Genomic DNA, 144,179 nt, shown 5'->3' on the forward strand with positions numbered 1-144,179 from the left:
ATTCACGTTATAGCGCATCAATGCACACACGGCGGTAGGCTATAAGCGCGAATGTTCCATTAGCGGAAAAAACACAATTGTTATATTGTTTCTTGCCTTATGCTGGGCATCATTCACAAGTGACAGGCTAATATTGTCACCCATCAGATTATTCTTTATTTTTTTGTATTCGTTGTAGATATATATACAGTGCCTTGCGAAAGTATTCGGCCCCCTTGAACTTTGCGACCTTTTGTCACATTTCAGGCTTCAAACATAAAGATATAAAACTATTTTTTTGTGAAGAATCAACAACAAGTGGGACACAATCATGAAGTGGAACGACATTTATTGGATATTTCAAACGAGCTGTGTCGTTCCACTTCCTGATTGTGTCCCACTTGTTGTTGATTCTTCACAAAAAAAACAGTTTTTTATCTTTATGTTTGAAGCCTGAAATGTGGCAAAAGGTCAAAGTTCAAGGGGGCCGAATACTTTCGCAAGGCACTGTATACATTTTGTTATGGGGTGGATCAGCTTTAATATTGTGGGTAGATTGTTGCTATTCTTGACTTAACCTTGTCTTTACATATACTAAATAATATAGGTGTGAAATTTTTATTTTATTTAGAATGGACCATTATCATGCACTTGTTTCGAATCAGGGGCAGCAGGGCACTTAAATAGCGAATGGAGGACGCTTTTATCCTGTGGTTCATTTTCATGCCAGCCAAGTAGGCTATACTCCTGTTGTAAAGATAAGCAACGTGCTTAATAGTGGAAAAGTTGAGAAATAAATGTATTAGGCCTAGCCTATAGAAAGCTGATGGGAGAAGCCCAATTACCGTGACTCACCCGTCACATGGAATTTGGCTGACTTCAGGTGCGGCGTAACAAAGTCGCCACGACAGGCCAAGGCACAGCACACAATGGCTAATACAGCACACTGTTTTACAGGGCTACTGTGGCAAGTATTGTAAAGCAGTTCAGTAAAAAAAAGTATTGTATTGAAGTGTAAGTTCCCCCCCCCCCTCCTTTTGTCTCTGTTCCTCAGACTTGGACTTCTCACCCTTCATATACAAAAGCAATGAGTTTGACAAAATTGCACGTGACTTTGTCGAGAAGTGAGGAAACAAGTTAGTTGATACCATACAAGCCTGGTAGGTGTTTCATTTGAGCCAGCCCAAAAACCGTCCTGTTTCTCTAAACACAAATACTTCACTGAGGACCAGAACAGAGAACACAGACACATTAAAACATAGGTATATTTAATTTCAACTGTATAATGCATACATATGATTAATTATTTAAACTAATCTGAATACAATCAATGGTGCTGAACTCCCATGGAATCATTTACATACACATTGTTTTTGTTTTTTTGATTTCAGTGACCAATGACTGTTGAAAGACAAAAAAACAAAATCACCAGACAATTCCCAATGTCTTTATTTCTGTGAGAGTGATTGATGATTCCGTCCCTTCCAGCTATTTGCCATTAAATAATATATTTTAAAAAACAAAACAATAAATACAGCTGGACATAAAATAAGATGTGTACATAGACGAGCACTGATATCACTAGTCTTCATTCTTATAGTTTGACAACCTCACACACACACACACACACACTGAGGACATATGGACGTTTCAAAGACAGACCCGTGTTGCTGTAGGTTCGGGCATGTACAGTGGCAAGAAAAAAGTATGTATGTATGTATATACCCTTTGGAATTACCTGGACTTCTGCATGAATTGGGTCATAAAATATTATCTGATCTTCATCCAAGTCACAATAGACACAGAGTGGGTAAACTAATAACACACAAATTATTGTATTTTTCTTGTCTATATTGAATATGTCATTTAAACATTCACAGTGTAGGTTTGGAAAAAGTATGTGAACCCCTAGGCTAATGACACCAATTAGCTTTTGGAGAAGTCAGGAGTCAGCAAACCTGGAGTATAATCAATGAGACAAGATTGGAGATGGTTTGAGCTGCCCTGCCCTATAAGAAACACTCACAAAATTTGAGTTTGCTATGTGAACCATGCCTCGATCAAAAGAGATCTCAGAAGACCTAAGATTAAGAATTGGTGACTTGCATAAAGCTGGAAAGGGTTACAAAAGTATCTCTAAAAGCCTTGATGTTCATCAGTCCACAGTAAGACACATTGTCTATAAATTGAGAAAGTTCAGCACTGTTGCTACTCTCCCTAGGAGTGGCCGTCCTGCAAAGATGACTGCAAGAGCACAGCACAGAATGCTCAATGAGGTTAAGAAGAATCCTAGAGTGTCAGCTAAAGACTTAAAGAAATCTCTGGAACATGCTAACAGCTCTGTTGACGAGTCTATAACATGTAAAACATTAAACAAGAATGGTGTTCATGGGAAGACACTGCTGTCCAAAAAAAACATTGCTGCACGTCTGAAGTTCGCAAAAGAGCCCCTGGATGTTCCACAGCAAAATATTCTGTGGACAGATTAAAGTAGAGTTGTTTGGAAGGAACACACAACACTGTGTGGAGATTTTTTTTGTTTTTAAAGACAGCACCCCAACATCAAAACCTCATCCCAACTGTAAAGTATGGTGGATGGAGCATCATGGTTTGGGCTGCTTTGCTGCCTCAGGGCCTGGACAGCTTGTTATCGTCAACGGAAAAATAAATTCACAAGTTCATCAAGACATTTTGCAGGAGAATGTAAGGCTATCTGTCCGATTGAAGCTCAACAGAAGTTGGGTGATGCAACAGGACAATGACCCATAACACAGAAGTAAATCAACAACAGAATGGCTTCAACAGAAGAAAATACACCTTCTGGAGTGGCCCAGTCAGAGTCCTGACCTCTGCCTGATTGAGATTCTGTGGCATGACCTCAAGAGAGCGATTCACACCAGACATCCCAAGAATATTGCTGAACTGAAACAGTATTGTAAAGAGGAATGGGGCAAAATTGCTCCTGACCGTTGTGCAGGTCTGTTCCGCAACTACAGAAAACGTTTGGTTGAGGTTATTGCTGCCAAAGGAGGGTCAACCAGTTATTAAAGTCAAGGGTTCACATACCTTTTCCACCCTGCACTGAGAATGTTCACACTGTGTTCAATAAAGACATGAAAACGTATAATTGTGTGTGTGCGTTATTAGTTTAAGCAGACTGGGTTTGTCTATTTTCCTGACTAAGATGAAGATCAGATCAAATTTGATGACTAATTTAAGCAGAAATCCAGGTAATTCCAAAGGGTTCACATACTTTTTTTTTTTGCCACTAAGTTTTGTAGGTGGAGTCTGAGTGGGCGAGGTTCTCTTTCATCAAGATGGCCAGATAGAGGGAACAAGTCTTCTGCCTTTCGTCCTGGCGGTGAGCACTACTTTGTTTGTGGGATTATGCTAGATACAAGCCCAGAAGTGGAGGAATACAGGACAGTAATAGCTGAAGAGGTGTGCTACAGGGTGTGCTTAGGCCTCAGGCCCAAAGCCACCATAGGCCTCCCCTCCAGTAGATACCAACCAACCAAAACATATCCGGCGACACAGTACAAAAATAGAGGTCAATAAAATGAATGAACATCGCATTTACACAAGCGAATTTCCCCTCCTAAATTGTTTTTGTGAAAGAATTGTGCTACGATACGAAAGTGCTCTACCTGACAGTTACCGTAGCAACAGCGAATAGCTGAGAGAAGAGAAAAAAAAAGAACAATTGTCAGACACCACATTTACTAAACATAGGAATTTACCTCCTCAGCATTCAAGTAAACCACAAAGTCAAAACACATGATGGTAACACTTCAAACAGACGGGTCACTTTCAGCCAAAAAGAAGTCACTGAAAACAACCAAGTGCTATTTCATCCCATTGTTCTCAGATTCCACCGATACGTGAATAAGTGAACCCTAAAACCTGAACAAAGCCAAAAGCAAGTGTTCATTAGTACGTCTCACATCTGCACAAAAACAAAACTTATATTTTTCTCCAACATATTCCTTCGAGACAATGTGTTTTTGGTGCAGCCTTTGCACAGTCAGTACAGTGATTCCTCTGGAAGAATGTGTACTTATTGAACAGTTTGTACTGTGGCCAGAGGGTGGCGCTATGACTACAGCAAAGGAAAGAGGATTCAGCGGGGTTTGGGAGCAAGGGGCTGGAAAGTGAGTGAAGAGGAAAAGTGGAGTAGATATTGCACGCACACACACACACACACACACACACACACACACACACACACACACACACACACACACGATTAACCGGCCCCGCTCTTTCCCTTCATCCATCACAACTTGCCATGTCATGCATAGACAGACACACACCAACCAATACAAACCACAAAACGAAGCACCCCTGTCCAAACGCCCATTAGTGTGTCCATGTGTGCCTCATACAGAAGGTTGCGTTGACGATCAGTGGAACCAGCAAGCCGATCACAGATGTGTGTGTGTGTGTGTGTGTGTGTGTGTGTGGGGGGGGGGTGTCTACGCAGAACAGTTAAGCGATTTACTGTCTCCACGGAGCAAGAATCAATGAGAGAGATAGTTTTACAGTATGAAAAAGATTGACCAGATAAAAATACAGCAGATGGAACTCAGGCCAGAACAGGAGCAGGGCCAGTGGCCGGGCAGCAATGAGTCCTGAGAGGAGAGCAAGTGTCAGTTCCCTGCCGCCAGGCCCTCTCCCGGTTCCAGAACCACAGCCAGGAACCAAACCACAGAGGTCCAGACGTGGTGGGGGCATGGGGGGGTACGGCAGCGGCCCACAGGGGTCATGTGACGTTAACCTCCATCACGTGGTCATCAGTAACGGGCAGCACCAGCACCTGCCGCCCCTGGCTCCAATAGAACACCTGTCCCGGACTGAAGGGCTCCAGGCGGGGCATGGGCAGACCCCTCTGCTGCTCCCCGCTGCCCACCGAGTGGACGCTGCCCCGGCTGCGGATGCTGGCCGTGTCGCCCTGGTCGTCCAGCAGGGATATGGTGTCGTTCTCTAAGCAGCTGTCTGAGTGGCCAGAGAGAGAGAGAGAGAGGAGTGTGACTGAGTGTGTGTGAGCGAGTATAACACGCGCTGTAATAATGCCTACAAGCAAATTATCTAAACAGCATGTAAGAGGTCGACAAAGATGGCACAAAATATAGACGACCATTTTGTCAAGTAATGGGAGACATGCCTACGGACTGAGCTTAAGGACCGTTCTGCAGCTGTGGGTTACATACCTGTGTCGGGCTGAATGGCTGGGACGGCATTGTGGGGCAGGTACTTGAACACTTTGATGTTGGGGAAGGGCAGGTGACCGGCGAACAGGGGCATGACCTCCATCTGAACCCTGTGTGTGGCGCTGGCAGCCACGGGCATGGACACCACCCCCGAGCTCTTGCCACACACCGCCCAGTTACTGCTGTTGTCCACCACTGCAGACAACACACCAGGGTAGACAGGTAAGTATCGGACATGGACACACACACACACACACCTTCCCGTGTCCTACCTTCATACATGAGCTTGGTGGTCCTCAGGCCCTCTATTTCCGTAGACTCCTCCTCCTCCCCTTCAGTCTCGCTGGGCTCCGCCTGCCGTGTGATGGACACCTCGAGGCCACAGAGGGCGCCGGTGCGACAGTGCTGGTCGCCGGACGGCGGCAAGATCTCGGCCTTCAAGCTGTAAAGGGTCTGGGGAGGAGGGTTAGCAACATCGAGCGATGTTCAAGCCCAGAACTATGTTTGTTTGCGACGAGAACAGGGTTGTGTTCATTTGTTTTTTTTGCAACGGAAAACAAAAAAATGTGTTTTCCCCCCATGTGGTGTCTTATGACGCGACCCAGAGCTGGGTCTTGTGTATACTCACAGAGACCCGGTCCAGCTGGAACTCGTAGCGGTAGGGCTTGAAGGCTGTGTGTGTGTCCGAGGCGGAGACGGGCGCGAAGCTGGCGGAGAATGCACACTGCAGGCACAGCGGGAGGGGTTTGGCCCAACGCATCTCCCACAGGCAGAACACTGACTGCTGACTGCACACCGGCTGAGGCAAAGAGGATCAGAACAGATGTGTGTGTGTGTGTGTGTGTGTGTGTAGAGAGAGAGAGCGAGATGAAGTGTGTGTGTGTACGGTCAGTTACTAACCTGTTGTGTTTTAACATTGAGTGAGAGCAGCTCCATCGAGACTGTGGGCTGGCGCTCTGTGAGGACCGGGTCCGCCAGGTGGAAGTTTGTGTCGGACACGTTCTGGAGACACACCTGTATGTACTTCCTGTGTGACCAGTCAGGAGTCAGATCAACATTTAGACTCTCAACGTCACCATAGATTCCTTACTGAATGAGCAGACATGTCATTGAATAGACACTATTTTTTGCATTTAAAATCCTGTAGACGAGAAGGTACATTACCCAATGCGGGTTCCAAATATTGGGCGCGTCACTCAGTAAATAAATAAAAATGGTTCAAATTACATCAGGACGTATTTTTTTGCACACATCTGTGACTGTGCGTGACAAAAATGTCCCCCGTACAGGAAAAGCAGATGGGAGTGTGTGTGTGACCTACCTTTTCCCAGCAGAGAGTATTGAGTGCTTGGCTTTGAAAGGGACATAGAAGGTTAGGGCTATGAGAGTGGAGTAGATGGACCAAGGACAGTCGATGGAGACCTATGGAGACAGAAAGAGAACACACAGGGCTGTAAACATAGGATAGGCATGGTCATGTTCATTAGGCCACAGTGTAACAAAACCCTTTTAAACATTGAGGCGGAATACTCATTGGACAAATCCAGGTAGTCCCTCCGTTTCAGTCTGTTGTCTTCCGTTGGGTGCCTAATGAACAGGACCCTAGTAAATGATATAAAGGTGGTCCTGGGGTTAACTATAGGCTAGGAGGACAAACGGTCTTGCAAACCTTTTGGTCGATGTTGATCATGCCGCTGTCTGCGTGGCTGTGGCTTTTGGGCCGGTGGCGGACCTCGCCGTTGGTGAGGCGCTCAATGTCGGGCTTGAAGGGCGTGGGGGGGATGTGGCACAGCACCTCCAGCTGGAACGCCAGGGTGTGGTAGGGAGGGGTGGGGGGCAGGGAGATGCTGGTCACCTTCTCCGATGACTGGATGGAAAGAGCACTCTCCCCCATGCGCTCTGCAAAGAGATGGGCGCGAGAGAGAGAGAGAACAGAGAGAACAGAAAAGAGTTAGCAACAGCAGAAGCAGGGAAAGGCAGTCAGCATGGAACGCCAAAGGTGTCTCCCCCTATGGACCGAGGGTCATTGATCTCCATGGTAACCCCCAGACCAGCCTGGGCTAATATTAGTGATTGGAGGCAGCGGCTGGGCTGCACTCTCTCCTCGTCTATAGACTACTTGCAATGCAAAGATTTGGATGAACTATCCCTTTAACCTCTCTGACCCTTGACCTCTGACCCAGAGTGGATGGATGGAAGGCTGACCTCCTGTGCTGGACAGGACGGTAGCAGAGCAGCAGCTAGAGTGGAGGATGGGCATGGAGTCTGTATTGCTAAGCTGCAACGCGTCACCCTTCTTCACACTGTAGTGGCCTGTTGCTATGGTGAACGTCACCTTCTGGGGAATGCCTGCCAACAGGTTGTCTGGAGGGAAAACACAGATACATACTGTTACCCACACGTAAAAATACAAGGATGACCCGGTCCAACCACATATCAACCGGCAGCGATTAGGATTCACTGTTTGTGGCTAAAGAAGGGGACAGAGGGCCAGACAGACCTGAGAGGGGCTCGATGGTGAGCTGAGGCTCCTGGGAGTAGACCTCGTACTGCACCACAGGGTAGATGTGAGACTGGACAAACTGGACTCTCCCCACGCTCCCGCACAGCTGACGTAACGTGTACGAGCCCGGCTCTCCAGTCTAGAGAGAAAAGAGCGAGAGTGGAGGAAGAGAAAAAGAGACCGACAAGGTGTGATAAAGTGACATTTGACCTCTAATCGACAGCGTTCCCCATTCTGTTTTAATGGAAAGGAGGCAAGGAGAGAACAGATTTCTTTAGACAAATTGAAAATGAGACATGACTGTCGATGACGTTACAGGAGGCTGAAAGAAAACGTACCGGGGCCGTGAACAAGATGCTGTTGTCGCCGGGCTGCAGCGTTATGTCGCGTGCCCTCAACATCTGGGCCCCGTCGTCCACGGCGACCGCTGCCGGAAGGGCCCCGGCGGTGGGCGTGTCTAGGGAGGCGGAGCTGTCGTGGCGCCGCAGCAGCAGGTGCATGTTCTTACACACCACCCCCGTGGAGTTGAGCGAGCTGTCCGACGGGCTGCGGTCCTGCATTTCGTAAAGCTCCAGGGCGGGGGGTAGCGAAGCCCCCATCCCGGCCCCAGCTAGGGGGCTTCCCTGGGGGAACAGGACCACACCGTCCCCCTGGCCTTGTGGTCCATGGCCCGCCCTCCTCTGGGCGCTGCCCGCACGGCCCCTTGCCCCGCCCTGCTCCAGGCTGAAGTGGAGAGTGGCAGCCAGCTGCTCCACCTGCATGGCCACAGGCATCAGGCAGCGCACGCGCAGCTCCAGCTGCAGGGCGGCACCCACGTGCACCACGGCGCCAGGCGGGCTGAACTGCATCTGGCGCAGCTGGGCGAACGCCGCCATGCTCAGAGCCACAGTCTGGTCTGAAGAGACGAGAGGAGGAAGAGGGGGATGAAAGAGGGAGGTGACAGAGGCAACATTGTGACATCAGAGTTGTGTTGGTCTAGCCTGGGTGCCAGTCTTTCTGCTCTCTTGCCAACTCCTTATGAAATTGTCAGGCTTGACAATGACAATGGAGCAGACAAAAGCACAAACAGATCTGGGGACCAGGCGAAAGTTTATCAGTCTTGGGACAAAAAAATAGCCACTATTTACATGTTTGACCAGTTTAGTTGGCAAGTCTCTCAGAAGTTAAGACAACCAGACAAGGATCCTTGGATTTGACTGTTCCTGCCATGTCTCGAGTGTACGCAGTGTGTGTGTGCTCACCTGAGGGTGCCGGGGGCTGGCTGGCGAAGGTAAGGATCTCCTGGCAGAAGTGCTTCCTCTCCTCCTCTGTCAGGTTGGCGTCGCCCGCCAGCAAGGCACTGGTCTGCAGGTAGCTGGCACAGTGAGTCAAGGAAACCTGAACTAGAAGATTGTATCTTGACTGACACCTGGCTATTTCAATGCAATGGGAGAGTGAAAGAAGAGAGGCTACAGAAAGGATTCCCTACCTAGCATGCGGATTGGATGGGGGTGAAATAGTAGCCAACCTTCCTTTGAGGTCATTATTCACCTAGCTACCCATGATGGAAATCTTTAGTCCACCCACTCATATAATGCTTCGAAACGGTATGAACCAGGGAGGTACTATCTGTCCAATAGGAGTCCCATGTTTTCATTTTCCATTGAAAAACAATTGTTACGGTTGGCCCTATTGAACATGACCCTGGCTCATATAGAATGTACAGTCGTGGCCAAAAGTTGAGAGAATGACACAAATATTAATTTTCAAAGTCTGCTGCCTCAGTTTGTATGACGGTAATTTGCATATACTCCAGAATGTTACGAAGAGTGATCAGATAAATTGCAATTAATTGTAAAGTCCCTCTTTGCCATGCAAATGAACTGACTCCCCAAAACACATTTCCACTGCATTTTAGCCCAGCCACAAAGGGACCAGCTGACATGTCAGTGATTCTCTCGTTAACACAGGTGTGAGTGTTGATGAGGACAAGGCTGGAGATCACTCTGTCATGCTGATTGAGTTTGAATAACAGACTGGAAGCTTCAAAAGGAGGTGCTTGAAATCATTGTTCTTCCTCTGTCAACCATGGTTACCTGCAAGGAAACACGTGCCGTCATCATTGCTTTTGCACACTTATCGGATCATCAAGAACTTCAAGGATAGCGGTTCAATTGTTGTGAAGAAGGCTTCAAGGCACCCAAGAAAGTCCAGCAAGCGCTAAAGTTGATTCAGCTGCGGGATCGGGGCACCACCAGTACAGAGCTTGCTCAGGAATGGCAGCAGGCAGGTGTGAGTGCATCTGCACACACTGTGAGGGGAAGACTTTTGGAGGATGGTCTGGTGTCAAGAAAGGCAGCAAAGAAGCCACTTATCGCCAGGAAAAACATCAGGTACAGACTGATATTATGCAAAGGGTAGTGCGATTGGACTGCTGAGGAATGGGGTAAAGTCATTTTCTCTGATGAATCCCCTTTCCGATTGTTTGGGGCATCCGGAAAAAAGCTTGTCCGGAGAAGACAAGGTGAGCGCTACCATCAGTCCTGTGTCATGCCAACAATAAAGCATCCTGAGACCATTCATGTGTGGGTTTGCTTCTCAGCCAAGGGAGTGGGCTCACTCACAATTATGCCTAAGAACACAGCCATGAATAAAGAATGGTACCAACATATACTCCGAGAGCAACTTCTCCCAACCATCCAGGAACAGTTTGGTGACAAACAATGCCTTTTCCAGCATGATGGAGCACCTTGCCATAAGGCAAAAGTGATAACTAAGTGGCTCGGGGAACAAAACATTGATATTTTGGGTCCATGGCCAGGAAACTCCCCAGACCTTAATCCCATTGAGAACTTGTGGTCAATCCTCAAGAGGCGGGTAGACAAGCAAAAACCCACAAATTCTAACAAACTCAAAGCTTTGATTATGCAAGAATGGGCTGCCATCAGTCAGGATGTGGCCCAGAAGTTAATTGACAGCATGCCAGGGCGGATTGCAGAGGTCTTGAAAAAGAAGGGTCAACACTGAAAATATTGACTCTTTGCATCAACTTCATGTAATTGTCAATAAAAGACTTTGACACTTATGAAATGCTTGTAATTATACGTCAGTAATCCATAGTAACATCTGACAAAAATATCTAAAGACACTGAAGCAGCAAACTTTGTGGAAATTAATATTTGTGTCACTCAACTTTTGGCCACGACTGTACACCAATGAAGACATTGTCCGTGTCAAGAGCATCTAAACCGTGATGTCAAATCATGAGGTCAGTGATCATCAAGTCAGAGCTCTAGAAAGAGGCTCGAGTTCCCGAGTTGGTTGACCATTCAAAATAATTTTTCCCCAGTCGGAGCTTGCCCCCCCCCCCAGTTCCCAGTTGTCTTGAACGCATTTGAGTTCCCAGTTGTTTTGAACGCTGCATTTTGAGAGGATACTCTTCAGTCTGCTGCAGGAGCTTCTGACACTCGGCCATCTGCTTCCTGGTATGAGTCACCTGCAGGCTCCACCCCTCTGCCACGTATGACCTCAGAGAGTCATCAAGGAAGCCCTCTGCTCTCTCCGGGTCACCTTTCTTCCTACGCACACAGTTAGCACCGTTTTTATTCAATTAGAGAAACCCTACACCCTTTCATTCATTAGCACGTTTAGCTGACTGGGGCTAATAATTTTTCCTGCAACCATTCAGAGATGGAGAGTGAGAGTCAGAGGGAACACAAAAAGGACAGGAGAAAGAAAGGCTTACATGTAAAACTCAGCTAGACTCTTCCCAATGAGCCGGGCTGAGCGCATCCTGCCTATGGCTCTGTACATCTCCATAGCAGCATGAGACAGCTCCTAAAAATTGTTTAAAAAAAAAAATAGTAATAAAAAAAATGTAAAAAAGAGAGAGAGAGAGAGAGATCAGAGGACAAAGGCAGCATTCACGAAATAAGAATGTTTAGCTCTGTGATGGCTTTCTGCCCCAGTGCCTAAAGAGAGTGGGCCTGGAGGGCAATGGGGCCCAATGAACTAGATACCAAGATTATAAACAGAGGCACTCTGTCTAGGAAGTGTCCCCCGCACGAACACACACACAACATTATGAAGCAGAATCAAGGCTCTTATCAAGGACTACTGCTACTGGCTACACCATTATCCATCTAATCAACATGGCACTTACCAGATAGTGTTTTTCAAATGCCTCCACAGACGATAAGGCCTCATTGAGTTTTTTGTAAGGGCTCTGCAGGCTGTTAACTGTAAGAGAGAACACAGGAGACACACTTAAGACTTTCTCTAAAGACCATTTCAGCTTTTTCCTTCACACAATGAACTTCCATGACCTCACAATGATGTGTTTGGGTTGACGGTAAAAGTACCCCACTTCAACCTCAAACAGAGAGTCATCTGCACGACAGAGGGCGAAGCGATTTTGACACGGCATACAACACAACACAGCCTTTATCAAATAACAGCAACATTATTCATTCTAATGCAATGCTCAGGTCTTACTACTTTATAACCAAGGGCCTATTGTGAGCGAACTGGGTCAGCTAGAGCTAAAAGCCTAGGGCATTAGTGTGTGTGTGTAATACCCGTCTCTGGTCTCTCTTCCCCCAGGCCAGCCAAAAGGTCCACGGTGCGGTTTAGGTCCTCGGAGGTGGGGACCTTCTCGGCCACGAGGCCACACAGGTAGCCCAGAGACTTTAGCTGGGAACAACAACAACAACACACGCATCACATCATACATAGGGCCACAGTGACAAGCTGGAAATGGAGTCTTATGACGATCACCAGAAAGTGTGTCAGAGTTTCTTGACCCGGTAAAACTCCTTGGTTTCACAGACACAGATTAGGCCTAGTCTTGGACTAAGATGCACTTAACAATGATTCTCCATCGAGCATACTTTTGGAAAGCAGGCCCCTTGTGACTTCAGAATGATGTAGGCCCCCAGGGCAAGGGCTAACACAGTGTACCAGCAGTGATGTGTGTTAGGGTCAGAGGTGCCGTAGGTACAGTGCATTCAGAAAGTATTCAGACCATTTGACTCTTTACACATTGTTACGTTACAGCTTTACTTTAAAAATGTATTTATTTTTCCCATCAGTCTACACACAATATACCCGATAATGAAAAACAGGTTTCTAGAATTTGCAAAAAAACAGAAATACCTAAGTATTCAGACCCTTTGCTATGAGACTCGAAATGTATTTATTGATATTTAACTAGGCAAGTCAGTTAAGAACATTTCTTATTTACAATGACGGCTTACCCTGGAAAACCCGGACGACGCTTGGCCAATTGTGCGCCGCCCTATCACGGCTGGTTGTGATACAGCCTGGAATCGAAAAAGGGTCTGTAGTGACGCCTCTAGCACTGAGATGCAGTGCTTAAACCGCAGCGCCACTCGGGAACCCAGGTACATTCACTTTCCATTGCTCATCCCTGGAGATGTTTCTACAACTTGGAGTCCATCTATGGCAAATTTAATTGACTGGACATAAGTTGGAAAGGCACACACCTGTCTATATAAGGTCCCACAGTTGACAGTGCATGTCAGAGCAAAAACCAAGCCATGAGGACGAAGGAATTGTCCGTAGAGCTCCGAGACAGAATTGTGTCAAGGCACATATCTGGGGAAGGGTACCAAAACATTTCTGCAGCATTGAAGGTCCCCAAGCACACAGTGGCCTCCATCATTCTTAAATGGAGGAAGTTTGGAACCACCAAAACTCTTCCTAGAGCTGGCCGCCTGGCCAAACTGAGCAAACAGGGGAGGTGGTCAGGGAGTTGACCAAGAACCCAATGGTCACTCTGACAGAGCTCCAGAGTTCCTCTCTGGAGATGGGAGAACCTTTCAGAAGGACAACAATTTCTGCAGCACTCCACCAAATCAGGCCTTTATGGTAGAATGGCCGATGTTTTTCAGCAGCAGGCTGGGAGACTAGTCAGGATCAAAGGAAAGCTGAACGGAGCAAAGTACAGCGAGATCATTGATGAAAACCTGCTCCAGAGCGCTCAGGAACTCAGACTTGGGCAAAGGTTCACATTCCAAAAGGACAAAGCACACAGCCAAGACAACGCATGAGTGGCTTCGGGACAAGTCTCTGAATGTCCTTGAGTGGCCCAGTAAACGAAAGAAAGAATTAAACAAATTTAAAACATTTTATATTTGAGATTCTTCAAAGCAGCCAACCTTTTCCGTGATGACAGCTTTGCACTCTTGGCATTCTCTCAATCGGCAGGGTAGCCTAGTGGTTAGAGCGTTGGACTAGTAACCGGAAGGTTGCGAGTTCAAACCCCTGAGCTGACAAGGTACAAATCTGTCGTTCTGCCCCTGAACAGGCAGTTAACCCATTGTTCCCAGGCCGTCATTGAAAATAAGAATGTGTTGCCTGGTTAAATAAAGGTAAAAAAAAAAAAAAAAATCAGCTTCATGAGGCAGCAGGTAGCCTCGTGATTAGAGGGCTGGGCCAGTAACCGAAAGGTTGCTGGATAGAATCCCCAAGCTGACAAGGTAAAAATCTATCGTTCTGCTCAAATAAGCAAAGAGAAAGATATGAAAACTTGCTTGGGCCAAGAAACACGTGCAATGGACCTTAGACTGGTGGAAATCCATCCTTTGGTCTGATCCAAATCCAAATTTGAGATTTTTGGTTGTAATCGCAGTGTCTTTGTGAGATGTAGAGTAGGTGAACTGATGATCTCCAAATGTGTTGTTCCCACCGTGAAGCATGGAGGAGGTGTGATGGTGTTGTGGTGCTTTGCTGGTGACACTGTGATTTATTTAGAATTCAAGGCACACTTAACCAGCATGGCTACCACAGCATTATGCAGCTATATGCCATCCCATTTGGTTTGCACTTAGGACTCTTGTTTGTTTTTCAACAGAACAATGACTCATAACACACCTCCAGGCTGTGTAAGTGCTATTTGACCAAGGAGAGTGATGGAGTGCTGCATCAGATGACCTGGCCTCCACAATAACCCAACCTCAACCCAATTGAGATGGTTTTGAATGAGTTGGACCACAGAGTGAAGGAAAAGCAGTCAACAAGTGCTCAGCATATGTGGGAACTCCTTCAAGACTGTTGGAAAAGCATTCCAGGTGAAGCTGGTTGAGAGAATGCCAAGAGTGTGCAAAGTTGTCATCAAGTTAAAGGGTGGCTGCTTTGAAGAATCTCAAATATATTTTGATTTATTTAACACTTTTGGTTACGACATGATTCTGTGTGTGTTATTTCAGAGTTGACGTCTTCACTAACATTCTACAATATAGAAAAGTAAAAATAAAGAAACTCTTGAATGAGTAGATGTGTCCAAACTTTTGACTAGTAGTGTATGTAAATATGATATTTACATTAATATTTTTTTATATACATTTCCAAAAATTTCTAAAAACCTTTTTTTGATTTGTCATTACAGGGTATTGTGTAGAATGATGAAAAAAACTATTTAATACATTTTTGAATAAGGCTGTACTGTAACAAAATGTGGAACAAGTCAAAGGGTCTGAATACTTTCCAAATGCACTGTATATGCAGGTAGGTAGGTAGGCTACCTTCTCTGTGGCGTAGGTCCACAAGCCGACAGTGTGGGAGCAGTTGGCCTCGAGCTGGGCGCGGTCGCAGCAGCCCTCGATCCTGTGGAGCACTTCCAGACAGCTGAGGAACACCCAGCAGTCCAACGCCCCCTGGACCACATACACCTACACACACAAAATGAGGATCTCTAGATTTACATTTTATATACTTTTTTTATTATCCACAAATCAACATTTTTAAATTTCTTCAAAACATTCAAAAATGTCACACCATGGACACCAGAAGCACCTTCTCCACCCGTTCCCCACACACACAGCTCATGAAAAAAACCAAAGCCAATATGTCACACCAATAGAGGAAACCAAACTATTTTTGGCAGGAGGCAACAGAGAGTTATACAATGTTAGGGGAAACACAGGAGAGTCCGTGGACAGAATCAGAGTGTTTGAGGGGATCAGTTTGAGCAAGACGAGGTGCACTGCAGAATAGTTCATCTTCATCACATAACGAGTAGTAATTTGCGATCGAAGGTTATTTGTATGTTAGAAGTTCAGGCCCAGTCTGACTTCAATACAGTACTCAAAAACACACTGTACCTCGAGCAGGCGCAGCTCCTGGACGCAATTGTGCAGCAGCTCCAGGGCTCGTTGGGTGACCTCCCAGGGCCTCTGGAGGAAGATGAGCAGGGTACACTGGCGGGAGAACAAGTAGCTGCGCAGGTCCAGCAGGCTGGCTTCGCCGCGCTGGATCAGCTCGCGCTTCTCCATGTCGATGGGCCGCCGCAGGAGCAGCCCGCTCCAGCGCTTCACCGGGGCACAGAACGAGCCCAGCCAGTTGGCCCCGTCTGAAAGGCGTAGACACAACAGACAGGCGTAGACACAACAGACAGGCGTAGACACAACAGACAGGCGTAGACACAACAGACAGGCGTAGACACAACAGACAGGCGTAGACACAACAGACAGGCGTAGACACAACATAGAAAAAGACAGCAGACATGGACACAAGAATACGATTTTAGCCTGAGTAGTACAGTAAACAAACACAAATAGACCTATAGTAAAAGGTAGGCAGGGCTCTACGCTGACCTTTTTTACAAGGAGCACGTGTGCACCTAAGTTGAAAAATGTAGGCGTACACAAATGCATTTCGAAGCGCAATGAAACATTTGTAGGGTAATAAAAGGTGGAATCCTTCATTTTTCTAAGCACACTGGTGCTGCTAAATAAAAATTCCAGGTCACACAGCTAAATATTTAGGCGCATATGCAATTAAAATGGTCGCACTGTAGAGCCACTGTAGGGGGAGTAAACAATGCCACTGTACCTCCAGCCCCAAAGTTGAGGACATACTGAGTGAAGAGAGCGTCCAGCTCGTCGTACTGGACCAGGGCATCCTCAAACTGCTGCAGCATCTCAAACACAAAGGCCAACTCCTCCTGCACAACACACACACACCCAACCGTTGGTTAAATAGGTTACAACTGCTTCCCCTGTAGTAGAGCATGGATGATTGACAGGTGGTGGGAGTGACCCACCTGCACCATGAAGTAGTCGCAGAAGCTCCAGCCGGGCTCAGTGCGTTTCTCGCGGAGAGTGCGCATGTCATCCTCGAAACGGCCCAGGTTCTTGGTGAAGGACATGAGTAGCAAGGTGCGCAGCTTGGTCAGGAAGGCGCTCCACGAATCCTGGGACCGAGACGACTCCTTCAGAGGGTCCGACAGAACCACACACCTGAACCACGGGGAGAGAGAGAGAGAGAGAGAGAGTGTGTGGGGGTGTTAGAGGGAAAAGTCCCCAACTCTCCTCCTGGAGAGCCACACACCTGCAGGCTTTTGGGCCATCCCTTAACTAGCAAATCTGATTCTACTAAATGAGTTGCTCAGGTCCTTGTTAAGATGAATCTGGTGTGTTACACAACAGGATTGGATCAAAAGACTGGTAGGCAAAAGAAGCTCAGATTCTGTTATAACAAGAGATGAGAGTGGTGATGTTGCCGACCTGTCGCTCTGCTTGTTGCAGAAGTCGTTGCGGATCTTGTCCACGATGGAGGTGCGCGGCAGGATGTTGGTCTTGTTCTTCTTCTTGGCTTCGCTCTCCACCACCACGATGAGCCAGTCCACCGAGCCGTGCAGCCGCAGGGTGCTCTGCCACCGCAGCATGTCATCCTTCACCGACGCCTTGTACATCTCAGTGTCCTGACACACACACAGTATACAAAACATTAAGAACACCTGCTCCTTCCATGACAGACTGACCAGGTGAAAGCTATGATCCCTTATTGGATGTCACTTGTTAAATCCACTTCAAATCAGTGTAGTTGAAGGGGAGGAGACAGGTTGAAGAAGGATTTTTAAGCTTCGAGACAACAGACATGGATTGTGTGCCATTCAGAAGGTGAATGGGTAAGACAAAAGATTTAAGTTCTTTTGAACGGGGTATGGTAGTAGGTGCCAGGTGCACCGGTTCGTGTCAAGAACTGCAACACTGCTGGGTTTTTCACGCTCAACAATATCCTGTGTGTATCAAGAATGGTCCATCACCCAAAGGATATCCAGCCAACTTAAATGTGGGAAGCATTAGAGTCAACATGGGCCAGCATCCCTGTGGAACGCTTTCGACACCTTATAGATTCCATGCTAGGGATGCAAACCTCATTAACCGGTCAACAAATGGTAAAACATTTTCCAAACAGTAAAATGATGTGTCCAACAGAAAATACTATCAGAGACCTATATATAATGACAAGATCCTTATGTTTCCTCCCTAACAATGGGAGTCATCCCAAAGCGGCAAGGCAGGCGACAAACTTAGGCCCACAATAAGCCCATAGAAACAAATTGGACAGATTTTTGGATAGAGTGAAACCTCTCGCTATGCCTCTTCCTCTCTGATACGATGCATGCATACAAGGACTGGCCATTTTTCATTAAGAGCTTAATGGAAACGTGCAGCAATAGCAAGCCCTTCATCTTACACTCAAAAGGCTGTAGCCTGTTATTGAACTCTAATAAAACGTCATTTTCAAACATTTTCCAAAATGCAATTAGAGGAAAACACAGTTCAAAACAGCGCACCCAATTTTCCATATGTGAGAGGAAACTTAGAAAGAGGGGGAATCTAATAGCAACTACTATGATGGCTTGCTAACACGACTAAGGATTGTGCCTTTGGCTTATGGACAACGAAAGAAAGTTGATATGAAAACCAATAGCACGGGAGAGAAATGCAGGTTAAGGGCACGAGGAAAGCTATATAAAATAATTGCCTCCACGTTTCTATGGAAGGATGATCGCAACGCTACTTCGAAGCAAGGTAAGACATTCCTCATTATTTGAAGTAAAGTAAAACGTTCAGGTTTAAAACAATTACACTGCCTGAAGCTCCCATTGCATAGTGATATAGCCTATAGCCTTGCATAGTGATATAGCCTATAGCCTATGCAGCAGAATGGGGAATAAGAGGCGTGCTTTACATGTTGAGATGTAGGAATAAAAACAGTATTAACACACCCATATGAGACAAACACACACACGGCCATTGGAGTTGTTCGTGGGAATCATAATACAGTGTTGAATGTTATGATACCAACAACAATGCCGGTCTGTCCAATATGGTCCTACTACATCAAATAACGACTACTCACACAACAGTCTGTCCAGTATATGTGCAGGAAGGGAAAGGTGAGCAGGGCTCTGTTTCCATCCTTAGGAAGTAGCTCCTCTTTGAACTGAACAAAGTTGGCCTCGAGGTGAATCATCTTTGGTGCGCGTCCGTAGGACCTTCAGACGAGGAGACATTGAAAACAAAGGAACTTAAAACACAGTCGGGCACACACGCTCAAACACGTACACATCCACAACGTTGCACAAACCACACAGTTGCGCAAGCGTGCACACACACACACATCTGATAGCGAAGTGCAAACATCCCAATAGCTCACCTCCTCCACTCCATGGACTCCCTGGGTAACTGCTGTGCCAGAGAGGTGTAGAGAGAAGTGAACAGGCTCTGGTCGCCAGCACCTGTGTGTCGGGGTTGAGACAGCGTAGTGAAGAAGAGAGAAAGGGAGAGAGAGCAGACAGGCAAAATAGTTCAACCACTGTGCTTCCAACCAGCATCTTATTCCAATTTTTAGGGCTCAATGAGATCAGTGACTCATTTGTTTCGTTCCATTTTATTAGCTAGCCATCTAGCTATGTCTCACTGCACACTTTAGGCAACGTAACAGCACTATGTGTGTTTTGAGATGATAGCGAACTACACTAGCTAGCTAGAGAACATGTTCTTGAAATAACGCCCTGTCAGTCTTGTCTAGCTCTTGTCGTTGATACATTGACAGTCCTCAAACTTGAACAGTCTGCGCAGTGTACTACTTGTAGGTATTCTCATCCAGACCTCGTTTGATTAGTAGCTTGTTAACTAGCTAGCTAAAACAGCCCGAGTCGACTATGTAATAGAATGGATTGCATGAGGAATATACTATTTTGTTAGCTACTAACTAGCCTAGAAAGCGATGTCCTTTTAAAAATGGCCAATGTAGGGACTTCTGAAACCATCTTTAAAAACGATATACAGTAGCTGGCTAGCACGCCGGTTAGACAAAATAGATTATCTGCAGCGGCCACTGCATTGGTTGAGGTGTCAATCAGATTCACACAGCACAGCAGCCACTGAGGAAAACTGTAGCTAGCTAGCCAAGCAAGCTAACATTGCTAACGTTAACGAGACAACTCAAAGGTTCACTAACATGTCACAATCGGCTTGTTTTCCATAGTGTAGATTATTGGCTTTTCTTCATGGGCCTCCATGGATTCCGAGAGTCAACATTAGTCCTCCATTTGAAAGTGAACAATATCACTAGTGTTGTTATCAGAGCTGTACATTTCTGCTTGTATCGAATTGGGGCCTTTTTCATTTCCTGTATGTCCCTTAGAAGATGACGACATCCGGCACAATGTCAACGAGAGTTATGCAGCGTTCATGATTTGACCTCGTTTTTTTCCCCTGAGTTCCCAGCTGTCTTAAAAGCACCATAACTATTATGTGTGTGCACGTGTGTGTGTGTGGCAAATGGTGTGCATGTGTTATGTTTGCCTGTGTGTGTTTCTAAGATTTTACTGAGTTACAGTTCATATAAGGAAATCTGTCAATTGAAACAAATGCATTAGACCTTAATCTATGGATTTCACATGACTGGGAATACAGATAAGCATCTGTTGGTCACAAATACCTATAAAAAAAATGTATGTGTGTTGGAGTGTCAATGTAAGTATTTGTGAGTATGTGAGTCCAGTATGTATGCATAGCCAGAACGAGTTAGCGCAGAAGGGGTCAATGCAGATATTCCGGGTAGCTATTGGTTAACTATACTGAACAAAAAATATAAACGCAACATGCAACAATTTCTAAGATTTTACTGAGTAACAGTTCATATAAGGAAATCCGTCAATTGAAACAAATTCATTAGGCCTTCATCTATAGATTTCACATGACTGTGTGTGTGTGTGTGTGTGTGTGTGTGTGTGTGTGTGTGTGTGTGTGTGTGTGTGTGTGTGTGTGTGTGTGTGTGTGTGTGTGTGTGTGTGTGTGTGTGTGTGTGTGTGTGTGTGTGTGTGTGTGTGTGTGTGTGTGTGTTAAGCAGTTTGATGGCTTGAAGATAGAAATGGTCTCTAAGCCTTTTGGCATCAGACTTTATGTTCCGGTACGTCTTCCCGATGTTAAGGGAGTAAACACCCCTATTTTGTGATTCTTTTGGCGTTTATCTTTACCTTTTTTGCACTAAATGTATCTGCTATAATTTTTTATGATTGACAAGAACTTTTCAGATTGGCAGTTACTAACCTCAATTCCGGCTTCAACTTCGACTTTGACTCAATCTGCTCTGGCCTCTTTGTGTAATTCCGACATAATTTTCGGGCTATCCCAGAGTAAACGCCAGCGAAAGGGGGAAGCTGTCAACGGGACTCTCGTAACTGCAATATTCTCTACTTTTCTGAAACATGGCTTTCGGACAAGATACCCCCTATGGCTATCCAACTCAATGGATTCTCCATTCACCGAGGAGACAGGATATTGGATTTAGGGAAATCGAGAGTAGGATGGATATGCCTCTTCATCAACAGCAAATGGTGTGCTGACTCTAGCGCAGTGGTTGGCTCAACCCATTGTTCACCCATCGTGGAATACCTGATTCCTTCTAACTCACGAGAGAGCTTATCTGTTATTGTGACTGCTGCATATATTCAGCCTTGGGACAATAAAAACAACTATCTGCCACTTAATGAACTGTACAAGACTATAAACAAGCAGGAAACCATGCAAATGATAAATGAACAGACACCGCATCGTTGTTGGTGATCAGGCCTACCACTGGTGTGTCGTCAGCAAACTTAATGACGGTGTCGGAGTTGTGTTTGGCCACGCAGTCGTAGGCGAACAGGGAGTACAGGAGGGTACTAAGTACACACCCCTGAAGGGCCCCAGTGTTGAGGATCAGTGTGGCAGACTACCCTTACTACCCTTGTTGCCTACCCTTACCACCTGAGGGCGGCCCTTCAGGAAGTCCAGGATCCAGTTGCAGAAGGAGGTATTTAGTCCCATGGTCCTTAGCTTAGTGATGAGCTTCGTGGGCACTATGGTGTTGAACACTGAGCTGTAGTCAATGAACAGCATTCTCACATAGGTGTTCCTTTTGTCCAGGTGGGAAAGGGCCATGTGGAGTGCGATTGAGATTGCGTCATCTGTGGATCTGTTGGGACGGTATGCGAATTGGGTCTAGTGGGTCTAGGGTATCCGGGAGGATGCTGTTGATGTTAGCCATGATCAGCCTTTCAACACTTCCTGGCTACCGACGTGAGTGCTACGGGGCGGTAATAATTTAGGCAGGTTACCTTCGCTTCCTTGGGAACAGGGACTTTAGTGGTCTGCTTGAAACATGTAGGTATTACAGAGTCGGTCAGGGAGAGGTTGAAAATGTCAGTGAAGACACTTGCCAGTTGGTCCCCACATGCTTTCAGTACACGTCCTGGCAATCCGTCTGGCCCCGCTGCTTTGTGAATGTTGACCTGTTTTAAGGTCTTGCTCACATCGGCTACCGAGAGCGTTATCACACAGTCATCCAGAACAGCTGTTGCTCTTGTGCATGCTTCAGTGTTGCTTACCTCGAAGCGAGCATAAAAGGCATTTAGCTCATCTGGTAGGCTTGTGTCACTGGGCAGCTCGCGTCTGGGTTTCTCTTTGTAGTCTGTAATAGTTTTCAAGCCTGCCACATCCGACAAGCATCAGAGCAGGTGTAGTAGTATTCAATCTTAATCCTGTATTGACGCTTTGCCTGTTTGATGATTCATCTGAGGGCATAGCGGGATTTCTTATAAACGTCCGGATTACTGTCCCGCTCCTTGAAAGCAGTAGCTCTTGCCTTTAGCTCGATGTGGATGTTGCCTGTAATCCATGGCTTCTGGTTGGGATATGTATGTACGGTCACTGTGGGGACGACATCGTGCACTTATTGATGAAGCCGATGACTGAGATGGTATACTCCTCAATGCCATTGGATGAATCCCAGGAAAATATTCCAGTCTGTGCTAGCAAAACAGTCCTGTAGCGTAGCATTTGCGTCATCTGACCACTTCCGTATTGAGCGAGTCACTGGTGCTTCCTGCTTAAGTTTTTGCTTGTAAGCAAGAATCAGGAGGATATAATTATGGTCAGATTTGCCAAATGGAGGGCGGGGGAGAGCTTTGTATGCATCTATGTGTGTTTAGTAAAAGGTGGTCTCGAGTTTTTTCTCCTCTGGTTGCACATACAAATTTGGTAAAACTGATTTAAATTTGCCTTCATTAAAGTCCCCGGCCACTGGGAGATCCGCTTCTGGGTGAGCATTTTCTTGTTTGTTTATGGCCTTATTGTTGGTTGAGTGCGGTCTTAGTGCCAGCATTGGTCTGTGGTGGTAAATAGACGACTTTGAATAATCTCTTGGTAGATAGTGTGGTCTACAGCTTATCATAAGGTACTCAGCCTCAGGCGAGCAATACCTTGAAACTTATTTAATATTAGACATCGTACACCAGCTGTTATTGACAAATAGACACACACCCCCACACCTTGTCCTACCAGACGTAGCTTCTCTGTTCTGCCGGTACATGGAAAATCACGCCAGCTCTATATTATCCATGTCATCGTTCAGCCACAACTCGGTGAAACATAAGATATTACAGGTTTTAATGGCCCTGAATAATCTTTATCGTAGGTCATCAATTTTATTTTCCAGTGATTGCACGTTAGCCAATAGAACGGATGGAAGTGGGAGTTTACTTGCTCACCTATGCATTGTCATAAGACATCCCAATTTGGGCCTGTTCTCAGGAAAGCAGTATATCCTTCTCGTCAGACTCGTTAAAGGAAAAAGATTCTTTCAGTTTGAGGTGAGTAATCGTTGTTCTGATGTCCAGAAGTTACTTTCGGTCATAAGAGATGGTAGCAGCAACATTATGTGCAAAATAACTTTAAAAAATAAAAAAAACATGTAACAATTTTTTTTTTTAAATAGTACAGTTGGTTTGGAGCATGTAAAACATCAGCCATCCTCTTCGGCGCCATCTTATCATAATATACTATATACAGTTAAAGTCGGAGGTTAACATACACTTACATACACTGGAGTTATTAAAACTCGTTTTTCAACCACTCCACAAATTTCTTGTTAACAAACTATAGTTTTAGCAAGTCGGTTAGGACATCTACTTTGTGCATGACACAAGTAATTTTTCCAACAATCGTTTACAGACAGATTATTTCACTTATTACTCACTGTATAACAGTTCCAGTGGGTCAGGAGTTTACATACACTAAGATGACTGTGCCTTTATTAAACAGCTTGGAAAATTCCAGAAAATGATATCATGGCTTTAGAAGCTTCTGATAAGCTAATTGAAATAATTTGAGTCAATTGGAGGTGTATCTGTGGATGTATTTCAAGGCCGAGGCAGAACTGAAAAAGCTTGTGTGAGCAAGGAGGCCTACAAACCTGACTCAGTTACACCAGCTCTGTCAGGAGGAATGGGCCAAAATTCACCCAACTTATTGTGGGAAGCTTGTGGAAGGCTACCCGAAACGTTTGACCCAAGTTAAACAATTTAAAGGCAATGCTACCAAATACGAATTGAGTGTGTGTAAACTTCTGACCCACCGGGAATGAGATGAAAGAAATAAAAGCTGAAATAAATCATTCTCTCTACTATTATTCTGACATTTCACATTCTTAAAATAAAGTGGTGATCCTAACTGACCTAAGGCAGTGATTTTTTTTTACTAGGATTAAATGTCAGGAATTGTGAAATGTTTTAGGCTATTTTTGGATAATAAGGAGCATCAGGTACTCCTGGCATGTCCATCATTTGGTGAGAAATTACACTGGTCACTCAAATCATTAGTAAAAAAAGTATTGATAAAATAAAGTATAAAGGCCACACAAAAATACATAACTAATGATTTAGTAAATGGTTTATAAGGACCTATGTTAAACATCTTATGAATGGAGTAATGACTAATACATTAACAATAAACGTTTTACTAATCCATTCGAATTGCTTTAATGTGTGGAGCTGTTATAAAGTGCTACCCTTGTATATTTAGTTTTTTTTTGTTTTTGTTAAATTATAAACCAGTTGTACTTGCATTTCAGCTTGTTGCTACAACTCTTGTACAATGTTTTGGCGAAGAACAGTAAAACCCATTCTCTCTAAAGTGTCTGTGGAGAAGCATCTCTCTCCTTTTAAGGAAACGTTTGTCTCAGCAGCTGTCAGCTCTTCTTGATCCTCACTTCAAGGCCTTCTGGTGCCCAGAGCAGGTAGGTGCCCAGAGCAGGTAGGTGCCCAGAGCAGGTAGGTGCCCAGAGCTTGTGCCATTGCACAAGAACCACCTGCAAAGGTAAGCAAGTTTTTTTTGCCTTGTTCTTACCCCTCAACTCCTAACCTGATGTTGTCGCCACAGAGGTATCAAACTTACCTCTCTTCTCCTTGCCTGATGGAAATGTCAGACCCCCTTGTGTTCTGGGAGGACAACGCCCCCCGTTACCCAAACCTATCAAAGTTGACTGCAATGTACCTCCATGTCCCTGCATCCTCAGACCCTGTGGAACAGGTCTTCAGCATCGCTAGTAGAACATTCAGGCCTGACCGTTGCTCAATGAGTGACAAAACATTTGCGATGGATGTTTATCAAACGCAAATCACCACCTTAAATGATTAACCACCATCTAAAATGACCGTTAAATAACCATAGGATATGACCATGATGTAAAAGAAATTCTGAAAAAATTGTTCAACAATAAAATTTGTTTGGTTTACATTTGTTTAACTTTCCATTATTTCAATTGAGAAATGTTTGTTTAACATGTAAATGTTTTTCTTCTTCAATTTTCCTTTAAATATTTAAATATTTAATTTTAGCCTATATATTAAGATTCAATTCAGAAAGCCCTCCAAACCATGTGCTAATGATCATATATATTTTTGAAATAACTTGCATATATTCAAACACCTTCAAATATGACTGATCTTTCTGAGAGGTATTCAAAAAATAATTTCAAACATTATTTGTTTTTCTGAGACCCGTATTCAAATAAAGGAAATTGTTGCCCCTCAGTTGATTCTCTAAGTTGGCATTTGTAAAAAAAAAAAAAAAAAACTTAAAAAAACACAAAGTTCAATTATTTTCTGCCCAGGTCTGCTGTGTATGATGGATTACAAAGCAATCATACTCCATGGTAGTTTAAAGCCTGCTACTAATACAACTATACTTTTTCCATCACTGCTTACTGGTGCTGTAGTTATGAGACAGTGAGCAAGACTGTGTTGAGCTCAAAACTTCAGAGTTATCATAGTGAATGAGTAAACATTTGTTTGTTTTTTTGGGTGGGGGGGGGGTGAGATTTATTTGAAAGATTGTGAGGCAGGGTTACTATCTTATTACACATCAATGACTTGGCCTGATTTCTCCCTCAGGACTGTCCTTTCATGAACTTTGCCTGATAACTGCGATAAAACACTTGACTGACATCTACGACGAATGAGATCCACAAAGGGTTCACAAAATGGTAAGGATGTATGAACAGAAGGCGACGCAAAAGCGGGCCACATTTTACGCCACATTTTCTTTATTTTTTTAAATTTTTTTAGTTGCTCCAGTGGAAATCCCATTCCATACATCATTTTGACAAGCAAGTTGTCATCGAGGTGGGTCCGCATGACATCATCATCATCATCATCTCAGTAGAAGACCATTTTTCCTGCACACTCTCCATCATACGTTTCTAGAATGTTTATATAGATCACCCTTGAGGTATCTGCGTCAACAAGGAAGAAAGGTCTTCTTTCAGTTTGAAGAGAGTCGATATGCTTGTCAAAGGCAATATTCTTTAATATTGGGTCCAGTTTGAGGGTTGGTTTTGGACAGCCACTGAAAGACATGGGACCCCGAACTATCCCCTCACAGACTGAAAATGAATGACCTGATCAAAATGTTTCTGGCATGTGTATATTCCCTGTGTGCAAATAAAATAAAACCTAAGACCCATTCAATGCTAAACGCTGCCATCTAGTGGTCTGTTTTCAGAAAAACAACATGATTAGATAAAAACAATTCATAGATTTCAGATAGACAACATCAGTAATGAGCAGTCACTATACTTTATTTTAGGGACAATAGCATACAATTTCTCTGTACAATATTTAACATCCACTTCCAACCAGGCATCTGAAAAGGTTTGTTAAATAACTTCAAAGCATAAAAATGATTGGCAAGTCCACTTGCCAATAGAACAGTCATTTGTGCCAAGTCACACTGTTCGACTATCAGCAAATACAGAACCGAAGCGAACCTAGGTTTAGCTTTAGGGTTGTTTTGAGAGGAAGTCTGTTACAGAAAACACTGTCTGCTGGTCACATACAAGGAATAACATTCTTGCAACACTGCTGGAACATTGTAGCAATGGTATCTCAATGTTGTAGTGTAACATAAGGGTCTGAGCTAGGATGTCTGAGGTAAAACAATGACTATTTTCACACTACTGAGCCAACCCGAACCATACTTTGCTGGCTCTGATATTTTCCGATCACATTGTAATTTTCAGCTTTCTTCCAGCAACTATGGTGGATGCTTAACCAGGCCATCTCTATCCAACTCGGTTCGGCTCAGCTCAGTAGTGTGAAAATGGTATATAACTGTTGATTCAGGGTTCCATTTGAGGGGATTTTTATCAGATCACCTTAGAAAGAAGTTAGTCTCATCTGGGGAAGGAAGAGGGACCGTTTTGGGCCATTTGGGTCATAAATTGATACAATTTAAAAACATAGATATACAAAATAAACAGGTAAAATCTTATTATGTAATAATTCATTTATCTGGGATTTTTTTCCCGTCTTTGTGATATATTCTAATAACAATAGAAACAACCTCATGCTATATCCATCATCTACGATCTAAAAATGACATATATATTTACACAATGTGGATTTCAATATTCCAGTCAATCTGAAGTCAAATGTTACTTGGGCTTTCTGAAGTTTATCTGAAAGAAAGTCAACTCTCACAAGAAGGCCAAGGTCTGATCAACTAAGAAGATTGTAGTGTGGCTTGGGGTTTAAAACGCCTGTACAGTGAAATCAGCTTTGTAGAAATAGTTGTGGTTTAAAAATAATAATCATGTACACAAAATGATATCCTCAAAATACCAGAAATCATCAGAGGGCCACAACATGGCTACATATGTATTTGTTTCTCAGAAGCGCATACGACAACCAAAATAATGCAGAAGTATTGTAGTGATTGTATATCAGACTGTGATTGTATATCACCACTAACTGCTTACAAACTGGTGCCCCTTCCACTCTTCCTCCAATGCCCTTTGCTTGCTAGTTGCTATTGCTGAGCGCTACAGGCTTCCAGTGTGTAGCGTGGGGGGGGGGGGGGGATTCACAGTAACGGCCACCATTCTCAATTAAAATGTCCTTGAGTCTTCGCATCCCCCCTCCTCCTCCTCAACCATATTAGGCAAGGAGATCGGATGTGAGGAATCAAGGAAAGACTAATTGCGATAGAGCCTACATCCGCTGCGAGATCACTGGCCAACTGCAGCCTTTACCCCCAAGAGTACAGCCACAATCTAGTAATACAGTTGGGCTTTCCCTAAGTCCGTTCCAGTCTTTCAGATAGAGGTAAAGTAATAACTGTTTGAGTTGGCACCTGCCCACCTGCTCTCTGTCTAATACCCAAAAGCTTAGCTCAGCAAATCATTAAAACATCAATAGACAAGATTAAAAATGTGTTTTTTTAAACGCTACAGTGGTGTGAAAGTCGCTCCTGCAGCAATACAAGTACGTACGCACTTGCACCATTCTGCACGGGTTGCATATACTGTAGTAATTACTGAAAAGCATAGTATTGAATCCCTGAACATTGTTGAAGATGTTGTAATTCCGGTTTAAACACTGACTCGGTGTGAAGAGAGAGAATGCAACGATGAAGGCATCATCATCCGTGTCAATGTCACCCAGAAGACAAATCTGAGCTCATACAACCACCTAGAAATGGAATATAGAACACATTCACAAATCAAATTCCGGAAGGACGACGAGAGTCATCCTTGTTTTGCCCAGGGTGGGTCTACAGTAGTAACGTTGTCACACTGATTAAAAGGCTCAACCGAGTTTAGATGATAGAGAGGCGAGAAGTAGAGATGTTTTAACACTACGGTTAAGATGGCATCAGGAAGAGAAAGAGTCAGTGTGAAAGGTCACCCTCGTCTCAAAGCAGAAGGGTAGTAGCTAGAGAGAGAGAGAGAGAGAGAGAGAGAGAGAGAGAGAGAGAGAGAGAGAGAGAGAGAGAGGGGGTAGTAGCTATGGACTGGAGAGAGAGAGAGAAGGGTAGTAGCTATGGACTGGAGAGAGAGAGAGAAGGCTAGTAGCTATGGACTGGAGAGAGGGAGAGAGAGAAGGGTAGTAGCTATGGACTGGAGAGAGGGAGAGAGAGAAGGGTAGTAGATAGGGACTGGAGAGAGAGAGAGAAGGTAGTAGCTAGGGACTGGAGAGAGAGAGAGAGAGAAGGGTAGTAGCTATGGACTGGAGAGAGAGAGAGAGAGAGAGAAGGGTAGTAGCTATGGACTGGAGAGAGGGAGAGAGAGAAGGGTAGTAGCTAGGGACTGGAGAGAGAGAGAAGATAGTAGCTAGGGACTGGAGAGAGAGAGAAGGGTAGTAGCTAGGGACTGGAGAGAGAAAGGGTTGTAGCTAGGGACTGGAGAGAGAGAGAGAAGGGTTGTAGCTAGGGACTGGAGAGAGAGAGAGAGAGAAGGGTTGTAGCTAGGGACTGGAGAGAGAGAGAGAAGGGTAGTAGCTAGGGACTGGAGAGAGAGAGAGAAGGGTAGTAGCTAGAGACTGGAGAGAGAGAGTAAAGGGTAGTAGCTAGGGACTGGAGAGAGAGAGAGAGAAGGGTAGTAGCTAGGGAATGGAGAGACAGAAGGGTAGTAGCTAGGGAATGGAGAGACAGAAGGGTAGTAGCTAGGGAATGGAGAGACAGAAGGGTAGTAGCTAGGGACTGGAGAGACAAAAGGGTAGTAGCTAGGGACTGGAGACAGAAGGGTAGTAGCTAGGGACTGGAGACAGAAGGGTAGTAGCTAGGGACTCAGGAGAGACAGAAGGGTAGTAGCTAGGGACTCAGGAGAGACAGAAGGGTAGTAGCTAGGGACTCAGAAGAGACAGAAGGGTAGTAGCTAGGGACTCAGGAGAGACAGAAGGGTAGTAGCTAGGGACTCAGGAGAGACAGAAGGGTAGTAGCTAGGGACTCAGGAGAGACAGAAGGGTAGTAGCTAGGGACTCAGGAGAGACAGAAGGGTAGTAGCAAGGGACTCGAGAAGTAGTTCGGGACTGGGAGATACAGATGGATAATAACTAGGGAGTCAAGAGAGACAGAAGAGTAGCTTCCTGAGCTTGTTTAAAAAGAAGACCAAAGGATAACCAAAAGGCATGCTCACATCATTAAATACTCGATTGACACAGCAAGCCAAAATAAGGAAGAAGTGCTTTTTTAAAATCATTTTCAATGAGTTAGGGGGTTATTGAAATACTCTTAAAATGTAGGAGTAACATGTTTTCTATAAAAAACTAATTAAAACCGCAAGGAAGGACAAAATAAGGAAAAATAATAAATAAAAAAACAAGAAGAAAAACAAGAAGGCAGATACACGTGTGTAAATGTATGGTCATACAACTCTTGGCGGGATAGTTAAAAAAAAAAAGTGGTGATAATGGTTCTATTTTCACCTGCCACAGCTGTACAGTATACAGTTCGATAATACCAGAGTAATGATGTCATCTGAACGGTTTCCAGAGAGATCGTTGTTGTCACAGAAATATACTTAATAGAACTAGAAACAACAGTAGTTCTGTCTCTAGAGTTGCAGTGTTGTAATGAAGATGGAACTGAGGTATACCTTGTTGATTTGAGGGAGGTCTATGGTTTTGCTTTCAAAGTAGTAACGCTTGGAAATGGATCCCCCCCCCCCCCTAAAATAAACCTTGACTGCCATTGATATGATGTACAGCAGCAGTACACGTGACATTCAGAAGCTGTTTCTTATTGGCATTACAAGTTGTCATTATCATTTAAAAACACAGAAAGAAAACCGCAAAGGAATTTTAAAACACGTTCCCCTTTTTCCTTCACTGAGTCGTAGCAGTTCCTCTTGGAGAGTCCATCCTCTCCCTCCTCCTTTTCTTAGAAAATACAACAGAAGTCTGTTCGGCGGTCCTAGTGTTTTCTTCATATATAAAATATCCCTTTTTGCCCAGCTCACAGCGCTTTTGTTACGACCTAGTGTTGCTCTTTTGAAGGAGTCTGTTGTACAGTTTGAGGCTCGCTATGGGAGTCCACCTGAATCCAACACATCGTGATACTATGAAGTGGGTAGAAACCAAACCAGTGTTGGTGGGCACAGACAGGTATTTCCTGAATGACAGTAGTGTAGCGCCCAGCACTAAAACACAACCACGCCATGCCAGCACGCCCAGCTGAGGGGGTCAAGGGTCAGAGATGAACCCGGGATCACCCAGAGTACATGATCCTGAACGGGCCACTCTGGTCGATCAATGTGTACCTGAAAACATCCAGTCAAAATAGCTCCATGTCCACCACCTGACACGCCCAGTCAATGTCCGTCCATTCATAGGCTGGACTCTTTGGGAGGGAAGTCCACGTTGGTCACCATGGTGACGACGGTGACAATCTCCTCGGGGGTGACTATGTTGGTCTGGCGTCGCATCTGGATGATGCGTTCCTCCACGCAGCCCGCCGAGAGCCGCGCCTCGGCCTCGTGGTCCCAGCACTCCTCGATGGTCTCGCACAGCATCACCAGGCCCTGGGACAAGCATAAAAGAGCATATACATGGTCATTTAAGCCAAAGTTCTTATCCCAAGCATCTCACAAAAGCGCCAACATTGACACACGCAGGACTTGAACCCATAACCCTGATGTTGCTCTATGGTTCGAACCCATTGGTTTACAACCTTTTTCGGTTACTGTCTCACCAACTGAATTTTGCTCTGCCCGGAGTACTACTGAAATATCCCCTCATGTGCATTTTACCAGTAAACATATGGTCTCATGAGTCCTAATACCCTTGTTTGGGAACTGCTCTAACCTACAGAGTAATTGGAACCACATGCTAATAAACAATGAATGATGTATTTGTTTGAAACGTCATCCTATCCAGTAACACCACCAGGAAACCCACTATACTCCTAGTGTGTACTTACTTCACTATACACTTTTCATGTGACAGTGTGTCCTCACCAGTGGTGTAAAGTACTTCAGTAAAAATACTTGAAAGTACTATTTAGGGAGTTTTTTGTGGTATCTGTACTTTACTATTTATATTTTTGCCAACTTTTACTTCACTACCTTCTTAAAGAAAATAATGTACTTTATACTCCATACATTTTCCCTGACACCCAAAAGTACTCGTTACATTTTGACAGGAAAATGATTTGCTTAAAAAGTGAAACGATTTTTACTCTTAATATTCTTAATACTTAAGTATATTTTAGCAATTAAATTTACATTTAGAACCAAATACTTTTAGACCTTTACTCAGTTTTTACTGGGTGACTTTCACTTTTACTTGAGTCATTTTCTATTATGGTATCTTCACTTTAACTCAAGTATGACAGTTGAGTACTTTTTCCCCCAACACTGGTCTTCACTCACTGTGTGTTTCTGCCAGCACTCTCGGAGGCAGGGCCGTAGCTTCTTGTGGACCACCACCTCCTGCATGTCCTCTAGAGACGGGTGCTGGCCGACCTCCTCCTCGAAGGGCAGTGTGTACTCATCCACAGGACCTGCAACAAAACACACACACACACACACACACAGCGTGAGAATACAGAGAAACCACACACACACACACACACACACACACACATCAGCAGAGAAGCCACACACACACAGTGACTCCTTTGGGATCACATTCGGCACTGTAAGTATTCTGGTCACTTCCGTCAGCTCCACATGGAGTCAGCAGTCGGCCGTGTCCCCGAGTCACTGATCCTCACTGAGACGCACAAGGTCAACATACCCGTTTCAAACACATGAGGACACACACACACACACGTTTTTCTCTCACCGTCTGCAGCGGTGCAGCGAACGGCCAGCTCCCACAGCACCAGCCCCATGGCGTACATGTCTATCCTCAGGAAGGAGTCTCTCTGGAAGTTGATGGCCCCCTCCAGCACCTCAGGGGCCATGTAGCGCCTCGTGCCCACCTGGAGAAGCACAACACAAGGATACAAGGTAACACTCTGTCTCATGTCAACAACACACTGCCCTTAGGTCATAGCTCACTCCGAAAATCAACGGTTGTCCGATATTTACACACCTCTTACGGACCTCAATGTGGGATATTCCGCCGCCTTTGAAGTCTGAACATGTATTTGATGCTGGAGTGAAATACAGCATCACTACATTTGCGGATAATGCATTCACGGATTCTGCTCTCTTCTGCAGGTTAATAGAGCATCAGAATAACCAGCGTCATTATTTTACCTGTCCGTGGGTGTCTCCTGCTGACTTCCCAGCTTCAAACTTCAGGGCCAGGCCGAAGTCCGCTATGCAGGCTGTCAGGTTGTTCTTCAGAAGCACGTTCTTGCTCTTCATGTCCCTGTCGGAGCCAGAAAGAGGGCGATAGAGGGATAAGTAAACCGCAGACAGAGGAACAAGGGGAGTCGGCCTCAATATTATCGATGTGATGGAATGTATTCATTCTACCGGCCGTAACATATACGTGTGTTTTTGTCCCTGTGCCCCCCCCCCCCAGAAACAATAATGTTTTTTGGGGGGGTAATTATTTATTTTTATTTCAACTTTATTTAACCAGGTAGGCCAGTGTGCAAAAGAGCAGAAAAAAACTAATATGGGGATGAAGTAGGTAGTTGGTTGAATGGGCTATTTACAGCTGGGCTGTGTACAGCTGCAGTGATCGGTAAGCTGCTCTGACAGCCGATGCTTGAAGTTAGTGAGGGGAGATATACGTCTCCAACTTCAGCGATCTTTGCAATTCGTTCCGTTTTTTGATTCAAGGTAGGGCCCGGGCCGAGTCGATACCGCCCCCCACCCACCTGTGTGCGACGGCGGGCTTGTGTCCGTCCTTCAGCCCAGGGATGTCCTCGTGGAGATAGGCCAGGCCACGGGCCAAGGTCTGGGAGATGTGGCACAGCTCGTTCCACGACACCACGTTGGCCTTCAGGTAATCAGTCAGAGAGCCCTGTGGGGGAAACACAATTAGTGTTTGTCTTTTTTCTATTCACCCTGCAGGATTGTACGCAGGGAAAATGAGGACATCTCTGATTCTGCTCCAGCTGTGACATGGGGGCGGTAAAGGAGTTGTAGTAACACTGTCCAACCACTGGAGGGCAGACAACCTGTAGTTGCCAGTCATTGGAAACCTGCTTCAGGGGCTGACCCTGTGCTGCTTCCAGCCTCTTGGTATATGTGTGGCAGAGGAGGCTGATGGGAAGAGCTATAGGGGGATGGGCTTATTGTAATGGCTGGAATGGAATTAATGGAACGGAGTCAAACAAGCGGCACCCATATGTTTGATGTGGAACCATTTATTCCATCCCAGTTGTTACAATAGTCTGTCCCCCTATAGCTCCCCCCCACCAGCCTCCAGTGGTGTGTGGTGTCTGGTCGGTTGGGGTTTTAAGAACAAATAGACCAGGGTTCCCCAACCGGCGACCCGCAGGCCAATTTGATTTGAGACAATGTTTTGAGTGGTCTTTTCAGCTCCAAGTGATTTTAATTTTGGAAAGTATTCCCACGCATAATAGAGAGACATATGAGATTGTATACAAATGTAAGCAAGGTTCAAAAATATGTATTTTTTTTGTCAAATATATCTGTTTGGGCTTTTTGTAGGCAATTTACAAATTTGGGCTTTTTGTAGTCTACAAATTACTTGTAATTACGTTCCGGCCCACTGATCATCCTGTCAAGAAATAATCGTCCCACAGCTGAATCTAGTTCATGATCCCTGAAATAGACAAATGTAAGTTTCAACGGACAATCAAGTTTACGTATTCGTACGTTGTCGTGATAGGCTGTGATGAGCCAGAGGTCTATGTTCATGTTGTTGCCTCTCTTCTCCACACCGATAAAGTGGAGCAGGTTCTCGTGTTTCATCCCACTCAGGCTGTAGATCTCATACTCGTTCTGCCATGAAAGCTTGTCCTGCAGGCAACACCCCAACACACAACATTAGGTTCTCTGTAGCTCAGTTGGTAGAGGATGGCGCTTACTACGCAGGATTGTGGGTTTGATTCCCGGGACCACCCATACGTAAAATGCTTGCACACATGACTAAGTCGCTTTGGATAAAAGCGCCTGTTAAATGGCTTATATTAGCTATTTCACCTTGTGTGATGTAGAAATATGACATAAATTGAACACAATAACTAATAGAGCTTAACCTCAAATCAATCAATTATTTGTATAAAGTCACTTTTTATCTCAACGGTGTACCTCAACTTCCAACTCATACCTGAATGGGGAAGACCTTAACAGCCACGTAGTCGTCGAGGAGCTGAGCCTTCCACACACAGCCGAAGCGCCCCCTGGCTTTGACCTCGATCAACTGCAATGGCTTCTGCCCCATGATGGGCGAAGGAGGGGTGTGTGGCCCCAGTGGGTCCTGTAGCAGAGGGCAGACAGGGAGATAGACAGCAGGTTTGGTACTGGGATCAATGAAAACACTCATACGCTGTGTACTACCACTGAGCCATAGAGGCTACATACTTGGTGTCGGGCTCAATTCCATTTCAATTCAGTCAATTGATTCAGGAGGTACATTGAAATGCCAATTCCAATTTCCATCATTGCTTCTCAGTTGAGAAGAGCGGAGAGAGAGAGAGAGAGAACAGGTGCACGCCCTCACAGTGTTCGGTCCCCACATGACGCCGATACGCCGGATACAATTCTATTGCATCTAATCAGTTCCCGTCATTGCGCTAACAGAAACAGTCTTTTTAAGCTCTAAAAGCTGTGTATTTGCTGGGCACATACTTGGGAAGACAGATCATTATATAAAATAAAATTTAAAAAAGAGTCCAGTCTAGACAAGACGTCAACGAATCTCATCAGGTTATCATCGGAAAGATTTCTAGCGTGGAAAACTGTATTCGTTAGTCCAGACACAGAGTGGAGTGAATGTTTTTTTTTTTTTAAACACTGTCTGCAGGGATCATTCCAGGACAAGGAGAGGGCATTCTACTTCAGTTATGTGGTCCCGTGTGGCCCAGTTGGTAGAGCAGGGCACTCGCAACGCCAATGTTGTGAATTCAATTCACACAGGGGACCAGTATGAAAAAAAATGAAATGCACTCGCTACTTAGTGTAAGTCGCTCGGGATAAGACAGCCTGATAAACGACTAAAACGCTATAAGTGGAATGCAACGGTGATAGAGGACGCCTCCCTACGCGGCGCACTACTTTTGACAAGGGCCCGTAGGACTCCGGTCAAAAGTAGTGCACTATAGGGAACAGGGCGCCTTTTGTGGCCGCACCCAGAGCCTTCCCAAAAATACCTCGAGGCCTTCACAGGGCATTAGCTCGGTCAGTCCTACCGCCTCTTCAAAGACATGGACCAACATCCGCTTTCAATTCGATCCTTCCATGTTATTACAGGTCTATTTGAAGACCAAGGGTATCTCACACAAATCCTCCCGCCTAAAATAGAGAGTAAATAAGAGACAGAGGAGAAGAGAGGAGAGGTCTGGGACTCGGATGATGCTAGGTAATAAAGAGAGGAGAGGCCTGGGACTCGGATGATGCTAGGTAATAAAGAGAGAGGAGAGGCCTGGGACTCGGATGATGCTAGGTAATAAAGAGAGGAGAGGTCTGGGACTCGGATGATGCTAGGTAATAAAGAGAGGAGAGGTCTGGGACTCGGATGATGCTAGGTAATAAAGAGAGGAGAGGTCTGGGACTCGGATGATGCTAGGTAATAAAGAGAGAGGAGAGGTCTGGGACTCGGATGATGCTAGGTAATAAAGAGAGGAGAGGCCTGGGACTCGGATGATGCTAGGTAATAAAGAGAGGAGAGGTCTGGGACTCGGATGATGCTAGGTAATAAAGAGAGGAGAGGTCTGGGACTCGGATGATGCTAGGTAATAAAGAGAGGAGAGGCCTGGGACTCGGATGATGCTAGGTAATAAAGAGAGAGGAGAGGCCTGGGACTCGGATGATGCTAGGTAATAAAGAGAGGAGAGGTCTGGGACTCGGATGATGCTAGGTAATAAAGAGAGGAGAGGTCTGGGACTCGGATGATGCTAGGTAATAAAGAGAGGAGAGGTCTGGGACTCGGATGATGCTAGGTAATAAAGAGAGGAGAGGTCTGGGACTCGGAACGACTTGATTAGTGTAGTGTCAACATCGCAGCCACTACCAGCTAGCCTACTCCAGCAGTACTGTTTCATTTCTATCATTTTAGTCAATAAGATTCTTGCTACGTAAGCTTAACTTTCTGAACATTCGAGACGTGTAGTCCACTTGTCATTCCAATCTCCTTTGCATTAGCGTAGCCTCTTCTGTACCCTGTTAACTATGTGTCTATCTATCCCTGTTCTCTCCTCTCTGCACAGACCATACAAACGCTCCACACCGCGTGGCCGCGGCCACCCTAATCTGGTGGTCCCAGCGCGCACGACCCACGTGGAGTTCCTGGTCTCCGGTAGCCTCTGGAACTGCCGATCTGCGGCCAACAAGGCAGAGTTCATCTCAGCCTATGCCTCCCTCCAGTCCTCGACTTCCTGGCACTGACGGAAACATGGATCACCACAGATAACACTGCTACTCCTACTGCTCTCTCTTCGTCCGCCCACGTGTTCTCGCACACCCCGAGAGCTTCTGGTCAGCGGGGTGGTGGCACCGGGATCCTCATCTCTCCCAAGTGGTCATTCTCTCTCTCTCCCCTTACCCATCTATCTATCGCCTCCTTTGAATTCCATGCTGTCACAGTTACCAGCCCTTTCAAGCTTAACATTCTTATCATTTATCGCCCTCCAGGTTCCCTCGGAGAGTTCATCAATGAGCTTGATGCCTTGATAAGCTCCTTTCCTGAGGACGGCTCACCTCTCACAGTCCTGGGCGACTTTAACCTCCCCACGTCTACCTTTGACTCATTCCTCTCTGCCTCCTTCTTTCCACTCCTCTCCTCTTTTGACCTCACCCTCTCACCTTCCCCCCTACTCACAAGGCAGGCAATACGCTCGACCTCATCTTTACTAGATGCTGTTCTTCCACTAACCTCACTGCAACTCCCCTCCAAGTCTCCGACCACTACCTTGTATCCTTTTCCCTCTCGCTCTCATCCAACACTTCCCACACTGCCCCTACTCGGATGGTATCGCGCCGTCCCAACCTTCGCTCTCTCTCCCCCGCTACTCTTTCCTCTTCCATCCTTTCATCTCTTCCCTCTGCTCATACCTTCTCCAACCTTTCTCCTGACTCTGCCTCCTCAACCCTCCTCTCTTCCCTTTCTGCATCCTTTGACTCTCTATGTCCCCTATCCTCCAGGCCGGCTCGGTCCTCCCCTCCCGCTCCGTGGCTCGATGACTCATTGCGAGCTCACAGAACAGAGCTCCGGGCAGCCGAGCGGAAATGGAGGAAAACTCGCCTCCCTGCGGACCTGGCATCCTTTCACTCCCTCCTCTCTACATTTTCCTCCTCTGTCTCTGCTGCTAAAGCCACTTTCTACCACTCTAAATTCCAAGCATCTGCCTCTAACCCTAGGAAGCTCTTTGCCACCTTCTCCTCCCTCCTGAATCCTCCTCCCCCTCCCCCCCTCCTCCCTCTCTGCAGATGACTTCGTCAACCATTTTGAAAAGAAGGTCGACGACATCCGATCCTCGTTTGCTAAGTCAAACGACACCGCTGGTTCTGCTCACACTGCCCTACCCTGTGCTCTGACCTCTTTCTCCCCTCTCTCTCCAGATGAAATCTCGCTTCTTGTGACGGCCGGCCGCCCAACAACCTGCCCGCTCGACCCTATCCCCTCCTCTCTCCTCCAGACCATTTCCGGGGACCTTCTCCCTTACCTCACCTCGCTCATCAACTCATCCCTGACCGCTGGCTACGTCCCTTCCGTCTTCAAGAGAGCGAGAGTTGCACCCCTTCTGAAGAAACCTACACTCGATCCCTCCGATGTCAACAACTACAGACCAGTATCCCTTCTTTCTTTTCTCTCCAAAACTCTTGAACGTGCCGTCCTTGGCCAGCTCTCCCGCTATCTCTCTCAGAATGACCTTCTTGATCCAAATCAGTCAGGTTTCAAGACTAGCCATTCAACTGAGACTGCTCTTCTCTGCATCACGGAGGCGCTCCGCACTGCTAAAGCTAACTCTCTCTCCTCTGCTCTCATCCTTCTAGACCTATCGGCTGCCTTCGATACTGTGAACCATCAGATCCTGCTCTCCACCCTCTCCGAGTTGGGCATCTCCGGCGCGGCCCACGCTTGGATTGCGTCCTACCTGACAGGTCGCTCCTACCAGGTGGCGTGGCGAGAATCTGTCTCCTCGCCACGCGCTCTCACCACTGGTGTCCCCCAGGGCTCTGTTCTAGGCCCTCTCCTATTCTCGCTATACACCAAGTCACTTGGCTCTGTCATAACCTCACATGGTCTCTCCTATCATTGCTATGCAGACGACACACAATTAATCTTCTCCTTTCCCCCTTCTGATGACCAGGTGGCGAATCGCATCTCTGCATGTCTGGCAGACATATCAGTGTGGATGACGGATCACCACCTCAAGCTGAACCTCGGCAAGACGGAGCTGCTCTTCCTCCCGGGGAAGGACTGCCCGTTCCATGATCTCGCCATCACGGTTGACAACTCCATTGTGTCCTCCTCCCAGAGCGCTAAGAACCTTGGCGTGATCCTGGACAACACCCTGTCGTTCTCAACCAACATCATGGCGGTGGCCCGTTCCTGTAGGTTCATGCTCTACAACATCCGCAGAGTACGACCCTGCCTCACACAGGAAGCGGCGCAGGTCCTAATCCAGGCACTTGTCATCTCCCGTCTGGATTACTGCAACTCGCTGCTGGCTGGGCTCCCTGCCTGTGCCATTAAACCCCTACAACTCATCCAGAACGCCGCAGCCCGTCTGGTGTTCAACCTTCCCAAGTTCTCTCACGTCACCCCGCTCCTCCGCTCTCTCCACTGGCTTCCAGTTGAAGCTCGCATCCGCTACAAGACCATGGTGCTTGCCTACGGAGCTGTGAGGGGAACGGCACCGCAGTACCTCCAGGCTCTGATCAGGCCCTACACCCAAGCAAGGGCACTGCGTTCATCCACCTCTGGCCTGCTCGCCTCCCTACCATTGAGGAAGTACAGTTCCCGCTCAGCCCAGTCAAAACTGTTCGCTGCTCTGGCCCCCCAATGGTGGAACAAACTCCCTCACGACGCCAGGACAGCGGAGTCAATCACCACCTTCCGGAGACACCTGAAACCCCACCTCTTCAAGGAATACCTAGGATAGGATAAGTAATCCTTCTCACCACCCCCCCCCCTTAATGATTTAGATGCACTATTGTAAAGTGGCTGTTCCACTGGATGTCAGAAGGTGAATGTAAGTCGCTCTGGATAAGAGCGTCTGCTAAATGACTTAAATGTAATGTAAATGGATGATGCTAGGTAATAAAGAGAGAGGAGAGGTCTGGGACTCGGATGATGCTAGGTAATAAAGAGAGGAGAGGTCTGGGACTCGGATGATGCTAGGTAATAAAGAGAGAGGAGAGGCCTGGGACTCGGATGATGCTAGGTAATAAAGAGAGAGGAGAGGTCTGGGACTCGGATGATGCTAGGTAATAAAGAGAGAGGAGAGGCCTGGGACTCGGATGATGCTAGGTAATAAAGAGAGAGGAGAGGTCTGGGACTCGGATGATGCTAGGTAATAAAGAGAGAGGAGAGGCCTGGGACTCGGATGATGCTAGGTAATAAAGAGAGGAGAGGTCTGGGACTCGGATGATGCTAGGTAATAAAGAGAGGAGAGGCCTGGGACTCGGATGATGCTAGGTAATAAAGAGAGGAGAGGCCTGGGACTCGGATGATGCTAGGTAATAAAGAGAGGAGAGGCCTGGGACTCGGATGATGCTAGGTAATAAAGAGAGGAGAGGTCTGGGACTCGGATGATGCTAGGTAATAAAGAGAGAGGAGAGGTCTGGGACTCGGATGATGCTAGGTAATAAAGAGAGGAGAGGCCTGGGACTCGGATGATGCTAGGTAATAAAGAGAGGAGAGGTCTGGGACTCGGATGATGCTAGGTAATAAAGAGAGGAGAGGTCTGGGACTCGGATGATGCTAGGTAATAAAGAGAGGAGAGGCCTGGGACTCGGATGATGCTAGGTAATAAAGAGAGAGGAGAGGCCTGGGACTCGGATGATGCTAGGTAATAAAGAGAGGAGAGGTCTGGGACTCGGATGATGCTAGGTAATAAAGAGAGGAGAGGTCTGGGACTCGGATGATGCTTGGTAATAAAGAGAGGAGAGGTCTGGGACTCGGATGATGCTAGGTAATAAAGAGAGGAGAGGTCTGGGACTCGGAACGACTTGATTAGTGTAGTGTCAACATCGCAGCCACTACCAGCTAGCCTACTCCAGCAGTACTGTTTCATTTCTATCATTTTAGTCAATAAGATTCTTGCTACGTAAGCTTAACTTTCTGAACATTCGAGACGTGTAGTCCACTTGTCATTCCAATCTCCTTTGCATTAGCGTAGCCTCTTCTGTACCCTGTTAACTATGTGTCTATCTATCCCTGTTCTCTCCTCTCTGCACAGACCATACAAACGCTCCACACCGCGTGGCCGCGGCCACCCTAATCTGGTGGTCCCAGCGCGCACGACCCACGTGGAGTTCCTGGTCTCCGGTAGCCTCTGGAACTGCCGATCTGCGGCCAACAAGGCAGAGTTCATCTCAGCCTATGCCTCCCTCCAGTCCTCGACTTCCTGGCACTGACGGAAACATGGATCACCACAGATAACACTGCTACTCCTACTGCTCTCTCTTCGTCCGCCCACGTGTTCTCGCACACCCCGAGAGCTTCTGGTCAGCGGGGTGGTGGCACCGGGATCCTCATCTCTCCCAAGTGGTCATTCTCTCTCTCTCCCCTTACCCATCTATCTATCGCCTCCTTTGAATTCCATGCTGTCACAGTTACCAGCCCTTTCAAGCTTAACATTCTTATCATTTATCGCCCTCCAGGTTCCCTCGGAGAGTTCATCAATGAGCTTGATGCCTTGATAAGCTCCTTTCCTGAGGACGGCTCACCTCTCACAGTCCTGGGCGACTTTAACCTCCCCACGTCTACCTTTGACTCATTCCTCTCTGCCTCCTTCTTTCCACTCCTCTCCTCTTTTGACCTCACCCTCTCACCTTCCCCCTACTCACAAGGCAGGCAATACGCTCGACCTCATCTTTACTAGATGCTGTTCTTCCACTAACCTCACTGCAACTCCCCTCCAAGTCTCCGACCACTACCTTGTATCCTTTTCCCTCTCGCTCTCATCCAACACTTCCCACACTGCCCCTACTCGGATGGTATCGCGCCGTCCCAACCTTCGCTCTCTCTCCCCCGCTACTCTTTCCTCTTCCATCCTTTCATCTCTTCCCTCTGCTCATACCTTCTCCAACCTTTCTCCTGACTCTGCCTCCTCAACCCTCCTCTCTTCCCTTTCTGCATCCTTTGACTCTCTATGTCCCCTATCCTCCAGGCCGGCTCGGTCCTCCCCTCCCGCTCCGTGGCTCGATGACTCATTGCGAGCTCACAGAACAGAGCTCCGGGCAGCCGAGCGGAAATGGAGGAAAACTCGCCTCCCCTGCGGACCTGGCATCCTTTCACTCCCTCCTCTCTACATTTTCCTCCTCTGTCTCTGCTGCTAAAGCCACTTTCTACCACTCTAAATTCCAAGCATCTGCCTCTAACCCTAGGAAGCTCTTTGCCACCTTCTCCTCCCTCCTGAATCCTCCTCCCCCCCCCCCTCCTCCCTCTCTGCAGATGACTTCGTCAACCATTTTGAAAAGAAGGTCGACGACATCCGATCCTCGTTTGCTAAGTCAAACGACACCGCTGGTTCTGCTCACACTGCCCTACCCTGTGCTCTGACCTCTTTCTCCCCTCTCTCTCCAGATGAAATCTCGCTTCTTGTGACGGCCGGCCGCCCAACAACCTGCCCGCTCGACCCTATCCCCTCCTCTCTCCTCCAGACCATTTCCGGGGACCTTCTCCCTTACCTCACCTCGCTCATCAACTCATCCCTGACCGCTGGCTACGTCCCTTCCATCTTCAAGAGAGCGAGAGTTGCACCCCTTCTGAAGAAACCTACACTCGATCCCTCCGATGTCAACAACTACAGACCAGTATCCCTTCTTTCTTTTCTCTCCAAAACTCTTGAACGTGCCGTCCTTGGCCAGCTCTCCCGCTATCTCTCTCAGAATGACCTTCTTGATCCAAATCAGTCAGGTTTCAAGACTAGCCATTCAACTGAGACTGCTCTTCTCTGCATCACGGAGGCGCTCCGCACTGCTAAAGCTAACTCTCTCTCCTCTGCTCTCATCCTTCTAGACCTATCGGCTGCCTTCGATACTGTGAACCATCAGATCCTGCTCTCCACCCTCTCCGAGTTGGGCATCTCCGGCGCGGCCCACGCTTGGATTGCGTCCTACCTGACAGGTCGCTCCTACCAGGTGGCGTGGCGAGAATCTGTCTCCTCGCCACGCGCTCTCACCACTGGTGTCCCCCAGGGCTCTGTTCTAGGCCCTCTCCTATTCTCGCTATACACCAAGTCACTTGGCTCTGTCATAACCTCACATGGTCTCTCCTATCATTGCTATGCAGACGACACACAATTAATCTTCTCCTTTCCCCCTTCTGATGACCAGGTGGCGAATCGCATCTCTGCATGTCTGGCAGACATATCAGTGTGGATGACGGATCACCACCTCAAGCTGAACCTCGGCAAGACGGAGCTGCTCTTCCTCCCGGGGAAGGACTGCCCGTTCCATGATCTCGCCATCACGGTTGACAACTCCATTGTGTCCTCCTCCCAGAGCGCTAAGAACCTTGGCGTGATCCTGGACAACACCCTGTCGTTCTCAACCAACATCATGGCGGTGGCCCGTTCCTGTAGGTTCATGCTCTACAACATCCGCAGAGTACGACCCTGCCTCACACAGGAAGCGGCGCAGGTCCTAATCCAGGCACTTGTCATCTCCCGTCTGGATTACTGCAACTCGCTGCTGGCTGGGCTCCCTGCCTGTGCCATTAAACCCCTACAACTCATCCAGAACGCCGCAGCCCGTCTGGTGTTCAACCTTCCCAAGTTCTCTCACGTCACCCCGCTCCTCCGCTCTCTCCACTGGCTTCCAGTTGAAGCTCGCATCCGCTACAAGACCATGGTGCTTGCCTACGGAGCTGTGAGGGGAACGGCACCGCAGTACCTCAAGGCTCTGATCAGGCCCTACACCCAAGCAAGGGCACTGCGTTCATCCACCTCTGGCCTGCTCGCCTCCCTACCATTGAGGAAGTACAGTTCCCGCTCAGCCCAGTCAAAACTGTTCGCTGCTCTGGCCCCCAATGGTGGAACAAACTCCCTCACGACGCCAGGACAGCGGAGTCAATCACCACCTTCCGGAGACACCTGAAACCCCACCTCTTCAAGGAATACCTAGGATAGGATAAGTAATCCTTCTCACCACCCCCCCCCCCCTTAATGATTTAGATGCACTATTGTAAAGTGGCTGTTCCACTGGATGTCAGAAGGTGAATGTAAGTCGCTCTGGATAAGAGCGTCTGCTAAATGACTTAAATGTAATGTAAATGGATGATGCTAGGTAATAAAGAGAGAGGAGAGGTCTGGGACTCGGATGATGCTAGGTAATAAAGAGAGGAGAGGTCTGGGACTCGGATGATGCTAGGTAATAAAGAGAGAGAGAGGCCTGGGACTCGGATGATGCTAGGTAATAAAGAGAGAGGAGAGGTCTGGGACTCGGATGATGCTAGGTAATAAAGAGAGAGGAGAGGCCTGGGACTCGGATGATGCTAGGTAATAAAGAGAGAGGAGAGGTCTGGGACTCGGATGATGCTAGGTAATAAAGAGAGAGGAGAGGCCTGGGACTCGGATGATGCTAGGTAATAAAGAGAGGAGAGGTCTGGGACTCGGATGATGCTAGGTAATAAAGAGAGGAGAGGCCTGGGACTCGGATGATGCTAGGTAATAAAGAGAGGAGAGGCCTGGGACTCGGATGATGCTAGGTAATAAAGAGAGGAGAGGCCTGGGACTCGGATGATGCTAGGTAATAAAGAGAGGAGAGGTCTGGGACTCGGATGATGCTAGGTAATAAAGAGAGGAGAGGTCTGGGACTCGGATGATGCTTGGTAATAAAGAGAGGAGAGGTCTGGGACTCGGATGATGCTAGGTAATAAAGAGAGAGGAGAGGCCTGGGACTCGGATGATGCTAGGTAATAAAGAGAGGAGAGGCCTGGGACTCGGATGATGCTAGGTAATAAAGAGAGGAGAGGTCTGGGACTCGGATGATGCTAGGTAATAAAGAGAAGAGAGGCAGCCTCCAGCCTGAGATTACTGTGATGTGTCTCAAATGGCTCCCTATTTTCTGAACTACCTTTGACCAAGGCCAATATGGTTCTGATCAAGGGTGGTGCATTAGATATGCAATAGGGGGCCATTTGGGATGCCGGCGTGAGCTTGGCCGGGGTTGAAAACAAGGAGGGCGTGGCAGTGGCTGCTGTCAGAAGTAATGCCGTGTATATAGCATATTTATATCTGGGTAGTGTATCGCATGAAGAGCAACATGATCACGAGTGGCCTGGATGGGTCAAGCCTCTCCCTCTGGTGATGGCTTAGGGCAGGGTTAGTCTCATATCAACAACGTGGTAGAGGGGGGGCAAGTGTTCCAAATTGTGTGTGTGTGTGTGTTCCAAATATAAAAAATGGGTCAAGTCAGCTGGTCCTCTGGATTAAAACTAATCACTTCCACGTGTGACTTTCGAGAGAGAGAGAGAGAGAGAGAGAGAGAGAGAGAGAGAGAGAGAGAGAGAGAGAGAGAGAGAGAGAGAGAGAGAGAGAGAGAGAGAGAGAGAGAGAGAGAGAGAGAGAGAGAGAGAGAGAGAGAGAGAGAGAGAGAGAGAGAGAGAGAGAGAGAGAGAGAGAGAGAGAGAGAGAGAGAGAGAGAGAGAGAGAGAGAGGGAGAGGGAGAGAGGGAGTAAAATATGCCCCCATCAATGTGGAGCTCCAAAACTGAACAATATGTAGTGGCTGGTTCAATGGCAACCACAGATGGAAAGCGGAACAAGTGAGGGGTGTTTGGGGGGGGGGGGGGGGGGGGGGCATTGTGGCCCTGCAGAGCTGAGGAATGGTGAGAGGGAGGTTGGGGCAGACTCTGACATTAAACACGGTCTCAGTAAACACGCCAGACGCCATCCCGCCCTACACGCTTACGCCTGGATTTTCCCATAGTTTCAATAATTAATCAGACACTTGAATGCTGAGTCGTAAAAGCAGGATTGAAAACCATATTTAGTGTTTAATAGAGAGGCGCCCCTGGGGGGAGGGGCGCCCCTGGACACTAATAAAAGGCCCTCAATGGAATTCCACCCCGTTTATATGGCACGACAACAATCATGCGATACAGTACCCAGATGTGAAGAACAAAACAGCCTGTCCCAGGCTCCGTTCGCCAGGTGGTTAGGCGGCTGAATGGCGTTACACTTTGTCAGCACACCACACTGTGCCTCCCTACCACTGAGGAAGTACAGTTCCCGCTCAGCCCAGTCAAAACTGTTCGCTGCTCTGGCCCCCCAATGGTGGAACAAACTCCCTCACGACGCCAGGACAGCGGAGTCAATCACCACCTTCCGGAGACACCTGAAACCCCACCTCTTCAAGGAATACCTAGGATAGGATAAGTAATCCTTCTCTCTCCCCCCCCCCCCCTTAAATGATTTAGATGCACTATTGTAAAGTGGCTGTTCCACTAGATGTCAGAAGGTGAATTCACCAATTTGTAAGTCGCTCTGGATAAGAGCGTCTGCTAAATGACTTAAATGTAAATGTAAATGTGCCACAGGAAATGTAAAAAACAATATCTGACGTCATCTGCACAAACCCACCCAAACCTGGCGCATGAGGCCTTCATCTCCGTCTACTTCAATTACAGCAATTGACATATGGCATTGAAAGCACCATGTGCTGCTGGGGGTTAAACAGTAGTCCTTTGTTGCGAAACGTTGGCCAAATGTTGACCAGTGTCACATCAAAGGCCATATTTGTATTTAAAATTGGTCCAATGCCTCTTTCATCCATGTACTGGCGCAAGACACGGGCTGCGTCCCAAACGGCACTGTATTCCCGACAGAGTGCACTACTTTTGACCAGAACCCTACGGCCCATGGGCAAAAGTATTGCAGTGTTTAGAGAATAAAGGTTTCACTTCAGAGGCAGCCTTTCTGTATTCAGTGGATTCCCACCCCTCTTTCATGTACATGTCGGCACAAGACATTGCAACAGACAAAAAGTGCAAAATATTATCATCCAAAGTGGACATCCATGCTCATAGAATGCATTTTCGACATTGACCGATTCATGCACTTTGATTGGTCATTGGTTGATTCCATTGTATTTTGCATGACAAAGGATTTTTTTTTAAAACATGACGTCCATGCAAAAATAGAAAAAAAATCCATAAAAGGCAACGATGACTCACATATAGAGGACATTTCAAAATTACATTTAAAAAATAAAAATAAAACATCCCAAAGAAATAAAAAACAAGAATCGGGAAGCAGTCAGAAATTAAATGGGCCCAGTTATCAAGCTTCCTCCCAACCAAAACCCCCTGAAATTGAAAAGTGTTGGAGTTTAATTAAACGTATCTTACCTCTATCATTATATGAAAGGCGTGCTTGTAATAGGATAGAAAAGAGGCAAAAAGAAATGATTGTTTTCAGTGAGGTTGAAATGGGGGTAGATAAAGGAGCATCAGTCGCGTCCACGGCTGATAGATGACTCTCTCTCTCCCGCTCTCCTCTTGGGCCTGTGGTGTGAAAGCTGTGGGCCCCCGCCCTTTTCTTCTCTCTCGCCCCTCTCTCTCCTCCTGGGTCTGGCATGTGAAAGATGTGGCCCTGTGTGTGTAGTCAGCTCCTGAAACAATTCCAGCTTCCCCCTGACCTCTCATGGCTGTATGAAAAATAGAGCCCTGATAACAAATATGTGAACAGTATCGCCTGGCGCCGCAGCATGTGATGACCATGTGTTTGTGCTTGTGTGGGAAAGCGAATATATACGGAGTATACGAAACATCTTTTCCATGACAGAGACTGACCAGTGAGTTCAGGTGAAAGCTATGACCCTATATCGATGTCACCTGTTAAATCCACTTCGAATCAGTGTAGATGAAAGGGGAGGAGACCGGTTAAATCAGGGGACTTTTAAGCATCGAACAGGGCTTGGTGGTAGGTGCCAGGCGCAACACTGCTGGGTCTTTCACGCTCAACAGTTTCCCGTGTGTCTCAAGAACGGTCCACCTCCCAAAGGACCTTCCAGGCAACTTGACACAACTGTGGGAAGCATTGGAGTCAACATGGGCCAGCATCCCTGTGGAACGCTTTCCACAACTTGTAGATTCCATGCCCTTACAAATTGAGGCTGTTCTGAGGGCAAAAGGGAGGAGATGCAACTCAGTATTAGGAAGGTATTCTTAATGTTTTGTACACTCAGTGCAGGCTAGTTTAGAAGTTAAAATAATAAAAATAGAGAAGCCATCTCCTTTTTTCTGCCTGAGCCTTTCTTCTTTATACTCAAACTGTTTTCATACAGACGTAGGATCTTAATTGCATCACCCCGTTGCTGGAGATATTTCCTGCGAGGTTTAAAAGTTTGTCATTTCCACTTTGAAATGTCAAAAACGTGTTTTTCCCCTAACGGGAAATGTATCAACCCCTACAAAAATGTCAATGAATTATAAATCGACATTTCTTGTTGCTGCAGGATTATTTCCCTGCTGTAGCATACTGGCTCAAATTAAGATACCACATCTGGACGCGATCGTGATTGTGGCGTCCCTTGAAAGGTTGCCAATCTCTTCTCGCTCACTCTCACTCTGCAACAAAGCACAGTTAAGTGTCCCCCTTTAAAAAAAGGCTCATTCATAATGCAGAGGCCTCAGTTCACGTTCAATAGAGTAAAAGACAGGTGGTGAGGAGAGTGGCTGCAGTGCCCAAGCAGGACAACCCTAAATGACGTCCCTGTCAGAACTAGCCCTGGGGCCTATTCATGCACAGCACTGATGCTAGACACTTTGGCAACCTCTAGGACATAGGCCAACAGTTTCCTAGCATTTCCTGTATTTCATTGTTGTATTCGTAACACATAGACGGATGCTCTTTAATGCACACTCTCCGGGCTCTCCTCACCTGTGTGTCACGGCTGCTCGTCTGGCTACAGCAACAAAAAAACACGTGTGAGGGCAAATTAAATGGAGGGGGGGGGGCGCTTGTTGTAACCAAATCAGACGTGACACGGTGATTAAGAGCCGAAGTGGGAGAGTTTAGTCCGGGTGTCAAGAGATCAGCTGCTCGCAAGGCACGGCAATCAGCACTTCTGTTCAAAGGAAATGTGTTATGGATTAAACATGGATGCTTTAAGGGCCCGGGGTTAGAGCCAGCCTCCAGGGGAAGGAGGGAGGAAGAGAGGGGAACAGGGGAGAGAGAGAGGGAGTGAGCCTGACTGCATTATTTATTCGTTTGTGCTTTTCCCCCTCACTGTCCCTTTCAGGGCAAAACCGCACACAGGGTGCTTTCTCCTCCATGGCTTCGTGGCCACGTAGTGCTGGGCTAGGGAGGCCAGAATAGTCCCAGCTCACCCCAGAAATAGATGACAAACACAGGGAGCCTGCCTGGCCCTGGGATGGAGGTGGAAGAGTGGGGTCAGGACACACTGTTCTGTATGACGCAGCAATCAAGCACAGTAACCAAACATTTCACGGCATCGCGGGCTCCCTCTCAAACACACTGCACAGGGCAACAGGCGGAGGGAAGGCCGTGGCAGTGTTCTGGTGACATTTATGTTGATTGAATGGCAGCCCACAAAGAGCTGTACAGGAGCAGGCTTGAGAGAGCCACCCTTCTCCGACCTATGACCACAGAGCCCTATCCTCAGTGAGCCTAACCAGGGTGAACAAACGACAGCTTTGTGTTTGTCCATCGTGTGCCTGTGTGTATGGCCACAGTAGTGGCTGGAGCGCTAAGCAGATACACATTTCACAGTATTAGTGGCAGGCGGTGCCCACGTACACTGCAGGGACCGCACGCACACACACACACACAGCCACACGCGGTCTGAGTTGGGGCTAGGCTTCCTGTCACTCTCCAGCTAATCACATTTGTGTTCGCTTCAGATCAGCAAGTTCCAATGTTCTCTTCTGCCATCCGTTGTTTTGCATCCGTTTCTCTTGCCAATGTTTGTGAGTCACTCCTATATCAAGATTAAAATTCCAAGCAGCGAGGGGTACCTCTTGTGTTTTTTCTGTACAGCCGAGACAAGTATGACGAATCATCGGACACACACACACACACACACGCGCACACACACACACACACACACACTTCAGTCTTACCTGTGTTGGCACCAGGACGGGCGGGTATGCCAGCTTGTGATGACGGTACATCCAGAAGGAGAAGAGGACGATGGCGGCGATGCCCATAATGGGCACCAGAGAGTACAGCAGAGTGTTGAACAGCTGAGGCTTCTGGTTAAACGGGTTGGAGGTCGCTGTGGACGGGGAACCGGGGGGGTGGAGAAGGCGGTAATGGGGGAGGAGGGGGGGGGGGAGATGGAGAGAGAATATACCTTTATACAGGAATGCAAACGTGCATAGTTCCCCTCCCCCCTATTGTCATCACACCATACACAATGGTATCAGAAGACTAGTAGTGAAACACTCTAAAAATAGTTCCCAACAAAGCTCAACACATCTGGGTCGCTTCAACAAAATCCTCTAAATAGGGAGATTAACAGTTACATGCAGTTCATGAGAACGTAAGCCAGCAGCCAAAAATAACCCCTGAAACAACCAAGTGACCCAAAAAACAAATAGCTAAGCCTTACTGTGCAGTGCGCCACCTTGTCATATCACAAAGACGTAGTATTTGATGTGATCAGCCACTGCTATGCCATCACAGTTCTCTGCCATCACAGTTCTCTGCCATCACAGTTCTCTGCCATCACAGTTCTCTGCCATCACAGTTCTCTGCCATCACAGACACAGCTGGATTGCTTTATTGCTGCGGTTTCCCTTCCTGTGACACTGAGGTTGTCTGGGGATGGTGGCCCCGATGGACCCCACTAGTTGCAATACTCTGACTGGGCCCAGACAGGTCCCTACTGGCCCCCATAGAGAGGACAGTGGCCAGCCTGGACACAGAGTTTCAAATTAAAGCAGTAGACCTACGGGCCCTGGTAAAGTAGAAGACCTTGTGTCTCTAGTGTTTGTGAGGGAATATGCCTCAGTGCCCTCTTGGGTTATTCTTACTGACTGATCGTCTGTGTTCGGCTGGAAAACTGGCAAGAGGAGGATGCGACATTACATCAGCTTCCTGTGTGTGAACTTACATGACGACTTACTTTGGACAGCCTGCGCGTCGGGGCTGTAGAGGAACTTGTCGTTGCACATGTTGCCTTCGCAGCAGCAAAAGAAGACGTCCGGACTCTCTTTCGTCTCCACACAATCGCTACTGCAGGGGGGGGGGAGAAAGAAAGAAAGAAAGAAAGAAAGAAAGAAAGAAAGAAAGAAAGAAAGAAAGAAAGAAAGAAAGAAAGAAAGAAAGAAAGAAAGAAAGAAAGAAAGAAAAAGAAAGAACAGACAAAGAGAGAGATGAGAGAGAGCCCTCCAGAGAGATCCCCCTCTTTCTCTCTCTGAGAGAGAGAGATCTTTAGAGGAAGAGAGAGAAAGAAAGCCCATTTATGCTTGATCCCGAAAGAAAGAAAGAAAGAAAGAAAGAAAGAAATGAAAGAACAGAAAGGTGCCGCAACATGATTGGTTGAAGAAAAACACAAACTCAAAAACAGCTTTGGGCTGCTCGGGGAAGAGAGAAGTGTGAATGCCCTGAGAGATATCAGAAAGAAAGAAAGAAAGAGTGAAGATGAAAGAAAAAGAAATGAAAGAAAGAAAGAAAGAAAGAGAGAGAGACCAAACCCTTAAACTTAACCACTAGCCCTAAGAGATAAAGAGTTAAAAAAACACTTGTTTTCGTGCTTACATTTTCATATGTCGCAGGTCCCGGGAATCTAACCCACTATCCTGGCATTACAAGCGCCAATACTCTACTAACTGAGCTACAGAGGACCACTAAGCCCTACGTCTACCGTCTTGCCTCAGAATAAGACACGACCTAACCTGTCATAGCAGTTGACATCGTCCAGCCAGCAGCCCTGCTTGACGATCTCGATGGTTCCCGAGGTGTTTTTCCAGGTGGCGAAGCAGTGGAGCCTCTTGTCCTTGTCTCCGTAGCAAGGCTCGATGCCACTGCGGTTGGTTCGCTCCTTCTCCCAGCTAGAGTTGTAGTAAACGCACTCCTGTGTCTCCGAGCGACCCAGGATTGCACCTACGGGACATAGCAAGAGATACACCAGCAGAACAAGTCAATCACAGCCTGTATTCTACATACGTCACAGCCTGTATTCTACATACGTCACAGCCTGTATTCTACATACGTCACAGCCTGTATTCTACATACGTCACAGCCTGTATTCTACATACGTCACAGCCTGTATTCTGCATACGTCACAGCCTGTATTCTGCATACGTCACAGCCTGTATTCTACATACGTCACAGCCTGTATTCTACATACGTCACAGCCTGTATTCTGCATACGTCACAGCCTGTATTCTGCATACGTCACAGCCTGTATTCTACATACGTCACAGCCTGTATTCTACATACGTCACAGCCTGTATTCTACATACGTCACAGCCTGTATTCTACATACGTCACAGCCTGTATTCTACATACGTCACAGCCTGTATTCTGCATACGTCACAGCCTGTATTCTGCATACGTCACAGCCTGTATTCTGCATACGTCACAGCCTGTATTCTGCATACGTCACAGCCTGTATTCTGCATACGTCACAGCCTGTATTCTACATACGTCACAGCCTGTATTCTACATACGTCACAGCCTGTATTCTACATACGTCACAGCCTGTATTCTACATACGTCACAGCCTGTATTCTACATACGTCACAGCCTGTATTCTACATACGTCACAGCCTGTATTCTACATACGTCACAGCCTGTATTCTACATACGTTACAGCCTGTATTCTACATACATTACAGGCTTATTCTAAAATTGATCAAATCAAAAATGTTCATCAATCTACACACAATACACCATAATGACAAAGCAAAAAACAGTTTTTTTAGAATTGTTAGCACTTTATTTTTTATACAAAAATACCTTATTTAAATAGGTATTCAGACATTTTGCTATGAGTCTCGAAATTGAGCTGTAAATTGAGGTGTATCCTGTTTCCATTGACCATCCTTGAGATGTTTCTACAACTTGATTGGAGTCCACCTGTGGTATATTCAATTGATTGGACATGATTTGGAAAGGCACACACTATAAGGTCCCACAGTTGCATAGTCCCACAGTTGACAGAGGAAAAAAAACAAGCCATGAGGTCGAAGGAACTGTCCGTAGAGCTCCAAGAAAGGATTGTGTCGAGACACAGATCTGGGGAAGGGTACCCAAAAAGTTCTGCAGCATTGAAGGTCCCCAAGAACACAGTGTCATCCATCATTCTTAAATGGAAGTTTGGAACCACCAAGACTCTTCCTAGAGCTGGCCGCCCTGCCAAACTGAGCAAGCGGGGGAGAAGAGCCTTGGTCAGGGAGGTGACCAAGAACTCGATGGTCACTCTGACAGAGCTCCAGAGGTCCAGAGCTCCTCTGTGGAGATGGGAGAACCTTCCAGAAGGACAACCATCTCTGCAGCACTCCAAGAATCAGGCCTTTAAGGTAGAGTGGCCAGACCGAAGCCACTCCTCAGTAAAAGGCACATGACAGCCCGTTTGGAGTTTACCAAAGGGTACCTAAAGGACTCTCAGACCATGAGAAACAAGATTCTCTGGACAACGGCTTCAGGACAAGTCTCTGAATGTCCTTGAGTGGCCCATCCAGAGCTCGGACTTGCACCTGATTGAACATCTCTGGCGAGACCTGAATATAGCTGTGCAGCGACGCTCCCCAGCCAACCTGACAGAGAATGGGAGAAACTCCCCAAAATACAGGTGTGCCAAGCTTGTAGGTGTAACAGTATAACTTTAAACCGTCCCCTCGCCCATACCCAGGCTTGAACCAGGGACCCTCTGCACACATCAACAACAGTCACCCACGAAGCATCGCTACCTATCACTCCACAAAAGCCGCATGCCCTTACAGAGCAAGGGGAACTACTACTTCAAGGTCTCAGAGCAAGTGACGTCACCGATTGAAACGCTATTTAGCGCGCACCGCTAACTAAGCTAGCCGTTTCACATCCGTTACATAGGGTCATATCCAAGAAGATTCAAGGCTGTAATCACTGTCAAAAGGTGCTTCAACAAAATACTGAGTATTTCAGGGTTTTTTTTACTCTAAAAAACGGTTTTTGCTTTGTAATTATGGTGTTGTCTGTAGATTGATGAAGGGGGGAAAAACAATTTAATAAAAGTTAGAATAAGGCTGTCATGTAACAAAATGTGGAATAAGACAATGTGTCTGGATACTTAATGAATGCACCGTACAAACATAGGCTAACCGAGCTCATAACAGGGCAGCGATGGCCTCAACGAGTGTTCATTCATGTCATGTGTTCAGTTCACTGGACAGTAGTGTACAGATGTCAAACAGGGCTGCTTTTACTATCTGACTGATTGATTAACTGACGGGAGGCTAAATGTGGCACTCTGGTTATAGCCTGGGTGTCCTTAAAAGACACAGACCGATGCCGTGCGCACACAGGAAAACAACACGTGCATTTTGAAATAGAACAGCTAGGCTATTGATGTGCACAGCAGCTTCCATGTAACTGAGGTAGGGGTCTAACTTTAGCTACGTCATGTATTTTTCAGCAGGGCACTGACTGAATCAGGCAGGCTGAAATAAAACGGGCTACAGAAGTCAAGTGCTTTGGGCCAGAGTCATGCTGCAGTGGTAGGTCGTTTTAAACGCCTACGTAAACAGCATCCAGGCTGAGGGCATGTTCTACCAAAATGGCGGTGGTTAAGGTGAGTTTCCCCCCTGCTATGTAAAAGCGCTTTGGGTACCTCGATTCGTAGGAAGGAGCTATTTAAATCCAATCCTCACCTTTGGTGTGCTTTGCACTTGCCTCACGCAGTTAGAGAACTGCACACACGGGGGGGGGGGGGCAAAGTCCAGCAATAATCATTAAGGAAGGAGCTTTGCCTCTGATGCATGGGGGATTTGTTGATTCGATATATAAGTGGTCAAAAAAAGATGATTCCATACAAACAGACCTCGGTTTCCACCTATTAAACAGGTGAAACAAAATTGTAAGAGAAGGAGTACTGCTCTCAATGCTCTGTCCTACTGCTCTAAGCTACCATTCTTCCAGTGGGAATCCTCTAATTCCCGCCTCACAACCCTGAGAAGACCCATGTTCGGGAACCAGACTCCCGACCCTGGTCCTCCTGCCGCCTCAGCTTGCTCTGGTTGGTTCTCTCACTCAGGAGCTAAGAACAGCTCTGGCAGTGGGCTGTGCCGCTCTGTGCCCAGGCTGTAGGCCACTGTAGGGCCGTTTGTATCCCCTGGCAGCCTGCCTCTCTGGTCTCTCATACCCTGGCTCGGCTTGGCAGACCTGGGCTCAACAACACCACGTCACTGCCTCACTCACAGCCTGCCAGGACTGCTGTGTGTGGGTGGGAGGCCAAACTCTCTCCTCACAGGGATGAAAGGCAATGCTGGGAATCAGGTGCAGGTGGTTCTCTCTTCCTGTATACAAGAATATGCTGTTTTATGGAAGCCTTTGGGAAATTCCATGGTAACAAAATGACACTTTTGACTCAGGAGTTCTCACTTGAAATGTATGCTAAACAAAAAAAAGAGAATTATGGTAGAATCTCCCTCTATTTATGCACGTTTTCCAAAAACTCTTAAAAATCTGCTCCGAATTAAGACTGCAAAATGTCTGCAGACAGAATGTGGTGTCAGCTATGACATGACACCAGTTTATTTTGGTTATTGACCTACGGTAGGTAGTAAGTGGATTTACATCTGGTAACGGAATTACGAGAGAGGCAGAAAGAGAGAGAGGGAGAGTGGGGAGGTTGTCCAGACGGTTTTCACAGTCGTGTTGACCACCAGACAACAGAAGAAGAAAAAAACAGTTATGAGCTGAACATAACAGTATGCCACTAAGGTTCCTCAGTCAAGCAGTGAATATCAAACACAGATTCAACCACAAAGACCAGGGAGGTTTTCCAATGCCTCACAAAGGAGGGCACCAATCGGTAGATGAGTATAAAAGACACTGAATATCCCTTTGATCATGGTGATCAAGTTATTACACTTTGGATGGTGTATCACCCAGTCACTAGAAAAATACAGGCCTCCTTCCTAACGCAGTTGCTGGAGAGGAAGGAAACCGCTCAGGGATTTCAACATCAGGTCAACGTTGACTTTAAAAAAGTTAAAGAGTTTAATGGCTGTAAAGAAAACTGAGGATGGATCCACAACATTATAGTCACTCCACAATACTAACCTAAATGACAGAGTGAAAAGAAGGAAGCCTGTACAGAATGAAAATATTCCAAAACATGCATCGTGTTTTCAATAAGGCACTAAGGTAAAACTGCAAAAAATGTGGCAAAGGAATTAACTTTATGTCCTTAATAGAAATCATTATGTTAGGGGCAAATCCAACACAACACATCACTGAGTACCACTCTTCAAACAGTATTTTCAAGCATGGTGGTAGCTGCATCATGTTATGGGTATGCTTTTCATCGGCAAGGACTAGGGAGTTTGTTTGGGATAAAAATAATAATGGAATAGAGCATTCCAACTGACACTGGGACACAAATTCTAAAACACAAGGGCAAATATACACTGGAGTTGCTTACCAAGAAGACATTGAATGTTCCTGAGTGGCCTAGTTACAGTTTTGACATAAATAGCTTTAAAATCTCTGGCAAGACTTGAAAAAGGCTGTCTAGCAATGACCAACAACCAACTTGACAGACCTTGAAGTTTAAAAATAATAATGTACAAATATATAGTAAAATCTAGGTGTGCAAAGCTCTTAGGGACTTACCCAGAAAGACTTGGCTGTAATCGCTGCCAAAGGTGATCCTAGCATGTATTGACTCAGGGGTGTTAATACGTATGTCAATTATATATTTCTGTATTTAATTTAATAGATTTGCAAACATTTCTTAAAACATGTTTTCCATTTGTCATTATGGGGTATTGTGTGTAGATGGGTGAGAAAAAAATTATATTTCATCCATTTTGAATTCAGAATGTAACAACAAAATGTGGAATAAATCAAAGGGTAAGAATACTTTCTGAAGGCACCTTACTGTGATTGTTTACAAGAAAAATGGTAATTTAAAAAATAGCATCACAGCAAAGAGCAATTTCTCAAGCAAGAATTTTGCTAGGACTGTAGGAGTGGTTTGAGTGGAGAGGGGTGGGGGAATGTGCTGTTCTTGGCAGAGAGGTTTTTTAACTCTTTCTTATTGGCCTAATAAACACATGGTGATGTCACCATGGAAGGCCAAAACTCCATCTCACCAAAACTGGCTGAAATTTTAGCAGTCTTTTTAAACGCTCTTATACTAAAAGGAACTTTTATAAAATGTCATAATATTATTCCAACCTCAGTGTGGAAATATATATAAAACACAAGAAAATCTAATTTCCGACTGCACTGCCTTTAACCTCTACGGGATCGGTGTCTCTAAACAGGGACAGTTGTTTCTAACATGCGCTATTGTGACTAGAATGACGTTGTAAACAACAGCTAACTTTCCAGGACATGGACATGTCTTATATGGGCAGAAATCTTATATTCTTGTTAATCTAACTGCAGTGTCCAATTTACAATAGCTATTACAGGGAAAAAAAATATCATGCTTTTGTTTGAAGAGAATGTACAAAAACAAAACTCATCACGGCAACTGGTTCGATACACACACCTCTGAAGGTAAATAATGTACTTACATTCAGTAATCTTGCTCTGATTTGTCATCCTGAGGGTCCCAGAGATAAAATGTAGCATAGTTTGTTTAAAAAAACACATTTTTATATTCAAATGTAGGAACAAGGTTCTGCAGTTTGAAACCCTGCATCATTTTCTAGAAAAAAAAAATGTATGGATAGCCAGGGTTATAGTCAGACATCAACATAAACAAAGCTTGAGTTTAGTGAGTCCACTAGATCAGAGACAGTAGAGATGACTAGGGGTGTTCTCTTGATAAGTGTGTGAATTAGACCATTTCCCTGTTCTGCTAAGCGTTCAACATGTAACGAGTACTTTTGGGTGTCAGGGAAAATGTATGGAGTAAAAAGTACACCAGTTTCTTCAGGAATGTAGTAAAAGTTGTCAAAAAAATAAGTAAAGTAAAGTACCCCAAAAAACTACTTAAGTAGTACATAAGTATTTTAACTCAAGTACTTTATACCACTTATATCGTCTATGACTCCCATTCCATTTGTTTGACCAGAAATCAAAGCCTTATCTTACTCCTCATTTTTAGGATCGAAAACGCTTGAAAAAGATCAACAAATGCCTCAACTTCTCAAATATAGACTAGCTTTCATTTGACACCCAATTGGACATGCTCTACCGTGCTCATGGGTCCTTTTTTAGATGGAAAATACCCTCTACATAAATTAGCCAATGGAGCTCTACAGCACAAACTAAGCAATATTGCACACAATGTCCATGCATCCCGTAGGCTCAGTTGGAACACTAGACTACTGAACAGAATGGAAGCAAAACACTTCTGACAGAAATGCTCAATCAATCTCCCGACTCGATCGCTAGTTACAGCTCCTTCAGATACCAATCAGGGTGAGTGCATTGCATAGCCCACACAAAGGGGCACATATGCCTTAAGAACACATTCCCTCCCACACAAACAGCACACAGCAGCACTGCGTCCCAAATGGCACCCTATTCCCTACATAGCGTGCTATTTTCGAACCAGGGCCTCTGGTCAAAAGTAGTGCGCTATGTAGGGAATAGGGGGGGCCATTTGTGACACATTTTAAGCTTCACGGTACAGAACAACGCTTTGCTAGAACAACATGAAAAGTGTTGAAAAAGGAGGATTTATGTGTCTGCAGAGAGATAATATATGGGTGGGAGTGAGAAACTTCTCGGAAACATCTCAAAGAATTTCAGAATGACTCAATTAGTCATTTGTTGAAGTGATTTGTGGGATTCAGGTTCAACTCACAAATGATGGGTGGATGTTTATGGCGTCATGCCTGTTCCTTACGAAATACTGCAATGAGGATTTCCGGGCAGGCGTGGGTATGAATAAACATTCAACAGAATAAACAGGCAGCAATAAAACAAACAGCCTGAAAATAAACCAAACAGTTTATAAACCTAATATCCAGAGATTGAAGTTCAGAGGAATAACTCAAGAATGACTGCAGTCCAGGCTCACTGTTTAAAACCAAACCATTCCTAACCACAAGCCTCTGTTAAACAGAACAGATACGTGTGACATGTTTTCAATGAAAGTAGTTCATCCTTCTGTTTAACAAAAGTCATCCGCCGGAATTAATGTCATCCACAAAGCATGTAACAGAATAGTCACAACACTTTGCCAAACTAGCCTGGAGGAACCATATGGTTTCAAGCCTCATCATAATCGGAGCTGTTTTTTTGTGGTTAGCCAAAACAACACTCGAGAGCCAGGCATTCAGACTTAACAAAAACATCCCTCACCACAGGTTTACAATGAGCTAACCCGCAAACCTCTGTCAACTCATGATCCCTTGTTAGAAGGAGCTGTAGTTGAAGTGTTAAGATAACACAATGTCGGAGGAAATGTCAATATACAGAAGTCAATGCGCTACAGAAGACATGGTGGTTCTACTACTGTACCTGGAGAGACCAGCGCTGCTCACAACAATGCTAACTCTGATTTGCCTCCTGCTCAGAGTGTAGCCTAACTATCACTCTGCCCTGAGTGCCCTCCATTTCTAGCTTGGAGAACATCTTTGTCCTCAGATGTACTGAAACATACCCACAGTATAAACATCAACGGAGGTTAAGAGAACATTCATTGGCTACCTTCAGGACAAGCAGATGCAAAGTGAACATTGCCCACCAGACGACCTCTCATTCCCCACTCAACCTAAACGCAATCCAATGGTCGTGGTTTAGATAGACAGGGCCATTGCCTTTTATGTACAGCACACTGACTGACTGGCAGGCTGGTGGACTGCAGTACAGGGAGTGAGTCTGGACTTGGCAGCCTCACCAAAGGCTCCCCGACACCCTGCCTGCCTGACTTGCTGCCTGTCCAGAAGCCAAAAGGCGATGCTGGGACTGAGAAGGTAATCATATGAGCTTGAGGCCCGGAGCATTTCAGAGTTTAAGGGCTCCGCTCAGTCCAGTGGCTCTGGGACGGGTCTGAGAGACAGACAGGCAGCATGGATGGATGGGCGAGAGAGCGATAGTGAGAGGAGAGAGAGAGTGCGTGAGAGAGAGCAGCATCTGAAGATTTGAGGCAATTCTACACATTTTGTAATTTTATAATATCTGAATGAGAATGATTAACAAAATCAATGTGGCCCCCCTAGAGATCATAGCCCCTGGGCAGGTGCCTGGTTGGTATTCGACCATGATTAATACAAGTTTGGATAGCTGGCCAGACTAACTAACTACAGACTCGACATGGCTAATTGAGTGACATAAGAGAAAAACTGCTGATACACCACATTTTGAAATTGCACTTTGTCTATTCTATTATTCTTACTCTCAACAGTAAGTTGAGACCCTTACTGAGATCCTTAACCTCACAGAAATGTCACTTGTGTTTCTTACGTCAGGAACCGGCCCTGCATGGGGGACCTCCTGTACTGCTGCGTGTGTGGTGTGTGTGTGTGTGTGTGTGTGTGTGTGTGTGTGTGTGTGTGTGTGTGTGTGTGTGTGTGTGTAAACCAAACTATTCATTAAACACTTGGCATAGTCATAGCACAGGGTGGAATTGCTCATGTCGTTGACTAAATTAAATAAATCATTTACTAACTGCCTTAAGCAGAGATTAAAATGATTAGCTGGGATGCGTTTTTTCAGAGACCGTAGGTTATGTGTTGGCTGTTGGAATCTTGCAAGAATATTAAAATCGGCACAAAGACACAGAGCAAATATCCTAGCGAATAATGATTATTGATGATTCGCTTGTTGATTTTGTGAGAGATTGGCCTACAGAACACAAATAAACTCCACACCGAATTGCTTCAAGCTGGGTGCATCTTTACCTTTAGAAAAAAAAAAAATCCCTGTTCTCATGATGATGCCCAGCGCTAAGAAGGAGTGAAAGGGAATTCATTTGAGAAATCGCCAGAGTAAGTCACTAATTCAGTCGCTCCCAGAGTACAACATTACACCAGCCTGTACAGTGGACTGTTTCCAGGATAAATTGGAGTGAAGAATGTATGTTTACTCCCTTTTCTCCCCAATTTCATGACAGCCAATTGGTAGTTACAGTCTTGTCCCATTGCTGCAACTCCCGTACGGACTTGGGAGAGGCGAAGGTCCAGAGCCGTGCGTCCCCCCGAAACACAGCCCTGCCAAACCGCACTGCCTCTTGACACACTGCTCGCTTATGCCGGATGCCGGATGCCAGTAGCACCAATGTGTCGGAGGAAACACCGTACAACTGGCGACCAAAGTCAGCGTGCATGCTCCAAACCCTCCCCTAACCCGGGCAACGCAGGGCCCAATTGTGCGCCGCCTCATGGGTCTCCCAGTTGCCGGCTGCGACACAGCCTGGGATCGAACCCGGGTCTGTAGTGACGCCTCAAGCACTAGCGATGCAGTGCCTTAGACTGCTGCGCCACTCGGGAGAACCTGAAGAAGGGTTTTAACAGAGTTTTGGCTGCTGCCTTTACCTTTCCTTTCTGATTTAGAAGTAACTGACTTGAGGAGAAGCCATAACGTAGATGGAACTAAGAGACGAGAGAAGTTAAGAGCTTCAACTCGGGGACTTGGCACTGCCAGTCCCACTCTATGAGGGACTGGCAGGGGTGACTGTCCTTAAAAGACAGGTGTTGAGGTCGGAAATATGGTTCTTTTGAAAAAGAAAAAAAAGTATTCGATTCCACAGATAGGCTCTCAGGCTAGCCAGTTTCTGCAAGCGTCACTAATGTTTCTCAGTAGCTGGAGTGTAGATCAGTCCTGAATTAATTTCATGTTCAGCTTACCAAGCCTTCAGGTAACCGCCCCTCAGGCAATGCTGCCAGTGTACAGGAATGGAAAGAAGTTAAACGGTAATGATTTTACCTCCGAAAGCACTGGAGCTAGCCAAAGGCAAGAGTGCAGAGGTCTCACGACACTTAGCACTGGCTTGGTGGGGAGAGTAATGGGCATGGGTTGAGAAATACTTATTGGACAAGTTCAGGTACTACCTCCCCGTTTCACTCAGTTACTTTGGATCTTGTTCTAGCGTTTTGTTCCTACTGAATTACAACCCAGGTTCTCTGCAGTTGACCAGGAGCAGCGTTTACCACTACAACGTTCTAGCTGGACGAGTGTCTTGTCAAACTGAAAAATTGTGCCAATTACAGCCAGCTGTTTTGTCTGGTTTGGAGTACACAGCAGCTGCCGAGGCTCGTAGCTGACACGCAGAAAGCGTCACAAATTAACACCCTTTCCCCTATATAGTGCCCTACGAGTGACCCTGGCCCCATTAGAGCTGCATGGTTGAAACACTGCTTACTTCTGCAGAGCTGAGATCCTACAGAGTCAGCACTAATTGTACTGACACAGTTTATATATAGCCTGATGTTTCTTTTCCCAGGGCCATCAAGCTTTCACGTGACGTTAGGGAAAACACTTTACGTCAGGCATTCTAGGGTCCAGTTTAGATAAATAAAGCAGTGTCAGGAAGCGGAGTAGCAGACGCCTGAAGAAAAATGTTTTTCCTTTTCTTTCTCTTCACGGCGATGTCGAGAGTACCGGGGCGTCGTATTACAATACCACCAACAACAACGGGCAGGAAAAGGATATGGGGCGTAGAGAGGAGTCCCTTAAACAGCTCTACTGACAACCGGGGAGCTGTTACTACTCAGTTACACTCAGTTGACTCCTTCAACCCAATAACTGTTCGACACAATTACAACCAGCTTGAGTATGTCGATGCGGCGTTATCTGATTAAGAAAAACCCTCAGTAACATCTGTAACGCATAGAACAGAACCCGTCTCTCACCACAGCCGCTGTGGAGGACCCGGAGTCTGGCGATTGAGACTACGGATATACCTACTCTATCCTGGACATTGCACCCACTGAATGACACGTGCCCGTGTTCTGCCATGATCAACGACATAGGAGGAGCTACGGAAAAACACTGGGCCTGGTTTCTCTCTCTGTGATGTGGCTGAGGGACAGGAGTGCCTAGCTACACAGCTGCAACTGCTGCAGTGTAGGGTTGCTGCTGACTATCAGCCAGCTTGCATTATGCAATGACTGGAGAGACAGGAGACTCACTGCAGGCGGAATCGTGTGGTTGTGCACCCTGCTGCAACACACACACACACACACACACACACACACACACACACACACACATACACACACACACACACACACACACACACACACACACACACACACACACACACGGCCCCTATGCGGCTGGTTTCCAGGGATTGGGTTACAGTTACATAATATACAGTAGAAGTGCCACTGTAGCCCATCGGGAGGAATATTGCTCTCCACTCTGCCTGCCTGGTGTAATCACTTTACTGTGACAGGGTGAGGGACGCTGGACCCTTGGAATCAGCCACTTATGGCCCAAATGTTGAGCAGCATCTCTAGTGACTGTTAAGAAGCAACTAAACAATACTTGGAAATGGCTTATGTATCCTTATTGGTTATTCAATATAAATCATTTCTCTATTCATGATAAGTTGATACGGACTTCAAACAAAGCACACTGAACCGGTTAGCCGCTAGCCAGACCCGGTCACAAAGCCCGCAGTCTTTCCATACAGGCCAGTAAAACCAGCAAACTCAGCAACAGCATCCAATCCCCTTAATCCTTGCTGGAATGTCCGACAGCCTATCAGTCTCCACTTCAATTATACTGCTGATGGCCAGTTGCTTTGCTTACGGCCAAGGCTACAGCATTCAGGGCACCCAATGAACTAGTCTACTGTCCAGGCACCAATATTCCAGAGCCCTGCGCCAGCCTAATAGGCTACAGCCAGCTCTGTGCATAGTGTACATTCTCACAGTTTATTCTACAGGAAGGAAATACAATTTTAAACAGCTAATTATCCTCGGCAGTGTTGGGTGTAGGGGCAGGGGGTTGGGGTAAGGGCACTAACCCCAGCTAGCTAAATTGTCTGGAATTATCTTGAGGAAAATTGTGGTAAGAATAATCTATGACCAGAAGGGAAAAGGGTAAAACTCCATGCTTATCTTCAGAGCAATTAAACCACGTAAAAGCAAATGACTGCTCACAACCACCTATAGCTACGACTATTTAGCCGAGAGGACCATTTCGGGCCTACTTGGGGCCTAGTTGATGAAAAGGTCTTCCCCAGCACCTCTATTGTACTCTGTCGCTTCTTTCATCCACAGGGCTCGAAAATACCTCCCTGCACAGTGCTCATGTTCTACAGGAAAGGCCTACATTTTCAAATAGGTATTTAAATAGGCCATGATTATTAGTAATTGGTCCCCCTCTAACCACTTAGTGCGCATTAGCCTACTGGAAGCAAATCAACCCGTCCGTTCAACAAGCAGCAGACACATATAACCCATCTACCTAAAAACAGACTTCCCTTTGTGCTTTGGGGGCTGAGTCAGTGGGAGGGAGAAGAAGAAAAAAATAAACTGATAACAGCGAGGCATGAAAAATCTTAAATCGGGAGCAAAAAAAGAGCAAGGGGAAAGAAAGAGTCTTAAGAGACTTGAAACAAGAACATGATAAATGTAGAACAACCAGTTTTAATCAGCTTGGATCTAAAGCAAGGCCCGTACGCTGAGCAGCCAGTCTGTCTAGACTACTGCAGTCCTGTGAAGCATAAGGCAACATCTGCAGGACACATTAATTACACTTAGGACTAAGCCCTTTTTACTTTAGGCCTCCAGAGTCCTGAGCGCTGAGAAAATTGCAGTGGGCTGAAAGTGAAACGCATGGTTTACTAACAGTAACCTCAGCCCAATTATGCACACGTCTTACCATACACATCATACCTTTGTGTACATTACATACAGTGGCAGGAAAAAGTATGGGAACCCTTTGTAAATATCTGGATTTCTGCATAAATTAGTCATAAAAATGTGATCTGATCTTCATCGAGATCACAAAGAGTCTGCTTAAATTAATAACAAACAACTATACGATTTCATGTCTTTATTGAACACAACAATTATACAATTATATGAACACTTGGATTTAATAACTGGTTGAACCTCCTTTGGCAGCAATAACCTCAAGCAAACGTTTTCTGTAGTTGAGGATCAGATCTGCATAACGGTCAGGAGGAATTTTGGACCATTCCTCTTTACAAAACTGTTTCAGTTGAGCAATATTCTTGGGATGCCTGGTGTGAACTGCTCGAGGCCATGCCACAGCATCTCAATTCAGAAGGTGTATTTTCTTCTGTTGTTGATATACTTCTGTGTTTTGGGTCCTTGTCCGGTTGCATCACCCAACTTCTCTTGAACTTCAATTAGAGGAACAGATCGCCTTACATTCTCCTGCAAAACGTCTTGATAAACTGCAAAATGACAACTCAACTGCAGTTTCATCTGTCCACAGAATATTTTTGCTAGAGGCGCTGTGGAACATCCAGGTGCACTTTCGCAAACTTCCGACATGCAGATTTTTTTGGACAGCAGTGGCTTCTTCCAATGACCACCATTCTTGTTTGGTGTTCTACATATCATCATATGTCAACAGAGATGTTAGCATGTTCCAGAGATTTCTTTAAGTCTTTATCTGAGATTCTTCTTAACCTCATTGAGCATTCTGTGCTGTGCTCTTGTAGTCATCTTTGCAGGACGGCCACTCAAATCAAATCAATTTTTATTTGTCACATACACATGGTTAGCAGATGTTAATGCGAGTGTAGCAAAATGCTTGTGCTTCTAGTTCCGACAATGCAGTAATAACCAACAAGTAATCTAACTAACAATTCCTAAACTACTGTCTTATACACAGTGTAAGGGGATAAAGAATATGTACATAAGGATATATGAATGAGTGATGGTACAGAGCAGCATAGGCAAGATACAGTAGATGGTATCGAGTACAGTATATACATATGAGATGAGTATGTAAACAAAGTGGCATAGTTAAAGTGGCTAGTGACACATGTATTACATAAGGATGCAGTCGATGATATAGAGTACAGTATATACGTATGCATATGAGATGAATAATGTAGGGTAAGTAACATTATATAAGATAGCATTGTTTAAAGTGGCTAGTGATATATTTACATCATTTCCCATCAATTCTCATTATTAAAGTGGCTGGAGTTGAGTCACTGTCAGTGTGTTGGCAGCAGCCACTCAATGTTAGTGGTGGCTGTTTAACAGTCTGATGGCCTTGAGATTGAAAAACAGCTTCTGTCTCTCGGTCTTAGCTTTGATGCACCTGTACTGACCTCGCCTTCTGGATGATAGCGGGGTGAACAGGCAGTGGCTCGGGTGGTTGATGTCCTTGATGATCTTTATGGCCTTCCTGTAACATCGGGTGGTGTAGGTGTCCTGGAGGGCAGGTAGTTTGCCCCCGGTGATGCGTTGTGCAGACCTCACTACCCTCTGGAGAGCCTTACGGTTGAGGGCGGAGCAGTTGCCGTACCAGGCGGTGATAAAGCCCGCCAGGATGCTCTCGATTGTGCATCTGTAGAAGTTTGTGAGTGCTTTTGGTGACAAGCCGAATTTCTTCAGCCTCCTGAGGTTGAAGAGGCGCTGCTGCGCCTTCTTCACGATGCTGTCTGTGTGAGTGGACCAATTCAGTTTGTCTGTGATGTGTATGCCGAGGTACTTAACTTGCTACTCTCTCCACTACTGTTCCATCGATGTGGATAGGGGGGGGGGTGTTCCCTCTGCTGTTTCCTGAAGTCCACAATCATCTCCTTAGTTTTGTTGACGTTGAGTGTGAGGTTATTTTCCTGACACCACACTCCGAGGGCCCTCACCTCCTCCCTGTAGGCCGTCTCGTCTTTGTTGGTAATCAAGCCTACCACTGTTGTGTCGTCCACAAACTTGATGATTGAGTTGGAGGCGTGCGTGGCCACGCAGTCGTGAGTGAACAGGGAGTACAGGAGAGGGCTCAGAACGCACCCTTGTGGGGCCCCAGTGTTGAGGATCAGCGGGGAGGAGATGTTGTTACCTACCCTCACCACCTGGGGGCGGCCCGTCAGGAAGTCCAGTACCCAGTTGCACAGGGCGGGGTCGAGACCCAGGGTCTCGAGCTTGATGACGAGCTTGGAGGGTACTATGGTGTTGAATGCCGAGCTGTAGTCGATGAACAGCATTCTCACATAGGTATTCCTCTTGTCCAGATGGGTTAGGGCAGTGTGCAGTGTGGTTGAGATTGCATCGTCTGTGGACCTATTTGGGCGGTAAGCAAATTGGAGTGGGTCTAGGGTGTCAGGTAGGGTGGAGGTGATATGGTCCTTGACTAGTCTCTCAAAGCACTTCATGATGACGGAAGTGAGTGCTACGGGGCGGTAGTCGTTTAGCTCAGTTACCTTAGCTTTCTTGGGAACAGGAACAATGGTGGCCCTCTTGAAGCATGTGGGAACAGCAGACTGGTATAGGGATTGATTGAATATGTCCGTAAACACACCAGCCAGCTGGTCTGCGCATGCTCTGAGGGCGCGGCTGGGGATGCCGTCTGGGCCTGCAGCGTTGTGAGGGTTAACACGTTTAAATGTTTTACTCACCTCGGCTGCAGTGAAGGAGAGACCGCATGTTTCCGTTGCAGGCCGTGTCGGTGGCACTGTATTGTCCTCAAAGCGGGCAAAAAAGTTATTTAGTCTGCCTGGGAGCAAGACATCCTGGTCCGTGACTGGGCTGGATTTCTTCCTGTAGTCCGTGATTGACTGTAGACCCTGCCACATGCCTCGTGTCTGAGCCGTTGAATTGAGATTCTACTTTGTCTCTGTACTGACGCTTAGCTTGTTTGATAGCCTTACGGAGGGAATAGCTGCACTGTTTGTATTCAGTCATGTTACCAGACACCTTGCCCTGATTGAAAGCAGTGGTTCGTGCTTTCAGTTTCACGCGAATGCTGCCATCAATCCACGGTTTCTGGTTAGGGAATGTTTTAATCGTTGCTATGGGAACGACATCTTCAACGCACGTTCTAATGAACTCGCACACCGAATCAGCGTATTTGTCAATGTTGTTATCTGACGCAATACGAAACATGTCCCAGTCCACGTGATGGAAGCAGTCTTGGAGTGTGGAGTCAGCTTGGTCGGACCAGCGTTGGACAGATCTCAGCGTGGGAGCTTCTTTTTTTAGTTTTTGTCTGTAGGCAGGTATCAGCAAAATGGAGTCGTGGTCAGCTTTTCCAAAAGGGGGGCGGGGCAGGGCCTTATATGCGTTGCGGAAGTTAGAGTAACAGTGATCCAAGGTTTTTCCACAACCTGGTTGCGCAATCGATATGCTGATAAAATTTAGGGAGTCTTGTTTTCAGATTAGCCTTGTTAAAATCCCAAGCAACAATGAATGCAGCCTCCGGATAAATGGTTTCCAGTTTGCAAAGGGTTAAATAAAGTTCGTTCAGAGCCATCGATGTGTCTGCTTGGGGGGGGGGATATATACGGCTGTGATTATTATCGAAGAGAATTCTCTTGGTAGATAATGCGGTCTACATTTGATTGTGAGGAATTCTAAATCAGGTGAACAGAAGGATTTGAGTTCCTGTATGTTCCTTTCATCGCACCATGCCTCGTTAGCCATAAGGCATACACCCCCACCCCACTCCTAGGGAGAGTAGCAACAGTGCTGAACTCTCTCCATGTAGAGACAATTTGTCTTACCGTGGACTGAAGGCTTTTAGAGATACTTTTGTAACCCTTTCCAGCCCTATGCAAGTCAACAGTTCTTAATCTGACGGTCTTCTGAGATCTCTTTTGTTCGAGGCATGGTTCACATCAGGCAATGTTTCTTGTGAATAGCAAGCTCAAATTTTGAGGATTTTTTTTTATAGGACAAGGCAGCTCTAATCAACATCTCCAATCTTGTCTCATTGACTGGACTCCAGGTTTGCTGACTCCAATTTTGGAGAAGTCATTAGCCTAGGGGTTCACATACTTTTTCCAACCTACACTGTGAACGTTTAAATGATGTATTTAATATAGAGAAGGAAATAATTTGTGTGTTATTTGTTTAAGCACACTATATTTGTGACTTAGATGAAGATCAGATCAAATTTGATACCAATTTATGCAGAAATCCAGGTCATTCCAAAGGGTTCACATATTTTTTATTGCCACTAAGTGGGTGTAACTCCACCAATTGACAGAATATGGGAAGTGCATCTTTCCCTTTCAAGACGGTTCTATACTGAACAAAAATATAAACGCAACAAAGTGGTGGTCCCATGTTTCATGAGCTGAAATAAAAGATCCCAGAAATGTTCCATACGTACAAAAAGCTTATTTCTCTCAATTTTTTGGCACAAATTTGTTTACATCCCTGTTAGTGAGCATTTCTCCTTTGCCAAGATAATCCATCCACCTGACAGGTGTGGCATACCAAGAAGCTGATTAAACAGCATGATCATTACACAGGTGCACCTTGTGCTGGGGACAATAAAAGGCCACTCTAAAATGTGCAGTTTTGTTACACAACACAATGCCACAGTTGTCAAGTTGAGGTAGCGTGTAATTGGCATGCTGACTCCAGGAATGTCCACCAGAGCTGTTGATAGGGAATCGAATGTTAATTTCTCTAAGCCGCCTCCAATGTCACTTTAGAAATCTTGGCAGTACGTCCAACCAACCTCACAACCGCAGACCACGTGTAACCACGCCACCCCAGGACCTCCACGTCCGGCTTCTTCACCTGCAGGATCGTCTGAGACCAGCCACCCGGACAGCTGATGAAACTGAGGAGTATTTCTGTCTGTAATTAAGCTGTTTTGTGGGACAAAAACTCATGCTGACTGGCTGGACCTGGCTCCCCAGAGGGTGTGCCTTGCTCCCAAGTGTGTGGATCTATGCCCTCCCAGGCCCACCCATGGCTGCGCCCCTGCCCAGTTGTGAAATCCATAGATTAGGGCCTAATGATCGACTGGTCAATCTCCAAGGCATTCCTAGACAATCACCAGAACATTTTTGTAAAAAAAACACAAATCCTTGTGTTCCTATTTTTTTGTATTAGTCCCGGGCTGTTGGCGGTAGATACGTCTGATTCAGATGCCCTGCGCGCAGGTAGGCAAACTGTTGCCATTTTGAACCACTTCATGTGTCTGAAGGTACAAAAACCCTGCCTTCCCGGCAGGCCCAGAGAGAAAATAATGTGCACTATAGGCCTACCACTGGCCAATCGGATGGCTCAGATGATCGTATCTGCAGTAAGGTAGCAGGCATAAAAAAGGAAGCTACAGCAAAGTTGATATTGTGAGATTTCAAAATGTTTAAAACCATGACTGCAGCGACTGTCAACGAATACAGCAAAGAGATGCTGTTTTTATGAGTTCATGTTTAAGTTGCTACTCACCACTGTCAACACTTTGATTAACACTTTTAAAAGCCATAAAATGCACGTTCTTCCTATTTCCACTCTGTGCTACAACAAGCACTGCAGCAGTAATGAATGAGCATCTATAGGATTGCGTTGTTGTTATTATTAGCGGCTTGGATCTTTGTTAATATCTTGGGATATTTCACTTTCTCTGTTCATAGGCGTAGCAACATTAATTTGTGCATGAGGCAGAAATAATGCGGTGCGACTCCAGTTGCCATCATCTGGAAGACGGTGCCCCTTTTTGGTCAGAGTCAGTGGAGGAAAGGGAGAGAGGAGGGATGTTGAGAGGCGGACACTCAGTCTGCGGCTCTGCTGAGAATGAATGACCATCAGAAGCAGGCACCATCAGCCCAGTAAAATAAAAAAGCAAATTATTTAAAATGTATGCTCACTCAGCTGTGTTTCAAATATAGCCTACCTCAAATATAATTTTCAAAAATGGCCCGAACAACAATGCATTGGCAGGACAGTTCAAGCAAAGCCCATATGCGGTGATAATGTATAGTTTATAGTCTACAGATTACTGCACAAACCTCATTGCTACATTACTGTTTTTAATTTATTAATATTGCATAGGCTTACGTTTCTTAAGTCATGTTAAAAAAAAATTCTAAGCGGTAGATCTCGGCTTGGTGGTTTTCCCATTAAATTCAATACATTTTTGAATATTGTTGAATTCAGTTTTAATGTTTGGATTCTGTGATTCTGTCCGCATCACAGATTTTATAGGGCCCTAATTATTCAGGAAGGACACAAGAAGGAAACTGGAACACAGTGCCAGTCAACTCCAGCAGCTCCTTAAACTGTGAGCGACCAAAATATTGCAGATGAGAAAAAGAGTTTAACCCAAATAACAAATTGTAAAAGTTTGTAACGAGTTCAACATTTTTGGACATGTGAATACTCCCCTTGCTTCTCAAAAACTGAGCGAGCCAAAACTAAGGAGATGTTCTCCAGCTGTGCCATCCATCCATCCATCCTGAAACTAATGGAGCCTGTGAGGGGAAGGGCCTGCTACATCTGTCTGGCTTCATCATTTCTCTAGTCTGGTTTGGGTTGCTGGTAGTTGACAGTGTCAACATGAGCCCTGGAGGGGGTGGGAACATGCTCTTTTTCACTAACTGACACGGTGAGGAATGCCTGGGCTCCACTCTGGGGCCTCCAGGGTTCCCTGGAGACTGGTGACTCAGAGGGACGCTAGCAGATCTGGGTTCAAATAGTATTTGGCCTCTTGAGAATGCTTTGAGTGTTAACTTGAGCCTGCCTGGAGTATATGAAATGGAGTGGCGTTTGCACTTAGGGGACTATTCCATTGGCCCTGATGCACCAGGCAAGCTTAATCAAACACAGATTAGGCTTGAGTGATTTCAAATACTATTTGAACCCAAGTCCAGACTCTAGAGAGCGAGGTAGCAGGTAACCTGAACCGGATCCAAAGCCTGGAAAGGAATGGGCCATGGGCAGGCGAGCGACAGCATTTGAGCGGCTTATTATTCCACACCGAGGACACCAAACCTCAACCACTTCAGTCAGTCAGAGTGGAGTTTGGTTTCAGTTTTAGTAACAAATCTACAGTCCAGCAGAGCATGTCTGTATTACTGTACATGACATGTCAAGATGAGTGCGATTCAATTATAGTGCTGTTGCTTGGCTTTCGTGAAGCCAACATAAGTTATTACACATTTTTGAGCTGAGGGTTTAAGCGGCTCGAGCTACTTTACCCCCAGCATATGGCTGTGTAGCCTAACCTCTTTAGCCTTGTTTTAAAGAGGATCAACCTCTACATGGGCCTTTGTCCCAAATCAGAATCAAAGGACTGTTTGAGGCTACACCGTTTGAATTCTTCATTGAGCGTCACACCGCAGTACTTTCTTCAGGGTCTAGGGTATGCATATCTACTGTCCTCATAATTCCTACTCACGTCAGTATACAGACGCCCACATTCAGAGACAGATATTCAGGTTTAACACAGAACGAAAGATGTAGATGAAACAATGTAAATGTGTAAGTTGGCCAGAATAGTTCATACTTTTACATGTCATCAAACCTTGAAAATATAACCTTGACAGTGTTTTCCCCTAGGATTGTGGTGGCAAAGGTAGCAGGGGTAGCTGTTCGCATAGACTTCCAGTCATTGAGCCAATGACTATCCCTTTAAAAGCGAGTCTCTGCTGCTAAATGAATATAGGGGAAACACTGCTTGACCGACCAACTATAAGGGCAGCAGCAAGCTTTCAAAAGCAGACAGCATACAGGATTATCTAGGCAGCTTGCTCCCCAATGAGGATTCTGCATTTAATTCCATATAGTCTCAAGTCAGCAAGTTGTAGTTTTCAATAAATGAGACAAAGCTGCACGAGGCCCACCACCACCAGACAAAAACATATAGATGCCAATGGAATGAGGACCAACTTAAAATAACTTTACATTAAGATCGGTATGGCACCTTTTCTCATTTATGGATTTATTTTGCATTTCCAGTATAGGCCTTGAGGTTATGTGATGCCACAGTATGACAAAACAGTACAGGTCAGGATGGTATTTCCCCATCTAAGATACCATATATTGACAGTGGGTACTCAACTGGCAAAATGGAGGGTGTTAGGTGACAGGACAAACAACGGGCGCTATGCGTAATCAAATGCACTTTCACTAAATTTGGTCGTTAAAATACATAGAATCATTTGAAAACATGAAAGTGGAAGAAAAAAAAAATCACAATAATATACGTTTTATTTACGCGATGAGCCCAAATGTAAAGTACCTTGCTGAAAACGGTCAAATCTGTGGGACAGCCTTCATGAAACCCCTGTGCTCATATTTGTTCTTTGCCATAGGTATTACTCACTCTTCCAGAGTAAGATTAATGTGACATTGTATTGCGAAAGTATGCGAACGTTCTGAGGGTGTTTTGTGGTCACCAGACGTCCTTGGACGTGAAATATAAGGTTATATGTTGTTGTTTTTTCGCTTCGGTCATTCAGAGGTTTTCAAAAGACACTAAAAAACAGGTTACAAAGTAGAGCTTTGTATCTACATTTTGGCGTACGGGGTGTCAAAGATTCACATGTTGCCACCTGTTCTCATGACAAGATGCTAGCTAGCTAGCTGTATGAGGGAGTATGTTGGCTTGACGCCGTTCGCTTAGGGAACACTCTGTGCAAGAGGCAGCGCTGCTCTGCAGTGGCTGTATCAGGGTTTCGGTTAGGAAAACGTGGCGCCGAACAACGTGACCCGGGGAGATTTAAATTAAGCGGCCATTGGGTGCATAACCCATTTTTTTTTTTTTAAATGTATTTAACCTTTATTTAACTAGGCAAGTCAGTTAATTAGGGCGTCCACCCACGGGGCTCAGAATGACAGAAATCGCATTTAAATTCTGGTTACGCATCTTAACAGAACATGCAACTCATGTAATAAACAGCCAATAAAACATTATTTTGAAACATTTGCCAAAATGCAATTTGCGGGAAAACACCATTCTAAACAGCGCACCTGATGGCGCTTCCATATGTGACAGAGATTAAAATATCTGTTAGAAATTTACAAAAACAGTGAATCTAAAGATGCAATAACTAGGATGGGTTGCTAATATGACTAGGATTGTGCCTTTGGCTTCTGTTTATATGAAATAAATATGCAAAAATAAATATTATTCAAAATACTTTACCAGAAAGCATGACTTAGCCGCAGAGGAATCGAGAAGCATTAGCTCCTTAAAAAACAAAAACGGTGTATTGTCTCAAATCACAAGCTCGTAGGCCTATACTTATTTGGGAAGTCTGCAATTAGCGCAGCGTGCGTGGCAATAGGCCTAGCTGATTGAGTTGCAGCTGTCAGTGACAAGCATCAAAAATGTGTGAAAATGTGTCTTGAGTATAATTTTAAATAGGTGAACTAAGCTGTGAAATGTCTTTTCAATAACCAAAAATATTGTATTTGCAGCTGGTGTACAAAAAAGTAAAAAGATGCAACAAAAATAAACATGAAGCATAGAAATAGTGCACATAGAACATATCTATCGCTTCTAAGACTTGCATTCAATGAGAATGACATATCTATTATATTTACATCGCTATGTGAATTTGGTCAGGTAGCCCAAATAGTTACATATTGCAGCTTTGAAATGTTGCGACAAGAAGAAGAGGAGTGTGTGGCGAAGATATAGGCAATGATTTGTTCCACGGAAATGTGCATATGAAAATCATGACTGGCACACAGAACAGTGGAAATGGTTGGATAAATTGTAAGCTTCCTCAAACTTGAAACTCGTGTGAAGTCTTTATAAAATAATTGCCTCCCAGTTTCCATTGTCAGATTTTGCATATTTAAATTGGCAATAGGCCTAGCTTTGAAGCAAAGTAAGACATGCCTCATAATATGAAATAAAATATTCAGGTTTTATAAATACATGCAGAGTACCAGTCAAAAGATTGGACACCTACTCATTCAAGGGTTTTTCTTTATTATTTTTTTTATACTATTTTCTACATTGTAGAATAATAGTGAAGACATCACAACTATTAAATAACACATATGGAATCATGTAGTAACTAAAAAAAAGTGTTAAACAAATTTAAACCAAATTAAATATTATTTATCATATGCGCTGAATACAACAGGTGAAATGCCTTACAGTGAAATGCTTACTTATTACATTTACATTACATTTAAGTCATTTGGCAGACGCTCTTATCCAGAGCGACTTACTTATAAGCCCTTAACCAACAACGCAGTTAAGAAAAATAAGTGTTAGGTAAAAAATAGATAAGAAACAAAATTAATAAACAATTAAAGAGCAGCAGTAAAATAACAGCAGCGAGGGCTATATACAGGTACCGTTTTTTTGTTGTAGCAATTCCAACCACAAAGGCCTGATTCACACAGTCTCCTCTGAACAGTTGATGTTGAGATGTGTCTGTTACTTTAACTCTGTGAAGCATTTATTTGGGCTGTAATTTCTGAGGCTGGTAACTAATGAACTTATCCCTTGCAGCAGAGGTAACTCTGCATCTTTCTTTCCTGTGGCGGTCCTCATGAGAGCCAGTTTCATCATAGTTTCATCATGGTTTTTCCGACTGCAATTGAAGAAACTCTAAAATTTCGAAATTTTACAGATTGACTGACCATGTTTTAAAGTAATGTTGGACTGCCGTTTCTCTTTGCTTATTTGAGTTATTCTTAACATAATATGGACTTGGTCTTCTACCAAATAGGGCTATCTTCTGTATACCACCCCTTCCTTGTCACAACACAACTGATTGGCTCAAACACATTAAGAAGGAAAGAAATTCCACAATTTAACAAGGCACACCTGTTAATTGAAATGCATTCCAGGTGACTACCTCATGAAGCTGGTTGTGAGAATGCCAAGAGTGTGTAAAGCTGTCATCAAGGCAAAGGGTGGCTGCTTTGATGAATCTCAAATATAAAATATATTTTGATTTGTTTAACACTTTTTTGATTACTACATGACTCCATGTGTTATTTCATAGCTTGATTTCTTAGTAAATAGTAAAAATAAAGAAAAACCCTTGAATGAGTAGGTGTGTCCAAACATTTGACTGCTACCATAAATATGCACACACATGCACCCACATAATCATTTATAAAGTTTGTTTGATGTGTCTAGCTTAAAAAGGTGTAAGAGCAGAAGCGTAAAAAAACAACATTTAAGTGAATGTAACGTTACAATTCCCAATTCAAATATATATATATATATTTGGTATTGCTATATTAAATTGTTACAACCTCCCAGTTCTGCATAAAACATCAATATATGTTAACAATATGACCATTTTACTTTAAATGAATGAGCTTAACATGCTGTATCTCTCACATTCTGTACATACTAATTAGCATGTTACGTATATACCTTTCATAAAGTACTATAAAAAGCTGCATTCTAATGCCATAAATTGGTTCATATTGTTACACAACCTCAGTTTTGCATAAAGCATGATCATTTGTTAATATGACAAACCTACCTTAAATGATTGGTCTTATGTTACTGTAATTATGTATGCCGTGCTGCCTCATTTGCATATTAAGTGCAACATTTGCATAATATTGCATTTGCATTTAATACAATTTACTTGAATCATTTCTGTTCTACACCAGCCCTAAAAATGTCATAACAATATGACCACCCTATCTTATTGGGAAAAAAACAAGTTGAATGTAAGGATCCAGACAGGCGATTTAATGCCATTATTGACTAGGGATTAACATTGACCAGTCTACAACCTTTCGACCTTTTCCGATCACTTGAAAATAAGATCTCAGCAACGATAAGTCCTATCCTCATGAAATAAAGTGTTGTGTTTTCCTGAGACGCTTCTATATGACATAGAATACAAAGTATAACACAATAACCAAAGTATCAATTTGACCCCTAACACTCCACAAATTGATAAGATTGCCTCGTATGTGGTTTACGGCTAGTTCCATGGATGCTTCTTCATGTTTTTTTTTTCAGTGGTCTTGGTGCACTGGAAATGTAATGCTGCACACACGGAGGAAAAGGCATATTCCATGTATATCCACACACAGTGATTCCTCTTACATCATCAATCAACAGATACCTTCCCACTTATACTTGGCCCTGACTGAGAAGACACCCGAGTGCATTAAAGTATTCAATCACTACTACCGCTGTTGCACAGCCTGTTTGCCATGCAACAAATAGCCTTTTTACATTACAGGTGTCCGCATACTTGTTAGTGAGAAATCCCATTTGTTTGTCTCTCTGTTCAAGCAAAGTGTAATAAACTTTAAAACGAGGCAAGTGTCACTGTCAAAGGCCAAGGCGCATTTTATCATCGACTGTGTACAGTATTTCTAACACAACCATACATACAGAAGCCAGTTATTTTACCAACATATATCCACCCACCTGAGGACAACGAGATGAGAAAAACAGCAAACGCCAGCTCGCTAGCGGCTCCCATTTTCAATCCAATTGAAATCCTTTTTATTTCCGGGAAATAAACACAACACACAGCTGCAAATGTTTGCTCCTCCACTGTGTGTTATGAAGGTCTGTGCAAAAAGCTTTAAAAAAAAGTTTTTTTTAAAAGACTAACGTAACTAGCCAGCTAGTTTGCAAGCTAGTATTGTCAACAACATGTTGTGGTATTGACACTGACTTTCCAGCTGACAGGTGTTTGTTGAGAAGACCCACTCCAAAAGATCCACTGGCCAGCTACTACGTTACACAGTTGAAGGTCCCGACGAATTATGTCCACAAATATGGAAGAAGTGATACTTGTGTAGCTAGTTAGAGACTACAAAATGGTTAAAAAACCATAGCTATTGACTGACTTGTTGCAGGTTTGTCTAACGACCCATCTAAACGTTAGTTAGCATGTTACAGTACTACTAGTAGCTAGCAATATTACTAACGATTTCCAATTGTTCAACATTGTTATTTGACCTAATAAGACTAAACTAGGTATATTTAGCAACAATACCATGGAACATAGCTAATTAACCCTGAATCTTAAAAATGTGTACGTTAGCTAGCGTCAGGTAGTTTAAATTACTTAGTCTAGTTATCGTAAATTATCTAACGTTAGCTAAATAAGACGTTTCAATACACCACATGTAGTGGACTAACGTTATATTTGATACATCTAATTTCTTGGTCCTCACAACGCTGTCTTCACCTTCCAAAATGTAACGTTAACGTTATGCTAGCGCATAATCCGATTCCAAACAGAGACATTGCATTTTCCCTTCCCAATGGATTGCAACGTGTTCTGTCCGTTGACTTTTGCGAGCTTGTTAAGCATACGGTAAAAGCTGGCAACCAGTGTCTGTAAAAATCGTATCCAAGTGCAGCTTTTGAACAACCAAGATTTAATCAGACACGTCGTTGGGAAACACACATGAGATCAACAGTTAATTCGTTTTGTCAACACGGCTGCTGTCAAGTCATGAGCGTATCCAAGACAAGCACGGCAGTACAGCATTTTCCCATGCGTGCAGTATCCTCAACGTTTCCCTCTTCTGTGACCAGTGCCACAGTTTCAAGATGGCGTTTGGTGAGGATTGTCTTTGTATTTTTCTTTACTCCACCCTCAGACCCCTCCCCTCCGTTAACTCGAACCCCCTCTTGTCATATCGAAAGCGAGCTCGGGCAGCCGAAAGATGACTGGAATCCAATCAGAGACGAAAAACCCGTTGATATTTGGGATACATCTCAATAGCCTCATGGATTCCTCCTTTTATGTCCTCTCCTTCATCTGCTCTGATCGGAAAACATTTGATAAGTGAAATAAATATGATGTATTCTTAAAGGAAGTTGTTTTACCTGTCCTGTTCAGTTTCAGATCAACCCATGAAGGAAGAGAGTCAATGTCAAAAAGCAATATACCCCCACGCTGACTAAACTAAACTCCATAAAGCAATTTTCCCAGTAAGCAAAATATGTTGAACATGTCTTAGATGTATTTTCCAGATGTCGACGTCAGGTGCATTTTAGGTGCAGAATGAAAAGTGAAAAACGTATTTTCAAGACGTAACAAATACATATTTTCCAGATGTCGAAAATAAGTATTTTCTAAACATCGCAAATACGTATTTTGTGGACGTTAAAATACATATATTCTGGATGTGAAAATACATATTTTACGGACGTAGAAAATACGTATTTTACGGACGTAGAAAATACGTATTTTACAGACTTAGAAAATACGTATTTTCCGGATGTTGAAAATACTCATTTTCTGGACATCTGACATTTTTTATTTTGTGGAGGTTGAAAATACATATTTTACTGATGTTGAAATCAGGTTCATTTTACGTGCTGAATGAAAGGTGAAAATAGATATCGATTCTATGGCCAAATTTCAACTGCACATACAGTACCAGTCAACGTTTGGACACACCTACTCATTCAAGGGTTTTTATTTATTTTTACTATTTTCTACATTGTAGAATAATAGTGAAGACATCAACACTATGAAATAACACGTGGAATCATGTAGTAACCATAAAACTGTTCAAAAAAATAATATATATATATATATATATATATATATATATATATATATATATATATATATTATTTGAGATTCTTCAAAGCAGTCACCCTTTGCCTTGATGACAGCTTTGCACACTCTTGGCATTCTCTCAACCAGCTTCATGAGATAGTCACCTGGAATGCATTTTAATTAACAGGTGTGCCTTGTTAACAGTTAATTTGAGGAGTTTCTTTCCTTCTTAATGCGTTTAAGCCAATAGGTTGTGTTGTGACAAGGTAGGGGTGGTATACAGAAGATAGCCCTATTTGGTAAAAGACCAAGTCCATATTATGGCAAGAACAGCTCAAATGAGCAAAGAGAAACGACAGTCCATCATTACTGTAAGACACGAAGATCAGTCAATCCAGAAGATTTCAAGAACTTTCTTCAAGTGCAGTTGCAAAAACCATCAAACCCTATGATGAAACTCGCTCTCATGAGGACAGCCACAGGAAAGGAAGACCCAGAGTTACCTCTGCTGCAAAGGATACATTCATTACCAGCCTCAGAAATTGCAGCACAAATAAATGCTTCATGTAGTTCAAGTAACAGACACATCTCAACATCAACTGTTCAGAGGAGGCTGTGTGAATCAGGCCTTCAGGGTCGAATTGCTGCAAAGAAACCACTACTAAAGGACACCAACAAGAAGAAGAGGCTTGCTTTGGCCAAAAAACATCAGCAATGGACATTAGACCAGTGGCAATCTGTCCTTTGGTCTGATGAGTCCAAATCTGAGATTTTTGGTTCCAACCGCCGTATCATTGTGAGATGCAGAGTGGGTGAATGGATGATCTCCACATGTGTGGTTCCCACCGTGAGGTGTGATGGTGTGGGGATGCTTTGCAGGTGACACTGTCTGTAATTTATTTAGAATTCAAGGCACACTTAACCAGCATGGCTACCCCATCATTCTGCAGCGATACACAATCCCATCTGGTTTGCGCTTTGTTTTTCAACCCGACGATAACCCAACACACCTCCAGGCCTTGTAAGGGCTATTTGACCAAGAAGGAGAGTGATTGAGGGCTGCATCAGAGGACCTGGTCTCCACAATCAACCAACCTCAACCCAAATGAGATGGTTTGGGATGAATTGGACCGTGGAGTGACGGAAAAGCAGCCACCAAGTGCTCAACATACACTACCGTTCAAAAGTTTTGGGTCACTTAGAAATGTCCTTGTTTCCCATGAATAGGAAATATAGTCAAGACATTGACAAGGTTATAAATATTGATTTTTAATTGAATTAATAATTGTGTCCTTCAAACTTTGCTTTCGTCAAATAATCCTTCATTTGCAGCAATTACAGCCTTGCAGACTTTTGGCATTCTGGTTGTCAATTTGTTGAGGTAATCTGAAGAGATTTCGCCTCATGCTTACTGAAGCACCTCCCACAAGTTGGATTGGCTTGATGGGCACGTCTTACGCACCATACAGTCAAGCTGCTCCCACAACAGTTCAATAGGGTTGAGATCCGGTGACTGTGCTGGCCACTCCATTATAGACAGGATACCAGCTGACTGCTTCTTCCCTAAATAGTTCATGGTTTGGAGCTGTGATTTGGGTCATTATCCTGTTGTAGGAGGAAATTGGCTCCAATTAAGTGCCATCCACAGGGTACGGCATGGTGTTGCAAACTGAGTGATAGCCTTCCTTCTTCAAGATCCCTTTTACCCTGTATAAATATCCCACTTTACCACCACCAAAGCACCCCCAAACCATTACATTGCCTCCACCATGCTTGACAGATGGCGTCAAGTACTCCTCCAGCATATTTTCATTTTTTCTGTCTCACGAATGTTCTACATTGTGATCCGAACACTGAAACTTAGATTCGTCTGCCCCATAACACTTAAAAAAACTTTTAATCTGTCAAGTGTCTGTGTTCTTTTGCCCATTTTAATCTTTTCTTTTTATTGACCAGTCTGAGATATGGCTATTTCTTTGCAACTCTGCCTAGAAGGCCAGCATCCTGGAGTCGCCTCTTCACTGTTGACTTTGAGACTGGTGTTTTGCAGGTACTATTTAATGAAGCTGCCAGTTGAGGACTTGTGAGGTGTCTGTTTCTCAAAGTAGACACTCTAATGTACTTGTCCTCTTGATCAGTTGTGCACCGGGGCCCCCACTTCTCTTTCTATTCTGGTTAGAGCCAGTTTGCGCTGTTCTGTGAAGGGAGTAGTACACAGTGTTGCACGAGATCTTCAGTTTCTTGGCAATTTCTCGCATGCTATAACCTTCATTTCTCAGAAGACTGAACAGACTGACACATTTCAGAAGAAAGTCTTTGTTTCTAGCCATTTTGAGCCTGTAATCGAACCCACAAATACTAATGCTCCAGATACTCATCTAGTCTAAAGAAGGCCAGTTTCATTGCTTCTTTAACCAGGATAACAGTTTTCAGGTGCTAACATAATTGCAAAAGGGTTTTCTAATGATCAATTATCCTTTTAAAATGATAAACTTGGATTAGCTAACACAACGTGCCATCGGAACACAAGAGTGATGGTTGCTGATAATGGGCACCTATGTACACCTATGTAGACATTCCATAAAAAATCTGCCGTTTCCAGCTACAATAGTAATTTACATCATTAACAATGTCTACACTGTATTTCTGATCAATTTTATGTTATTTTAATGGACAAAAAAATGGCTTTTCTATCAAAAACAAGGACATTTCTGACTGTTGGAAAAAGATTCCAGGTGAAGCTGGTTGAGAGAATGCCAAGAGTGTGCAAAGCTGTAATCAAGGTTGCGACTTTGAGAGATCACTCCCCTCTCAAACAAGTATACATTTATGGGCTGTGGCTGTGGCTTTTGTGGCGCGATGGGTAACGGTGCTTCGTGGGTGTCAGTTGTTGATGTGTGCAGAGGGTCCCTGTTTCGAGCCCGGGTCGTGGCGTGGGACGGACAAAAGTTATACTGTTACATGTACTGTACTGTGATGTGCTCTACTGTACTGTATTGTGCTCTGCTGTCCAAACTTGTGAAACATATGATTGGTTCAGATTTGGTCTGGTCTGGACCGGGCCAAATCTAAACCTATTATATACAATTGAAGTCAGAAGTTTCCATACACTTAGGTTGGAGTCATTAAAACTAGTTTTTCAACCACTCCACAAATTTCTTGTTAACAAACTACAGTTTTGGCAAGTCGGGTTAGGTCATCTAATTTTTCCAACAATTGTTTACAGACAGATTATTTCACTTATCATTCACTGTATCACAATTCCAGTGGGTCAGAAGTTTACATACACTAAGTTGACTGTGCCTTTAAACAGCTTGGACATTCCGGAAAATGATGTCATGGCTTCAGAAGCTTCTGATAGGCTAATTTCCATTATTTGAGTCAATTGGAGGTGTACCTGTGGATGTATTTCAAGGTCTACCTTCAAACTCATGCCTCTCTGCTTGACATCATGGGGAAATCAAAATAAATCAATCAAGACCTCAGAAAAACAATGGTAGACCTCCACAAGTCTGGTTCATCCTTGGGAGCAATTTCCAAACGCCTGAAGGTACCACGTTCATCTGTACAAGCAATAGTACCCAAGTATAAACACCATGGGACCACGCAGCCGTCATACTGCTCAGGAAGGAGACGTGTTCTGTCTCCTAGAGATGAACGTACTTTGGTGCGAAAAGTGCAAATCAATCGACATAACCTGAAAGCCCTAACGACCATCATTATGTTTGGAAGAAAATGGGGGAGGCTTGCAAGCCGAAGAACACCATCCCAACCGTGAAGCACGGGGGTAGCAGCATCATGTTGTGGGGGTGCTTTGCTGCAGGAGAGACTGGTGCAATTCACAAAATAGATGGCATCACGAGGGAAGGAATATTATGTGGATATATTGAAGCAACTTCTCAAGACATCTGTCAGGAAGTTAAACCTTGGTCACAAATGGTTCATCTATATGGACAATGACCCCAAGCATACTTCCAAAGTTGTGGCAAAATGTCTTAAGGACAACAAAGTCAAGGTATTGGAGTGGCCATCACAAAACCCTGACCTCAATCATATAGAACATTTGTGGGCAGAACTGAAAAAGCATGTGCAAACACGGAGGCCTACAAACCTGACTCAGTAACATCAGCTTTATCAGGAGGGATGGGCCAAAAGTCAAACAACTTCTTGTGGGAAGCTTGAGGAAGGCTACCCAAAACGTTTGACACAACTAAATCAATTTAAAGGCAATGTTACAAAATGCTAATTGAGTGTATGTAAACTTCTGACCCACTGGGAATGTGATGAAAGAAATCAAAGCTGAAATAAATAATTTTCTCTGCTATTATTCTGACATTTCACATTCTTAAAATAAAGTGGTGATCCTAACTGACCTAAGACAGGGAATTTTTACTAGGCTGAAATGCCAGGAATGGTGAAAAACAGAGTTTAAATATATTTGGCTAAGGTGTATGTAAACTTCCAACTTCAACTGTACATCTATGTTTGGGCCAAATCAAGGCCGGTCTGAACCGGACTGAATTTGAACCAATTATAGACGTCTATGTTTGGGCCAAATATAGTCCTATCCGGACTGGACCAAATCTGAACCAATTATAGGCATCTACTGTATGCTTGGGCCAAATAAAGGTCTGTAGATGTTGAAATCAATGCCAGGACAAAATCTGAACCAAATATAGTCGTCTCCTTGGACGTTGAAATCAAGGCCGGTCTGGACTGCTCCAAAAAAAGACGTCCAGACAGGACCAAACAAATACTTCCAAAAGATGCTAAATACTTAGTGGGTTTTGATGAACTCCACCAGGAGCAGAGACAAATATTGTCTATTGTATTGACAAGATATTTGAGTGAGCGCTCTAACAATGGAAATGCATGTCTTCAAAGATGGAAAGCAAACGGGCGAGGCGAGGCGAGGCAAGGCGAGATCAGGTGTGACCATTCAAGCCAATGAGAGGGCAGATACACATGTGAAAGCATGTGAACAACAGGCCATAGAGATATATGGAATACTCATCTTTGTATCTGTGCCATTGTAGCATTTGTGACAGCATGGGTAATGCTATTTTAAAGCAGTCAATTTTCTTCTTCATCAATGGCTGATCACTCCCAACTCATAGGAATCCCCACCCAATGACTACTTTAAAATGGTGGAAGCCCTCAATGGCAATGTCCATGCTCAAACAGGTCATATCCATGATGAGTCCTCTATTTATGACAGGCAACACTCAGATACTTTATAAAATACTTTTTTTTCTTCAAAGTTGCCAAAATGCCAAGTGTGTCCACTTATATCAGTGCATTCGTAACAACTGAACCATTATAAAACGTATCTTCAAGCAAATACGTTTCATGTGGCAAATTAACAATGACATTATTTGTTGACCAAATTCAACACACTCATTGACCTCCATGCAAACATTTCTCAGTTCCTCTTCTTCTTCTTCCTCTTCTTTAACAGCAGTTGGCATCCAATATGTAGCATTACAGGTCGCAACTGAACTATAGTTGTGATACAAAAGGGGAAATTGGAAAAATGTAATTTAAAATGTAACATATATTTTTAATTACCCTATCAACTAACACTACACTCATTAAAACCCATCACCTTATTCCGCTACTTTAACCCTATCTGATCCTAACTCAGGACAACGACCTTAGAGGACGAGACACTACCACTCAACACACCCTGTAACTCTTCTGAAGTCAACTCTCGTAACCCCAAGTACTTCTCTGCAGCTGCCACCACAACATCTATTTCAAATCAAATCAAATCAAATGGTATTAGTCACATGCGCCGAATACAACAGGTGTAGACATTGCAGTGAAATGCTTACTTATGAGCCTCTAACCAACAATGCAGTTTAAAAAAATATATGGATAAGAATAAGAAATAAAAGTAACAAGTAATTATTGGTATAGAGTATAGAGGTATAGAGGTTGGTACAGAGGTCCTGGATGGCAGGAAGCTTGGCCCCAGTGAAGTACTGGGCCGTTCGCACTACCCTCTGTAGTACCTTGTGGTCGGAAGCCGAGCAATTGCCATACCAGGCAGTGATGCAACCAGTCAGGATACTCTCGATGGTGCAGCTGTAGAACCTTTTGAGGATCTGAGGACCCATGCCAAATCTTTCCAGTCTCCTGATCGGGAAAAGGTTTTGTTGTGCCCTCTTCACGACTGTCTTGGTGTGTTGGGACCATGTTAGTTTGTTGGTGATGTGGACACCAAGAAACTTGAAGCTCTCAACCTGCTCCACTGCAGCCCTGTCGATAAGAAAGGGGGCGTGCTCAGTCCTTGTTTTTCTGTAGTCCCGAATTGTCTCCTTTGTCTTGATCACGTTAAGGGAGAGGTTGTTGTCCTGGCACCACACGGCCAGGTCTCTGACCTCCTCCCTATAGGCTGTCTCGTTGTTGTCGGTGATCATGCCTACCTCTTATTTAACTCAAAGCGAGCATAGAAGTAGTTTAGCTCGTCTGGAGGCTTGTGTCACTGGGCAGCTCTCGGCTGTGCTTTCCTTTGTAGTCTGTAATGGTTTGCAAGCCCTGCCACATCCCACGAGTGTCAGAGCCGGTGTAGTACGATTCGATCTTAGTCCTGTATTGACGCTTTGCCTGTTTGATGGTTTGTAAGAGGGCATAGCGGGATTTCTTATTAGCATCCGGGTTAGAGTCCCGCTCCTTGAAAGCGGTAGCTTGGAGGGCAAGGGAGAGCTTTGTTGTCTCTGTGTGTGGAGTGAAGGTGGTCCAGAGTTTTTTCCCCTCTTGTTGCTCTTTTAACATGCTGATAGAAAGTTGGTAAAACGGATGTAACTTTCCCTGCATTAAAGTTCCCGGCTACTAGGAGTGCCAGAGTTTTTTTTTGTTTGATTATGGCGGAATGCAGCTCATTCAATGCTGTCTTAGTGCCAGCCTCTGATTGTGGTGGTATGTAAACAGCTATGAAAAATACAAATAGAAACTCTCTAGATAGGTAGTTTATCATCAGATACTCTACCTCAGGCAAGAAATAGCTCTAGACATCCTTAGATATCGTGCAACAGCTGTTATTTACAAATATACATAGTCCACCGTCCCTTGTCTTACCAGACGCCGCTGTTCTATCCTGCCGGTGCAGTGTATAACCAGCCAGTTGTATGTTGATAGTGTCGTCGTTCAGCCACGTCTCCGTGAAGTATAAGATATTACAGTTTTGAATGTCCCGTTGGTAGTTTAATCTTCCGCGTAGGTCATTGTTAAGATATTTTATCAAGGTTTAAGATAAATGATTAAATAATTCTACCCAGAAACTTTACCATTAGGGATTAGAGTTTGTATAGCATGAACAAGGAGTAATTAAAAATAATAAACACAGCTCTAACTAGGTTGGAGGGGGGAAGAGAGGAATGCATGTGTGTGCCTAACGAAAACAAAGAGGGTCCTTAACCTATGTTTGAACCGACCCAGCTATAACTCTGTGGAGATAAAATAAGACAGCGAGAGCCCCTCCAGGTTTTCCGTATCTGGGGAGGACTAGAACTGTCAGCTAAGTGGTCATAAACTCTGGTGAGACTTCAGGAGATAATCCAGATATAGTGTGTAATGTATGTGCTTTAGTGGGTTGGAATGGACTTTTCAAGCTGCTCTGTCTTTGTCGGAGAGGAGGAGGGACATTAAAAACACTATGACGTTATATGTGATATATAAACTGATGTGCATGGTATTTTAAGTAGAGCGCTCTCGAGAATAAACGCTATTGGCTAATTTTGGTTGACTGGTCTCTGTCTATTTTATGCAAATAAGAATCTTACAAGTTCTTAGAAATGGACAGAGTGTTTTAAATTGAATTGGTTAATGAACACATAAGAATTAAATTAACAGTCATCTATTTTATTGTCCAAAGATTGCATGTTTGCTAACAGAATGGAAGGAAGTGGGGGTTTATTCGATCGCCTATGAATTCTCAGATTGCAGCCCGCCCTCCAGACCCTTTTTCTCCACCTCCTCTTCACGCAAATCACTGGGATCTGGGCCTGTTCCCGAGAAAGCAGTATATCGTTTTCTTCGGCCTCCTCAGACTCGATGAGAATGGGGGTCATGCTCGGTCCTCTTTTTCCTGTAGTCCACAATCATCTCCTTTGTCTTGGTCAAGTTGAGGGAGAGGTTGTTGTCCTGGCACCACACGGCCACGTCTCTGACCTCCTCCCTATAGGCTGTCTTGTCGTTGTCGGTGATCAGGCCTAACACTGTTGTGTCATCAGCAAACTTAATGATGGTGTTGGAGTTGTGCCTTGCTCTGCAGTAATGAGTGAACAGGGAGTACAGGAGGGGACTGAGCAAGCACCCCTGAGGGCCCCATGTGTTGAGGATGAGCATGGCAGATGTGTTGTTACCTACCCTTGCCACCTTGGGGTGGCCCGTCAGAAAGTCCAGGATCCAGTTGCAGAGGGAGGTGTGTAGTCCCAGGGTCCTTAGCTTATTGATGAGCTTTGAGGGCACTATTGTGTTGAACGCTGAGCTGTAGTCAATGAATAGCATTCTCACATAGGTGTGCCTTTTGTCCAGGTGGGAAAGGGCAGTGTGGATTGCAATAGAGATTGCATCATCTGTGGATCTGTTTGGGCGGTATGCAAATTGGAGTTGGTCTAGGGTTTCTGGGATAATGGTGTTAATGTGAGCCATGACCAGCCTTTCAAAGCACTTCATGGCTACAGACGTGAGTGCTACCGATCGGTAGTCATTTAGGAAGGTTACCTTAGTGTTCTTGGGCACAGGCACTATGGTGGTCTGTTTAAAACATGTTGGCATTACAGACTCGGACAGGGAGAGGTTGAAAATGTCAGTTACGACAGCGCATGCGTATTGTCAGCGCATGCTCGCAGTACACGACCTGGTAATCCGTCTGGCCCTCACATCTGCTGCGGAGAGCGTGATCACACAGTCTTCCAGAACAGCTGGTGCTTTCATGCATGTTTCAGTGTTATTTGCCTAGAAGCGAGCATAGAAGTAGTTTAACTCATCTGGAGGCTCGTGTCACTGGGCAGTTCTCAGCTGTGCTTCCCTTTGTAGTCTGTGATGATTTGCAAGCCTTGACTCCTTCTCAAAATATTAAACTTTACCAAGACGAAATCTCTTTTTAGCATCCTAGAGAGAGAGAGAGAGAGAGAGAGAGAGAGAGAGAGAGAGAGAGAGAGAGACATGCTAAGCCCTGTACTCCCTCCACTTGAAACACAGTAAAGCCTCCAGTCAAGAAGCCAGCCTCCCGAAACCAATTTAGTTTAAAACCCTCTTTCTTTGGCTTATTTTCATGGACAGATTTTGGGCGGAGTAAAACCTCTTGCTTCTGACTACATCGATTCACCCAAGATCAATACTTCAACATTTTAATGATGAAACGCTTACCTTGTAACTAAGTTTGTCTTCTGTAGTTGTGTGCCTTTTTTTGTTTGCTGAAATTCATACTTTTTCAATAAACGTTAATCAAATATTACCACAGACTGCTTCCTTGTTTAGATTCAATTGCCACATGCAACACGTTTATCGAAAAAATATGGATTTCAGCAACAACAAAAAATGCAACTACAGAGGAAAAGGCACTCAACTACAAAGAAAGGCATGCAACAATTTATTTTGTACTGATGTTGGGCGAATTGATGTAGTCAGAGCTGAATTCCACAAAGGCTGGTCTCTGCTCCACTTCCTTCACCGCGGAGTGGAGTTTAGACAGCTAACCCCCTGGAGTTGATTGGAAAATCAATGGTAGTGGAGCAAGGAAAGGTGTAGGCCTACCATTAGCAGGATCATGTTATTTACAATTTCATCATGGTGGACTGGTGGATACTGATATGTGGTGAAAGAAGTCATCAGAGCCCGATGTGCTGTGCTTGCGTGAACATTTGTCTCGTGATCACAGCTTCCCGAGGCTGATTATAGTGTTTCCATTGTATTAAAAAACATTTTGTTTTTTAAATGGAATCAAATTGTTTTTGTCACGTACCCAGTTTAAAGCAGGTGTAAACAATGCATTGAAATGCTTATTTATTAACATACAGTGTATGTGAGTAATATGGGAAGAGGAAAGGATTGTGTATGACTGAGTTCATTTACCCATAAACCCCGTGTCTCAAGGCAGTGAATGTATTTGCCTCCTGCATGTTGGTAGCTGAAGGATTTATCTGACTGCACGAGGTGATCTATCAGGCTAAATTGGTTTTGATGGATTAGGCTATGATTAATGTACTCAGGCAACAATGCCCCCCTCTCTCTCTCTCCCCCACCCCTTTTCTCTCCCTCAACACACAAAGGCATCTGCTATGTTGTACCCATTCTACTTGTGTGCTACTGTAACACAATACTGTAATAAGGCTCAGTGTTTGGGATAGTTGGAATTCTTTGATGTCAACAGTGATTGGTCATACTATAGTGTTTTCCGAAGCTACACTGAGGTTGTCATACCTACACAAACATAACACTGCTGTGTCTTAGGTACTTTGTTGCCAGGCAAAACACAGCGGCGGTGTGTTGTAGGAGCGCTACAGTAGTCAGTAGAAATACCTTTTTACGTGAAGTGTTTGGATAATTATGGATTATTGCTCAAGTGTTTTATTGTTCTGGTTTGAAAGATTCTGACCCAATAGGTCATAAGCACACGCATGCACTTAAACTTGGGATGTGTTCTCACTCCCAATCCCAATCTCTGGCTGCATAAGAGACCGTAATTGGACTAGAGCAGCGTATCCTAATTACATGAGGACTAGTTCTTAGTTAAAAACGCCAAGAGGTCACACAGGATTTCAACTATGACCCAACCGGGCAGCCATGTCCTCCTGCTGTTACGTAGCTTACTAAGTGTACAATGTGAGGTGAATAGAGTATGGATGTCCTCCTGCCAATGTTACAGTAGGCCCACTGGTTTGAGGACCCCCATTGTACACCTAGAACACTTTCTTTGCCAGTTCTAGTCAAGCAGAAGTCTGTATAAATGTATGTCAAGAGCACAATCGGAACCAACAATTTAAGATTTGAAACAATTCCACATGCCAAATGGGCCAACCGCCAAACAAGGCCAGGGATCTTGGCACAGTAGAGATTACATAATGCCGCTAAGATAAATGATCTCCCACCGCGAGCACACACACACGCACAGAAACACACACATTTGTTTTAATATCCTTGTGGGGACCAAACAATTGATTTCCATTCAAAATCCTATTTCCCCTAACCCCTAAACCTATTTTTTTTATTAACCTTTACTTAACTAGGCAAGCCAGTTAAGGGGTGGCAGGGTAGCCTAGTGTTTAGAGCATTGGACTAGTAACCAAAAGGTTGCAAGTTCAAATCCCCAAGCTGACAAAGTACAAATCTGTCATTCTGCCCCTGAACAGGCAGTTAACCCACTCTTCCTAGGCCGTCATTGAAAATAAGAATTTGTTCTTAACTGACTTGCCTAGTTAAATAAAGGTAAAAAAAAAACATTCTTATTTACAATGACAGGCTACACCAGCCAACGCCGGGCCAATTGTGCACCCCCCTATGGGACTCCCAATCACAGCCAGTTGTGATACAACCTGGATTCAACCAGGGTGTTTGTAGTGACACCTCAAGCACTGAGATAAAGTTCCTTTTACCGGTGCACCACTCGAGAGCACTCCATGACCCTAAACCCAACCCCTAAGCCTAAAATAGCCTTTTCCCTCATCCCCACTTGTCCAAATATTCCTTGTTTTAATATCTTTGTGAGAACTTCTCCACAAACCTTGGATACTTCTCCTTCCTATAACTTACTAAGTTCACCAACCCCCTGTATTCCAGTTTGGGGATATTGTCTTTTAAAATGTAAAAAAAAAAGATATGTATTTGAAGGATGACAAAGGAGGACAGCCTTCAGAGTTGGCTGTTTGTTTATATTTACGTTTTGGTTAGGGAATGTGAAATTGTTCACACGGCACGGTACTGCTCAGACAAACTGTCCGCGTTCCTATCCCTAGCCCAGAGCTTGCTGTATAAGCCATGCGTGTGTAATAAAAGTAATCACTTGAGAAGGACACTTGCCAATGTCCTGGCTTGTTAAATTATTTTTATCCTAAACATTTAGGGAGAACAAATTAGCTTCAGTAGTGTGGAATATAGCACCCCTACAGCTAGTATGAACAGGCCACTATTCAATAGCGGGATATGGAAATTTGATCTGGAAGTAAACTGAATATATATCGCTTAGTTACTGCCTTGCATGTCTGTTTTGATCAGAAGCAGATTCTAACAGCTTGATCCATTGACACACCTAATCTTATTCACACCTGGTAATTGTTGCCACCTGCCTGCAGCTGATCTCTGCCAAAGCCATTACTATCCTATAGTCCCAGGCCCCAGGATAAAATTGTATAGGCTTAGATGAGGTACATTGTGTGAGGCTAACAGACTTGCCACATTGCATAGTCAAGTTGTACTCTTTTCCTCCATCTTTCACATCACAAGTATCTTCTTCTTGATTTTTTTTGAGTAGAGGAGCGATGTACCGGAAGGAAGAATAGAGCACTATATCCCATAGGGAAATGGGCTTTGAAATGAAGTACAGGCATAGGCTACATGGCATAGAGACAACATACATCACAAGACATATAGGCTACATCCTGCTGGCGCCCGATATGTCCCAATTGGCACCCTGTTCCCAACCAAGTGCACTACTTTTGACCAGGGTTATATAGGTGTCATTTGGAACGCAGTATTACCATCCTCATAATCTCATTAGGAAACGAAATCTCCTGTAACGGCATTACACATCCAGCCATTGCATATGATGATGCTAGTTTGCTAGGTTGTTCGTGATTGGCGTACTGCAAGTATGTCCTTAAATGTACGTGCAGAGCAGGCATGTGCCTCACTTCAGCCTCTCCAGCAAAGAGTGGAGTGGACACTTATGCCGCAACAGTTTTCAGTGAATATCTCAGTGATTGTTAAAAGGCCTAGTACTCCACTATCTGATTAAGTTGACACATAACAGCTACTTCTATTTCAGCGTCAGAAACAAGAATTTTGGTTTGGTTTTATGACCGATGTTCTGTTGACATCGGGCTTACTGGCTACCTACCGTACACAGGAGGTTGGTGGCACCTTAATTGGGGAGGACGGGCTCGTGGTAATAGCTGGAGCAGAATCAGTGGAATGGTATCAAAGACATCAGACATGTGGTTTCCATCTGTTTGATGCCATTCCATTCGCTCCGTTCCAGCCATTATTATGAGGCATCCTCCACTCAGCAGCCTCCTGTGATACTATACTACAATACTAGTTTGTTAAATGATTTATTTGTGTGCTCTACATGTTTCACACATACATGTCTCACACCCACACCGAGCAAACCATCCAAAATAGTTATTATGGTATTTCTGGGTCTCTCTTTCCCCTATTTGTCAAAGCAGGCAGAATCTGTCTCTCCTCGACACCTGCACTCCATGGCGCTTGACATGAGTGATGGTATCAGTGACAGCTTTGCACCTCATCCCTGTAAGAGGGTCGGGACTGCATCGGAAACCCAAAGCCTATGTGGATGCTGTCCCAATTCCTGCTTTTATCTGGCACTGCTCTCCTCATGTCCTTACATGAACCCAGACACAATCTCTCTCTCTCTCTCTCCCTCTCTCTCTCTCTCTCTCTCTCTCTCTCTCTGCCTCTCTCTCTCTCCCTCCACCTCGCTCTGTATCTCTCTCTTTCTCTCTCCCTATCTCTGCTTTCTCTCTTCGTCTCTCTCTTCTCTCTCTGCCTTCCTTCCTTCCCTTCCTCCCCTCTCTGTCCCTCTGTGCAGGGAGGCTTTGATGAACATGCTCAACATTAAAGCTGGCAAGCACTGTGCTTTTTAAAGTAAAGCACGTATTCGTGTCTCTTTAATCTTAGCCTGCCCAACATTAGCTACTGTTGCCCCTGTTGCACTCTAGATAGACAGGCAAGATATTTATTTACCATGCATTGCCAGGACAGGCAGGGATAAATGATTACCGGTATTATATCTGTATCAATATAAGGCTTTTAAAGTGTTTCGATTACCTAGACTTTTTCCTGGTACAGTGCGAAGATCTTCCCAAAGAATCTGATGACACATTTTTCGCCACAACTAGAGTTTTGAGTCGAGAAGGATTTTGCTCTTGAAAGCACAAAACTGTTTGTGTGTACACAATTGTGTGAGCATTGGAGCACACGTTCCAAGTTGGCCATTTTTGCACAGCCACTGTCATTTCAACTCACTCCAAAATGTACCCGAAACAAGTTGATGGGGGTCAACGGATTCTCAGCATCAGTTCACGTCATCTTCTTCTCGTCTTCATCTCTTTCTGCTTTCTGTTCCATCACCATTCACGGCATCAAGGGATTTTACTGTAAGGCCATCCATCAGGTAGATGAAGGCCTACCCACCCATAGGCCTATTCACCTTTCAACCCATCTTTATTAGAACGAATAAACATCTTTCTTTCCATATTCCAGGGAGACACTGAAACACAATTGCGTCGACAGATGAACGCAATCAATTACTTGAGTTTACATCTAGCAATGAAGGTTATTACTCACCCGCCTCTCATGAATTCCTTTCCTTGCATACCCTTGCAATGGAATTTGAATTCACACGTGCACTTTTCCTTCTAAGAACCTCGGGTCTTAATTAATGCATGTGTCGTGGCAGACCTCTGAAGTTCATTTTGACACGCTAAATGTTAGATGAGCAAACTGTGTGACACTGCATTGAAAAGTCACATCCTTAAATAGACGATGGTTGCATTTGGCAGTGCCATCATAATGTATGTGCGGTCGGAGTTATTTGACCACAGGATCCGTCTTTGCTCCAATCAAAGCATGTGTTTACGGATTTGCCCTATAATGAACTCGCAACGTTATGAGATATATTGACATTGTGGAAAGGTCTCTCTTTACGTCGCCCATGTAAAATAACATCACAATATACACACAGCGTTGGCAAATTGCAAAGCTATAATAAATCATTGTAAAGGCAACAGGGTCATAAATATGTCATACACCACTGTATGTTGCTGTCTTCGGGCCTACTGTAACTGCTCCTCCTCTCCAGCTGGTTCTGGTGTCACGCTGAAATAGTTCTCCGCTAGCGTTAGCCTGTCAACAGGGCCTAAAGGCGCCCCTGAATTAGGAGCCCACTGGTGTTGAGAGGACACTTATTGGTGCTGCTCCCAATTTAGGGTTCAACCTCATGCTGAGTTTTGTGATATCTCCAACATATGCAACCTCAGTTACCACATTAGAGTATTAATCAGCATGTGATGGCTGTTCACATATAGACCTACTCCTGAAATAAGGAGTCCCAAATGGCACCCTATTCCCAAGTGTGATACTTTTTTAAGTGGAGGCTGTCTTGCAGTGCACTATATGAGAATGGGGTGCCATTTGGGACACAGCCATGTTGTTACCTCTCATTGGGGAGATGACAGCACGACAGACTGAGCAGTGACAGCTCTATACTTAGTCCATCACCACCCGAAATATGCACTGTTATTTTTGTAAAGCTGCTCCCATGAGGTCTAATTTGAGAAGAATATCAGTTTTGCTTTGGTTGGTAGACGATCAAACATGTTTTGAACATGACAGTACATTCACATAGCTGCCCTGGCCCCACAGACAGGCAATCAGGCAGGCAGACAGCTCGCTCAAAGAACGTCCGGGTCCTGTCGTCCGCTAGCCAGTCCGCCACATAGGCATGCTACGTTCTGTACCCATTGATTTCTGCCAGAATCCTGCCACCATCAGCATTTGCATATTTCCAGACTAAAGGGGATTTACCCCGGCCATTTCTGTCCTTTTCTGTCTAGTCAGACATGAGGCATTGAAAGTGTTTTTGTCAAGCTAATCCATAGTGTGGCAGAGGGAGGGTGATGGGTGGGGAGCAGGGAGCTGCCACTGCAGGGTAAACATGAAGCATTATACCCTGTTGGGGGGGTAGACGGACAGACGGACAGACAGACAGACAGACAGACAGACAGACAGACAGACAGAGATAACAGCATGGTCCTCAGAGACCCAGAATAACTAGAATATCTGTCAAGAGGCAGGGGGAGACAGACAAAATGGGTAAACAGGGAGGGTTTATTCAAGTGCCCTCTGTTCTGCTGTTGTTCTACCATGCGGTGACGGCTAGCTGTACTATATAGAAGCAGTTTACACTTCCAGGATGAGTTAATTGGATTTAGTTCAGGTCAGCCCTGGAAATGTACTCCAGGTAGACCTGGAGTCTGACAAGAGGAAGAAAAATATAACGATTGTCCATTCTCACAGAGGAATGGAAATTAGTCCAAGACATACATACGAACACACGTAGGTTGTCAGTTTATTGTGGAGAGGATCACTGGAATGTTGCTGTCTTTCAGAGCATGTGCTCTGTCTAACTCCAGCTCTGTGGTGTTAACACAGCCAACAAAACCTCAGTTGGGAAGCAGTAGCGACTCATTCAGGAAACTCCTGGGCAGTCTGAGATCCTGCTGTAGATAAAGTGGCGCCAGCCCGACAGCGATCTCTCTCGGCCCTCCCCTTAAGTTCTCTCTCTCTCTCTCTACACAATCTCTGGACATGGCCCATTTCACTCGACCCTTCCCTTAGTCTCGCAGGCCGCACCCCAAAAATGCCAAGTATTCCCACAAAACAGGACAAACTGGTAAACGATGGGGTTTGAGTGGAGTGGGTAATGTTGCTGTCTGAGGTTTACCCATTGGCCGGGTCTCTTGAGAGGTGTGTGTGTGGGCCATCTGTTGTGGCTGACAGAGTTGTTGTGGCTGACAGAGTTGTTGTGGCTGACAGAGTTGTTGCGGCTGACAGAGTTGTTGCGGCTGACAGAGTTGTTGTGGATGAGGAGGAGGATGTGTTCCCCAACTCCATAGCATTTAGTGGCAACTAGGCCCCTTCACAGCTACAGCTGAAGCCTTGCCAGGGTGGTCACACTTAACATATATCCTGGCAATGTGTCTTTGTAGGCCGTACACAGGGCCATTATCTTCCGCCAAGTCAAGTACGAGCCAATCAACTGTGGCCCATACCTGTGAAAGGCAGAATTCTGCCCCACTGGATCGACTTCGAAAGAAGTTAATACCACTGACTGTTGGCAGAATAGCTTGGGATTTTTCTTTGGGTCGACTGGTTTCCAGAGGAGGCTCAGTCAACGCTCTACAGACGTTATTCACGTGGTTGGCATTGCTCATTGACTAATGTTCATTTTCTAACCTTGAACGTTCAGCTGTAAATAAGGTCTAGTGGAGGCTCAGAAGCGGGACGGCTGAGTCTTGCCATCTGTTCATCTGTTCACAGTGATTTTAAATGAAGAGGAGATCAGATAAGCAGTTTCCTATCCCCCTTAGACACCTATCTGGTGTGGAGGCGGAGGTGCGACCGAGCTCTGGGATGTGAGACGAGCTACACATGGTGGTGTGCTTTATTTGAAGAGTATGTTTCTATTAGGGCGTTTGTTATCTTGTTGTTATCCATATGTGCTCTTTCAGTTTCCCTGGGAACCTTTAATAAAATGATTCTACAGAGAACCCGTTTACTTCATCCTTGATGACTCATTGGTTTGTGGACTGTATATTACTGTGGTCAACAAATGTATTTTCAAACAGCACTTTGCACACTGCTATCTGTATCTACTATGCATTAGCTTATCCTAGTGGACTCATCTTACTGTAATTCAAAGCCATGCATTAAAATAATCTCCATATAGCAGTCTCTGGTGATAAATTGATTGGTGTGTTTTTGAGTATGCTAATAATACCACTATGGCAACCTGGGCAAAACCAATGAATGAAACCAAAGAAACTCAATGTTCTTCAGTGGATCATTTTCTCCTCATGGGCTTTCTAATAATGTGGGAAAGAAAGACCGAGAGTTGCTCAGAGAAGAAGACAGGGTCAAACCATTGGCACAAGAGTGTTCTGATCTGGTTCATCTCACGTCTCCAGTGATCAAATGAAAGGATCAGGCAGATGTTTCAACACAGCTGTGAGTTTGGCATGAACAGTACTGAAAGAACCACCAAACATATATCTCTCTCTCTCTCTGTCTCTCACACGCCCCTGCCTCTGCCTCTCTCTCTCTCTCCCTCTCTCTCTCTCTCTCTCTCTCTCTCGCTCTCTTTCTCTCTCACACACACCTCTGCCGCCCTCTCTCTCTCTCGCTCTCTCTCTCTTTCTCTCTTTCTTTCTTTCTCGCTCTCTCCCACACACCTCTGCCTCCCTTTCTCCCTCTTTCTCTCACTGTCTTTCTCCCTCTTTCTCTCTCTCTCTTTTCTCTCTTTCCCTCTTTCTCCCTCCATTAAATCCGTTGTGTAACACAACAGTGTTATGGCGAGGGAAGTCAATGGCTGTCTGCTGCATTCAAGAACACCGTGTCCTCCATAAGAGGGATATGACCCACTTTTCACATCAGGTGAATTGATGCTTATGTTCTTGCTCTGGCTCCCTGCTCCATGCCTCTATGCATAGGAATATATACCAGCAGCAGGAAAGGCATTTATCCAAAGCGATTTACAGTACAGTGTGTACATACATTTTTAGCATGTGATCAGTGTGGGAATTGAATCCACAACCCTGGTGTTGCTAGGGCCACACTGTATTCAGAGATTGCCTCTCTTAAAATATTTATTCACTGGGGGATTCTGTTCCGATACATTGTTGCTATACTTTTCAGTGAAGATGTTAAGTGTGCCAGGCAGATATTTTCGCTCTAATTCTATCAGGGGAGCATTTTAATTCATCTATCCTAGATTTCTCTTAATCACCCTGCACCTCTGCTGTACAGTAATTGTCTATGGGGGTTTGGAGCTGTGCTGCTCTCCTTCAATGAGCTGGAATGAGAGGCGCCAGCCAGCCCAGGGGTTTTAAAGAGACCACAAATCTTCCACTGCCTTTGAAACCAGACACCCCGACTGCTATGGAGTGCGGACCACCAAGAAATCATTATGCGTGGGCGTCTAAAGGTCCGTCAGTTTTTCACAGGGAGAGAGAGAGAGAGAGAGAGAGAGAGAGAGAGAGAGAGCAAGAGACAAAGAGAGAGAGAGAGAGAGAGACAAAGAGAGAGAACGAAAGAGCGAAAGAGCGAGAGAGAGAGTGTAGTATCGTGTATCATGTCCGGGCATTATGTTCGCCTGTATATTATCCTGTATGATCAGATTGATATAAAGTACTGGGAACAAAAAAGAGAGAAGGTTGAGCATTTTCTTTATAGATTAAAATTATGATCTGTCCATGTAAAGTGATAAGCGGCAGGCGGTGAATGATTTTGGAATCTTAAACCTACCTAGGTTGGAGTCCATTCCATTTCAATTCCAGTCAATTCAGAAAGTTAACTAGATTCCAATTCCAATTCAAATATGTTCTCATTGAAAAGCAGTGAAGAACTTCAGCACATTTCCTGAATTGTCTGGAAAATAAATAAATGGAATTGACTCTAACCCTGAGACCTACACACTCTTTAACACAGGAGACACTCAGCTCAGTAAGACTCCTCAATGTTAGAAAAAAAGCAATCTTGCTTTTAATAAGTGTGAAATGATCGGTGGTGGGACTCTGTTAAATGTTAGTCTCGTAAATCCCACCCTGGGAAACAAGTCTGCCTCGGGAGACGAGTCAAATGTAGAGATCTTCCCAAAAGTAGATGCTGTGGAAGTAGAGTGTGGTCAGGCATGGATGGACATGCCAGATATTTCTTTACAGGCCCAGTGCAGTCAAAAACGTGATTTTCCTCTGTTTAATATACACTGAGTACACCAAACATTCGGAAAACCTTCCTAATATTGAATTGCCCTTTTGCCCTCCAAACAGGGTCAATTCGTCAGGGCATGGACTCTACAAGGTGAGAAAGCGTTGCACAGGGATGCTGACCCATGTTGACTCCAATGCTTTCCATAGTTGTGTCAAGTTGGCTGGATGTCCTTTGGGTGGTGGACCATTCTTCATACACGCAGAAAACTGTTGAGTGCAAAAACCCCAGCAACATTTCAGTTCTTGACACAAACCGGTGTGCCTGGCACCTACTACCATACTTCGTTAAAAGGCACTCTGATTTCTTTTGTCTTGCCCATTCATCCTCTGAATGGCACACATACACAATCCATGTCTCAATTGTCTCAAGGCTTACAAATCCTTCTTTAACCCGGTCTCCTCCTCTTCATCTACACGGACTGAAGTGGTTAAGTGATATCAATAAGGGATCATAGCTTTCATCTTCATTCACCTGGTCACTCTATGTCATGCTCTTAATGTTTTGTATCCTCAGTGCGCATTTTCACACTACGAGGTTTGAATAATACTGTGAAATTGTGAAAATTATGATAATGCCCTTTTAGTGTACGAGTTGTTTATTAATTTATAGATCAGCGGATAAAGGTGCTCTTGAGCGGCTAGATTTTCCTTACCATTCGGTCATCAGATTAGCCACCAATGCTCCTTATAGGACACATCACTGCACTCTATACTCCTCTGTAAACGGGTTATCTCTGTATACCTGTCGCAAGACCCACTGGTTGATGCTTATTTATAAAACCCTAATGGGCCTCACTCCCTCCTATCTGAGGTATCTACTGCAGCCCTCATCCTCCACATACAACACCCGTTCTGCCAGTCACATTCTGTTAAAGGTCCCCAAAGCACACACACCTCTGGGTTGCTCGTCTTTTCAGTTCGCTGCAGCTAGCGACTGGAACGAGCTGCAACAAACACTTAAACTGGACAGTTTTATCTCGATCATGAACACTCTTACTGACAGTTGTGGCTGTTTTGCGTGATGTATTGTTGTCTCTACCTTCTTGCCCTTTATGCCGTTGTCTGTAATCAATAATGTTTGTACCATGTTTTGTGCTGCTACCATGTTGTGTTGCTTCCATGTTGTTGTCATGTTGTGTTGCTTCCATGCTGTGTTGTCATGTGTTGCTGCCTTGCTATGTTGTCTTAGGTCTCTCTTTATGTAGTGTTGTGTTGTCTCTCTTGTCGTAATGTGTGTTTTGTCCTAGATTTATGTAGGTTTTTTTAAATAATATATATTTTTAAATCCCAGCCCCCATCCCCACAGGAGATATTTTGACTTTTGGTAGGCTGTCATTTTAAATAAAAAATGTGTTCTTAACTGACTCGCCTAGTTAAATAAAGGTTAAATAAAAAATACAAAAATTGTGAGCATTTTTCCTTTGCCAAGATAATCCATCCACCTGACAGGTGTGGCATATCAAGAAGCTGATTAAACAGCATGATCATTACACATGTGCACTCTAAAAGTGCAGTTTTGTCACACAACACAATGCCACTGATGTCTCAAGTTTTGAGGGAGAGTGCAATTGGAATGCTGACTGCAGGAATGTCCAACATAGCTGTTGCCAGAGAATTTAATGTACATTTCTCTACCATAAGCCGGCCTCCAATGTTATTTTAGAGAATTTGGCAGTACGTCCAACTGGCCTCACAACCACAGACCCGTGTTACCACGCAAGCTCAGGACATCCACATCTGTCTTCTTCACCTGCTGGATTGTCTGAGGGGGAGACTAATTCTGATTGGCTGGGCCTGGCTCCCCAGTGGGTGGACCTGACTCCCAAGTGGGTGGGCTTATGCCCTCCCTGGCCCACCCATAGCTGCGCCCCTGCCCAGTCATGTAAAAAACATAGATTAGGGCCTATGACGTGTAACTCAGTAAAATCTTTTGTTGCATGCTTCATTTGCATTTCTGTTCACTATAATTGAAAACAATCACATTAAGATACTTCATTGTTACCCGGAAATTATTTGACATTGAGACAAAAATGGTTGTATTGGACCCTTAAGCCTGTGTGTTGCTGGATCAGTCAACAGTCAGAGGTGGAGTCTTACCTTGTACACGTGCAGTATGAGTGTGTTTCTGCATTTGTTTGCATGCTTGTGTGTTTGGATGTACCGGATATGAACTACCAGAGTGAAATTATCCTGGAAGGCAAGCCAGTTTCCTAAAAAAGAGTTCCCGAAGTGTTCCCCCTCTCCTCCTCCATGTCCTTTGACAGGACCGGGGTCATAAACAGCCTCTTCATGTTCATCCAGAGAGAAACAACAATTGTCTGGGACTGATGGAGATCTGCTGAGGTTGCAGGAGAAAAGAGGGGGATCCCCAACACTGGGCCTCAGTAACAGATGCCTGTTGCTACCAATAGTCTGTAACTGTCAATATGGGTTAACACAATATGTCCCTTCTTTTGGAAATCTCTGTGGATTCTGTGTTCCGTGTGTGTTTGTGTGTGCATGCACATGTGTGTGTGTATCACCTGCAGACAACCCACTGGGCACAACCTGGTTGAATCAACATTGTTTCCACGTCATTTCATTTAAATGATGTTGAACCAACGTGGATTGGATTGACGTATTGACGTCTATGCCCAGTGATTAGCTTACATTGCACACTTGGTGCAGAACAAATAGAATACAAGCACTTCTGAGGAAAGAACCCGGCAGAGATGCTTGGCTTTCCGAGGTGTTGTCACAGTAATCAATTACATTCATCTCAGGAGAGCACAAAGACTGATGATAAGCTAGCCTTCCAGCCTGGGAAAATATTTCATTACTAAATATCTGTAATTTACAGCCTTTCAGTAGGTCTACAATGTAATTTTATGCAGTGCAATTTGTGCAGGTATTGTAGACTAGTGATGTACTGCTTTTTCTTTTTTTCGTGCCGACCTGAAACTAAATGTTTTTCCTTATATAGTATATGTAATGATCTTCTTCATCTGAGGAACAGGAAAGATGGGACCAAAACGCAGCGTGGTAAGTGTTCATAGTAAATAAAATAAAATTAATTGAACACTGAATGACAAACAAAAAAAAAACAACAAAGAGCGTGAACGACACAGTCCTGTAGGGTGAAAAAACACAAAAATACTACCCACAAACACAGGTGGGAACAGGCTACCTAAGCATGGTTCTCAATCAGAGACAACGATTGACAGCTGCCTCTGATTGGGAATCATACCAGGCCAAACACATAGAACAAAACATAGAATGAAAAACATAGAATGCCCACCCCAACTCACGCCCTGACCAAACCAAAATAGAGACATAAAAAAGGAACTAAGGTCAGGACGTGACAGTATAATATTTCTCTCCCAGAGCCCGGTGGATGTTCATTAGTGTGATATCTGCAAACACCAGCCCTACTGTAATCAATCCCCTCGAAAAGTTAACAAAGAAAGCAGTCAGCAACAAGACTAGTGCTTACTTCTCTCGAGTGATCTTTTAAGGATAATATTGGAGTGGTTTTCTTTGGGAATTGCTTCTATTGGTTCTAGTTTACTGCTTACGGTACCATTACCCACAGCCTATAGTAATGAATGAAATGAAGGCCCGTTGTTGAACCTACATGTCTTTACCTCATAGCAGATTACTTTCCAAGCTGTTTCTGGGTCTGACAGTGGCACAGTGATGTACAGGTCTTGTGTGTGTGCGCGTCTGCATGTGTGTGTGCATGTGTTTCTCAATGTGCGTGTGTGGAGATCCAGCCAGGCATGGCAGTGATGTATTGGACGCTGCTGCTAAGTCAATGAGGAAAACCTTCTGGGGTGAAGTGGAGAGGGGATCCTTCCTTCAGACAGCTAATGTGTTCAGGAAATGGCTACCCCAGACATCCTGAAGATTGGCTACCTTGTCTGAGCACTGAATAGTAGACAGCCTATTTACCAGTGGTGAGCATTGCCCTTTCACTCTGAGAATGGGTTTTCCTTTGTCAGGTCATTCACAGCAGTACTGACTTACAGACAGGATACAGACAGTGTGTTACAGCTGTTAGTAATGTTCAAGAGGAGAGCTGATGCTTGGAAATAGTATGCAAATATGAGAAATGATCCAATGAATAGAGCATGCCTGCAGAGCACGACGGGTTTCCTGAAGTCCTCGTTTTTACAACAAAACCATAATGAGACACTTTTCTCTGAAGAGGTCGGAGCACGGCAGAGTCCCTCACCCTCCCCCCTCTACCCGGCTTCCCAGGTCCCAGACCGCACTCTCTAGTCTCGGCTCTACTGTAATTAAGCAAATACAGTTGCCAAGAAGCGTTCCCCAAGCTCCCGAAATAGGACCAAGGTGTTAAATATGGAAGATTAAACGCACACTGCAGTAAAACACTCCTATTGTGTGATACATATTATAGGGATCTTACAGTATATGCACAACTCTCTCACCTGTGTGTGTGTGTGTGTGTGTGTGTGTGTGTGTGTGTGTGTGTGTGTGTGTGTGTGTGTGTGTGTGTGTGTGTGTGTGTGTGTGTGTGTGTGTGTGTGTGTGTGTGTGTGTGTGTGTGTGTGTGTGTGAGAGAGAAAGAGATTTAGAAAGGATCACATGATCACTCTAGTCCTCCATGGCTGTCTGGACACTTTTTAGGCTAGCCCCACACCTCTCGTCTCCAGTTTCATAAGCAGCCCATCTAAACATCAATAGTCCTGGAGTAATTTTACAGGCAGCATTTGGCTTGATGAAAAGTAATTTAGTGCCTGATAACATTATTGCCCTTGAACATTGGGCCTGAGGGAGACATTATGTAATGTGAAAAACAGAGAAGAAGCAGGAGATGTCTACTGACTACTCTCTCTCCATCTCTGCAGGCAAGGACAGACTGTCACTGGTGAATGTGCAATACAGAGAGAAGTGAGAACTGCCTTGCTGAGTCCACAAGTACAGTGACTTCAGAAAGTATCCAGACCCCTGGACTTTTCCCACATTTTCTTGTGTTCCAGCCTGAATTTAACATGGATTACATTTAGATTTTTTTGACACTGGCCTACACACAACACCCTATAATATCAAAGTGGAATTGTGTTTATGTTTTTTTAACATGTTTGCAAATTAATTAAACAATTAAAAGCTGAAATATCTTGAGTCAATGTTATGGGAAGCCTAAATAAGTTCAGGAGTAGAAATGTGCTTAACAAATCACGTTGCATGGACTCACTCTGTGTGTAATACTAGTGTTATTTTACTATGATATTTTAATGACTACATCATCTCTGTACACAACACATACAATTATCTGTAAGGTCCCTCAGTCGAGCAGTGAATTTCAAACACAGATTCAACCACAAAGCTCAGGGAGGTTTTCCAATGACTTGAAAAGAAGGGCACAGATTGGTAGATGGGTAGAATAAAAAAAGAAGACATTGAACATCCCTTTGAGCATGGTGAAGTTATTAATTACACTTTGGATGGTGTATCACCCATTCACTACAAAGATACACGCCTCCTTCCTAACTCAGTTGCCAGAGAGGAAGGAAACTGCTCAGGGATTTCACCATGAGGCCGATGGTGACTTTAAAACAGTTTAATGGCTGAGATAGGAGAAATCTGAGGATGGATCAACAACAATGTAGTTACTCCATAATAATAACCTAATTGACAGAGTGAAAAGAATGAAGCCTGTACAAAATACAAATATTCCAAAACATGCATCCTGTTTGCAACAAGGCACTAAAGTAGTACTGCAAATAAATGTGGCAAAGCAATTTACTTTTTGTCCTGAACACAAAGTGTTATGTTTGGGGCAAATCCAATACAACACATTACTGAGTACCACTCCAAATTGTCAAGCATAGTGGTGGCTGCATCAAGCGGTGGATATGTTTGTAATTGTTATGGACCTGGTTGTCTGCTTTCCACCAAACACTGGGAGATGAATTCACCTCTCAGCAGGACAATAACCTAAAACACAAGGTCAAATCTACGGTACACTGGAGTTGCTAAACAAGAAGACAGTGAATGTTCCTGAATGGCCGAGTTACAGCTTTGACTTAAATCTACTTGAAAATATATGGCCTGAAAATTGTTGTCTAGCAATGACCAATAACCAATTTGACAGAGCTTGAAGAATTTTGAAAATAATAATGGATACATTTGCACAACCCCGGTGTAGAAAGCTCTTAGAGACTTACCCATAAAGACTCACATATGTAATCACCACCAAAGGTGCTTCTACAAAGTATGGACTCCTATATGTCTCTATTTCATTGTCACGACTTCGGCTCCTCTCCTTGTTTGGGCGGCGTTCGGCGGTAGACATCACCGGCTTTCTAGCCATCGCCGCTCCATTTTCTCATTGTTCCATTTGTTTTGTCTTGTTCCCTGCACACCTAAACCAAAACACACATCAAGGTCAACAACCACCTGAGCAATTTCTTGTTCACCCCGCTATCAAGGTCAGTACAGGTGCATCAAAGCTGGGACCGAGGGACTGGAAAACCGAGGGACTGAAAAATAGCTTCTATCTCAAGGCCATCAGACTGTTAAACAGCCATCACTAACATTGAGTGGCTGCTGCCAACATACTGACTTAAATTGCTAGCCACTTTAATAATTTAAAATTGGATGTAATAAATGTATCACTAGCCACTTTAAACAATGCCACTTGATATGTTTACATAACCTACATTACTCATCTCATATGTATACACTGTACTCTATACCATCTACTGCATCCTGCCTATGCCGTTCGATCCTCGCTCATCTATATCTTTTTATTTACATATTCTTGTTCATTCCTTTACACTTGTGTGTATAAGGTAGTTGTTGTGAAACTGTTAGATTACTTGTTAGATATTACCGCATGGTCAGAACTAGGAGCACAAGCATTCTGCTACACTTGCATTAGCATCTGCTAACCACGTGTTTGTGACAAATAACATTTGATTTGATTTCGTTAACAATCCTCATGGTGTACTTGCTTTACACACTCCTTCCTTTTCTAAAGGTCCTCCAGGTGTCATAAAAAGACAGAATCCCATTTGAATCCATCAGATCAGTGATAACAGCCTCTCCGGTCTTAATAATGATCATTACTCTGCCCCAAAGGTGTTGATGAATGTGTTGCAAAACAATTACATTATCTGTGCTAGACTATCATCTAATTGTTCAATCTCTTAGCATAGACATATTCAAAAGTAGTGCAGTACGTAGGGAATTGAGTGCACTGTGAAATGCACCCAGGGCCTGCCATGCTGCCCGCACTGCCGGAAGAGAGGAGGCCTGGAGGGAGCAATGAACTCTTGGTAATTTCATTATCTGCATCATGGCTGTATCAATAACCGGGTGACAGCCACGCTCTCTCAGCTTCATCCAGGTAGCTGCATGCCAAAGTCCACTGTTTGAGCTTTGTTGTCCGCCAACCTTAAATGGTGCACTCCTCCTCCTTCCCTTACCCCGTTTTACAGTCCACGTGGAACCTTCTCACTGCAGACGCGTCCCACAGCCTTATCGATTCCAGGTAGACCTCGATCAGTTCATACTGTACATGCTGTTTCCTACCCTAGTCAGAGTCATCTGTGTGTTCAGCCAAGCCAATGCAGGGTTTCTTTGATGGCATGATAATCTTAGGCTTTCTGGCGTTTCTAGCCCCCTCTGCTGGTATACCAACAATAGCACCACAAAACTGGCTTCACAACCTACTCACCCAGCCTGTGTTTTCGTTCATCCTTTAGCTCTGAGAGGAGGCCTTAGGTTGTTAGAAGGCAGTTACGTTAGGTAAGATTCCCTCACCTACCGGCGGTGCTCTATGAATGTAGTTTCTGGTAAACTCTTAGAAAAAAAGAAGAACCAAGTAACCCTTTTGGAGACTTTTTTTCCTGAGTGTTTTGTTCGTGGTCGAGATTTTCTATTGCCCTAAGTGTATTAGTTTGTGTTCCATTCTACAGTTTCTATAACGTGGCAAGACATGTTCTGAATCTAGCGATTGCATTGAGGAGGGAGAATAGGAGGTGGACAGCTTGTTGGCTGAGCACACGCACGTGCACACACACTAACAGCATTCTACTTGATTAATATTCCAGTATTTTAGGCGGTTGTGCAGGGCGGGGGAGGGGGAGCTGGTTTAGCTCTGTGTGTGTGTGCATGTGTGTGTGGTGTAGTGTGGGCTTTACTGTATGTTTTCTGACTGCAATATGTGGGTCACAGTGTTCCTCTGCTGCCCATATCAGAACACTGGACTCTTAGTATGCAGCGCCATACTCTATGGGCGCAATACTTCTAATATGTATTTATTTATTTATTTTGATTTAACCTTTATTTAACTAGGCAAGTCGGTTAAGAACAAATTTTTATTTACAATGACGGCCTACCCCGGCCAAACCCGGACGATGCGATTGTGCGCCGCCCTATGGGACTCCCAATCACGGCCGGATGTGATTCAGCCTGGAGTCGAACCAGGGACTGTAGTGACGCACTGAGATGCAGTGCCTTAGACCAATGCGCCATATATAGAAAATAATATAAGCTATGTCCCAAATGGCACCTTATTCCCACAGGGATCTGTTCAAAAGTAGAGCACTATATAGGGAAGGGGTGCCATTTGGGACGCAGATATAAATCATTCTATATGTTAGTTGCTATACAATGAAACAAAACAAATAAGGATGACATTTCCTATGGCTTTCGTGTTGAGTGTCTATAGCTACCATCCATAACTGCATGATTCAGTACTGTATGTCTGATTGCTTTTTGAGATGGAAAAAAATGTATTGAGTTGATAAATTGTATTACATGTCAAAGGTTCTTTCCACCAAAAGCTCTTTTTCATTAATCTGTCATTATGCTAAAGACCACTGACATCGCCTCAATAAACTGTAAACAGGATGGATCATCTCATCTTAGGTATTATATGAGGATTTGGTTGCAATTGTGAATATTCCATGTTTTGAATTCATATCATATTTGCTTGATTTTCAACTGGGTTGACATTTGTTACAGGCCATACTGTCGGCCTGTAGAAGTCAGGTTCAACTTATCCAGAGTGTCACAGAACGTGGACTTCACTTCATACTGTGTAAAGTACCAGTCAAAAGTTTGGACACACCTACTCATTCAAGGCTTTTTCTTTATTTTAGATTTATCAAAGTAGGCACTCTTTGCCTTGATGACAGAGTTGCCCACTCTTGGCATTCTCTCAACCAGCTTCACCTGGAATATTTTTCCAACAGTCTTGAAGGAGTTCCCACATTATGCTTAGCACTTGCTGGCTGCTTTTCCCACACTCCGCGGTCCAACTCATTCCAAACCATCTCAATTGGGTTGAGGTCGGTAGATTGTGGAGGCCAGGTCATTTGATGCAGCACTCCATCACTCTCCTTCTTGGTCAAATAGCCCTTACACAGCATGGAGGTGTGTTGGGTAATTTTCCTGTTGAAAAACAAATGCAGCGTATCCCTGCAGAATGCTGTGGTAGCCATGCAGGGTATAAATCATAAACAGTATCACCAACAAAGCAGCCCCACACCATCACACCTCCTCCTCTATGCTTCACGGTGGGAACCACAAATGTTGAGATCATCTGTTCACTTACTCTGCATCTCACAAAGACTCTGGGGTTGGAACCAAATATCTAAAATTTGAACTCATAAGAGGAAAGGACAGATTTCCACCGGTCTAATGTCCATTGCTCGTGTTTCTTGGCCCAAGCAAGTCTCTTCTTATTATTGGTGTCCTTTAGTAGTGGTTTATTTGCAGCAATTCAACCATGAAGGCCTGATTTACGCAGTCTACTCTGAACAGTTGATTTTGAGATGTGTCTATTACTTGAACGACTTGTGAAGCTGTCACAGTCGTCATAAAGAGGAGACCAAGGCGTAGTGTGGTAAACGTACATTCTGCTTTAATTAAAGAAAGACCACTGAACAAACTAGCAAAACAAACCGTGACGCTAATATGGCTAGTGCAGACAGGCAACTAAACATAGAATAACAATCCACAAAATACCCAAGGAATATGGCTACCTAAATATGGTCTCCAATCAGAGACAACGATAAACAGCTGCCTCTGATTGAGATCCAATCTAGGCAACCACAGACATATAAACCCCTAGATAAACAAAATCCCCTAGACATGCAAAACCCCCTAGACAATACAAAAACTAAACAAACCACCCTCGTCACACCCTGACCTAACCAAAATAATAAAGAAAACAAACATAACTAAGGTCAGGGCGTGACAGAAGCATTTATTTGGGCTGCAATCTGAGGTGCAGTTAACCCTAATGAACGTATCCTCTGCAGCAGAGGTAACTCTGGGTCTGTCACACCCTGACCATAGTTTGCTTTGTATGTTTATATGTTTTCTTTGGTCAGGTGTGTGATCTGAGTGGGCATTCTATGTTGTGTGTCTGGTTTGTCTGTTTCTGTGTTTGGCCTGATATGGTTCTCAATCAGAGGCAGGTGTTAGTCATTGTCTCTGATTGGGAACCATATTTAGGTAGCCTGTTTGGTGTTGGGTTTGGTGGGTGATTGTCCTTTTGTCCTTATGTCTGTCGTGTGTTAGTTTGCACCAGATTTAGGCTGTTTCGGTTTTCGTGTATTGTTTATTGTTTTTTTCATATTGATTCGTGTTTACTTCAGTTTTATGAAACATGGATCGCAATAGACATGCCGCATTTTGGTCCGACTCTCTTTCACCTATACAAAACCGTGACAGAATCACCCACCACAACAGGACCAAGCGGCGTGGTAACGGGCAGCAGCAGGAGCAGCGTAATAAGGATTTCTGGACTTGGGAGGAAATCCTCGACGGTAAAGGACCCTGGGTACAGCCTAGAGAATATCGCCGCCCCGAAGAAGAACTGGAGGCGGGGAAAGCGGAGAGGCGCTGGTATGAGGAGGCAGCATGGCGACGCGGATGGAAGCCCGAGAGTCAGCCCCAAAAATTTCTTGGGAGGGGCTCACAGGGAGTAGGGCGACGCTAGGTAGGAGACCTACGCCAACTTCCTGTGGTTACCGGGGGGCTAGAGAGACCGGGCAGGCACCGTGTTATGCTGTGGTGCGCACGGTGTCATGGAACCAGCCTTGCGCACAGCGTCCCCGGTTCGCCTGCATAGCCCAGTGCAGGCTATTCCACCTCGGCGCACTGGCAGAGCGACCGGGAGTATTCCACCAGGTAAGGTTGGGCAGGCTCGGTGCTCAAGAGCTCCAGTGCGCCTGCACGGTCCGGTCTACACTGTACCACATCCACGCACCAGCCCTCCAGTGGCAGCTCCCCGCACCAGGCTTCCTGTGCGTGTCCTCAGCCTAGTACCACCAGTGCCAGCACTACGTATCAGGCCTACAGTGTGCATCGCCTCTCCAGCGCTGCCAGAGCCTTCCTCCTCTCCTGCGCTGCCGGAGTCTCCCGCCTGTTTAGTGCTGCCAGAGCCTTCCTCCTCTACAGCGCTGCCGGAGTCTCCCGCCTGGCCAGAGCTGCCAGTCTGCATGGAGCATCCAGAGCTGCCAGTCTGCATGGAGCAGCCAGAGCTGCCAGTCTGCATGGAGCAGCCAGAGCTGCCAGTCTGCATGGAGCTGCCAGTCTGCATGGAGCTGCCAGTCTGCATGGAGCAGCCAGTCTGCATGGAGCAGCCAGTCTGCAAGGAGCCGCCAGTCTGCAAGGAGCCGCCAGTCTGCAAGGAGCCGCCAGTCTGCAAGGAGCCGCCAGTCTGCAAGGAGCCGCCAGTCTGCAAGGAGCCGCCAGTCTGCAAGGAGCTGACAGTCTGCAAGAAGCCGCCAGAGCTGCCAGTCTGCATGGAGCAGCCAGAGCCGTCAGTCTGCATGGAGCAGCCAGAGACGTCAGTCTGCATGGAGCAGCCAGAGCCGTCAGTCTGCATGGAGCAGCCAGAGACGTCAGTCTGCATGGAGCAGCCAGAGACGTCAGTCTGCATGGAGCAGCCAGAGACGTCAGTCTGCATGGAGCAGCCAGAGCCGTCAGTCTGCATGGAGCAGCCAGAGCCGCCAGTCTGCATGGAGCAGCCAGAGCCGCCAGTCTGCATGGAGCAGCCAGAGCCGCCAGTCTGCATGGAGCAGCCAGAGCCGCCAGTCTGCATGGAGCAGCCAGAGCCGCCAGTCAGCATGGAGCAGCCAGAGCCGCCAGTCAGCATGGAGCAGCCAGAGCCGCCAGTCAGCATGGAGCAGCCAGAGCCGTCAGTATGCCAGGATCCGCCAGACTCTTCCAGATCCGCCAGTCAGCCAGACACTTCCAGATCCGCCAGACTCTTCCAGATCCGCCAGTCAACCAGACTCTTCCAGATCCGCCAGTCAGCCCAGAGGCGCCAGAGCCCCTCAGCCCAGAGGCGCCAGAGCCCCTCAGCCCAGAGGCGCCAGAGCCCCTCAGCCCAGAGGCGCCAGAGCCCCTCAGCCCAGAGGCGCCAGAGCCCCTCTGTCCCGAGCTGCCCCTCTGTCCAGTGGGGTTATGTAGTAGGGTCGCCGTAGTTAGGAGGCCAAGGAAGCGGACAAGATGGCGGAAAAGACTATGGTGAAGTGGGGGCCACGTCCAGCACCAGAGCCGCCACCGCAGACAGATGCCCTCCCAGACCCTCCCCAATAGGTTCAGGTTTTGCGGCCGGAGTCCGCACCTTGGGGGGGGGGGGGGTACTGTCACACCCTGACCATTGTTTGCTTTGTATGTTTATGTTTTGTTTGGTCAAGGTGTGATCTGAGTGGGCATTCTATGTTGTGTGTCTGGTTTGTCTGTTTCTGTGTTTGGCCTGATATGGTTCTCAATCAGAGGCAGGTGTTAGTCATTGTCTCTGATTGGGAACCATATTTAGGTAGCTTGTTTGGTGTTGGGTTTGGTGGGTGATTGTCCTTTTGTCCTTCGTGTGTTAGTTTGAACCAGATTTAGTCTGTTTCGGTTTTCATGTATTGTTGTTTTTTCATATTGATTCGTGTTTACTTCAGTTTTATTAAACAAGGATCGCAATAGACACGCCGCATTTTTGTCCGACTCTCTTTCACCTATAGAAAACCGTGACAGGGTCTTTCTTTCCTGTGGCGTTCCTCATGCGAGCCTGTTTCATAATAACGATTGATGTTTCTTGCGACTGCACTTGAAGAAACTTTCAAAATTCTTGAAATGTTCTGCGTTGACCGACCTTCATGTCTTAAAGTAGTGATGGACTGTCATTTCTCTTTGCTTATTTGAGCTGTTCTTGCCATAATATGGACTTGGTCTTTTACCAAACAGGGCTATCTTCTGTACAGTGCCTTGCAAAAGTATTCAAAAAATTACTTGTTTAAAAAAAAAATTTACAAACGGAAGAGTGATGCATGCATATGTATTCACCCTTTTGCTACAAAGTCTCTAAATAAGGTCTGGTACAACCAATTACCTTCAGAAGTCGCATAAATAGTTAAATAAAGTCCATCTGTGTGCAATCTAAGTGTCACATGATCTGTCACATGATCTCAGTATATATACGCCTGTTCTGAACGGCCCCAGAGTCTGGAACACCACTAAGCAAGGGACACCACCAAGCAAGCGACACTATGAAGACCAAGAAGCTCTCCAAACAGGTCAGGGATTAGGGTTGGATTATAAAAGAATATCCCAAACTTTGAACATCCCATGGAGCACCATTAAATCCATTATTAAAAAATGGAAAGAATATGGCATCACAACATACCTGCCAAGAGTGGGCCGCCCACCAAAACTCACAGACCAGGCAAGGAGGGCATTAATCAGAGAGGCAACAAAGAGACCAAAGATAAACCTGAAGTAGCTGCAAAGCTCCACAGCGGAGATTGGAGTATCTGTCCATAGGACCACTTTAAGCCGTACACTCCACAGAGCTTGGCTTTATGGAAGAGTGGCCAGACAAAAATAAGCAAACATGTTTGGAGTTCACCAAAAGGCATGTGGGAGACTCCCCAAACATATGGAAGAAGGTACTCTGGTCAGATGAGACTAAAATGTAGCTTTTTGGCCATCAAGGTAAAGGCTATGTCTGGCGCAAACCAAACACCTCCATCACATGCACTGTCAACTGTGGGATCTTCTATAGACAGGTGTGTGTGTCTTTAAAAATCATGTCCAAATCAATTGAATTTTCCACATGTGGACTCCAAACAAGTTGTAGAAACATATCAAGGATGATCAATGGAAACACGATGCACCTGATCTCAATTTCATAGCCAAGCGTCTGAATACTTATGTAAATAAGGTATTTCTGTTTTTTGTTTTTTTAATAAATTAGCAAACTTTTCTAAAAACCTGTTTTCGCTTTGTCATTATGAGGTATTGTGTGTAGATTGCTGAGTATTTTTTTATTTAGTCCATTTTAGAATACGGCTTTAACGTAACAAAATGTGGAAAAAGTCAAAGGGTCTGAATACTGTACCGATACACGATATATTAATTCTTACTGCAGCTGTTCCATTGTTACTGTTGTGAACAAAACACTTCATTTAAATTATTTGTCTCCTGCTTTTCGCATGCTATGAAAGCCTTTACTTTTAAATGTAAGTTTCCAGAGAAACTGTTTATTATTATTTATTTAAAAAAATTTAATTTAACCTTTACTTAAGTAGGCAAGTCTTAAGGCTGGGGGGCAGTATTGAGTAGCTTGGATGAATAAGTTGCCTAAAGTAAACGGCCTGCTCCTCAGTCTCAGTTGCTAATATATGCATATTATTATTAGTATTGGATAGAAAACACTCTAAAGTTTCTAAAACTGTTTGAATGATGTCTGTGAGTATAACATAACTCATATGGCAGGCAAAATGCTGAGGAGAAATCAGGAAGTAAGAAATCTGAGCTTTGTATGTATTCACCAGAGTCCCCAATGAAATCCACTTGAGATATTAATGATGTTGCACTGCCTAGGGGTTCCACTAGATGTCAACCATCCATAGAAATTTGAATGAGACTTCTACGATGTTGTGGGAGTGAATGACGGCAGAATCTATCGGGTGTCTGGCAGTCAGCCATTTTCCATTGCTCATGAAGACACAAAGGAATACTCCGGTTGGAACTTTATTGAAGCTATATGTTAAAAACATCCTAATGATGGATTCTGTACTTAGTTTGAAATGTTTCTTCGACCTGTAATATAACTTTTTAAATTTTTTTTACTCCATAATATCGACAGAAACATGACAAACGTTGTTAAGGATCCATCCTCAAGGTGTTTTTAACATATGTATTCGATAATATATCCGTCGAGGCAGTTGGTTTCTCATAAGAAACGATTGGAAAAATGCTACCTCAGTATTTTACGCAAGGTTTTCTCCGGGAGACACCATGTGATCACTCTCCCTATATGGTCTCTTACAGCCATTCTCCAATGGAAATGCCTAAAAAGACGTCACAATGCTGTAGACACCTTGGGGAAAACGTGGAAAACGTAAGCTGACTCCTAGCTCCTTCACAGCCATATAAGGAGTCATTGGCATGAGGCGGTTTCAAAAAATGCGGCACTTCCTGATTGGATTTTTATCTGGGTTTCACCTGTAACATCAGTTCTGTGGCACTCACAGACAATATCTTTGCAGTTTTGGAAACGTCAGAGTGTTTTCTTTCCAAAGCTGTCAATTATATGCATCGTCGAGCATCTTTTCGTGACAAAATATCTTGTTTAAAACAGGAACGTTTTTCATCCAAAAATTAAAAGAGCGCCCCCTATATCCAACTAGTTAAAGATAATACAGAGAAAATACCAACCATTTCTTTGGTACCATCATATTTGAAGAGAAAGGCCATGATGTATTATTCCAGCCCAGCTGCAATGTAGATGTTGGCCACTAGATGGCAGTAGTGTATGTGCAACGTTTTTGACTGATCCCTATGAACCATTGGATTTCTGTACAAAATTTAGTATCAAGACTGCACAAATGTGCCACATTTGTTTATTAAGGACAAATTATTGTTTACAATGACGGCCTACTCTAGCCAAACCTTATCCCAGACGATGCTTGGCCAATTGTGCGCTTGGACTCCCAATTACAGCCTGGTTATGATACAGCCTGGAATCGAACCAGGGTCTATAGTGATGCCTCTAGCACTGAGAGTGCAGTGCCTTAGACCGCTGTGCCACCCGGGAGCCCACCCACTGTTGAGTGCTACTGTATTTTTCACAGGACAGAAAACTTTCTCCCTCATCCATTAGCCTAGACGATAGGTATGGGATGTGAATTGTGTGTTTAAGAGCAGTCTGTTTGCTAAAAATAAAACCGTACAAGAGCCACAGTTTCCATCCCAAATTGCACCCTATTCCCTACATAGTGTACTAATTTTGATCAAGGGCCATCTGGTAAAAAGTATAGCACTATATAGGGAATAGGGTGTCATTTGGGACATTAATCATTCCACATGTTAGTTGCTATACAATGGAGCAAAACAAATAACGATAACATTTCCTATGGCTTTCGTGTTTGTGTGTGTCTATAGCTACCATCCATAATTGCATGCTTCAGTGCTGTATGTCTGATTGCTTTTTGAGATGGAAAAAATGTAGCCAGTTGGATAAAATGTATTACATGTCAAAGGTTCTTTTCACCAAAAGCTCTTTTTCATTAATCTGTCATTATGCTAAAGACCACTGACATCGCCTCAATAAACTGTAAACAGGATGGATCATCTCATCTTATGTATTATAAGAGGATTTGGTTGCAATTGTGAATATTCCATGTTTGATTTAATTTCATATTTGCTTGATTTTCAACTGGGTTGTCATTTGTTACCGGCCATACTGTCGGCCTGTACAAGTCAAGGGTCAAGTTATCCAGACAGTGCTGAAGCACATAGACTTCACTTACATTCCTTCTTACTGCAGCTGTTCCATTGTTACTATTGTGAACAAAACACTTAAATTCAATCATTTGACTGAACGCCTCCTGCCTTTCGTCATGTTATAAAAGCCTTTTACTTTTATAAATGTACGTTTCCAGAGAAACTGTTGAGTGCGACAGTTTATACAACAGGTGGGTCTAATTCTGGGCCCCGATTGGTTAAAACTGCATTCCAACCAGTGTCTATTCCACAAGTTACCACCGGCTAAAGCTATGACGTTGAAATGCCTATTTACTCTGTTCCATCTCCTTGATCAATCCACTGTCATCAGCCCAGCCAGACAATATTAAAAACTTGATCTCCACTATAACAAGCATCTAGACATTATCTCCCATTTCTTTTAGAATAGCAATTGGTTTTCAATAGCCGAGATTTGCATAAACTTTGCTATCTGTCTCTCTGATATTTGCAACATTGTTTCAGTATTGAAATTCGATCTCCAGCTGTCCCATAGTAATGAACATGTCGGGGTCGGTAGTCAGGATGAGACAGACAGATTTTTTTCAGCCATGAACCAGCTGCCATCATTTTTATGGATATATACAAAGAAATGTCAATTGAAAAAACGTTAAACGAAACAAAGTGCAGCTAGTTTGCAGTCTTTCCAGCGTCAGTTTGAAGTGACTGTGTTAGCTGTGTTGTTGGCTAGCTCCTCTGAACAACTGGTGAAATCGCACAACATCAGCTCATTGTTATGGATGTACCAAAAATAAATGTCACCTGAAAACAGCTTTAAGACATCCAAATGCAGCTACTTTGTTGTTATTCTGGCTGCACTGTTTGACGTGACTGTGTGTTAGCCGCAGTTGGCTAGCTAGCAATTAAGGGATAAGAACGTTGCCAGACAGTATTGCAATAGAACATTTAAATTGAACGACTGGGTCTTGTCCATAGATACAGAACAAAAATACTTAACAACTGGATTGCGTCTATGGCAACCGAACCGATAGAACAAATAACCATCCGGCTTGGGTAGCAACGTTAGATTTGTGTCAGGACCATATCTTGTGGAAGGATTAAATAGTATGAATAAATTCATCAAAGTAGCATTTCTGAAAATATGTAAATCATTATTTGAAGATGTTGGTAACCGGTTGTATAAAAATGACAATGCCCTCAAAGCCGGTGTTTGGAGGATATATTGGCATGGTTTGCTGGCCCTTGACCTAGTCTGGGCCTAATAACACCCGTGCCAATATATCCTCCAACCACTGGCTTCTCTGGCATTATCACTTAAATATTTCACAGGACTGAAAATACTCTCCCTCATCCAACAAATAGCCTAGATGACGGGTCTTTTAATGTGAAATGTGTGTTTAAGAGCTGTCTGTCTGATAAAAATAAAACAGTAAAAAAGTATTGCCCTATGTAGGGAATAGGGTGCTATTTGGGACGCATTGACTGATCAGCCGCTGGCCTACAGCCAAGTTTCCACGGAGAAGGGATAAGGTTACGGACGAAGAGCGTCTACATTTTGAGAGCAAAACAATTATTCCCGGAGACTTGTACTTTCAATCAGGTCCATTTGCAACAGTTGATATCTTGGCATGGCGGTTGAGATCAATAACAACCTGAGTGACTCTGCCAAAAATGATCAGAGTAGCTGAGCAAGCCTTTCATATCTTCCCCAGTCTTTCATATTTCAATAGTCAAAATAGAGACATTGATCATAGAAACAATCAGAATAGGCCTAGTGGCTTGCTTCCGTCATTGGCTTGAGGCCATTGCACACCACTTTTTTTCTGCTCAGACTTCAGTCCGAACAAAGGGAAACCCTTCACCATGAGGGTCTATGTGGGCACTCCTGACATTTGACCACTACAATTGCAAGTCAGTGTGTTTGTAAGGTGTTGATTCGAATCCCACTTCTGACACCGTGTATAGACAGGCCACCATTATGTTAGCTTCCGAACTTAAATCTACAATCCGGAGTTGAAACAATAACGAAGTGGACACCCCGCCTCTGTTTTGGGTAAAAAGCTGAGGGACGGGCCTGGATAAATGTAGCCACTCTCAAAGTCAGTGCTATGGATGCAAGCATCCATGACTATAGTTTTGAGGCTATATCATTTTTTACGTTGTTTACAAACATTGGAGTAAAACAAGCTTATATTGTTGGTTCAGATGGGGGTATGACAGCTGAACAATGTGTATAAGTTATGCTCTTTTTAAAAATATTTTTACCTTTATTTAACTAGGCAAGTCAGTTAAGAACAAAATCTTATTTTCAATGACGGCCTAGGAACAGTGGGTTAATTGCCTGTTCAGGGACAGAATGACAGATTTGTACCTTGTCAGCTCGGAGGTTTGAACTTGCAACCTTGCGGTTACTAGTCCAACTCTCTAACAACTAGGCTACGCTGCCGCCTCTTTAAGAACCAATGGTTATAATCAGGGTTACAAAATGGATGTAGCAACTTCAGATTCTAGATTTACGTGCACTTGGTGAGCCTATAACTGTCGTAACATTTAGACCATGTGAAAGCACAGTGAAAGGCCCTCTTTGGAAGCTGCACTACAGTAGCTATTGCTATATACTACTACACTAATTCTGTTGACTTCACTTCATATCTTTATTTTAAAATAATTGATACATTTGGCATCATGGGCATTTTGGTAATATTTTTGTTTGTTTGTTGCATACACACGTTAATAAAGGGAACTTTGACCTGTGAAATTACCTCTTCTAATTGCAGTCAATTAGACAGTAGACTATAATTATCCTGGTTTGACGACAAAATTAAGCCACTTGAATTAAGACAGAGAGCGAGAGGTGGGTAACATGAGACACAGGGAGGAGAAAACACAACGCGGCAGCCATATGAACTACCCTGTTCGTTCAACACGTTCCTTGTTGCTATTGTTCAATGTATTCCCCCTCCTCATGGGGTAAACATCAGAGGGATTCAGCTCAGGTTAATATCAGAGACAAATCCTCTCCTACATAACAACCTACTGTCTCGCCCTGGCCTTAGTTATCTTTGTGTTCTTTATTATTTTGGTTAGGTCAGGGTGTGACATGGGGGATGTATGTGTTTTGTCTTGTCTAGGTAGTTTTGTATGTTTATGGGGCTGTTTCCTTTCTAGTTTTCTTTTTTGTATATTTATGGGGTTGTGTTCATTCTAGGTGTTTATGTAAGTCTATGGTTGCCTGGATTGGTTCTCAATCAGAGGCAGGTGTTTATCGTTGTCTCTGATTGGGAACCATATTTAGGCAGCCATGTTGCTTGGGTATTTTGTGGGTGATTGTTTCCTGTGTCTGTGCTACACGCAACTGTTTCGTTGTCAGTTCAAGGTATTATTTTGTATTTGTGTTTAGTTTTTCTTATTAAAAACCATGGACACCTACCATGTTACGTATTGTTCTGATACTTGTTTCACCTCTTCAGAGGAAGAGGAGGAAATCTGCCGTGACAGAATCACCCACCCAAACAGAACCAAGCAGCGTGGTGACAGGCAGAGGCAGGTGGAGCAGCGCAATCAGGAGTTCCGGACGTGGGAGAGGACCCTGGGCAAAGCCAGGGGAGTGTCGCTGCCCGAAGCTGCAGCAGGAGAAGTGGCAGCAGGAGCAGCGCAAGGAGAAATGGACATGGGAGGACGAGTTGGACGGTGATGGACCCTGGACACAGCCGGGGGAATATCGCCACCCCAAGGCAGAGCTGGAGGCAGCCAAAGCAGAGAGGCGGCGGTTTGAAGAGGCAGCACGTAAGCAGGGCTGGAAACCCGAGTGTCAGCCCCAAAAATGTATTTGGGAGGGGGCACACAGGAAGTATGGCGAAGCCAGGTAGGGGACCTGCGCCAACTTCCTGTGCTTACCGGAGAGCGAGAGAGACCGGGCAGGCACTGTGTTATGCTGTGGAGCGCACGGTGTCCCCAGTGCGGGTGCATATCCCGGTGCGGTACATACCAGCTCCTCGCATCGGTCGGGCTAGAGTGGGCATCGAGCCAAGTGCCATGAAGCCGGCTCTACGCATCTGGTCTCCAGTGCTTCTCCTTGGGCCAGCGTACTTGGCACCAGCCTTACGCATGGTGTCCCCGGTTCGCCTGCACAGCCCAGTGCGGGCTATTCCACCTCGCCGCACTGGCAGGGCGACCGGGAGCATTCAACCAGGTAAGGTTGGGCAGGCTCGGTGCTCAAGAGCTCCAATGCACCTGCACGGTCCGGTCTATCCAGTGCCACCTCCACGCACCAGCCCTCCGGTGGCAGCTCCCCTCACCAGGCTTCCTGTGCATGTCCAGAGCCCAGTACTCCCTGTTCCTCCTCCGCGCACTCGCCCTGAGGTGCGTGTCCTCGGCCCAGTACCACCAGCGCCGGCACCACGCACCAGGCCTACAGTGCGACTCGCCTGTCCAGAGCTGCTAGAGTCTCCCGCCTGTCCAGAGCTGCTAGAGTCTCCCGCCTGTCCAGAGCTGCTAGAGTCTCCCGCCTGTCCAGAGCTGCTAGAGTCTCCCGCCTGTCCAGAGCTGCTAGAGTCTCCCGCCTGTCCAGAGCCGCCATTCAACCAGGATCCGCCATTCAGCCAGGATCCGCCATTCAGCCAGGATCCGCCAGAGCCGCCAGTCAGCCAGGAGCCGCCCCTCAGTCCGGAGCTGCCCCTCAGTCCAGTGGGGCCATTTAGTAGGGTTGCCAATCCTAGGTCGGCGGCGAGGGTCGCCGTTCCTAGGATACCACAAAAGCGGACTAAGACTATGGTGGAGTGGGGTCCACGTCCCGCGCCAGAGCCGCCACCGTGGACAGACGCCCACCCAGACCCTCTCCTATGGGTTTAGGTGTGCGGCCTGGAGTCCACACCTCTGGTACTGTCACGCCCTGGCCTTAGTTATCTTTGTTTTCTTTATTTTGTTTAGGTCAGGGTGTGACATGGGGGATTTGTGTTTTTTCTTGTCTAGGTAGTTTTGTATGTTTATGGGGCTGTTTCCTTTCTAGTTTTTTGTTGTAGATTTATGGGGTTGTGTTCATTCTAGGTTTTTATGTAAGTCTATGGTTGCCTGGATTGGTTCTCAATCAGAGGCAGGTGTTTATCGTTGTCTCTGATTGGGAACCATATTTAGGCAGCCATGTTTGGGTATTTTGTGGGTGATTGTTTCCTGTGTCAGTGTTTGTGCCACACGGGACTGTTTCGTTGTCAGTTCACTTTATTATTTTGTGTTCCTGTTTAGTTTTTCTTTATTAAAAACCATGGACACCTACCACGTTGCGTATTGGTCCGATCCTTGTTTCACCTCTTCAGAGGAAGAGAAGGAAATCTGCCGTGACACCTATTCTGATGGGGAATGGGTCCTCTGTAGCTCAGTTGGTAGAGAATGGTACTTGCAATTCCAGGATAGTGTGGTTTGATTACTGGGACCCCCCCATACGTAAAATGTATGCACACATGACCTTAAGTTAGTTTAGATAAAAGCGTCTGCTAAATGGCATTTATTATTATCATGTTACGTGTCTTTTCCTCTTAGTAGCCCTGATGTTGCAGATGGTTGCTAGTTTTGAAGGTTTTACATTATTTGATCAGGTTGTTTTTCCAACTATACTTGAAGGCACTGATTGGGAGTCTTATCCAGAGAGACTGAACTGTAAAATCTAAATGCCATGTAATGAATCTGTGCCGTAGTGAGTTACACATGCTCCTACTCTGCAGTAAGGCACCCATGCCTGTTTTAAGTTGGGCCCTCAAAGGGTACCACAGCGACTGCTGTGACAAGGCTGCAAAAATACACAAAATCACACAACGACCCACTTATTATGGTTTAAAGTATGGTGCTAAGCACTTTGTATTTACACAGACCTGTGGACCCAACTGGGAGTGCGTCCCAAATAGCATTCTATTCCCTATGTAGTGAGTCACTTTTAACCAGGGCTGGCTGGTCCATAAGGCGCTGGTCAAAAGCAGTGCGCTATATTGGGAATATGGTGCCAATTTGGGACGAAACCTGATTGTTGTTGGGAGATGGATCAGGTGATCTGACTTAATCTGCACCCTATTCCCTAAAGAGCGTAGGTCACAATTAGTGCCATTTGAGAGGGAGAAAATGTAGCAGGGGGGTGCAGGGTTAGGGGTCCAGGAAGATAGGTGGGTATAGGGTGCCATTTAGGACTCATTCCTAAATCTGTAGCACTGACACCACTTCTGACCTTGCACATTTTTAAAATGTTAACTAGGCAATTCAGTTAAGAATCAATTCTTATTTACAATGGCTTCCTACCCCAGCCAAACCCTAACCCTGGGCCAATTATGCACTGCCCTATGGGACTCCCAATCACAGCAGGTTGTGATACAGTCTGAAAATGAACCATGGTCTGTATTGATGCCTCTAGCACTGAGATGAAGTGCCTTAGACTGCTGTGCCACTCGGGAGCTACAGCACAGCAACACAGCAACAGGCTCAGAGACTTTTCACCTGACGAGAATCCACTGCTGGGACAGTTCTTTATTGGGGTCGAAATCCAGTGTTGTTCTATCTAGTGCCATAGTTCTAACATGGGATTTATTTGGGATGATGTCAAGATAATCGTCTGACGATATAGCTCTACAACAGTCCACCATCTTCAGTAGGCATTGGAAGATGTACTGTGTGCTGCTAGGGATAATGAGTGGCCTTGTAGACAATTCAGCAGGACTGACAAGTTTCTCCCAACACCGTCACAGCACATCCCATCAAACATCATCAAGAGCAATCCATTGGGTTGTCAGTGGTGAAAACAATGTGACGTGCTGAAATGAAACAACGGTAATGCTTTTTAATCTGCGGTGGGACACACACACACACATACACACAACCACCCTACCCCACAACTTTTCCAAGCCTGTCACCACTGCTGCAAACATGGAACAGCCTAGATTAGCCTATAATGCATGCCGCATCTATGAATCGTGGTTTGTGATGAGATCCATTTGTTTCTGTAAAAATGTAGAGAAACCCAGCTAAACCCTAACCCTGTACAATGCTGGGCCAATTGTGCACTGCCCTATGGGACTCCCAATCACAGCAGGTTGTGATACAGTCTGGAAATGAACCATGGTCTGTATTGATGCCTCTAGCACTGAGATGAAGTGCCTTAGACCGCTGTGCCACTCAGGAGCTACAGCACAGCAACACAGCAACAGGCTCAGAGACTTTTCATCTGAAGAGAATCCACTGCTGGGACAGTTTTTATTGGGGTCGAAATCCAGTGTTGTTGTTCTATCTAGAGCCATAGTTCTAACATGGGATTTATTTGGGATGGTGTCAAGCTCTAAAACCGTCCACCATCTTCAGTAGGCGTCGGAAGATAAAGATTCAAAGATTCAGGCACTCAGTGGGCTGCCGAGTGACGCGGTGGTCTAAGGCACTGCGTCTCAATTGGCCCGGCGTCGTCCGGGTTTGGCCGGGGTAGGCCGTCATTGTACATAAGAACATGTTCTTAACTGACTTGCCTAGTTAAATGAAATAAATAAAGACACCACAGCTTCTGTGCTGTGTGGCGCGAGGGATAATGAGTGGCCTTGTCGACAATTCAGCAGGACTGACCAGTTTCTGCCACAACACATCCCATCAGGCATCATCAACAGCAATCCACCAGTCAGTGGTGAAAACAATGTGACGTGCTGAAATTAAACAACGGTAATGCTTTCTGACCTGCAGGAGAAACCACAGACAAACAGGGCACTGTGTAGGGCAGAGGTATTCAACTCTGACTCCACGAGGTCCGGAACCTGCTGGTTTTCTCTTCTACCTGTTAATGAATTACACCCACCATGGTATCCCAGGTCGAAATCAGTCCTTGATTAGAGGGGAACAATGGAACAATGCAATGGAACTGGATTTGAGGTCCAGAGTTGAGTTTGAGGGATATAGGGAATAGGGTGCGATTTGGTACTTGACCTGTATATACTGTGTGCTTCTGCAGTCAGCTGCAATAACATGTGGAAGGGAATCAGAGAGTGTATGTGTGTCATAGTAAGAGGTCAGGGGGTCGTTGCAGGCCCTGTGTTTAGATTTCCTGGTTCTCTGATGTCCCCCCCATGTCCCTTGTGCCCCCTTGCATGTTGTTGTTGGAGCACGAAATAGCCTGAACATTCCTCGACCTGGGCCAGAAAAATCAGGATTAGCGATGCTGATGAGCCAGCCACCAGCTCAGGAGTGGGTGTGGGTGTGGGTATGGGTGTATGGAGCTGGGGGGGGGTCGTCGGGACTATTTTCAACAGACACAAACACCTGACCTCCCTAGCCTCCCGCTGTCGCTACATATCCTGCCCCCTGAACCCCAACACTCTGGCCAACAAGTCAGGCAGGCGCCATGCGCCATCATCACGCGCCACCCTTCCTGCTGGCTCTCAGCCAGCTTACATCACCACATGGCCACTCTCCGAGTCCCGCTGCGTCCTGTCAGTGTCGAACAGTGTGAAGCACACACCCACCCCACTGGGCACGCTGGTTGAATCATTGTTTCCACGTCATTTCAATGAAATCACATTGAACCAACGTGGAACAGACGTCGAACTGATGTCGGGGCCCAGTGAGAAACACACACAAACGACCCCATAACTAGGGGCGGTAAAGGGATAGGGAGGTAAGGGGTACGGTGGATGAGGGGTGACCTCATGTAACCGTGTCTTGAAGGACTGAAATGGTAATGAGGACAGCACATGGCTGGTTGTCATTTATAACACCACACTGACTGCTGTTTAAGAGTATCACAGGCTGCCGCCGCTTCCCTCAAAAACCTTGACTGGGATATGTATGAAAGGAGGCCTGCTTTGTAATGTGACACTGCCAACGTGGTCAGTACTGGTTCTAGGGGTTTTAAATGTCTCAACTGTTGAACTGTATGAACCATTCTCTTCAAGTGCGGGACAAGACTGGCTACCGTGATGGGCTCCTAGCCATTGTTGTGTCAGCCCTGTGGGGTGTACAGTATGTACAGGAGGCTTTGACAGTCACAGGCGGGACTGTTCTACAAAAACAACACCACAACCTGATAGGCGCCTTCTATGACAACACCACATTTACACCGCCAGGGTCAAGGCTCCCCTGTGTTTTTCCCTCTGTCACTTTATATTACGTTCTGATCAAAGAAGCTTTTAGCCAACAGATCTCCTCTCTCTCATCACAGTCACTCCCGGTCCTATTTTAGAGAGCGCTGCTACCAAGGTACACAGCGATGTCGAGGCAGAATAAACCTCGCTTTGATTGACAGAGGAATGTGCGGATATTAAGTTGCTGCAGGAGGGAGGGCAGGGGGTTCATGGGGAGCTGGGTGTGTGTTCTTTGCTTGCACACACTCTCTTCTCGTTACCAAGATTTTTTCTCTTTTACAGAAAGAGACCTTGGTCACCCCATCGTACCCCTGAGAGGGTGAGACCTTGAGGCCTGTCACTCTAGGAATTCGATACCACCAACGGTATGATTGATGATGTTTGTGTGTGTGTGTGTGTGTGTGTGTGTGTGTGGCCCCTCTCTCATTTGTAGCTCAACGGTGAAAGATTAAACATGCCTCCTGTTGATGTTTACACAGTGTCATTTCATATGGGCCCTGTTTGCCTGGAGGCTTCAAACTAAAACATGCATAACATTGTTTTTACTGGTTTGATGAGTTTAAATGTCTCTGCAGAGCAGGATGCTGATGAAGAGGTGCATCGCTTGATGCTGATGAAGAGGTGCATCGCTTGAAATAATATTTGATCTATTTCTACATTTCACTGTTGTTTCCCCTCATTATCTGACACGCAAAGGATGAAATCCCCAAGATATTACATTGGGTGTCTACGGTAGAGTTAATGAATGTCCCCAGCTGGGTGAGAGCAGCCAATTGGCTAGTGGTGATGTCATGCACAAGATAAATTATGCCTTGGTCTCCTCCCACTCCAGCCAAAATGAGCTCATCGATCGCCCTTGGTCTGTGTTCTTTCTCTCCCTCTCTCTCTCTCTCTCTCTCTCTCTCTGATTCTACTATTAATTTCATCATGAGATGCAGTGATTCTGCTGGCTTCACCATTCTGACTGATGTCCCCATGTCCCCCGTGCCCCACCGTCTGAATCCAAAGACAGACAGGAAGTGAGCCGGCCATAGAATTAAAATCATTGTATTTCTATGGAGATGGCAACAGGGGTATTGCTGGCATCAGTATCATAGATGCCCTCATCCTAAATGCCATCTCCTGCTTCATTCTGTTGCCTAAGCACTAAGCCATAAGGTTTAGTGTACTGTCCCCATGCCTGTACTGAGCCGCTCAAATGTAATGTCGCTTCAAAAAGGCAACACTGTATATTAACGTTCAGTAATACATTTATCAGGCGTTTACGAACAGTTTGACTGCCACATTGGTAAATGTTATTAAGCTAGTTATGCACACATTTATTTAAAATGTTCAGTATATTTCCTTAAACATCCTGCTTATTCTTTTACCAATTTACCATGTTCTGGGCCTTTTTGAGACCTTTACAGAGATTCTCCGGTACTTTTGTATACATTCTAGCCAGCAGTTCTGAAAGTAGCTCTCATAAGCCAAAAGTGGTCCCCGAAATATGCTTACTACTTCACATACCTGTATATGCAGATATGTGTACCACGTCATCGCTCTCTCTCTCTCTCTCTCGCGATCTGCTGTGTATGCCTCTTGCTAGCTGTCACTCACATGGCGATTGGCTGAAGCTCATTTGATAGAACATGAATTGCTAGGGGGCTGGCCCACATTGGGGGAACATTTTGGGGAAATGGAGCAGCATAGCTTCCAGAAAAACAGTTGCTTTCAGACTAGGGATTTTGTGGCTAATTATTGTAAAACAGAAATTCTGCACAAAGATTATGCATGTATGAACTACACATTGACACATCCAGCCCAAAGCAGTAGGTTTTTTTAAAAAACGGCAAAGTTCCGGAGCGTGTCTTTAAGGAGCATCAGGTACTGCTGGAATGTCTACCAATGGCATGTCCATATTTTATTGTGAGAAATTACACTGTTCACGCAAAACATTTCCAAAGCATTAATAAAGTATAAATAGCGCTCAGTTTAGATTAGGGACCGCAAAAACACTACTAATGATTAGTAAATTGTTTATAAGTGTGGTTGTGATGATTAATAGATGCTGAACACGCTATTATAACGGCCTTATAAATGGTTTATTACTGAATGTTAATATATCATTTGACCTTCAAAAGTTCAGGTCATTTCTCCATCTCCAGATTTAACCCTGAGAAGCTTTGAGCTTTTGAGCATATTTTGTTACCTACTACCGAACAACAAAGCAGAGGCCTCTTGAATATCCTGTATGAATCATAGAAATTGATAGAATGATCATCTAACAAATATGGCCTCTGGTCATTTTCTCTTCTTTCATATAGCGATGTGAATGGCTCTATTGTACCTAGTGACTACGCAAGCAGAGAGATGGTGATGTTTATAGGTAGTCTTTTGCCATACCAAGAGTATAGTATATCCCTTTTATGTTGGTTCAATGCCAAGGCAAGTTGAGAAAGGACCCTATTCGAACATGAAGGGAGGTGATTCAGGTTGGGATACAGTCTTTGATTTTCTAATAGCGTGTAAAATGCAGCACTTGTCAAATGCTGCCCTCTGGTGGTATCTACAAGGGATCAAGAAAAGCCCAACAATGGGTAGAATGGTTGATTGAATTGGCTTCTAGTATATGTGTTATTACTGACATCTAGTGGAATCTTAGTTCAATTCCAGCCACAGTCATATATTTAGGCTATGCTATTTTCTATAATGTGGTTCTGGTTGCAGCCATGTCTAGACCAGAGCAAGCAGCCTACATTCGAAGTGTGGCACAAAGCATAGGGATTAGGCTACTCTGTCCACAAACAACACCCTCACTATCCCATGTTTAGGCCTTTTCTCCACACAGGTATGACGAAAGGCAGAATGCAGAGAAAAACAATAGTTTAATTCGATTGGCTCTTTACATTGTTTTTATGTAGCTATATAGAGCACATAGGCACACCCTTTTTCCTATGTTTTGCAAAATGGCAGATCTTTCAGTTTTCACTAGCCCAGTTTTCTAGACCCAATTGGAACTCGCGTCTAGTATTATTACATCTACCCACCCACCTACCTGGCGAGTTATTTGCTGACCTATGCTTGGCTGTAGCTGCTTGGCAACAGGTCCTCGTTTGCGTCGCTGAGCAGTGGCCAAGAAAGAATGAAATGCAATTGTTAGATGCTACCACCTCCCCTCCAAATCAAAAACCAAACATGGATTCCATGGTGTGTTCTTGCTTCGCGCACACACCTGTTTGTGCTTCACACCTGTTTTCTCCTAGCTCGCAATATGGCCACCATACTGCCGCAGACAGGAAGTAGACCAGAAGTGGAACGGCGCACTGGCGCGCAACATTGACATTCCCCTGTTTGGTTTTGATTTGGAGGCGGGGGGGGGGGGGGGTGTAAACATTTCCCAGGCCACTGCTTGGGGTTGCAAATGAGGACCTAGTAAGGTGAACGGCTGATGTAGGCCACAGCTGATCCAGTGAGAATGAAATCACACATATTTCAGAGTGGTAGGTGCTGCTATACTTGCTAAACGTAGGCTATATATTTCTGTTTATTTTAGAGTCTGAATCGGCTGGAGTTTCTTGTTTGGTAAATGAACTATCTCTGTTTCCCCCGCTTGTTTTTGAGAGCTCACTGTGGAATTACACCAGATACAGTGCCCTCTGAAAGTATTCACACCCCCGTTGACACAGTGGGATTAAGATGTATTTAATTGTATTTTGTTTTGTTCAACAATCTACACAAGATGCTCTGCAATGTCAAAGTGGAAGAGAAATTATATTCATATTAAAAATGTGTATTAACAATAGAACACTAATATATATTTCTGGGAAAGTCTCAAAGAGGTTTTAAGTCAAAACTGTAACTAGGCCCCCCTTCAGGAACATTCAATGATTCAATGTCGTCTTGGTAAGAAACTCCAGTGTAGATTTGGCCTTGGGTTTTTGGGGTTCTTGTCCCGCTGAAAGGTGAATTCATCTCCCCAGTGTCTGGTGGAAAGCAGAGTGAAGGCTCTGTGTGTGTTTATACACAACCTCAGTCTCTCGGACACTGAGGTCTGAAAGGTCATGAAAGGTCATCCTTCATGTTCCTTCAGAAAGTATCCACAACCCTTGACTTTTCCTACATTTGTGTTGTTACAGCCTGCATTTTAAAATGGATTCAATTGAGATTTTGTGCCATTGGCCTACACACGATGCCCCATAATGTCAAAGTGGAATTATGCTTCTAGTATTTAAAAAAAGCTAACAAATTCATTAAAGTATTCAACCCCTTTGATATCAGGAGTACACGTTTGCTTAACAAGTCACATGGTCATTTGCATGGACTCACTCTGTGTGCAATAATAGTGTTTAACATTATTTGTTAATGACTACCTCATCTCTGTACTCCACAAATACCATTATATGTGGTCCCTCAGTCGAGCAGTGAATTTCAAGTGAAGTTCTTAAATACACTTTGGATGATGTATCAATATACTCAGTCACTACAACGATACTGGCGTCCTTCATAACTCCGTTGTCGGAGAGGAAGGAAACCGCTCAGGGATTTCACCATGACGCCAATGGTGACTATAAAACAGTTACAGAGTTTAATGGCTGTGATAGGAGGAAACTTAGGATGGATCAACAACATTTTATTTACTCCACAATACTAACCCAAATGACAGAGTGAAAAGAAGGAAGACTGTACAGAATTAAAATATTCATAAACATGCATCCTGTTTGCACTAAAGTCAAATTGCCCAAAAATTGGCAAAGAAATGAACTTCATGTCCTGAATACAAAGCGTTACGTTTGGGGCAGATACAACACATCACTGAGTACCACTCTTCATATTTTCAAGTATGGTGGTGGCTGCATCATGTTATGGGTATGTTTGTCATTGGCAAGAACTAGGGAGTGTTTTTTTGGATGAAAATAAACGGAATAGAGCTCAGCAGAGGCAAAATCCTAAAGGAAAACCTTGTTCAGTCGGCTTTCCAACAGACACTGGGAGATGAATTCATTGTTCAGCGGGACAATAACCTAAAACACAAGACCAAATATACACTGGAGCTGCTTACCATGATGACATTAAATGTTGCTCAGTGGCCTAGTTACAGTTTTGACCTAAATCGTCTTGAAAATCTTTGGCAAGACTTGAAAATGGCCGTCTAGTAATGATCAACAACCAACCAACTAAAAAGAAAAATGTGAAAATATTGTACAATCCAGGTGCGGAAAGCTCTTAGAGATTTACCCAGAAAGACTCACAGCTGCAATCACTGCCAAGGGGGATTTTATTGACACATGTATTAAATACTTACTGTATGTAAATGAGATTTCTATATTTCATTTTCAATAAATGTTTTCACTTTGTCATGATGGGGTATTGTGTTTAGATGGGTCATTATTACAATTTTAAAAATCCATTTTGAATTCAGGCTGTAACACACCAAAATGTGGAATAAGTCAAGGGGTATGAATACTTTCCTGTTCTATTTGATAGCAGATGGCTAATCTATGTGGAAGCAGTAGTGGAAGAGTCACAGTACAGCTGATCTTTTATAAACTAGGTATTTTATTCAAGAACAGACTTGTGTGTGTGTGTGTGTGTGTGTGTAGGACCACTGAGCCCTTCCAATCTCTGGTGTCTTTTATTAATTATTTTAGAGGATCTAGTCTCTGGAGCTCCCAATCAATTTTCGATTTTCCTTCAAACATCACGTGTATGTAAAGTAGCACCGTGCATACAAATGTAACATTTGCTTCTGATTAATAATGTTTATATTGCTTGCATGGACATATCAAATGGTTTCCATTTGAATGCTGTTTGTGTGTGTGTGTGTGTGTGTGTGTGTGTGTGTGTGTGTGTGTGTGTGTGTGTGTGTGTGTGTGTGTGTGTGTGTGTGTGTGTGTGTGTGTGTGTGTGTGTGTGTGTGTGTGTGTGTGTGTGTGTGTGTGTGTGTGTGATTGTGTCAATGTGTGTGTGTGTGCGTGTGTATGTGTGTGTGTGCGTGTGTGTGTGTGTGTATGTGTGTGTGTGTGTGTGTGTGTGTGTGTGTGTGTGTGTGTGTGTGTGTGTGTGTGTGTGTGTGTGTGTGTGTGTGTGTGTGTGTGTGTGTGTGTGTGTGTGTGTGTGTGTGTGTGTGTGATTGTGTCAATGTGTGTGTGCGCACGGTGCACAGTGTCTTCTGCATTTGGATATCAGGACATCAGGAAGTGAACACATTCGGGGACCGTCAGGATTCGTCTCCGTACTGAACCCTGGGCCACATTCCGCAGCCAAACGTCGTTAAACGTCCACAGATAGAAATGCTGTGATTAGAGCCAACATGATTTCTTGTTCTTCAGGTCGGAGAGGCATGTTTGTTCTACATAACGTATTTCTATCTGGACATTCCCGAAACGTTGTGCCCTGCTGAAGTCGCCCCTGGATTCACTGTATATATTTAGAGGTCTATGATTGGCATAATCTTAGATAACACATCCCTGCTTGGCATGCTCTGTGTGGTGTTGGCCTACTCTCTGTTTCATTGTTGAACGTGTACAGCACCAACAACAGTGAAGTTAAATTAATCACTGAATGATTGAAATTATTAATCAATGCTACAGTCTTCTCAGTGCAAATGGAACAAACGTTTTATTTTCCAGCGTCTGAGTCCAGCTTTGTGACCGTGTCTGTGATTGATTGAGGAAAATTGAACCAAATCGGTCAAGTGTATCTTTCTCCAAGTCTATTTCTCTCTCTCTCTCTCTCTCTCTCTCTCTCTCTCTCTCTCTCTCTCTCTCTCTCTCTCTCTCTCTCTCTCTCTCTCTCTCTCTCTCTCTCTCTCTCTCTCTCTCTCCCCTCTCTCTCTCTCTCTCTCTCTCCCTCTCACTGCCTTTCATACGTTCCGGTTTCAGAGGGAGTCGGTCAAGGAAGTGTGATGATATGACAGACTTCAGTTTTGCCTCAGCACACAAGCCATTTACTTTACAACGGAGAGAGCAGCAGCAGCAATCACTAGGCCGGTCAGGTAGAATCTCTCTGAAGCAATACTAAACGTGTTCATCTCACTCTCGCTGCCTGCCATGCCAAAGCCCCGAAAAAGAGTGTGTGTGTGTGTGTGTGTGTGAACATGAATTATGAGCCTTGCGTCTCTAGTCGTCGTTGTTCTACAATGGAAATTATATTTGGGGGAAAAAGGAAAAAAAAGGGGGAAGGAAGAGACTACCCGTGCTGTCAATTCTGAGCGGGGCATTAAAAGTGTAATAACAGTTTAAGGATATAATCCATCAATCCTGTCTATTGTTGCGACGGAGAGGAAAATAAGTTGATCCATCTTTTAGGTCATCATTTTCCAGCATATTAGATGACAAATAATTGCCCATTCATCAATAACAATAGATGAAAGATGAAATGATTTATTGCTGTTTGGCTGAGTGTCTATGATGGAGCCTCCGCCGGTCACTCATGCACAGCGCTGCAGGAGAGGTTGAGAGAGAGGGAGAAAGAAAGAGGTGGGAGGGAGGGAGGGAGGGAGAGGGGGACAGAGAGAGAGAGACAGAGAGAGACAGAGGGAGGGAGGGAGGGAGGGACAGAGTGAGTGAGAGGGGGACAGAGAGAGAGACAGAGAGAGACTGAGTGAGGGCGGAGAGAGGGAGGGAGAGTGAGTGAGTGAGAGAGAGGGGGGCAGAGGGAAAGAGAGCGACAGAGCGAGCGAGCGCGAGTGGGGAGAGGGGGGGAGAGTGAGGGGGATAGAGAGAGCTAGAGAGAAGGAGAGTGAGGGAGAGAGAGAGGGGGGGACAGAGGGAGGGAGAGAGAGAGAGCTAGAGAGAGTGTGAGAGAAAGAGAGAGAGGAGAGATAAAGGAGAGAGCTGCTAGAGAGAGAGGGAGAGTAAGGAGGAGGGAAAGAGAGAGAGAGAGAGGGAGAGAGAGAGAGAGAGCTAGTCTTCAGTCTTTATTTAATTTGCACGGGTCCACACTAACATAGTCATAGACAAAAAGCCGACCCCACCTCAAACAAGGTGGATCATTCAGGGAAAGATGACAGAAAGGTGATTAGTGAGGTGGTTCTTCATGAGCGGCGGAGCAGCACAGGGAGACTATACTCTGCCAGGCCCCCTGCTCTGTAAACTACTAAATCACTCTGGCCTGGGCTGGGCTGCTCCCTGGCACTATGGTAATGAAGGGAAATTGTCTGCGGGACGCAGGACCTAGGCCCAGATAGTCCATGTGCCAGAAGGTCGAAATTCACATATCGGTACCAACTCAAGTGTCAAAGTCTAATTATGATATTAGTAAAGATCCATGTCTAATGACACAGTTGTGTGAAGACAAACAGGGGTTACGTGTAGGCTACAGGAACCTATAGCTCGGATGCTGTTGTCGATGACGTGCCGGGGTTGTTGGCGTAAATTCTTGATTGATCATTTGAACAGGATATCTTGCACAGCTGCACGTTGTGATGCACAATAGCACTATTGATTCTGTGAGTGAACTGCAGATCCCTGTGAGATCAGGCCCCTCCATCCGTCTTTCTCTACTGACTCAAGTCATTCCATCTTGGCACTATCAGGGCTATTTCTCTTGGCTTTGTCTCTTTTTTAGGTTTCAGTATTTTTATTATGATCCCCTCTTCTGTACGGTTATATTAGTATGTTGCTCCGTCCCAAATGGTACCCTATTCCCTATATAGTGCACTACTTTTGACCAGGGCCCATGCAGGTCCGGTTAAAAATAGTGCACTATGTAGGGAATAGGGTGCCATTTGGGATGCAAGCTGTGTACAGCAGGCCCCTAGCTCTCGCTGTTTCGGCTGGGTCTAGATTTGAACTATATATTCGTGGACTAAAGCAGGCTATTCGGTTAGACGGGTGCTCAATTGCAGTTATCAAAACTCATAATCTCTATATTTATCTACAGAGGAGCTTTGCTGGCAGGAGCTCAGCCACTGAAGTCTCTGGATCCTCTCATCTCCTCAGCTCATCCAGGTCTCTCTCTCTCTCTCTCTCTCTCTCCCCATGTCTCTCTCTCCCCGTCTCTCTTTCTCTATCTCTCTCTCCCCCTCTCTTTCTCTCTCTCTCTCTCTCTCTCTCTCTCTCTCCCCCTCTCTTTCTCTCTCTCTCTCTCTCTCTCTCTCTCTCTCTCTCGCTCACTTGCTCGCTCTCTCTCTCTCTCCCCATGTCTCTCTCTCCCCATGTTGCTCTCTCTCTCCATGTACTCTCTCTCTCTCCCTCTCTCTCTCTCTCTCTCTCTCTCTCTCTCTCTCTCCCCCATGTCTCTCTCTCTCTCTCTCTCTCTCTCTCACCCTCTCTCTCTCCCCATGTCTCTCTCTCTCTCTCTCCCCCATGTCTCTCTCTCTCCATGTCTCTCTCTCTGTCTCTCTCTCCATGTCTCTCTCTCTGTTCCTCTCTCTCTCTGTCTCTCTCTCTCCCCCCCTCTCTCTCTCTCTCTCTCTCGCTCACTTGCTCACTCTCTCTCTCTCCCCATGTTGCTCTCTCTCTCCCCATGTTGCTCTCTCTCTCTATGTTGCTCTCTCTCTATCTATCTATCTATCTATCTATCTATCTATCTCTCTCTCTCTCTCTCTCTCTCTCCCCCATGTCTCTCTCTCTCTCACACCCTCTCTCTCTCCCCATGTCTCTCTATCTCTCTCTCCCCATGTCTCTCTCTCTCCATGTCTCTCTCTCCATGTCTCTTTCTCTCTGTCTCTCTCTCCATGTCTCTCTCTCTCTGTCTCTCTCTCTCTCTGTCTCTCTGTTTCTCCCCATTTCTCTCTCTCTCTCTCTCTCTCACCCTTTCTCTCTCCCCATGTCTCTCTCTCTCTCTCTCCATGTCTCTCTCTCTCTGTCTCTCTCTCCATCTCTCTCTCTCTCTCTCTCCCTCTCTCTCGCTCGCTCGCTCACTTGCTCTCTCTCTCTCTCTCTCTCTCTCTCTCTCTCTCTCTCTCTCTCTCTCTCCCCCCCATGTCTCTCTCTCCCCATGTTGCTCTCTCTCCCCATGTTGCTCTCTCTCTCTCCCCATCTCTCTCTCTCACCCTCTCTTTCTCCCCATGTCTCTCTATCTCTCTCTCCCCATGTCTCTCTCTCTCTCTCCCCATGTCTCTCTCTCCCCATGTTGCTCTCTCTCTCCCCATGTTGCTCTCTCTCTCCCCCTCTTTCTCCCCATGTCTCTCTATCTCTCTCTCCCCATGTCTCTCTCTCTCCATGTCTCTCTCTCTCCATGTCTCTCTCTCCCCATGTCTCTCTCTCTCCATGTCTCTCTCTCCATGTCTCTTTCTCTCTGTCTCTCTCTCCATGTCTCTCTCTCTCTCTGTCTCTCCCCATGTCTCTCGCTCTCTCTCTCTCTCTCTCTCTCTCTCTCTCTCTCACCCTCTCTCTCTCCCCATGTCTCTCTATCTCTCTCTCCCCATGTCTCTCTCTCTCCATGTCTCTCTCTCCATGTCTCTTTCTCTCTGTCTCTCTCTCCATGTCTCTCTCTCTCTCTCTGTCTCTCTCTCTCTGTCTCTCCCCATGTCTCTCTCTCTCTCTCTCTCTCTCTCTCTCACCCTCTCTCTCTCCCCATGTCTCTCTCTCTCTCTCTCTCTCTCTCTCTCTCTCTCTCCATGTCTCTTTCTCTCTGTCTCTCTCTCTGTATCTCTCTCTCTCTCCCTCTCTCTCTCTCTCTCTCTCTCTCTCTCTCTCTCTCCCCCTCACAGAATCAATGAATCCAGTTACTGTAAGAGGTTGTTTATCTTGTCATCTTGGGAGGAAGTGCGATGCAGCCCCAGACGCTCAGTCACTCAGTCTCACTATTGCATTTTGGGTAGTCTGACAGACAGACACAGGAGACACAGAAGAAACGAGGCCTGGGGGCGCGAGAATCTTAGAGTTGTTTGACATCTCTGTAGGTGTATAGGAGTCTTGTTACCATGAAACAGATTGTACAACTGTCAGATTAGAGCGAGTGCCTTACCTGTCAATGATAGAAGCCACACAGAACTGGCTCGCATATCTCTTTCCCTCCACCCCTCCTTCATTTGATAGGTGTCCTTACACCTGGAATTGTCAGAGGAGTGCTCTATCATACCTATCAGCAATGAAGGCTTTCTTGACCACTGTTGGGATAGTAGTACAATAATGTGAGGTGTCGTTAAGACACGGGAGGAAAGCAATCTTGTTCTTTACATGTACAGTATATGCAAAGGTAGCCTTATTATTACCAAACATATACATGCCTGTGTCAGAGAACTGCTTTGTCATACCTGTCAACGATAGAGATCGTATTCAGTTGACTCCTTTTGGGATAAAAGTGCAATAGCCTATGTGAGGCTCCTTCAGTCCCCTCTTTCCTTTCCTCCTTCCTTCCTTCCTTCCTTCCTTCCTTCCTTCCTTCCTTCCTTCCTTCCTTCCTTCCTTCCTTCCTTCCTTCCTTCCTTCCTTCCTTCCTTCCTTCAATCGCTGTCCTTAGTTGAGCAGGTGTCATGTCGTTGGGACTTCCTCTACGGTTCAGTGTCCCCGCTCGCTCCTCTGCTTGTGTGTGTCCCTCTATTATCCTATTATCCTTCTCTCTCTCTCTCTCTCTCTCTCTCTCTCTCTCTCTCTCTCTCTCTCTCTCTCTCTCTCTCTCTCTCTCTCTCTCTCTCCTTCCTGAGTAATTGAAGTAATTTCCACCTTGGCCATGATGAATGTGTCCCCGGCTTGGAGCCTGCCCTTCTACTTTACCAGACCTAATTAAAGAAAACACTCCATGATTGCCTATTTTTCCTCATGCGTGACAACCTAATATTCTTCCTACTACCTGATTAGAGACTTATTATGCTTAGATTTAGATTGATTTAACAGAGCAGTCTAATAAAAGACTACTTGGTTTGATTTAAAGGGAATTGCAGGTTTGAGCCGTGCAGTCTCTGGAATGTAATTGTCATTACTCGGTCATGATATGAAGGGGGGGGGGGGGGTTCGAGGCGGTTGAGGGGAACCGAAGGAGGCTGAAATTGAATTAGAAAATTAGAAGGTCACTCTGTGAACAACAGGTGACATTTTGGGGACATTCTAGCCACAATAGAGCTGTCAAAGAGGCGCGTTAGATGGTAGGTTTGTCCAGAATGATAAATCACATCCATCACGGTCGTTCTGAAACTGACATATTTCCATCACAACAAGATTAATCTTTCCATCAGCAGGAACAAGGTTTTCATAATCATTTGTAAGTGTTGGATGTTAAACTGGAGAATAGATGGCCTTTTCAGTGTTTCCCCTGTATTAATCTAGCTGCGGCGCACCGCCGCTGCTAAATTGTTGCCGCCACACCAACAATCTATATATATATAACTTATATGACTAAAATCAGACAAAGTTTGGAGAAAAAATAATTTACCTATATATTTTTGAATCATATAATATTTGAGAACTTAAAATCACAAAAAAAATAATCAAAAACAATGAAACCAATAAAATAAAATGATGAATTTAGGAATTATTTTGGTATGGCTAGATTACCGACTCGGCACACAGGGCACATGCCCAGGGACCACGATTCATCATGATCCATTACACCTCATAGCACAACAAACTGCTTAATACTGATATAGAAATACACTTTTCTATCTTCAAAAATGCTTATAACGTTGTTTAAAAGTGTTATAAAGTCTAAAAATATTGAATTACTGTAACGGTTTTCTATATGCGAAGGAGAGTCGGACCAATATGCGGCGTGGCTATTGTGATTCATATTTTAATGACACAAGGAAAAACACAAATCAATACGAAAACAACAAACGTAACACGAAAACCGAAACAGCCTTAAACTGGTGCAAACTAACACACGACAGAAACAAGGACATAAGGACAATCACCCACGAAACACTCAAAGAATATGGCTGCCTAAATATGGTTCCCAATCAGAGACAACGATAAACACCTGCCTCTGATTGAGAACCACTTCAGACAGCCATAGACTAACCTAGAACACCCCTCTAAGCTACAATCCCAATACCTATGAAAAAAACCCAAGACAAAACACACCACATACAAAAACCCATGTCACACCCTGGCCTGACCAAAATAGATAAAGAAAACACAAAATACTAAGACCAGGGCGTGACAATTACCCACAATCCTCAAAGAACGGAGCCACATGGCAAGTGGTTGCAAGAACTGGCTCTAATCAGAATAGAAAGAGGAGTGGGAGGCCCCGGTGCTCAACTGAGCAAGAGGACAAGTCCATTAGAGTATCTAGTTTGAGAAACAGATGCCTAACAAGTCCTCAACTGGGAGCTTCATTAAATAGCACCCGCAAAACACCAGTCTCAACGTCAACAGTGAAAAGGGCGACTCCGGGATGCTGGCCTTCTAGGCAGAGTTCCTGTGTCTGGTGTCTGTGTTCTTTTGCCCATCTTAACCTTTTTTCTTTTTATTGGCCAGTCTGAGATATGGCTGTTTCTTTGCAACTCTGCCTAGAAGGCATACATACAGTGGGGAGAACAAGTATTTGATACACTGCCGATTTTGCAGGTTTTCCTACTTACAAAGCATGTAGAGGTCTGTAATTTTTTATCATAGGTACACTTCAACTGTGAGAGACGGAATCTAAAACAAAAATCCAGAAAATCACATTGTATGATTTTCAAGTAATTAATTAGCATTTTATTGCATGACATAAGTATTTGATCACCTACCAACCAGTAAGAATTCCGGCTCTCACAGACCTGATAGGTTTTTCTTTAAGAAGCCCTCCTGTTCTCCACTCATTACCTGTATTAACTGCACCTGTTTGAACTCGTTACCTGTATAAAAGACACCTGTCCACATACTCAATCAAACAGACTACAACCTCTCCACAATGGCCAAGACCAGAGAGATGTTTAAGGACATCAGGGGTAAAATTGTAGACCTGCACAAGGCTGGGATGGGCTACAGGACAATAGGCAAGCAGCTTGGTGAGAAGGCAACAACTGTTGGCGCAATTATTAGACGTTCAAGATGACTGTCAATCACCCTCGGTCTAGGGCTCCATGCAAGATCTCACCTCGTGGGGCGTCAATGATCATGAGGAAGGTGAGGGATCAGCCCAGAACTACACGGCAGGACCTGGTCAATGACCTGAAGAGAGCTGGGACCACAGTCTCAAAGAAAACCATTATTAACACATTACGCCGTCATGGATTGAAATCCTGCAGCGCATGCAAGGTCCCCCTGCTCAAGACAGCGCATGTCCAGGCCCGTCTGAAGTATGCCAATGACCATCTGGATGATCCAGAGGAGGAATGGGAGAAGGTCATGTGGTCTGATGAGACAAAAATAGAGCTTTTTTGTCTAAACTCCACTCGCCGTGTTTGGAGGAAGAAGGATGAGTACAACCCCAACAACACCATCCCAAATGTGAAACATGGAGGTGGAAACATCATTCTTTGGGGATGCTTTTCTGCAAAGGGGACAGGATGACTGCACCGTATTGAGGGGAGGATGGATGGGGCCATGAATCGCGAGATCTTGGCCAACAACCTCCTTCCCTCAGTAAGAGCATTGAAGATGGGTCGTGACTGGGTCTTCCAGCATGACAACGACCCAAAACACACAGCCAGGGCAACTAAGGAGTGGCTCCGTAAGAAGCATCTCAAGGTTCTGGATTGGCCAAGCCAGAGTTCAGACCTGAACCCAATAGAAAAACTTTGGAGGGAGCTGAAAGTCTGTATTGCCCAGCGACAGCACCGAAACCTGAAGGATCTGGAGAAGGTCTGTATGGAGGAGTGGGCCAAAATCCCTGCTGCAGTGTGTGCAAACCTGGTCAAGAACTACAGGAAACGTATGATCTCTGTAATTGCAAACAAAGGTTTCTGTACCAAATATGAAGTTCTGCTTTTCTAATGTATCAAATACTTATGTCATGCAATAAAATAAATAAATCACTTAAAAATGATACAATGTGATTTTCCGGATTTTTGTTTAAGATTCCTGTCTCTCACAGTTGAAGTGTACCTATGATAAAAATTACAGACCTCTACATGCTTTGTAAGTAGGAAAACCTTAAAAATCAGCACTGTATCAAATACTTGTTCTCCCCACTGTATAATCAGGTAGGTGCACTGTAAAAAATATATATATATATATATATATTTTTTTTTACAGTGCACCTACCTGATTATATGCTATGGTGCCATATATGGGCTATGGTAAATGAGTCAGCCCTACATTATTTTTTTACTAATAAGTTGTTACTAGAAATTCCCTTTTCACAGTCCTACAGAAAAGCCACCACTGCTAAAGAACGTTCTAGGGGAAACACTGATGTTATTTGTGTTGCAGCATGCAAGTGATTGATCAGATTCTTCTGTAATGAATGTGTTAATTAGAGGACACAAATCTTCTCACTCTGATTGTTGAGTGTGTTTATGAATAGTTTCTGGTCATATATCACCAGATGGACGTACGCAGTAGCTCATTATCAATTGAATACATACTGTATGTTCATTTGGGTAGATGCATTATTGAACACAACATTGTGACTCCATGAGGTTTCGCTAAAATGTGGCATTGGCACGTTTACATTGACACTTACAGTGTCTCGAATATCAACGACAGCAGCGACAAAAATCAAAGTGGTCACCCCAAAGAAAAGCCACGGTTGATTTTGCTCTAAGTGAAGTTGCTTTCTGCGGAACTTGTTGAAGTTAAATGATGGCAGCCCCCCTGTGCCCTTGCCTAAATCTAGTTAGTGTAATCCCACATATCGACGTGCTTCAGTGGCAGTTTGATAAATGACACGATTAGAGGTAAAATGAACAGCTTCACTTCAGCCATGAGATAAAGACATTAAGATCTTATACGTGTGCGACCGGGACACCCCAAGTCCATCCTTGACTCGGAATTATAACAATTTATTGTGGAGTCCAATGTAGCCTGGCTTTGACATGTTATCGTTGCATGATTATTGACCATGTTAACTCTTATATTGGCTTCTTGATTATGTGCTTCTTGATTAAAAGACTTCTAGCATGAACCACAGAAAGGAGACTTCCAAGCTTTTGCTCAAGACCCTTAGTCCCTGGCTACATAAGCTGGGTAAGTAGATTTGCAGGAAAACAGAACGGCTCATAGCGCAGGAGCCTGTCTCATGTCTCTGTAGCGTGAGGCAGCTACTCTATCGCAGGGCCTTACCCCCAATCTATCTTCTTAAGGCCAAGCAGAGATGCATCAGGTCCCATTTTTACAGTCTTTGGTATGACTCGGCCAGGGATTGAAATCACCGCCGTCCGATCTCAGGGCGGACACTCTAAGCACAGAGGCACTGAGTTGGTGGCTACGTGAGGTAGTGACCATTTTTATAGACTTGAACCCATGCTGCCGTGGTGTATGTGTTCCGGAGGCAGCGGGTTAGACCACCGTATTGGCTTAACACACCGTCCTAGACTACTGAGCTCACCGAGAAAGATGAGAGGGAGAAAAAACAAAACAAAACATTTGTTCCCCACAATTGTATCCCACAGACAGCCAAGATGTGAAGGCTTAGAGCAGGGTGGGTTCATTTTCATGTGTGCAGTGCACTGTAGTATCCAGTAAATTGTTTGAAGGAGGATGAGACATAATGCAGATAAATGATGAGATGTCAAGACCCTGATGCTCTTATATGAACCTATTATGGCAGGAGAGGGGCTGGGAGGAGGGCTGTGGAGAGAGGATGGGGGGCTGGGAGGGGAGAAAGGGGGCTCTGGAGGAGAGGAGGGGGACAGGAGGGGGGCAGGGCCGGGTTGGGGTTTCTGAACAGGAGGGGCGGGGTGTCTGAGATGGAGGGGGGGGGGGAGAAGCGCAGTCATTGCCTCATTATAAGAAGTGTTCAACTTGTCAGTAAAGTGAAAAGAGCTGGAATGATTTCCAGTTTATTTGTCATTTCAGTTATTAAAGCTGTCTACTGGGCTGGCATGAAAATGAATGAATGGAAAGACTCTATACAGAGTAAATTGTGTAGTGACGCAGGCTTGGCTTTCTTCACACAGATAGATAGATCTTCTCTTTGTCCAGTGAAGCAGAAAAATAAACCTTTAAGACATGAAGTGGCACTACATGAGAGAGAGAGGGGAAGAGGCAGCAGAAAGAGGGAGAGTGAGAGAGCAGAGCAGAGAGAGAGAGAGAGATGGTGACGGAGAGGGGGAGAGTGAGCGGTAGAGAAAGAGAGAGGCAGGGAGGGCAAAGCAGAGAGAGAGAGAGATCCATGCTGTTTATTAAGCCCTGCGTAAATGAGATGTTGCCGTGTGGCGGACGGTGGGTGCGGGGGGGGGGGGGGGGGGGGGGGGGGTGCAGTTCCCGGTTGGGACCGGCGGAAGACAGGGCTAAACATTAAAAACTGATTTCTAAAAGAATGAATAACACTCTGAAGGCCATTGACAATCACTCACTGAGGACTTCATTATTGCAATTAATGGACCCCTTGGCTACTTGACCCAATCAACAAAATTAGTGCCAAGGAACCTTTAGGACTGATGGATGGACTGCTGGTGCCTCGCGGCGGGCTAATTGGCAGCAGCCACAATCAAGAGGGAAGACGTTGATATGAGACTGGGCGCGTCCCAGTTAATATCCCCCTCCCCCCCTCCGGACAAAAGTGGTGCACTAACGTAGGGAATAGGGTGCCATTTGGTATGTAAACATTGCCTGGCATACGTTAGCCAACACAGAGGCAGAGGGACGAAAGACGCAGAACAAACGCGGTGGCACACCTTCATCTTTTGGATTCACACATGAACCATTGTAGGAGGTGTAATCCAGCGTTTTTTGTTGTTGTTGAGTAACACGGCCTATACGTTGTCAGGTGACGTTTATATCCATGTGCTATAATAGCCTTCGTCACAACTTGGTAGCATCAGAGACTTGCTGTTTATTCTTCACTTTTTAACACACCTGCTCTAACAACTACTGCAGGAGATGGTGTGACTCTGTCAGCTAGTGGACATGAAAGGAAACGTTAGAATTTCTGGTCAGGGTATGAAGTAGAGACGTGTTTTTCTCCTCTCCTCCACTCTCAGGGGTGATATAAACATGATGTATAAAACACAAGATGTACCGGACCCAGGTGAGCCATCGCTGGGACGTGGGAGAGAGGGACATACAAAAGCGAACATAAATGATAGCCCCCAGCGCTAGACTCATTGATTTCCCTTTCAGACAGATGGAAAGGAGGGAGAGGACAAATGGCTCCCTACTTTTCTCCCATCCATCAGAATAGCCAGGCAATAAAATAGTTAGCCTGGATGGGTGATCATGAACTTTGGCTGACAGTGAGGCTTAGCATGGATAATGTATGGGTAACATATGCTGTACTGGTAGTGTATTGGTAATGTATGACTATTATGAATGCCTATTGCATAAGATCCACTTTTCTCTTCCTGGTGGCTAGACATCAATATCGTCTGAAAGCTTGGATGGGGATCTTAGTATGTTGTCCACCAAGCCACAGGTTTAGGCCTAAGTGAGAGGCCCCTGTATAAAACCTCAGTCAGATCAGTAGTCCCTTTAATCACTGCCAAGTGCCCATATCTCACTAGATCAGTTTGAGATGGCTCATTAGGCCTAAGCATATAGATAACACTCTCAAATGACAAGCACAAAGTACGGGGCTGGCGAGAGAGAGAGAGAGAGAGAGAGAGAGAGAGAGAGAGAGAGAGAGAGAGAGATATGAATTGATGTTCATGCTCCTTAGGAACACTCGTTGACTCTGGCACGCCCCTACAGAATGTTCGGACGTATTCCGGAATTCCCAGGGCTTTGCTTCTATTGTTCCGTGGTTCCTCAGTCCTGCAACCTCAAGGACAGCCTTCACCATTTGACTTGAGCCGTGACAGATGGGCTGCTATAACGCTGTGTGATGGATAACGCCGCTGCACTGGGACTTAATACCTCTAATTGTAACAGCTACATTAT

The 144,179-nt window shown here is 44.9% G+C and overlaps 2 protein-coding genes across 3 annotated transcripts; both read right to left on the reverse strand.

Annotated features, from left to right (window-relative positions):
- Nucleotides 1–1,230: 1,230 nt before the first annotated feature.
- Nucleotides 1,231–20,115, reverse strand: LOC135542490 (trafficking protein particle complex subunit 10-like). Its single transcript, XM_064969486.1, has 23 exons — nt 19,948–20,115; nt 19,141–19,222; nt 18,844–18,979; nt 17,199–17,395; nt 16,736–16,931; nt 16,525–16,636; nt 15,795–16,042; nt 15,216–15,362; nt 12,249–12,363; nt 11,834–11,910; nt 11,417–11,508; nt 11,109–11,249; nt 8,934–9,046; nt 8,031–8,587; nt 7,690–7,831; nt 7,395–7,553; nt 6,859–7,088; nt 6,511–6,611; nt 6,090–6,216; nt 5,818–5,988; nt 5,462–5,642; nt 5,190–5,384; nt 1,231–4,974 (listed from the first exon to the last, which is right to left on the reverse strand). The coding sequence occupies exons 1-23, from the start codon at nt 20,006–20,008 to the stop codon at nt 4,742–4,744; spliced, it is 3,813 nt and encodes a 1,270-aa protein (XP_064825558.1). The 5' UTR covers nt 20,009–20,115; the 3' UTR covers nt 1,231–4,741.
- Nucleotides 20,116–29,022: 8,907 nt separating this feature from the next.
- Nucleotides 29,023–78,875, reverse strand: LOC135542491 (activin receptor type-2A). Of its 2 annotated transcripts, none has more exons than XM_064969488.1 (11): nt 77,687–78,875; nt 52,210–52,417; nt 51,426–51,547; nt 50,431–50,585; nt 35,285–35,434; nt 34,831–34,974; nt 33,864–34,009; nt 33,292–33,406; nt 32,873–33,011; nt 32,458–32,588; nt 29,023–31,608 (listed from the first exon to the last, which is right to left on the reverse strand). In XM_064969488.1, the coding sequence occupies exons 1-11, from the start codon at nt 77,739–77,741 to the stop codon at nt 31,414–31,416; spliced, it is 1,560 nt and encodes a 519-aa protein (XP_064825560.1). In that variant the 5' UTR covers nt 77,742–78,875; the 3' UTR covers nt 29,023–31,413. The 2 variants fall into 2 exon arrangements, with proteins under 2 accessions (XP_064825560.1, XP_064825561.1); XM_064969489.1 differs by having other exon boundaries at nt 51,438–51,547; nt 77,687–78,874.
- Between the last annotated feature and the right edge of the window lie 65,304 nt (nt 78,876–144,179).

The sequence above is a fragment of the Oncorhynchus masou genome, chromosome 6, assembly GCF_036934945.1.
Source record: "Oncorhynchus masou masou isolate Uvic2021 chromosome 6, UVic_Omas_1.1, whole genome shotgun sequence".
NCBI classification, from domain to species: domain Eukaryota; kingdom Metazoa; phylum Chordata; class Actinopteri; order Salmoniformes; family Salmonidae; genus Oncorhynchus; species Oncorhynchus masou.

Coding starts and splice junctions, on each gene's coding strand:
- LOC135542490 (XM_064969486.1), bottom strand. CDS start 20,008: ATGGAGGCCCATGAAGAAAAGCCAATAATCTACACTATGGAAAACAAG. Junction 7,554..7,689: donor CACCATCGAGCCCCTCTCAG/GTCTGTCTGGCC, acceptor TTTTCCCTCCAG/ACAACCTGTTGGCAGGCATT. Junction 4,975..5,189: donor AGCCATTCAGCCCGACACAG/GTATGTAACCCA, acceptor CTGGCCACTCAG/ACAGCTGCTTAGAGAACGAC.
- LOC135542491 (XM_064969488.1), bottom strand. CDS start 77,741: ATGGGAGCCGCTAGCGAGCTGGCGTTTGCTGTTTTTCTCATCTCGTTG. Junction 35,435..50,430: donor CCGTCCTGGTGCCAACACAG/GTAAGACTGAAG, acceptor CCTCTGCTACAG/GACCCACTGGGGCCACACAC. Junction 33,407..33,863: donor AAGCCCGCCGTCGCACACAG/GTGGGTGGGGGG, acceptor TGGCTCCGACAG/GGACATGAAGAGCAAGAACG.